Below are 144,179 nucleotides of genomic sequence, written 5' to 3'. Positions count from 1 at the left end.
AAGAGCTACATCGCTCAGTGGGGCCTTACCTGGTAAAATAAAAGTTTAGTCAAATGTCATCAAAGGGAGTGGATTGCGCAACTTTACACTGCTCTATTAATGATAGCCAGATGTGTTCGTCGGCCTTGGTCCATGGTAGACCCCAGGCACATTATTATGAAAACATTTTTAATATTTTTTCTTAACATTTACTTGTTTATCTGTTGATTCGGGGGGTGCCCCATTGTGACCGACTGGGCCCCTATGCGTCGCATAACGTTGCCACATACCCCCAACCATAGTTGTGCCCCTGAGTGGAATCTCTCTGCGAAATCACTCAGGCGGGTCCGAGTGTTCGAATGAAAGGGATGACAGACGGAGCGCACTCGTCTCATTTAGAATCAGAATCTTTATTTAACCCGCAGGAATCATATGAGCTAGGAGGCTCATTTTTCATGGACGTCGAACCCCTGGTGTCAGGCTTGAAAGCGGCGATGTGGAACCTGCTCTCTGAGCGAAGTCACACCTGGAAAGTGTTGGTCTCGGGGTGTGCTTATATGAGCGGCGGCGCAGCGGTTAATCATCACCGATACTGGTGACGATTTTCTGAAATGGCCCTGGGCCTTCCCTAGGTCGACTCAGCCTCAAATGCGCAAACATCGCCACTAGGGGAGACAAAGGCAGCCGGTCGTAGGTGCTGGCCACCCACCCCCATCATGTGCCGTCTCGGACTTCGTAGGTCCAAATCGCCAATAGCACTTGCCCCAACAGTCTGTTCAGGCTATACGGGGCGTCTTTGTTTTTATTAGATAGACTGTAGGCTTAGGCTAGAGTCGTATGAAATGATGGATTTTCTCACCCTCGGTATAAGGCCAACGGTGGACTTAACGACAGAATTAGTCACTCAAGAGGAGCGTCACTCACAATCGACTCCATTCCTGGCTCTCAGTCAGTAGTTCAACCTACACGTTCCTGTGGCGGGTATGTGAATTCATCTCTGCAGCACGTGTGTTATTGCAGCGCGTGCGCGCGCGCACACACACACACACAAACCCAGTTGGTTTGGGATGCAACAGGATTCGTTTAGTAGGGTATTGTACGATGCTCGAATGTTCTAATGGCCAATCCCTTAACAACCTATGTGGGGCCTAAACTAAAACTTTTTATTTTATTTTACTATGCAAGCCCTACTGAGCTATGTAGCTCTTTTTCAGAAGTGACCCGTACACAAATGATAGCTCAACGAAGTGGCTTATCACGTGGAAATTTACTCTAAACGCATGGTATGTAACTAAATGTGGAGGGAAAAACGGAGGAAACCAGAGAAAAATCCAAGCGACCACGGGGAGAACATGCAAACTCAAATATACAGGCTTCGGGGTGGGATCGAACCCACGACTTCTTGTATACCAGGCGAGGTATTTAACATTTCACCACCGTGGTACCAGCAGAACCCTGAGGAAACCCACGGTGGCTAGATGTCATTTCCCTCGCCTGGTATGCAGGAGGTCTACGGTTCGATCCCGACCCTGACAATGCCTGCTGTATATTTGGAGTTTGCGGTGTCTCTCTCTCTCTCCACATGGTCACGTTAATTTATGTCCAGGTCCCTCCGGTTTGGCCCCCTCAACATTTAGAATGAACGTCATACGTTTAAAGTAATTGGGCTGCTACTATAAATCCACACGTGATGATGATGATAATAAGCCAACTTCGTTGAGCTATAATTTGTGATGAGCAGGTCGCTTCTAGCAAAAAGAGAGAGCTACTACAGTGAGGGAAAAAAGTGTTTGATCCCTGGCTGATTTTGTACGTTTGCCCACTGACAAAGAAATTATCAGTCTATAATTTTAATGGTAGGTTTATTTGAACAGTGAGAGACAGAATAACAACAAAAAATCCAGAAAAACGCATGTCAAAAAGTATTATAAATTGATTTGCATTTTAATGAGGGAAATAAGTATTTGACCCCTCTGGAAAATATGACTTAGTACTTGGTGGCAAACCCCTTGTTGGCAATAACAGAGGTCAGACGTTTCTTGTAGTTGGCCACCAGGTTTGCACACATCTCAGGATGGATTTTGTCTCACTCCTCTTTGCAGATCTTCTCCACATCATTAAGGTTTCGAGGCTGACGTTTGGAAACTCGAACCTTCAGCTCCCTCCACAGATTTTCTATGGGATTAAGGTCTAGAGACTGGCTAGGCCACTCCAGGACCTTAATGTGCTTCTTCTTGAGCCACTCCTTTGTTGCCTTAGCCGTGTGTTTTGGGTCATTGTCATGCTGGAATACCCATCCACGACCCATTTTCAATGCCCTGGCTGAGGGAAGGAGGTTCTCACCCAAGACTTGACGGTACATGGCCCCGTCTATCGTCCCTTTGATGCGGTGAAGTTGTCCTGTCCCCTTAGCAGAAAAACACCCCCAAAGCATAATGTTTCCACCTCCATGTTTGATGGTGGGGATGGTGTTCTTGGGGTCATAGGCAGCATTCCTCCTCCTCCAAACACGGCGAGTTGAGTTGATGCCAAAGAGCTCCATTTTGGTCTCATCTGACCACAACACTTTCAACCAGTTGTCCTCTGAATCATTCAGATGTTCATGGGCAAACTTCAGACGGGCATGTATATGTGCTTTCTTGAGCAGGGGGACCTTGCGGGCGCTGCAGGATTTCAGTCCTTCACGGCGTAGTGTGTTACCAATTGTTTTCTTGGTGACTATGGTCCCAGCTGCCTTGAGATCATTGACAAGATCCTCCCGTCTAGTTCTGGGATGATTCCTCACCGTTCTCATGATCATTGCAACTCCACAAGGTGAGATCTTGCATGGAGCCCCAGGCCGAGGGAGATTGACAGTTCTTTTGTGTTTCTTCCATTTGCGAATAATCGCACCAACTGTTGTCACCTTATCACCAAGCTGCTTGGCAATGGTCTTGTAGCCCATTCCAGCCTTGTGTAGGTCTACAATCTTGTCCCTGACATCCTTGGAGAGCTCTTTGGTCTTGGCCATGGTGGAGAGTTTGGAATCTGATTGATTGCTTCTGTGTACAGGTGTCTTTTATACAGGTAACAGGCTGAGATTAGGAGCACTCCCTTTAAGAGTGTGCTCCTAATCTCAGCTCGTTACCTGTATAAAAGACACCTGGGAGTCAGAAATCTTTCTGATTGGGAGGGGGTCAAATACTTTTTTCCCTCATTAAAATGCAAATCAATGTATAACATTTTTGACATGCGTTTTTCTGATTTTGTTGTTGTTGTTGTTATTCTGTCTCTCACTGTTCAAATAAACCTACCATTAAAATTATAGACTGATAATTTCTTTGTCAGTGGGCAAACGTACAAAATCAGCAGGCGATCAAATACTTTTTTCCCTCACTGTGTATAGCAGCTAAGTGGGCCCTTAACTGGTCAAATATGAACAGAACTCCCAGAGCGCCGGGCAGCAGATCTAAGAGCCGCCCTACATGGCTCGCTCTTCAACGGGTTTTTCTCTGTGTCAATCGCAGTGTCCGCGATGCGCTCCTCCGTGGGCGTGCTGTGCTGGATATGCACCCTGCTGTGGGGGGGGCTGGAGGGAGCACCCCCCTCCTCCCGGTCGGGCTCCACCGCCAACATCATCACGGTGCAGGGCCTGTGCAGCAAAATCTCGGCCCACCTGGTGCAGCTGCAAGACGATTACGTGAGTCAGTTTAAACACGTACTTGTAGTAGTAGTGGGGCTTTTTGCGACCAATATTAATTGTGCTAATCGGAGGTGCACCATACTTCACCATGCGGGTCAGTGTGGGTTTGTGAAAGTTAAGGGGGCACAGGGACCTGTTTAGATCTATAAACAAACAACAACAAGGAAAAAAACAGAGGCAAGTTAACTGGAGGTCACCGAGTATAGACGGCAGCTGGCTGATGGACTATAGGACGTAAAAAAACGGGTCAAAGCAGACGAAGTAAAACCAGTTTAACACGTAGTAGTAGACTTTCGTGACTAATATTACCATACAGAAGGGTTTTTGGGTTAGATCGCGTAATATAGAAATGTGTCGTTAACCACAATTCTGGTTTGTCACCTGATGAGTATGATTTGTAATTGCTGGGCAAAACGTCACGGTACCCAATTTGTAAATGTTGTTGTGGGTTTACTCTCCATAACACAACGGGTGGTGCTGAACTAGCAACTAATCGGCATATTTTGTTTACGTGGACAAACCCCTTACTAATTGGGCTGTGTCGGGTGATGGTGGCAGGTTTTAAAGACACGCATTTATATTGACGCGATCCAACCCAAAAACATGAATATAAAGCTCTTATTGAGATACGCGACTGCTCCCCGCTAGGACCAGCCACGCTAACCGGGGGGTGGAGGGGTGGCTGCTGTGCCACCACTGAATGGACACTTTGTCAGAGCCAAGGTCACTCTCCTGATCACTGTTTTGGTGTTCCCCTCACACCGCACCTCCAATTAGCACAGTTGGCTACGTACCGCGCGAAAAGAAGTTCAACATAAATACTGTGAGGGTTGCTTTTTTTAATTAATATAAGGGAGAGAGAGGAGTTCGGATCCGTTTTCTCTCCCATGCAATTCCCTCAAAAGAATAGGGGACCAGTGCGGACTTTTAAACGTGCTTGAATTGTAGCATAAAGGGAGGGACAATAACTCAATCCAGAATACTGTCTTAACGAGATTTAGTATGCATTAACTATGCCTTGAGACACTTTGTCCAAGGACGCGAATCAAACAATAGCAGATAATTTCACACATCTACACAGCGCCCCTGCGCGTCAACATTTACAGATCACCGAGTGCATCCGACTTTTCAAAACTCTCGCATAACGCCCCTGCACGTAGACAAATGAAAGAACACCGATTACCACTGACTCATTGAAACTTCTCGAAACTCGCACAACACATGGCTACACAGCTACCCCTAGTCTTGACAGTAACAGAGCATCGTGGTTATTAAACATATACAGAAAACACGACGACCATTTGTGGCAACCCTCATGCACACTCCACTCTTGGGTGATGGGTTGAGGCAGAATAATTCCAGGGTTTCATAGTTTTCATAGTTTCATTTATTTGGTATAGCCCTGTGAGCCATTCGGCTTTTGAATCGGGTGCAACCGCAACGAACAAATAAACATGAACAAGAAAAACATCTTAAAGTGACTTTGTGCATGTGCAAACAGAAAATCCAGGAAAAAAACATCAAAATATTCCTGAAATAGCACCGTACACCAACGCTGTGTGCAAAAATCACAGTGGGATGCAAGTCAAACAACAACAACAAGAAAACTTAGATTAAGGCCATCAGTCTAACTCCGTACTACAATAAACACAAACATGGCCAAACCAAAACACTTTTAGAAATCATCAAAATAAAGCCATAAATGCAATGTAACAGTGATCATAGGAACTGTGACCTATTTTTTTTTTTATCAAGAAACTACATAAATAACATGTAACACCAAACCCTAGAACCACAGCTGGCTGCACGAGTCACTCCACAAACAACAGGAGCATCAGTCGGAGTATCAAATTTTTAAATGCACCTTTAAGATCAGCACACTAAATCAATATACAGATAATACTTTGCAGCGGTCATCCGGAGCGAAACATTTTATTTTATTTTAGGCCACTGAATAGCAGTGGCAGCTAGGGGTGTACAACTCCTCTAGAGCAGTTTTGAGTGAAGATCTCATAGGTAGTGATTCATGTTGCAGTTTATTGGCAATAGCATTCCAGACCCTGGGGGCATCAATAGCAAAGGCCCTTCCTCCGGTTTTTGTATGGCAATAGGGAATGTGAAGCTGGTAGATGAGCGAAGACCTGAGGTCAAATTTGTTCTTTAAAACAGATAGGAGATCCAGCAGGTAGACTGCGGATTTTTTTGTAAGTACATCGTGAATAAGATCGAACATTAAGAGATGTTAAGTTTGACCCAATGTAGAGATCACAGTGGTGAGTCCTAAATGGGCAGTTCAATGCAAATCTTAAGGCCGAGTGATAGATGGAATCAAGCTTCTTCAGTACAGTACTTGGGGCTGATTTATACACGATATCACAGTAATCAAGTAGAGGCAGTATGGTAGCTTTTATCAATTCCAAACGGAACATAGGGGGAAGCAGTGGTTGTGTCGATACAGAAAACCAATTTTCATTTTTGTCTTTTTACCAATATAATCAATGTGATCTTCAAAATTCAGTTTGGAATCCAGGATGACCCCAAGATACTTATAGATCTTGACTTGCTCTATTTGATAATTATTTAAGGAATGTAATTTGGGAAAAGAATTACTTCCTGCTTTAGTGCCGGTGAGAAGCATAGCACCTTGGTTTTGGAGGTATTTAGGACTAGTTTAAGAGCAACTAGCTGATGTTGTAGTTTGTTGAAATCACCCTGGAGCTTAGCAATCACGTCATCCGGAGAGCGGCCAGCAGTAATCAGTATCGTCTCATCTGCAAAAAGATTTACCCTGGAATGATCCAGGTCAGTGCCCAAGTCATTGACATAAAGAGAGAATAAGAGGGGGCCGAGGATGGAACCCTGTGGAACCCCTTTATCTTAACACTGTGTTGAGGCGTAAATGACGACTCGGAGGCAGATCTTCATGTAGGGGCTTGCGCCAGCTATTTTATTAAAGACTTCTCTTCGGACACGACTCCGTGTACTGCCCCCTCACTGCCTACGCTCCACACCCCAGGGTAAGGGTACTGGGGAAGTCCCTAGCACCCGCAGGCTACCCTAGCCTGGTGCCAATTTCCCCCTACCTTGGGTCCCATCGCTCCCCCCAGGGTAAGGGTACTGGGGAAGTCCCTAGCACCCGCAGGCTACCCTAGCCTGGTGCTAATTTCCCCCTACCCTGGGTCCCATCGCTCCCCCAGGGTAAGGGTACTGGGGAAGTCCCTAGCACACCCCAGGCTCCCCGAGCCTGGTGCTAATTTCCCCCTACCCTGGGTCCCAACTTCCAACTTCACCCGTTGCTGGCTCCCCGCAACGACCCTGAACCCGTGACGGGTTCCAGCTTAAATCCCCCAGGGGGACATGACGTCACTGTCCTGCCCCATGTCCATGACGTCACCATCCGTGACGTCATCGTACCAGAGGGCGAGCGTGACATGACGTCACTAACTCCTACTCTACAACTGTTTGACCTCCAACCATCTGTGAATACAGTTTGGGTGTGAGAAAAGAGGTAATTTTTTACCATTTTACTGTGTTTTTGGAAAAACCGAGGCAACTTAGTTTACCAAGCAGGGTGTTGTGGTCTACTGTATCAAAAGCTTTGGACAGGTCAAGAAAAAGACAGGCACAGTATTGCTTATTATCAACGCTACTGTAAATTTGATTCAGAGAGTCTAATGCAGCAGATGTGGTGTGTGGGGGCTACCGTCCCGCGCCATCACCAAATTGTCGGGGCCGTTGTCTCCCGACTCCCCCGCTACATTTGTCCCACTACCCCCCAGCTGCTCTGTGGGGTCCGGGCTACCGACCCCCAATCCCTCGCCCCCTTGCGCCCCCGACTTTACGGCTGCCCGCGTTGCCATGTTTCAATTGGATGTGGCCACCTGCTCGACGCTTACGATGCGCTACGCTGTTCAGTGGCGGCGTGCTCCGGTGAGCGCGCTCGCAAAGTAAAACCCCGTCCCACACGTGAACAAACAGGTGCGGCGCGCCGATGCGTGATTCCCTCACACACATGCTCCACGCGCTCGGGCAATAACAAACACGACGCTACCACCTGCCGAGCCCCGTGCACCAATCACACGCGAGGTAGTGGGGGGTCGGGGGTGGGAGGCCAGAGGCATCTGCCGTGCGCATGCTGCTGATTGGAGGGGGGTCACTTCGCTCCGATTAAAGGGCCGTTTAAACAGCCGCGCGAATACGTGCATGCCAGGCGCTTAGCTCGTTACCTCGCTATTAGGCAATCGTGCAGGCGCGTGACCGCAACACAGTCACACAGGCACGCGAGCGCTAAGCACTATTGTAAGCAATTGCACAGGTACTCGAGCGCTGGACACCACCGAAAATAGTCGCGTAGGCACGCGGGCGCTAAACACTACTGTAAACAATCGTACAGGTACGCGAACACCAAGCACGCTCTACCCTCCTCTTCACACTCCCAAAGACCACCCGACACAGTTTATCCCCCTACTAGTGATTTTATTTACCGCGAGTAACCCGTTAAGCTACGCGTAATTGTGTGGGTCAGTGGATGCCAGCCTATTTCCCCTGGGATCCAAGACTGAATTTACTCTGCCTGTCGCTCCGCTCCCCACTCTCGATTAAATAACTCAAACTCACTTCTGTCTCACTTGCGCTTACTTCCACTCTGCTGCGCTGAACGCTGTAGAAGGACGAGGCTGTGAGTCGTCTCCGTAGAGGGTTGAGCCTGGCTGCGCTGGAGCTCGTCACACAGACGTCTCGAACGACTGACTCTCCTGCTCCCTGGACCGCGATGATTTGAAGAAGTCTCTTTTGCTACGCTAAGCGTCCGTATTTTATCCACCCAAAAGGCATTCAGATGCTTCCGCACCCACGCCTGCCCTGTCCATTCAGAGGCCAAGTTATGCTCGTCTCTTTCACATTCGGATCCGTGACCTTATCTAAAACAAAAGGCATTCAGATGCTTCCGCACCCGCGCCTGCCCTGTCCATTCAGAGGCCGAGTTATTCTTGCCTCTTTCACATTCGGATCCGTGACCTTACCTAAAACAAAAGGCATTCGGATGCTTCGCACCCCGTGCTGCCTTGTCCATTCAGATTTCGGAATGCTCCTGTCCCGTTGTTATTGGGGTCCCTAATTTTACCTATGACAAAGGCGTAGCGCCGTTCCCACGCCCCGTGCCATGTGTGTGATTTTATCCGCGGTCGCTCTACTGTCTCCACCGTGACCACGTCATTTTAATATCAGGTCACGGCGCCGCGGTGCACGTCAGCTACCGGGGGAGATCGCCCAATTTCCTGGCCGCAGGAAACCATGAAGCTTGATCCCATTAGGGGCTTCTGGATAAAAACCCACCGGCCAGGTGACCTTCCCTCCCGGCTCTATGTGTAGTAGATTGTTGGTGGACAGGAAACTGCTAATTTGGTACACGAATCTGCAGTCTGGGTCATATGCAGCCTAAAAGTTAAAGTTTTCAGTTTCAGTTTCATTTATTAGGATTTACCCTGTGAGCCATTCGGCTCTTGATTTGGGTTCAACCGCAACAAACAATAAAATTACAAGATACACCTAAAATTAATTGTACACAAATCTAAACATCACGTACGTAAACCATAAAATCCTACAGAAAAAGCACAACCCGTCCATGCTGCGTACAAAAAAATTCCATTTCGATGTTTGATGCCAATAACAATCATAATACAATACAGATCGAAATTTTAAGTATAAATCTATACTAAATAAAAAAAATCGGGCCAAACCAAGCCCCTCTAAGACTTACTAAAACAATGCTATATAAACAACGTAACAGTTTTCCCAACAAATGTGATTAAAAGTGGAGCGTTTGGAATCTGATTGATTGATTGCTTCTGTGGACAGGTGTCTTTTATACAGGTAACAAGCTGAGATTAGGAGCACTCCCTTTAAGAGTGTGCTCCTAATCTCAGCTCGTTACCTGTATAAGAGACACTTGGGAGCCAGAAATCTTTCTGATTGAGAGGGGGTCAAATACTTATTTCCCTCATTAAAATGCAAATCAATTTACAAAATTTTTGACATGCGTTTTTCTGGATTTTGTTGTTGTTATTGTCTCTCACTGTTCAAATAAACCTACCATTAAAATTATAGACTGATAATTTCTTTGTCAGTGGGCAAACGTACAAAATCAGCAGGGGATCAAATACTTTTTTTCCCTCACTGTACATAAGTGCAAATAGTGCAGCGCGGTGAAGCTGTGGATGAATACCGTGGAGCGAGGCGTAAGGTGGTCCGACTTAAGTTTATTTAATGAGTTATTTACTGTATGTACTCTGTATGTGTAACCGTTCCGGCCTTCATAGGTGCTCGCTAACAGCACTTGCCCCAACAGCGACTGTTGGGGAAGCCAATGAATGGGGGGAAGGGGGGGGGATCGTCTACCTGTAAAAAAAACCCTGGGGCTGGCTGTGGATGTCTCTCCAGCGGAAAGCGGAAGAGGTGGAATGCTCGCGGTTGCAAGATCTCCTCGAGGTCGCCGGCGTCCAGAGCTTGGATGAGTCACTGCCGTGCCCCATCAGCAGAGTTGGCTCGGTAAGGCACCACCGCAGTACGCACGCCCCACCGTGGTGGACTCGTTCACACCCACCAACACATTCCCGTCGTGGTAGACTCTCGTTCTGTTATAATAACGGGGTTGAACGTCACCAACCATATGGCAGTGCACCCAGTGTGAGGACAATGGCTATCTTTTATTCTCGCAAGATAATCAGTGGTGTCACGTCGCTGTGAAGAAGATAACAACAACAATCGCCATTCGCCTCGAAGTGACGGTGACGTCACCATGGCGCTTGTGGCAGGCTATGTAGACTTTGAGGCAGACGAACAGAAAATGTGGCATCTGTGCAGGAACGCCCTGGAATGGCACCACATTTGGGCACCGCAAGCCTCTCCTCAGTGTGCCTTGCAAGGCGATGATGAATAATCCTTGCCAGATACTTTCCCAGCACATTAAGAAGTGAGATGCCCCTGTAGTTGTTACAGTCTGTGCGGTAACCCTTCTTAAAGAGGGGGACCACCAGGCCATCTGTTAGGGCTGCTGTCCCTCGACTCTCCGTTCTCCTGTGCCCCCCCCCGCTCTCCTCTGCTCCCCCCCTCGCTAATGCTCCTCGCAGAAGCATGATTTAACTAGCTGCACTAACCAACTCGCAGATACGCCGCGGTGCCCTTCTCGTACACGCCAACCACGAGCTGCGCAACGGCGAGAGTGCCCACGCGTACAGAACACCCGGGGCACCACAACGCACAGGCTCACAGTTAACGTGCACGGCGAACGCGCACGCGCGGGCAAAATATACGCTCGTGCGCAAACACAAGACAACATACAACGCACAGGCTCACCACACCACGCATCCCCCTCCCTCCCCGTACTCACAGAGACAACACAACACGGTTTAATGTCTACTGGTGGTTTATTCTCTATTTAACTAGAATGATTCTACTCGTGTTAGTGCGGGTCAGCAGGGCAGGCCTGTCCTATCTCCCAGCTGTTTAGGGCTCAATTTGCCTAGTCTCTCCCTACTCACCCCTCTATGGGATTTTCTTCTCGGACTTACCTCTGCACTCTATACTTACGCTCTGACCTCGAGGTGTAGGAAGCCGTGGAAAGGCGAGGCTACACGTGGCTTTGGCTGGGAAACTGGACCCGGCTGCTCTCTGACCCGTCTCACGGACGTTCGAGTAGCAGGGGGATGACGACTGCTCGAGCCCTCTCTCCAGTTGACCCCCAGCGCAAAGAGACCTTGCTTCCCAATCCCACTCCTTTTTATGCCCCAGCTTCAAAGCCTACGTGCCGCCGACCCGCTGACCCTTCATCCAATCGGCAGCCTCCCCTCTGACGCCCCGCCCCCCATTGTTTAAACAAGCGTGCCGCATCATGGTCATCAACCTGTGCCGCATCATGGGCATCAACCTGCGCCGCATCATGGGCATCAACCTGCACCGCATCATAGGCATCAACCTGTGCCGCCCCGCTCCCCACCTGCCTGCTGGTTAGCGTGTGCCTTGGGCATTTCCTCATTGCGGTTCTCAGTGAGTTCGCCATGGCCGTACAATTTTAAGTTAATCCACGGCGCCGCAGTGTCATTCGGCCTGGGAGGGGCTCTGCCAATTTCCTGGCCCTGAGAAACCGTGGAGCACCCCCACGAGGGGGTCTCTCGGGTAAAAACTCAGGGGCAGGCGACCCCCCCACAACGCCGTACGTGAGGGCATGTGTGTGTTTATGTGGGGGGTGGTGGGGAAAGCGCTGTGACGGAATCCGGGTGGCTTCACTGTCGCAGCAGCACAGCGGCGGCTCCGGCCTCGGCGGAGCGGCTTCGCTGTCGTGGCATCACACATCCTTCCAATCCTGCGGAACCTGTCCAGTGGTTCATACTGTTATTATTATTATTATGTGGTATAGGGCAGTCTGCACAGAAACACCACCATCCTTCAGCAATTCGCTTGGGAGATCATATCTGCCCAGCACTTTTCCTGGTCTCAGACTCTGAATTGCCTTCCTTTGTCAACACTCACAGAGGGCGACTACTTCTTACAATATTGGAGGCACGACAGCTTCAGCAGGGTCACCTTCACTTTGTTCCCATGATGTTTTCTGGGCTGAGGGATTTCCCCCGAGATCTCGGAAATGCTCAGCCAATCTTCAAACTTGTTCTTGGGAGTCGGAGATCGGATCACCTTTCTTTCCCTAAGAATGGTGGTACTGTATGTGTAGCACTGCGAGTTTTTGATGGAATTAAAGAGTGAATTGTCATCGCAAGCTGCTGATACAGGCTCCATCTCCTCAACAACCCGCAAACATCACTCATCCTTGCAGTGCTGCACGGCTCTCCGAACCTCCAAGCGAAGGCTGTGGTATGCCTCCTCATTCTCTGATGTGGGATGCTGTAGTCGGTGGGAGTGGGCCTGTCGCTTTTTCACAGCCAGCTAGAACACCTCTTCCATCACCCATGTTCTCTAGGCAGGTTTGGACCGTGTACCCAAAGCGGCCATTGCAGCTGCATGAGCCACAGAACTAAACCTCGCCCATTTCCCCTCGGCATCAGGAGAAGGGGGTGACGATGCCAACCCCAGCTGCATGCGGTGATGCAATTCTCGCTTGCAACTTTCATCAGATAGCTGAGACCAGGCCACTGCGGGTTTGATTAGGGTCCTAGATGGACACCCACCACTGGAGTCGAAGAATAGCAGGCGCATCTTGCAGATGACAAGCCGATGGTCAGTGGGCATATCAGCTTTCCAGGAGGTCCTGCTGTCAAGGACATGGGTCCGCATCCACTCTTCCTTCACTATATAGTCCAGCAGATGTTCGTGCTTGAACCTAGTGTGCATGCATGATGTTGTGTGGATGCGCCAATGCCGGCACAGCGTGTTTGTAATTACAAGCCCATGGGCTTCACAGAAGTCTAGCAGCCTCCTACCATTGTTATTGAGCTGATCTGGCCAATGTGTTCCAATCACTCCAGCCAAGGTGCCAGCGTCATGACCCACTCGGGCATTAAAGTCACCCAACATTATAATTATCCTGAAGGGCCACTTTAGCTAGCACCTGTGACAGGAGGTCATAGAAGGCATCTGACTCATTAGACTTGTTGAATCCCTCCACTGATTTTCATCTTCGGTGGGGGTGGAAGCAACCACCACTACTATTCCTCGCCTCCCATTTGTTGTATATATAGGTGTTATGAAAATTGATGAAAATTAAATGAAATTTGAAATTTGCATAATTTATCCGAAATTATGTTAATTGATGTAATTATGTACATAAATTATGCTGATTCGAGAGATAATCGTATTGATTTATGCGAGTGGGCGTGGTTATGATAATGCAGTTCGTTATGGATTATCAGGTCCAGCCTCGGTGACGAGGATTGTGTTATGAATTGGAACAACGCAATTGATCGTATGCAGTTGTGCAGGTATTGGGAGCGTGCATGAGAGAGAGTCGATTCGACTCTGCTATTTTATTCCGTATTATCGATAAGGATACGATTACTCTCGATTGAACATTATGAATTATGTGTGTTATGGATTATGTGTGGTGATAGTGTGCTTATGATAGGTCCCCAGGATTCAGATCTCATACGCCGAACAATATTACGCAGAATTTCAAGAAGAATCACACACAAACCTTCTCCTTTAATCAATTTTATTTTCTAGCTAACTTTAATTTTTGGATAATATGAAAACTCAATCTCGGATTTTGGAATTTCAACACAGCGTTAACATGATACCATCACGATTGCGTTGTTTCACTTTGATAACGGCACCTGTGGTTAATTCCCGACGCGTAACGCAATCGATCGGTTATTGAGAGAGAGATTTAAACATGCAACTGTTCTATCAAAACCTTAACCTTATAATATGTAAATTGGTGTTTAAACATTGCCCACACAGTACCACATCCATTCATATACCTTTAAGTCAATTCTTATCACGTTGTTAATAGTAGGACGATTGGTTATTATGCAACTCAATGACAGCAGTATTTCCTTTATGAATTGATTTTTAATGCACCACCTTGGAGTGGAACCCTTCTTGATTATCCCGATATGCGTATCGTGTGTCTTCTTTATCACTGGTTCAATTCCTTGCGTAAAGCAGACGCGGAGGTTAGCATCTCTTGTGTCCAAAATGTGTTTCCTGTGTGTTGCGGCGCGGTGGGGGAGTGAGGGGGAGAGTGTGGAGGAGGGGTTGCATACGACCGGCTGCCAGTTTCTGTCCACCGCTGGCTGGATGAGTCAGCACGACGCTCGCCGTCGTCGCGTTGATGGGTGTTGAGTGCAGGGCCGCTGCCCTCTCAGCCCTGGTGACGCGAAGTTGCGCGCTGTGGCACGCTGGTGGTTAATGTTGGCACGCGCTGGTGCTGATGCTGGTGCTGATGGCACGCTGGTGGCGCGCGCTCCCTCTCCTGGAAGATGCGCGAACGTGCCCGTGCTGGTTCGCTGACAGCAGTTTCTCTCCACTGCTGGCTGAGCTGCTGCACGCTCTTGCTTGGCGTTGCTGGCCGAGCTCTTTCTCCTTGAAGATGCGTGAACGCGCCCGTGCTGGTTCGCTGACAGCAGTTTCTCTCCACTGCTGGATGAGCTGCTGTAGTATCTGACGCTGCGCTCGCGGATGACAGGTCAAGTTTTTCTTCTGCTGAGTGAGCCGAGTCGCACGCGCTCTCTTTGTTGAGGTTGTTGGCGGCTCTCTGACAGCAGGTTTCCTCCACTGCTGTATGACTCAAGTCGCACGCGCTTGGTCACTGGTTTGCTGAAGTTGTTGGCGGCTGCTCGTGCTTTTCCGCTGCTGGTTGAGCCACGTTGCACGTACTTTCTTTGTGGAGATGCTCGAGCGCTCTCAGCGCTGATTCGCTGATACTTTGTTGGCGGCTGGCCAAGCTTTTTCTTCAGTTGAGTGAGTCGCACGTGCTCTCTCTGTTGAAGTGCGCGAACGCCCGCGCTGGTTCGCTGACAGCAGTTTCCTCCACTGCTGTATGACTCACTTTTGTTGATACATCGCGACTCAGCGATCCTCGCTACTCAGCGAGGCTCGGAGCCAGCCGCTCCATGCGACTGCTCGTCCTGTGGACGTCTTGACTCGCTGATCTGTCTTGACTGACTGCTCTTGACTTTTTTGAAAATGCGGCTGACCGTTATATTCAAAGACAATTCTCTCCGCGCAGTGGAAAAGGGGGGGCGTGGTCTGTGTGTGTGTAAGTTCGTGTGTGTGTACAGATGGCTCCTGCGATAACGATATGTTTGCCCTGGCGTGAAATTCCTCTCTCGCGCTCTGCGGGAGAGACAAAGGTGGTCGGGAGCACCTATCTCTTTATACTTTCGACTTTATATTTCTCAAATACCATTTGGTCCAATGTTCGCCAAGACTCGTGTTTGTGACTACGTCCTCCCGACACCCCTCTCGGGTTACTGAGGTTCGCATTGATATGATGGAGTTATTAGAAAGAAAAATAATTTTCATCCTGAGTTTAAGAGGCCCGTTTCCAGATTGTTGGAATCCATATCCCTTGGTTCTGTAAGGTTATATAATGGAATATCGTTTAAGGTTAACACGTTATTATTAATGTTATATTGCAATTTTCTTTAAAACTTTGTTTGCCTGGTTGCCGTGTGTGGGGTGGGGTGTGTCTCCTCATCAAACCCGGCTTGCTTTTCCAGATGGCCCCTTGTGATAAGGTGTAATTCCTGCTTCTCCGCGCTGTGAGAGAGACAAAGGTGGTCGGGGTTGCTTGGGATATTGTTTGAACTCTTTCGTAAGTTTGCCCGTTCGCCTCATTCCTTCTCGATAACCTTTGATGTGACTCGGTATTCCTGCTCCAAGCTTTGTTTTAACAGTAAAAGTATTAAAAGGTGAAAATAATTTGATGTCGAATTAATAATTGGATAAGGATTCACTGATGTGTCTGGTGGCCTGTTCTTAATTGGAGTGAGCGTTAGGACCGCTAATTTTATCTTATTCTTGTTGTTGCCTTTTAATTTTTTTACCCGTTGTTTTACTGGCAAATAAGGAAAAAATATATGTATACGATTTGCCTTGTTGGCGTCTCCGTGTCTACTCTCTTGGTGTTCTGACCTCGGAGGGACCTTTCCTAAGGGGCCCATCAAACTCTTGTTCATCTGGAGATTTTCGCAGATAGCTGTTAACATCCTCGCCTTGAGAGTTTTATTATTTCTTTATTTATCCATGGCCTGTTTATGATCGACATCTGCTTTTTCGTGTTTGTGGGTTTTATTGATTATTTTTTTTCGTTTGTTAAAAAAACGATATATATAACGGCAAATATTATTGTTAATATCAATTTTGGAAAAGGCTCATATAGAACACATTGATGGGGTGGTGAGCTCGCAGTAGCTTGGGACTAAAAGCTTCCCACACCGCACCGCCACGCCACGCCCCCTTCATTATTTTGTTTAGAAGAACCACTCCCTGTTGTTTATCTGTCTCCTGCCCTGAGTGGAGGACTGTCTACCCCTCATGGTGACTGGAGCAAGAGCCAGTCCACTCGACCTCCTGAATGTCACAGAGATCCAGGTGGTACCAGTCCAGCTCTCAACAGAGAAGTAGCATCCACTCCTCTTCAGTGATCGTTTGAACATTCCACATGGCCACTCCCAGTGTTTTTTTTTCCCATTTCTAGAGGAACCCCGAGGGTAACGGTTCAGTCTCCTGGCTCTGCCAAATGGGGTTTGACCAGGAGACGTCATAGACGCCTGTCCACTCGGGGCCTCCGGCACAAACTTAGTTATCTTTTTTTCCACGTAGTTCAGTGGGTGATTAAATTTAAGGTGAAGGAGTTACCAGCCGCTCACACCTGTCCAGAGCCCCCTTTGGCGCTGTGGTGGCTACAAATGCTATGAGGGGAATGGTCATTTGATATTGGCCTTCCCCCGATGGCATTGCTCACCAGAATGCGCCTCCTTCACATCTCCATCTCTCCACACGACTCGTCATTAAATAATTGTTTTATACATCCCATCAGCATCACGAACCTCTTCTCGGAGCGCATAATATGTGCAGCATTGCAATTCAGGGCGAGCAACACTCTGGATTGGCTTCGACACACGATGCCTCATCGGCAGCAGCAGCAGAGTCAGACTCGTTTGAATCAATGCTGGCGAACAACTACCAGACGTTACAGGCAAGAACCCTACCCTTTAAGATCTGGAGTCTAACAGCCATCTGGGGATTGTCTTGTACGGAGCTAACCGTGCTAATCGGAGGTGCGGGGGGAAGGACGACAAACTAAACACAACAAGCGGTTCTGAATAAAAGAGTTTTCAATCTGGACGATTTAAAAGTGCATAGCTCCAGTGGCTTCTTAACATCGGAAGGAAGATGCGTTCTAGGCGGCCACAGAAGCGAATATAAAGTACACGATGCAGTGACCATCTTTGTTCGATTGGGGGTTGGGGGGATACCCCATTGACTTTGATAGGGGACCCTGTCTGAAGGATGGTTGGGGGCTGTTTGACTTTGATGGGGCCCGTGGTTGAAGGAGGAGGATGGGGAGGAGCAGGAGGATGGGGAGGAAGAGGAGCCCGTTCTGATAGGTGACACAGCTAATGATTGGTGACACAGCTAATGATTGGTGACACAGCTAATGATTGGTGACACAGCTAATGATTGTTGACACAATTGATGATAGGTGACACAGATTATGATTGGCGACACAATTGATGATAGGTGACATAGCTGATGATAGGTCACACAATTGATGATAGGTGACACATTATGATTGGTGACAGAGCTGATGATTGGTAACACAGCTAATTATTGGTGACACAGCCGGTGATAGGTGACACAGCTGATGATAGGTGACACAGCTGATGATAGGTGACACAGCTGATTGGTGACACAATTGATGATAGGTGACACATTATGATTGGGTGACAGAGCTGATGATTGGTAACACAGCTAATTATTGGTGACACAGCTGATGATAGGTGGCACAGCTGATGATAGGTGACACAGATGATAATAGGTGATACAGATTATGATTGCTGACACATTATGATTGGTGACACAGTTGATAATAGGTGATACAGATGATGATTGGTGACACAGCTAATGATGATTGGCGACACAGCTGATGATCATTGGTGACACAGCTGAGAATAGGTGACACAGCTGATGATTAGTGACGACACAGCTGATGATTGATGACGACACAACTAATGATGATGTGACACAGCTTATGATGATAGGTGACACAGCTAATGATTGGTGACACAGCTGATTATAGGTGACACAGATTATGATTGGTGACACAAACGATGATGATGATGATAGATGACACAGCTGATGATTGGTGACACAGCTGCTGATAGGTGACACAGCTGATTGGTGACACAGATGATGATGATAGGTGATACAGATGATGATTGGTGACACAGCTAATGATTGGCGACACAGCTGATGATCATTGGTGACACAGCTGATGATCATTGGTGACACAGCTGAGAATAGGTGACACAGCTGATGATTAGTGACGGCAGCTGATGGTGATACAGCTGATGATAGGTGACACAGCTAATGATGATTGGTGACACATCTGATGATTGGTGACACAGCTGATGATTGGTGACGACACAGCTAATGATGATAGGTGACAGAGCTAATGATTGGTGACACAATTGATGATAGGTGACACAGATTATGATTGGTGACACATATTATGATTGGTGACACAGCCGATGATAGGTGGCACAGCTGATGATTGGTGACACAGATGATAGGTGACACATGATGATTGGTGACACAGCTGAAGATTGGTGACACAAACGATGATGATGATAGGTGACACAGATGATAATAGGTGACACAGATTATGATTGGTGACACAGATTATGATTGGTGACACAGTTGATGATAGGTGACACGGCTGATGATTGGTGACACAGCTGCTGATAGGTGACACAGCTGATTGGTGACACAGATGATGATGATAGGTGATACAGATGATGATTGGTGACACAGCTAATGATGATTGGCGACACAGCTGATGATGATTGGTGACACAGCTGATGATTGGTGAGGACACAGGTAATGATGATTGGCGACACAGCTGATGATTGGTGACACAGCTGATGATAGGTGACACATCTGATGATTGGTGACACATCTGCTGATGATTGGTGACACAGCTGATGATGATTGGTGACACAGCTGATGATGATTGGTGATACATCTGATGATTGGTGACGACACAGGTAATGATGATAGGTGACACAGCTGATGATTGGTGACGACACAGGTAATGATAATTGGTGACACAGCTGATGATTGGTGACACAGCTTAAGATGATAGGTGACACAGCTGATGATTGGTGACGACACAGCTAATGATGATAGGTGACACAGCTGATGATAGGTGACACATCTGATGATTGGTGACACAGCTGATGATTGGTGACGATACAGCTGATGATTGGTGACGACACAGCTGATGATTTGTGAACTCGGCCCGCCCTGTGGTGCAGGACTTCTCCCCGGTGACGCTGTGCGTGGGGGCCATCCTCGCCAGGCTTCGCATCTTCCAGAGCCTCCTGCACGCACTGCTTGAGATGGCGAGCGGGTCGGAGATCTGCAAAGACCTCGGAACCCTGCAGGCAGAGCTCGCCAATCAGGTGCGCCGCAAGATCCGAAAAACTTAAAACTCAACCATTTGTCACATTTTCATTGGCAACCATGTCTCTTAAATCACTGTTGTTTGTATTTTGCCATTTTTGACGTCCGAATCATTTCCAGATACCTGCCTTGTTTCGCTCATCCCCTGCTGTAATATTTTCTCTACTTTCACATTTGTGTAGTCTTCCTGGCTTTTATTTTCTGCGCAAATACTTGAATAAATTTCACCTATATTTATTTCCATATTAGAAGTCTTTAGGTTTGATCGCATAAATATAAATGTGCCGTTAAACTCGTCACCACCCGTCAATTAGTAAGGTTTGTCACGTAAACAAAACGTGACAATTAGTTACTAGTCCAGCACACCGGTCGTGTGCTGGAGAATAAATCCACAACATTTACAATTTGAGTACCGTGACATTTCACCGGTAAATACAACTCAGCCTCATCAGGCAACAGTCACAGTTGTGAAGAAATCCTCCTCCTCTTTCGACCTTAAATAGAGGGGGAGAAATGTGATGACATCATTTGTGAGCCAATCAGGTGCGAAGGCCAGAGGGTGGGGGGTGGGTAATGTATTCATATACATTACAATGGATATCTATTATTGGTCGCGAAAGCCTACGTGTTAATGTGTTTATTTTACCAAGTAAGGCCAAAAACTGAACGCATGTAGAGCTATTTTTTAGAAGTGACCTGCCCATCACAAATGATAGCCCAGCGGAGTGACTGGCCACATGGAAATGTATAGCAGCCAAATACTCTAAACGCGTGACGTTGATTCTAAATGTGGGGGGGAAATCTGGAGGATCCAGAGAAAAATCCACGTGACCACGGATAGACAGCCATGCAAACTCCAAATATACAGAAGGCGTCAGGGTCGGGATCGAGCCCAGGACCTCCGGCATACCAGGCAGGATAGGTAACATCTCGCCACCGTGAGATATTAACTATTCGACCATGTCGGAGGTGCGGGGGGAAGGATTGGTGACACAGTGGGTGAGCTGTGTCACCAATCATCAGCTGTGTCACCAATCATCAGCTGTGCCACCTATCAGCATCTTTGGCAGCTATCATTATCTGTGTCACCCATTATCATCACAGCTGTGCCACCAATCATCAGCCTGTCATCGCCCGTCAACCCTTGGTGCCCGTGCGCCGCTCTTCCACAGTTCATGGCCCCGTCGCCGGCAATGCGAGCGGAGCTGAGTGTCGAGGCGCGGCTGAGCGATGCTCTGCGGGACCAGCTGGGCGACCGGTGGGAACGGGAGACGGCCACCGTCTGCATCCTCCACCGCACGGACTTTGCCGTTCAGATTGTGGCCCGCACCTTCAGCCTGCTGCAGCACTCGTTGACTTAGCGGTCTCCACCGTCCCCCACCACACCACCCCCCATCACCTATCACTCCCCCCCCCCCCATCGCCACTACACCCCATCCCGGGTGCTGGGGTTTCCACCACGTTAGCCGGAATAACCACAGGGAGGTGGGGGTGTTCGGCAACCACGATAACAAGAAGAGCCATCTCTCATTTTGTTTTCCGAATTCGGTAAAAAAACAGACCCTCAATATTTTGATTTAAAGCTTTCGTGACTGCAGTAATTCATATTCTTAGCTCTTTCGGTAAAGTCACCGTGAAAGGAAAACAATTAAATAATAAAAAATATATAAAACAATAAAAATTCTCACGACGTTTCGACCATAACACAAACGGTCGTCATCAGGTTTGTCGGTTTGCATAAATTTATTTATTTTTAAACGGTGTATTTATTTATTTATAAAAAAAACGTCAGCGCCACGCGCAGCGATTTGGCAGTTTATTTAGGACTAGTCCATCTATGTTCAGAAAAGAGGAGGGGGAAACGAAAAATTAATGTATGCTGTCTGAAAGCCACTGTAAGCGTGAACAATCAATTAAGACCTGAAATGGTTTATCAAATCTTTCCAATGATTGCTAAGCCAGAATCCATCTTCTCGGTTGAAATTGTCTCTGTGCTTGTATATGTGGATAGCCTCATGAACGAATCTCTCATGGTAGCCAGATGGCTTACAAAGAACTTCTGTCTTGGAAAAGTCAATGTCATGTGAGCCTACTGAATTACAATAATGATCTGCCACGGCCGAGGTGTTGGTCCTACCGTGTTTAAGGTCTGCTTTGTGTTCACGAATGCGGTCCGAGACATGGCGTTTGGTTTCTCCAATGTAACTACTATCACAGAGGCAACTTAGTTTGTAGACACCAGGGTACTGTATGTCCGGAATCACATCTTTTACAGACGGAACCAGATCACGGATTTTATGTAATGTGTTGAAACGGACCTGGATCTTGTGTTTATTCAAGATTTTGGAGATCTTTTTTGTGATCCCCGCAATGTAGGGTAAAGTGATGGTTTTGAAAGGCTCCTCAAGAGGGTAAAAATAAATTTATGCAAACCGACACACCTGATGACGACCGTTTGTGTTGTGAGAATTTTTATTGTTTTATATATATTATTATTTTATTGTTTCCCATCAACGTGACTTTACCGAAAGAGCTAAGAATATCCTTGCATCCAGTTCGAGAGAACGTGGCCTGATGTCACCACCACCAAAGACAAAGATCCCCCGTGTAGCCTTAACAGACTGTTGGGGCAGGTGCTGTTAGCGAGCACCTATGAAGGCCGTCACTGTGGCACACGAGGGGGTGGGTGCCTTTGTCTCCCCAGTGGCGATGTTTACACACCGCACCAGGGTACCCACTTGAGGCTGATTCGACCAAAGGGGAAGCCCAGGAACCAGTTCGGATAATCGTCACTGGTGTTGGTGGCCGTGAGCGGTGATCGAACTCGGGTCTCTGTCGCGCCCTACTGTCTCGACCATCACTACCATCATCAGCAACAACAACAATCGAGACAGGCTACCAAGACGATAAGTGACGTGTATCGGAAACGTCTCGCGAAGATGGAAATCCTGCCAATCGGAATTTGTGACGAAGAAAAAAAAGTGAACTCCTGACAAGTCAAATTGTGGGGTTATTCAACTTATTTCTCGAGTGTCTTGTGTTTTGTTTGTTCGGCCTGCGCACGCATCTCACGTGCTAACGCGAACGGTGCTTTACCCCCTAACAGGTCCCTGCAGGGTGGGCTGGTAGGACAAGTCTCTGCGCTGTCTATTGCTGATTTTACACCCAACAGCACGAGATTTCACTTCGTTAAAGTATTGAAAGGGGACGGACGGACACATTAATCTATTGCAGGCTGGTACACTCAGTTTACAACTTTGTTCCTACCAGTATAAGATATATTATTCATTAGAACGCGATTTTTCTAAAACACGGCGTTCTGCAGGAATGCAACAACTATCGCCGCGTTACGGGGGAACGGACTGTACAGCGTCATGGGATGCTATCAGCAGGAATGACACTACGTCAAATTAAACTATTTTTACGAGCATTATTATTACAATGAGAGCTATATCTGAAGCGCTTTTAATGACTATTGAATGACTCTTGGCACGCCATGAATACCCACTGACCTAAGTTAAATTCTCAAGCCACGGCTAACATCAGTGGCGATTGGGTCCCACCCTGATTCACCAGTCTGCACTGACCATGGTGGTGAAGCTTGGCCAAAACGAACCTCCCCCTCCATGATCTTCATCCAGCAGTGGATTGCCAAAGCAATGAGCATTGTGAACATGTGTTGGGTTCATAATAGAGGTGTTTTTGGTTAGATCGCATAAATATATAAATGTGTCGTTGAAACCCGCCACCACCCGACACAGCCAACTAGTAATGGTTGTCACGTAAACAGAACGTGCCAATTCGTCACTAGTACAGCACACCGGTGTGTTGGAAAGCCAAGCCACAACATTTACAATCTGAGTATGACGTTCCGCATTTATATATTCATGCGATCTAACCCAAAAAACTCTTATGGATTATATTGGTCGCGAAAGCATACGTGTTAATGTGTTGGACTACCTCGTATCTATTGTTGAACACTGAATACCTTTTTCGCTGTATAGTATATGATGAGTAATATTTAGGTTATATATGTGCGTACGAGATATTAAGATAAAAAATATGTTACCGTAATAAATAAACGCTCTTTATTTATAAATATAATGCGAGCTCCGATCATTCACAAGGCGGGCACGATCCACAGCTCAAGATTGGCATGCGCTCGTTTCGTTCTGGGTCCACGCACGCACTGACGGACGGGTGACGGGTGACCCGTCGACCGCTCGTCGCAGTTCGACACGGGAGGACGCAGAGAAAAAATCCACGCGACCACGGGCAGAGAGAGAGAGACAGAACACGCAAACTCCGAATATATAGCCGGCGTCAGGGTCGGGATCGAACCCACAACCTCCTGTATACCAGGCATGGAAGTTAACATCTCCAAGCCACCGTGGCGCCTTTGAATGGCTTCTTCTCGGGTCTGGCTCCTTGTGCTTGCAATGAGTGCAGGCGTCTGAGTCCCTGCCACCCCCTCTCCCTCCGACGTTGGAGTTGTTGCTCCTCCAGGCACTCCCCGCATTTGTTTTACTCAAACGGAATGGACGCGAGGCGTCGTAGGGTTAAACGCCTTGAAAGAAACATACAAAGACAGAGATCCCCCCCACCCCCCGTATAGCCTTAAACAGACTTTCAGGGGCAAGTGCTGTTAGCGAGTAGCACCACCTACGAAGGACGGCACGGCACACGACGAGGGTCGGTTTGCCAACACGCTCGGCCGCCTTTGTCTCCCCAATGGGGATGTTTACGCACCGCACCAGGTATTAATTTGAGGCTGAGTCGACCTAGGCGAGGCCCAGCACCGGTTCAGATAATCGTCACCGGTGTTGATGGCCGTGAGCCGGAATTCAACTCTGGGTCGCCGGGTTCGTAGCGCGGCAGCTTCGCGAACCGCTACGCTGCTACGCGCACGCACACGCAGAGAGGGCCATGGCTTGTTTAGCAAACACTTAAGTTACTCTTCGGTTCTTTCGGTAAAGTCACGTAGGTATAAAATAAATCACGTTTCGGGCGCAACACAAGTGTCCGTCATCAGGTGGGAAAGCATGATCTGCTGCTGAGGCGGACTGTTTTAAAAGGTTTACAAAAGTGGAATAAATAAACAAACGAAGACGTCGATAAATATCACGCAGTCGTGCGGTAAACCCACCCGGAAAAAAACACAAACAAATAAAGCGTCCAGCGCATCCGTTGAAAGCCACCACCCATGCAGTGAATCATTAAATAAATAAATAATGCCCACGGGGAAACTCCGGGGGCTCGAGCAGACAAAGCCGCACGGCGCCGTGGAATAGGCGAGAAACAACACGGACCCGGACTCGGGTTTCGACGCTCGTACGGGCAAGGGGAGCGTCTCGCTACTCACGTGGGTCAACTGAGCTCGGAATTGGGATCAATGTTTTCCCTTCCCATTCGTGTATTATTACATTATGTGTCGTGTGTGCAATAAGGTCACGTGAACTCCCCTGCCCCAGCCGCTGGAGGCCGCTACAGTCACAACGATGTAACATTTCCCCGAATCGAATGCCCCGGGGATGAGGTGAATGGGTTACGTCGAGGTCACGTAGGGGTGAGAAGTCACGGAGTGGTGAGGGACCGGTCACGGAGTGGTAAGGGACCGGTCACGGAGGGGTTCGGGAGAGTTAACGAATGGGAGAGGGCGAGGTCACGGATGGGAGAGGTCACAGAGGGATGAGGGCGACGTCACCGGGGCCGGACGAGGCCCAGCAAGCGAGCGATGTCACCGGCGCGGTGCACCACGAGGTACAGGGCGCCACTCTCCTGCGCGTGTTGGGCCCAGCCACCGCCGCTGCCCCCACTTGGCGTGGCCTCTACGCGCCCCTCCTCCTGCTCCTCCTCCTCCGCTCCTGCTGGAGGCGACGACGCCGGCTCGGGGCAGTTCCTCGTTTCCTGCAGAGGGGCAGTGGAGGCAATGTTCAATTCGCCTGCACTTTTCTTTGTTTCATTGAGCGTCGAAAGCAGCGAACTTGATGACAGTAAATGATGATGAATGGATTGAATGAATGCGGAATGAGTGATAGCCACATACAGTGCAACATAAAAGACAAATATGCCCCCTATAGCCTTAAGAGACTGTAGGGGCAAGTGTTGTTAGCGAGTAGCACCTATGAAGGCCGGCACGGCACACGAGGGAGTGGGTGGCCAGCACCATGCCCGTCCGCCTTTGTCTCCCTAGTAGCGATATTTACACACCGCACCAGGTACTTCATTTAGGCTGAGTCGACCAAGGGGAGGCCCAGAACCGGTTCAGATAATCGTCACCGGTGTTGCTCCGGGAATCGAACCCGGGACGCCGGGTTCATAGCGAAGCGCGCTAACCGCTACACTACCGCTCCCCACGCACACACACAGACACGCACGCAGACACACACAGACACACGCGCGCGTAGTGCGAGTGCGGCGCGCCCGACTCGCCTGCCGTGAGAGGGCGGCGAGCAGCGCGTGGGTGTCCTCGCGCAGCACGCGCAGCTCGGCCGGGAAGATTCTCGCAGCGCCGCGCAGCGCGCCCAGCCGCAGCCGCAGGTCGCAGGCGGCTCGCGCCAGCGCCGGGAGGCAGGCGCGGTTCATCGTCCTCTGCAGGACACCGCGGGGGGGGGGGGGAGAAGGCGCGGCAGAGCTCATCGCGACCTCTGCTATAAAAGCCACGCATCTATGTGACTCGGCGGGGTTTCATGGCAAGCTGCTGGACCGGGGCTCCTGTTAACACCGCCAACGATTAAAAACTACCCAAACTATTTAAATAAAAAAATGTTTTACCAGGATAAGGCCCCCACTGAGCTGCTATATATACATACAGTCGCTCTTTTTTTTCAGAGCGATCTGGTCATCACAAATGATAGCTCAACGAAGTGGCTTGTAATGCAAACATTTCTTGCAGCCAAATACTGTAAACTAATCTATACACTGATCCATTTTTTTATTTTACCAGGTAAGGCACATTGGGGTATAAAGCTCTTTTCAGAAGCGACCTGGCTTTTGCAAATTATACCTCAACGAAGTGGGCTTATCATCATCGTCGCGTGTAAATGTCTAGCAGCAGCCAAAAACTCTGAATACCGTGATGTTGATTATAAGTGTGGAGGGGGGAAAACCGGAGGACCCGGAAGAAATTCCACGCGACCACGGTGAGAGAGAGACATTCAGACTCTAAATATACAAGCGTCAAGTTCGGGATCAAACCCATGGACCTCCTCTATACCAGGCTAGGCAGTTCACATCTCGCCACCGCGGCGCCCACAAAAGGCACAAACAGCAATGAAGTTGTGTCCGACGAGGCGTTCCGTGCTCACGAAAGCCGATAGTTTGTGAGTGTGAATGAAAGTCACTCAGGCTTTATGTGCTGGACATGATTATCCTTGGACACAGCATGCAGCCATACCTTACATGAGCCTCGGTGCTTGATATCTTAACGACCTCGTGGAGGCCAACATTGATACTATTAGATGTTTATTCTCCACTGTAGCAAACCTGACCAGACCACCTAATAACACTTCCACGACCTCCTGTATACCAGGCGAGATAATTCACATCTCCTAGCCACCGCGGCTTCCCTTGTAGCCACTGCACCGCGACGGGTCACTTCGAGTCTGTTAAAATTGTTGCTCTGTTTATGTGCTATAAATGTTTTCAGTATTATTCGGGAGGGTGTTTGTTTCCGTGCCGCGAGCACGGCACCGGCCCACGGCACGCACCCAGTACGACGCGACCACGGCCACGGCCCGGCCCTGCCCGGTCCGGCACGGCCCAGCCCGGCATAGCAGCGGCTCGGCACGCAGCCGGTACGCACCCAGTAGGCCTTGGCACACTTGTACTTCTTGGGGCATCCGTGGAGGATGAGCGCCGCGGGTATCGCTGTGCTCACGGGAAGCGACTCCGCCTCGGACTGCAGAAACTCCTTTGTCTGCAACACGCAACGGGAGCGAACGTGATGAGTAACAGCCATCGCATTTGACACGCAATCTCTCTATCTATGCTCGTGTGCATCAGTCTCGTTATAAAAGACAAAGCCCACCCCCCACGTTATAGTCTTTTAACAGACTTCTGCGGCTAAATACTGTCCGATAGCGAGTAGCAGCCCCTACGACGGCACACGAAGGGGTGGGTGGCCAGCAAACAGCACGCCCGAAATTCCATTTTGCTACACCGCAACCAGGCACCACGCGGAGCGCACCGTTTAGGTATATTTGGTTGCTGCTATACATTTCCACGTGAGACAAGACACTTCGTTGAGCTATCATGTGTGGCCAGGTCGCTTCTGAAAAAGAGCTACATAGCTCAGTGGGTCTTCTCTGGTAAAATAAAACAAAACAATAAAACACATTTCTACATTTCTGGAATCTGCGTGCATATTTCCTTTTTGTCGTGTATTGTACAAATCTGTGCAGGAAGTGGGAATTTCCGAGTGGTCGTGGCCTGTAATCGAAGACCGCAGAGTTTGGGCAATGTTTGGTAGCGCCGGCTCCTGACCACCGCGTGGCTGCTGCTATTGCTGCCTCCCCGCTCCTCGCCTGTGATTCCTCCTCCTGGGCCCTCCTCTGAGTCAGCCCGATGGCGAGCGAATATTCAATTATAATTGAAATGCGCTTTACACTCAAACCGCTGGAGCGAACACATCTTAAGCTCGCAGTGAGGATGGCCCAGCAATGGACTTCACCATTCTCTCTCAAGAGATGTCCATCACTCGAACTTCGGTCATCCTCGCAGTCGCGGCTTTTGGCTGGCCATCAAACAAAGACGGTCACCACATCGCGTCCATTCAGATGCGCTTCTGCGGCCGTCTGGAACACTCTTCCTACCGATATTAGGAAGCCACTGGGAGCTATGCACATTTAAATCATCATCTAGATTGAAAACTAATTTATTTACACCTGGATTTTTATGTTTAATTTGTTGCCCTTCCACCCGCACCTCCGATTAGTACGGCTGGCTACGTACAGTGCGAAAGAAGTTCAAAATACAGTACATACGCATCTTCCCACAATTTAATGTGCCAGAAACTTCATCGTGGCACTTTTAATACAAATTAATTTCATGCAGCCATCATTTGTTTTGATTATTGCAAAGTTGTATCTGTTAACCACTACCTACCATTATATAACTATTAATATGCCAATTAAAAAAAATGCTTATCAGGAAACATTCAAAAAATGTATTTCTCACGAAGCGCTGGTCTCCAAACATAACTATCCACTCTCTGACCCCTCTATTTACGCGCTCTGAAGAAGGGCTATTGTCCGAAACGTCGCCCAGCGGATACTTTCCTTCTCATGGCGACAGCGTTATTGACGAACGTGTTGAGTTGTGTTCATTGTGCTCGCGAAAAGATTCCCCATGTCGCCTTAACAGACTGTTGGGGCAAGTGCTGTTCGCGAGTAGTGACGTATGACGGCAAGGCACAGCACACGAGGGGATGGGTGGCCAGCACCACGCCCGGCCGCCTTTGTCTCCTCAGTGGCGATTTTTACATAATCGCACCAGGCACTCCCTCGAGGCTGAGTCGATTTAGGGGAGGCCCAGGACCAATTAATTTAATCGTCACTGGTATTAGCCATAAGCGGGCATCGAACTCGGGTGGCTCGGTTTCATAGCACAGAGCACTAACCACTGCACCACCGCTCCCCACATTATGCATGTTGAATGAGTTGAATATATCAATGAACAAATAATAATAGCTATTATCGAGGTTTTGGGTTAGATCGCGTAAATATAAATGTGTCGTTAGACCCGCCACCACCCGACACAGCCAATTAGTGAGGTGTGTCACGTCAACAGAACATGCCAATTCGTTACGAGTTCAGCACACAGGTTTTATCCATTCTGGCAATAAAACAGGTGTTAAGACACCAAAATAAGATACCCTTTGCAAGGCATCAAGTCTGCATTAACCACACATCCTTGCGACAAAACATGCAAACATAACATGCTCGCATAATAATATCAGCATTGTCCTTGAAACTGATGGGCCTCCACCAGAGACAGCCTTCTTTATGGCCGAGTCTCACCAGAGAACGCCAAAAGGCGAACCATACGAAGACAATGCACGCATGAGAACATTTATAGCTCGGGTTGAGCAGATATATCTATGGAATACTTTTTTTGCCGGAATCCAAATGATGGAAATAAAAATAAGTTTTAATGTCCACCAGGGGGCGACCGTGTTGCGTGCCGCGCAGGCGCTCAGGGTGGAGGAGGATTGAAACCGTGAATCCATCTCCGCATCTTCTCACTCATCATCCAAACTCCTTCGTTTAACTCCCCTGCTGGGCTCATGCACGCAGTTAGCCAGCGGCGTCTGGCGTGAGCTCACCCTAACTCTTAGAGCGGTTTCGACGTTCTGGGTCTCATCAGCAGCCGCACACATGTCCAGGGAGTGATCTCAACAATAGCAGGTGGCTTAATGATAATGATTATAATAATGATTACGATAATAATTAGTTAATAATGATAATAGTGTTGATAAAGATGATGATAATAATGATACTCGTTATAATAATGATGATAATGGTGTTGATAATAATAATGATGATAATAATGATGATAATGATAAAAATAATGGTGATGATAATAATATGAATGGTAATAATGATAATGGTGATAATAATAATGATGATGGGTGCGGGTAAGGGGGCAGAAATCCATCATCCAGCAGTGGATCGAGTGAGAGACCGAGCCGCGCACTCACGTATGCATCGTAGAGGCGCTCCGCATCCTTGCAGATCTTCTGCGAGAGCGCCAGACTGTCGCTCAGCCTGTCGGACATGACGCTCCACTCGGCGATGCGGGACTCCCCAGAACGACACGAGTCCTTGCGTGACGAGGAACTCCTCGTGGTGGTGGATCTAGAGGAAGACCTGGAGGAGGAGGACCCCTTCCTCGAGCCTCGCGCGCGGGATTTGGAGGCTGCGGAATCCACGGAGTTCCATGGCAGCTGCAGCAGCAGCAGCGCGCACACTGCAAGAGTGAGAGAGACGGTATGAAGTCGTGGCGCAGTGATAAGCGCTGTGCCCCACGAATCTAGCGGCCTGAGTTCAATTGCCAGGTGTGGTCTAACATCAGTGGAGAGTGATATCAGAACCAGTCCCGGGTCTCCCTTTCTCTCTCCCCAAGGTAGACTCAGCCTTAAATGAGTGTGTCTGTTGAACTTCTTTCGCATTGTACGTAGCCAACCGTGCTAATCGGAGGCACCTGCAAAGCTCACTTATAAGTCTTTGAACTGATTTTCGCGCATGTCATGACATCATCGGTCTCGTTTCTAAATGCGCGCTTTGAACCGATGACACGATTCGCTACACCCCCGCATCTCCAGCAGACAAAGGCAGCGAAAACTTGAGATCCGACTTGACGACCATTCAACGTCGCATAAGCGATGGGAACCGTCGAATGGTAACCAGACAGAAGGCGCTGCGTTCATCGGCCCCAACTCCGTTTCCCGTCGTTAACACTGAGATATTTTATAGCTGCTATCCCTATGCCTTTGATCAATAAATTATACATTTATGACAAAAACATACATTTTACCAGGTAAGGGTCCACTGAGCTATACATCTCATTTTCAGAAGCGACTTGGCTATCACAAATAGCTCATCGGATTCCTCCAGTATCAATACAAATTTAAATTCTGAAATGATAGTCCACCGAAGTGGGTTATTACATTGAAATTCCCAGCAGCCAAATACTCTAAACGCGTGATGTTTAGAGTAGTTGTCTGTTGATGCACGCGTCCACGGGGAGAGAGAGAGAGACACGACAAACTCCAAATATACAGCAGGCGTCAGGGTCGGGATCACACCTACTACCTTCTGCATACTTTGGCGAGGGAGCTAACATCTCGCCACCGCGGCGTCCCTGGACTATGTTCACATCACGTGCGAGTCACCTCGCAGTGGTTAAAGGAAATAACTAATTCAGCCTTGCCCTCTGTCTGACCAAATACGGCGACTCCACTCGTCACTGGGATCTTTAGTCCAAGGCCGGTTATAACCTCTCTTTCATCACGAGTCCATCTGTAAAGCACAACCACCCGTAGCTCAGTCACTCGCCAAAGCAATGCCTTTTATTGAGCACCAGATGACGCTCGCTATCTTAGAAGCCTCCATAACACTAAAGAGCACAAATAAATCCACGTGGCATTCACACGTTTCTAATTACTGAACTCTACCTCTTCTCCATCAATGCTCCCCCACATAAAGGCCTGCGTTCACATCGCTTCTACTGCGTCCCCAGTTACTATTTTAACGTTTCAACGTTTCAACGTTTGCAAGAATCCAAGGCTGCAAGAATGCACAACTGAGACTCTATCGGTCTATCCCCTGACCTCTTGACCTCCTCGCCTCGTTCAAACAAATGAACTTTTAAAAGCTGAACTAGGGAGAAAATCGTCGGGCGGACGGCCCGCCTGGTTGGGCGTTCGGCCGTGAGACGGGGGAGCCAGGCGCTACGGTGGCTAGGAGATGTTAACTGCCTCGCCTGATATGCAGAAGATCGTGCGTTCGATCCAGACCCTGACGCCTGCTGTATATTTGGAGTTTGCGGTCTCTCTTTCTCTCTCTCTGTGGCCATGTGGATTTTTGTCCGGGTCCCTCCGGTTTTTTTTCCCTCCACATTTATAAACGCGCGTTTTCGAGTATTTGGCTGCTATATAATTTCCACATGATGATGATAAACCACTTTGTTGAGCTATCATTTGTGGCCAGGTCGCTTCTATAAAAAGAGCTACATTGCTCAGTGGGCCTTACCTGGTAAAATAAAACATATTATAGTTCAGAGTTTCTGCAGTGCGTACGGGAGGGGATCTTCACCCTCTCCTCCGCCTGTGAGAGGTGAGCAAGTGGTCGGGGGCATGGGGTGGGTCTCGGGAAGCGGAGGGTAACGCGAGCCGCGTGCGAGGCCTATGCCGTCAATTTGTGCTGTTTTCTCTCCTTGCTTAATAGCATACCACGTGGGTGCGTTCACGATCGTAGCCCTAGTGCCAACAATAACAATACTTCAACTTTCACTCACTTAGAAAGTTTGAGCAAATACACTGAGACCGGGGGTCGGCAACCAAACTAACAAAAAGAGCCATCTTTTAGAATTCGGTAAAAACAACAAAAACTCAATATTTTAAGAGCCGCAATAGAGTGGGTTTTTGTTGTGTTAGATCGCGTTAAACCCGCCACCACCCGACACGGCCAATTAGTAAGGTTGTGTGTTGCAGAGTAAACCCACTGCTGCTACATTTACAATTCGAGTACAGTGACGTTTCGCCGATAATTACAGCAACCAGCATCATCAGGCGATAGTCGGAATTTCGAAAGCCGCACAATGCACTGTAGTGAATACGAGACCGGTGAGTCGTGAATAAATAACGTAACAAAGCAGTCCTTAAAGAGCCACATGCGGCTCCAGAGCCTCCCAGTTTGCTGACCCCTGATTTAGACAAACGCTTATATCGTACAGGCACGGTTAGAACTAATAATTTCGATTTACCAACAAAATTAGACCGATGCAGAGCGACATGAGGTTCCTTTAGGAACATTGAACTTGCTCATTGTAGAACAGAGTTCCAGATCATAACACCCCAGTTTTGCTCGGCCTTCTAGACGTATAGCCCGCGAGATAGACGTGGCACGAGGTGGTGGTGATGGTGATGGCGGTGGTGATAGTGGTGGTTGGTGATGGACTCACCCAATGTAGACCAAGACAAGCGCATTGTCTGTCTGCGAGTGAAGTCTCTTGCACGAGGTGACTGTCGACTCTGGCGACTAAACCTCTGAGTTACTGCAGCAGAGTTCGCCTCCCGGCACCGGTTATAAAGCCAGAGGTGGAAATTTTTTTATGCTTTCGGTTTAATGCTCTGGAAAACATGCACAAATGGAAATGAAATATGTATCTGGGCAATGCCATTGCGTTTATGAATTAAAGCAGAAGTACGATATCGTGGAATCTCCATTTCAAAATGTAAGATTTCCACAGATAGGGTTGTACAATTAGCTGCACGTGCAAGTTGTGGTCTGAGCGATTTCAATTCGCGTAGGCGAGCGGGCACAAATATTCCCCGTGTAGCCTTAGCAAACTATTGGGGCAAGTGCTGTTAGCGAGTAGCACCTATGAAGGCCGGCACAACACACTCCCGGCCGCCTTTGTCTCCCCAGTGGCGATGTTTACCCACTGTACAAGGTACTCATTTGAGGCTGAGTCGACCTAGGGGAGACCGAGGACCGGTTCAGATAATCGTCACTGGTGTTGACCGTGAGCAGGAATTGAACCAGGTGGCCAGGTTCGTAGCGCAGCGTGCTAACCACTGCACAATGGCTCCCTACTGTATCTAACGACAAATATCACCCCCGAGAGTCTTAAGAGGAGGCTGTTGGGGGCTAAGAGCTGTTAGCGAGCACCTATAAAGCCGAAACGGCACACGATGGGGTGGGTGGCCAGCACCATGCCCGGCTCCCTTTGTAGTCCTAGTGATGATATTTGTGACACCGCACCAGGTACTAATTTGAGGCTGAGTCGACCTAGGGGAGGCCCAAGACCAGTTCAGATCGTCGTTATTGGCACGGCACACGAGGGGGTGGGTGGCCAACGCCATGCCCGGCCGCTTTTGTCTACCCAGCGCTGAATGACCACTGGACACAAGCGACTCATTTCACACCGAGTCGACTCGGAGGAGGCCCAGACCAGCTACAAAAGTCAAAATATCCCAGCGACCACCACGGCGCTCGACCGCGTGGCCTGGGTTTCCCGTGCGTCGTGAACTTGGGCCGCGAGTTGGCGGTGGACGTGGCGACAAAATTAATCTATTTGTGCGGAGGTTTTGAGTGTTATCCCCGTCGTATGCGCGGGGCTTTCCTCGGGGTTGACCGCGATGTCTGAGCCACAAGCTGACCCAGCAGGGGTCGGCAACCTGCGGCTCTGGAGCTCCGTGCGCGACTCTTTCAGGGATCGTTTGTGCGATGTTATTTCTTAAGGGACCCACCCGCGGTCTCGTATTCACCACTGCAGTGAGTGTGTTGTGCGACTCTTAAAACATTAAGTTGTTTTTGTTGTTTAACGGATTTTTTGTTATTATTTTGCTAGTTTACTAAGCTATTTGCCTATTATTTTGGTTGCCAATTCCCCGCACAACTGAACCCATGGAGAGTTGGCCAAACATCCCAGTGCAGGACCCTGCTGTCAAGGAGTTCTTGAGACTCAGCAAGGCCCTGCTGAGTGAATAAAGGGCGTTATTATGTATATTGAACTTCTTTCGCACCGTACGTATCCAACCATGCTAAGGTTATAATTATTCATTAAGGTGAAAAAGAGCTTCATAGCTCATCGGATTCTTCCAGGATTTTTTTTCTTTCGATTCTGAGCCCGGTGCTCATGGCACAGAGCACAGCGAGCGAGTCCAACACTCACCACCACACAATACACCGCTGCACGCTGTTCACTTGACGTCCACTGTTTAGACGTGAGCTTGTAACAGCACGCGACAAACACGTAGACGAAAAAAAAGCATAGGTCTTTGTGGGTACACAATTTAGAACTGCCTCTGGACTCGCGTCACCATCAAAGATATATTTGAGCAAATTCGACCGACCGACCAACGGGCAGATGTGATCCGCGTTCCGTAATGGCCATGACAGCATCAATATTAATCAGGGCAGCCGCTCGAAATGAACCGTGACATATCTGCAACAGAGCGGCGAACGCAAACTCCAGCTATACAACAAGCGTCAGGGTCGGGATCGAAACCACGACCTCCTGTATACCAGGTGAGGTAGTTAACATCTCGCCACACTCGCACACCGCTACCTATCATCCGTCCACTGCGGACGAGCCGTGGAGCGGTGGCACAACGGTTCGCGTCACTGCACCATGAACCTGACCCCCTAAGTTCGAATGCCAGCCACGGCTGACATCAGTGACGATAGAAATGTATTCGAACCTGTCCCCCCCTCCTGCCTCACCTCCACCCCACCCCACCCCCCACTTTAACCCGCCCTGAGCCAAGTGGTGAAGTATGGCGAAGCAACCCCCCTACAGCAGTAGATCCCACATGAGCTGTAAAGTATAATCGTTCCTTGCTATTAGTCATGGTACGTGCACTATACAGCCTCGAGGGCGCAAGTGCCAAGGCCGCATGCAGCGGAGTGAGTCCGCGAATTCGTAGGATCCAGTAAAGCCAACTCAACACAAACATCAAAAACACCGTGCTATTAAAAGGAACGGTATATATGTACATAAGAGGCGACGTTTCTGGCAGCGACCCTTCTTCATAGGACTTAGACAAGGCTAATGGAGGTGACTCCAGTAAAGCACTACGCTCATCATTTTGGATACTGGCAAAAGGGTAGCCCATAGATATAACTGCTCGAACCGAGCTATAAGTATTCTGATACTTGCATTGTCTTTGTACGGTTCGCCTTTTGCCTGAAAGGGTCAAACACCTACAATATTGTTATTCTTCATCACTACGCTCCATTCACGAAGTGCTTCAATCTCGTGTCCGCTATTTCTACACGATGAGACAACGCTCTTCAATGTTCGCATGCACGATTTAACTCGCACGTGCTATTTTAAACCCAATTGTTAAATCTTTCTTCCTCTGCACGCACGGGGGTTGTCCCGTTCATAACGTCACCCAAAAAAAACCCACGGGGACGAGTCAGTCGGTCGGTCAGGGGGTCGGTCGGTCGGTCAGTCAGTCATCCAGTCAGTCAGTCAGTCGGTCAGTGAGTCATTCAGTCGGTCGATCGGTCAGTCAGTCAGTCGTTCGGTCGGTTCAGTGAGCCAGTTAGTCAGTCAGTCGGTCAGTGAGTCATTCAGTCGGTCAGTCAGTCAGTCGGTCGGTCGGTCGGTGGCTCATCAAGCCCGGGGGGTGATTCCCAGCGGGGCTCAAACCACGAGAGGCGCCCACAATGAATCTCAGTCAGGATATGTATTTATACCGGAGGAACATGAAGATAGACGAGGGGAGCACGGGGAGTTCCCAATTACAGCTCCAACAACAAAACATCCCAATGATTTTTTTCAGTTATTTATTTCATTATTTACGTTTTTGGGTTAGATCGCGTTATTTATAAATATGTTGCAATCCTCCACCACCCGACACGGCCAATCAGCAAAAAAGCCCACCGGTGTGTTGAAAAGTGAATCCACAACATTTACAGTTTTTGAGCACGACGTTTCGCTGGTAATTACATCCAGCATCATCGGGAAATACGCCAGAATGGTGAAGCCCTCACTTGCTCCCGGTATTAAATAGAGCAGCAGGGTGACGTCATCATTTAACTCATTCAAATGCAGTGATTTGAGGCGGAAGGGGGGTAATTATATAATAGATTGGTAATCAGTCAATGGTCATAATTAGTGATGAGTTTTAGATTAATAATTAGTTCTAATGTGTGTTATTGTGATCATATGCTACGTTAGTAATCAGTTAATTAGTATGTGTTTCCCCTATAAGGAATTGTAACTTGTTTTATTTAATAATATGCTTCCAGGCCGCACTAAGCCTGTAGCTGTCAGAGCGATTAAAGTTATTTCTATTTATACTCTTTGGTTCTATTCGGTAAAGTCACGTAGGTAAAAAAATAAAACAACAAAAATCACGACGTTTTGGCCACAACACAAGCGGCCTTCATCAGGTGAAGGGACCAAACTGTCTCGAGGACAAGGTGCCTTGACAAAGGAATTAGCATAAAAATTAGCATTTGATTGGCCGACTTAGCATGATGAACGGTGTAGAGGTGGTGTACATGCGGGTGAACATGCCGGTTGGCCAGGGGGGGAGGGGGAGTTTACCTATTGATGGTGTGAAAAGGGAATTTTTAAGAGCTGCGAAAGTTTGGGGTACCACTTCTTGAAAAATATACTGTACCATTGAAAATTAGTTTCATGTTTGGTTCGATTTATAACATCTTTCCAATGGTTGCTTAATTTGAAACCATCTTCTCGGTTGAAATTGTGTTTGTAGATCTGAATTGCCTCGTGAACAAATCTCTGATAAAAACCCGTGGGTTTGCAAAGAACCTTGGTATCGGAGAAAATTGTATCGTGATCACCCACAGCGTTGTAACAGTGATCAGCTACGGCACAAGAATTCGTTCTGCCGTGTTTCAAATCTGATTTGTGCTCGCGAATTCGGTCAGAGACATGTCGCTTTGTCTCTCCGATATAGTAATCACCGTTGGTACAACTCAATTTGTAAACCCCGGGGTATTGTAAGTCAGGAATGACATCCTTCACGGATGGGATCAGATCACGAATTTTGTGTACTGTATTGAACTGGACCTGGATCTTGTGTTTGTTTAGAATTTTGGAAATCTTTTTAGTAACGCCTGCTATATATGGTAGTGTGATGGTTTTGACCGGAGTATCAAGTGGTTGTTTCTGTATGGAGGGAGAAACAGCTTGGCGGATATTACGGTCAGAGTATCCATTCCTTTTGAGGGCCAGGTGTACATGTTTTAATTCACTGGTCAGGTGGTGTTGGTCCGAAATGCAATGAGCCCTATGGTATAAAGTTTTGATGAGAGAATTATTTTGGGCTGGGTGGTGGTGGGAATCAGGTTTCAAGTAGGAATCCGTGTGGGTGGGTTTCCTGTAGACAGAATGCCCCAATGAGCCATCAGCTCTCCTCTCAAACAGAACATCTAAGAATGGTAGCTTGCCATCTTTCTCCACTTCCATGGTGAATTTGATGGCGGGATGTCTGGAATTGATGTGGTGTAGGAAAAGGTTCAGAGCTGGGAGGCCATGTGGCCAAATGACGAAAGTGTCATCCACATATCTCTTCCACAGGGAAGGTCTGAGGGTAAAAGTCTGGATGGCGTCTGATTCAAATTTCTCCATTAAAATATTGGCTATCACTGGTGACAAGGGGGATCCCATGGGGGTACCCTCATTTTGTTTGTAGAAGAAGCCATTCCAAGTAAAGTGGGTATTGTTGAGGAACGTCGTGATTTTTGTTGTTTTATTTTTTTTACCTACGTGACTTTACCAAATAGAACCAAAGAGTATGGATCCTTGCAGTCACGAAAGCTTTAAATCTAGAATTATTTCTATTTCTCTCAATTTCAATGGATTCTCTAATTAGTCTTTGCCAGTAATAATTAGGTATACACAACACTTCAACGTTATCAAAATCAATTGAGTGTCCTTGTTGACAAGCATGTTCTGCCACTGCCGACAGTTGTGTTTGAGATAATTTAATATTTATTTGGTGTTCTTTTATCTTATTCTGATGTTACGTCCCGTCTGTCCAATATAGCATCTGCCACATAAACAATTAATCCGATATACACCTTCTGTTGATAATTTAGGTAATTCGTCTTTAGTGCAAGATACTAGTTTTAGAATTGTGTGTACTGTACCAAATCTTACTGTAATGTTTTGCATTTGCAAAACACGGGCTAATTTTTCAGTTACCCCTGAGATATATAGTATTTTAATTGTTTTAACAATCTGATCGCTTTCAGCAGTGTTGCTTTGCAATCGCGATTTGGCATTTAGTGTTCTGTTAATCTGCGAATTTACTCCATTTGGATCCTCCCCCCAAATAAGCGGCACTGTTGCCCACTGCTGCATAACAAAAATGAACCTAGCAGGACCCACCTGCACAGTCGAGTCTTGAGGCTCGCTCTGTGGATGAACGAGCGGGAATCAAATAAACAAATAAAGAATTCCCGGAAAGTTCCGCTCCGGAGTTGGCGCCTCGCTTCGTTTGTGACTCTTAGACCGCGTCGCGCTCCAAGGATCCGTACATATGTATATATGTTGAAATTCTTTCTCACCGTACGTAGCGAACCATGCTAATCGGAGGTGCGGTGTATGTACGTGTGTTGAACTTCTTTCTCACCATACGTAGCCAACCGTGCTAATCGGAGGTGCGGGGGAAACACAAAAAGCAGTTCGAAAGAAACGAGTCTTCGATCTAAATGAAGATTTAAAAGTCCACAGCTCTCGTGGCTTCCTAATGTTGGCAGGGCGAGGTGTTCCAGACGGCCGCAGAAGCGCATCTTGAAAGCGCGATGCCAGTGACCGTCTTCGTTCGGTGGCTTAACCAAAAGCCGCTGCTGCTGCTACTGCGAGGATGACCGCGGTTCTCGTGACGATGGTTTATTACTCCTTGACGAGACCAGCAGCGAGGTGTCGTCGTGGTTCATTTGTGACGAGCGCTTTGTGTGTGTGTGATGAGCGTGACCTTATATTTTGCACTTACATCGCGTGTGATGAACATGCCTATTCCGGGAACATAAACACCCCCTTTCCCCCAGAATAAACATTTCATTTCAGAGCCAAACATCATCGCACACCGCCTGCCTTTGATATTCCTCCTCGTCCTCAAAGGCGCGACTGTAACCATCGACCACATTCGGAACATCACCCACCAGGCAGATGCTGCACCACGTCTCCTTCATGAATGTAAAATTAAAGACACGAGCCACATGCAACCCAAACTGTGGACCCACAGAGACTCAGATAAATACCTAGAGACACAGAGAGACACATAGAGATACATGGAGACCCATATAAATATATAGACACCCATAGAGCTACATAGAGACACAACATACATAGAGATACATAGAGACACATAGAGAAACACAGACACCCACAGGGATACATAGACACCCACAGAGATATTTGGAGACTCATAGAGATACATTGACATCCACAGAGATACATAGAGATAAATATGAACCCAAGAGAGATACACAGAGATGCATAGAGATAAATTAAAGAAAGCCAAGTCAAGACAATGCGATTGTGGACATGTTTTATAAACGTAAACGAATATATATAAACACACGAGAAAGTACAATGTTACATACACGGTGAACAAAGTCATTGGTGATGCTGTTGGCAGTGGTGGTCTCACTGGGAGCCACCTCTTCACTCACAGACCCCGGCGATCTCGGCCTCCCTCCATCCCTTCCACTCAGCTATCTTCGTACTGTTTACTCAACAACCTGTTGCAATCGATTCCCCGAGTTGCATCCGATTGTTATAATTGCATCCGATTGTTACAATTGCATCCGATTGTTACAATTGCATCCGATTGTTACAGTTGCATCCGATTATTACAGTTGCATCCGATTGTTACAGTTGCATCCGATTGTTACAGTTGGCCGTGCAACTTCATTTTCAGTCTTCGCGACACTTTGATCAAAATAAAAATAGGAATAGATTAAAAATTTTGATTTAAAGATTTCGTGACTGAAGTAATTCATATTCTTAGCTCTTTCGGTAAAGTCACGTTGAAGGGAAACAATAAAATAATAAAATATATATAAGCCATCTGGCTACCATGAGAGATTCGTTCATGAGGCTATCCACATATACAAGCACAGAGACAATTTCAACCGAGAAGATGGATTCTAGCTTAGCATTCATTGGAAAGATTTGATAAACCATTTCAGGTCTTAATTGATTGTTCACGCTTACGGTGGCTTTCAGACAGCATACATTAATTTTTCATCTCACCCCTCCTCTTTTCAGAACATAGATGGACTAGTCCTTCTAAATGAACTGCCAAATCGCTGCGCGTGGCGCTGACGTTTTTAATAAATAAATACACCGTTTAGAAAATTAATTAATTAATGCAAACTGATACACCTGATGACGACCGTTTGTGTTATGGTCGAAACGTCGTGAGAATTTTTATTGTTTTATATATATTTTATTGTTTCCCTTCAACGTGACTTTACCGAAAGAGCTAAGAATAGGAATAGACTTTACCCTCTATGGCAGTGGTTCTTAATATTTGCTGCAGTCTTGCACCCCTTTGGTTCTAAATCGTTAAAATGTATAATGCTAACAAATACAAAGCTTTATACAACAAAGTAGTTGTATAATAATAACAACAAATACAAAGCTTTATACAACAAAGTAGTTGTATGATGATTTACCTTCTAAAGAAATGTGGACACGTCTCACACCCCCGGAAAGGGCATCTCCGACCCCCAGGGGGTGCGTGCACCCCCAAGTTAACAACCACTGATTTATAGCAATGACACAGCAGGTGTCAAGATGTTTAAACACCAAAGAGACACACGCCTGTTGGAAGGCATCAAGTCTGCATTAGCCACATATCATGCTTGTGGTTACACCAAACACGCTCTGATCAACAACTTTCATACATCACGTGCGGCAACTTATTCTACCGGCCAAATAATCTGAAAAGCGTGCGGTCGATTCTGAACGCGGAGGGGAAAATCCACGCGGCCGTGGGAAGAGAGAGAGAGAGGGAGGTTAACACCGCAAACTCCAAATACACAGCAGGCGTCAGGGTCGGGGATCGAAACGACGGCCTCCTGAATACGAGGCGAGGTAGTTAACATCTCCCCACGTCGGCGCCACTGCTTTCTATAACGCAGGACGCACGACGACAAAAAACAACAATAGATGCTCAACACATTAATCAACAACACGCTTCAGTGAATTTTCTGCGTTAAGAAAAAAAACCGACCGCTGCTGCAGATATCGTTGTCATCAAAAGTTACGATCTTTTTTCACACACTGAAGCATTACATATTAATGGAATTTTTTTCTCATGACAAATTAAGGGGAATTCAACACCACGGTATTTTGAAGGAAGATAAGGGTTAAGGAAGTTTGGGAAATTTCGCAGTGAGGTTAAAAGGGTAACGAGCCAAGGAAAAGGTATTTTTAAAATAATTATTATGACACAACACCACACTCCACACATCACTACACTCCACACATCACCACACTCCATACATCACCACACTCCATACATCACCACACTCTACACATCACTACACTCCATACATCACTACACTCCATACATCACCACACTCCATACATCACTACACTCCACACATCACTACACTCCACACATCACCACACTCCATACATCACCACACTCCACACATCACTACACTCCACACATCACTACACTCCACACATCACCACACTCCACACATCACTACACTCCACACATCACCACACTCCATACATCACCACACTCCATACATCACCACACTCTACACATCACTACACTCCATACATCACTACACTCCATACATCACTACACTCCACACATCACTACACTCCATACATCACCACACTCCATACATCACTACACTCCACACATCACTACACTCCATACATCACTACACTCCATACATCACCACACTCCATACATCACCACACTCCGCACATCACCACACTCCATACATCACTACACTCCATACATCACCACACTCCATACATCACTACACTCCATACATCACCATACTCCATACATTACTACACTCCACACATCACTACACTCCATACATCACTACACTCCATACATCACTACACTCCACACATCACTACACTCCATACATCACTACACTCCATACATCACCACACTCCATACATCACCACACTCCACACATCACCACACTCCACACATCACTACACTCCACACATCACTGCACTCCACACATCACTACACTCCACACATCACTACACTCCATACATCACTACACTCCATACATCACCACACTCCATACATCACCACACTCCGCACATCACCACACTCCATACATCACTACACTCCATACATCACCACACTCCATACATCACTACACTCCATACATCACCATACTCCATACATCACTACACTCAACACATCACTACACTCCATACATCACTACACTCCATACATCACCACACTCCACACATCACCACACTCCACACATCACCACACTCCACACATCACTACACTCCACACATCACTGCACTCCACACATCACTACACTCCATACATTACTACACTCCATACATCACCACACTCCATACATCACCACACTCCGCACATCACCACACTCCATACATCACTACACTCCATACATCACCACACTCCATACATCACTACACTCCATACATCACCATACTCCATACATCACTACACTCCACACATCACTACACTCCATACATCACTACACTCCATACATCACCACACTCCATACATCACCACACTCCACACATCACCACACTCCACACATCACTACACTCCACACATCACTGCACTCCACACATCACTACACTCCACACATCACCACACTCCATACATCACCACACTCCATACATCACCATACTCCATACATCACTACACTCCACACATCACTACACTCCATACATCACTACACTCCATACATCACTACACTCCATACATCACTACACTCCATACATCACTACACTCCACACATCACCACACTCCATACATCACCACACTCCATACATCATTACACTCCATACATCACCACACTCCATACATCACTACACTCCACACATCACTACACTCCACACATCACTACACTCCACACATCACCACACTCCATGCATCACCACACTCCATATATCACCACACTCCATACATCACTACACTCCATACATCACTACACTCCATACATCACTACACTCCATACATCACCACACTCCACACATCACTACACTGCACCCATCACTACTCTCCATACATCACTACATTCCACACATCACTACACTCTATGGAAAACTTTACCTCATACCACACGACACTCCACAATCATATTTTTTCCACTCGACTCATTATTCATGTCAGTAGATCCGTCTCTGGCCGAATGTCACATTTCCGTCGCAACTCTAATCTCTTTCGCGGTATTTTCTACATTTCACGTGTGAATCATTATTTACAGACACTGTATCTCACTTTCCTCACTTACCTCTCTGCTCTAATGCTCTTCCTATTTTCGCATTTGTGTGATATTCCTGCCTTTCGTTTACTGCGCACACATTTTAACCTCTTTATTTTAATCAGGTGTTAGGCTTCCTTCAGGAGCGACCTGGCCACAAATGATAGCTCAATAAAGTTACTTATCATCGTATGGAAATGTATAGCAGCCAATTTATCTCAACGCGTGGTGATCTAAAAGTGGAGGGGAAAATCGGAGGACCCGGGGAAAAATCCACGCGACCACGGGGAGAGAGACACGCAAATTCCAAATATACAACAGGCGTCAGGGTCGGGATCAAACCCACGGCCTCCTGTATACCAGGCGAGGTCGTTAACATCTCGCCACCCATTTAAGGCCGCAGTGTTATTGAGAGAATGGTGTTGAGGTGTTTAGGTTAATACGACATCATAGGACGAAACGTAAATCCCGTTACAAGCGAGGCTCGACGCGACGTGGCCCAGACTGCCATCACCGCAATGTGCGATCCACGGTCATCGTATCGCGATAACTTGGCGGTCGTTTTCATTCACCTTCAAATATTTAGTTTTCTGGCAAATATGTATGAAATAACAATGAGATTTCACAATAAACAATTGACCAAAAATATGTAAATATGTATTCTTATATTATAATATATTATACATAATAGTATATAATATACGTGTATTATATATCAATATATAATAAGATATATTTTTAGATTAATATTATTTCTCTTAACCGAGTGCATTGTAACAGGTATATTATTTCGACAACGTCATCAGAATCAAGCCGAGCTCGTTCTTAATTTCACAATTTTTGCATCACCATCCAGCAGTGGATTGATCATGGTTGTTGTGATGATGATGGCGATTGTCACCACAAGACAAACGCCAGAGCGGTGAATAAGTGGCGCTGCCGCGTCGAACCGGCCGCCATGAACTCTTCGTCGGGCAAATGACTTCGGGGAATCCCAGCCACGTCGCGTCATCTCAACCCCGTGGTGCCCCCCCACCCGCCCCGAAGTGTCCCCGTGCGCAACAGGGACATCCGCCAAACCCCCACCGCAGCACGGCACCTCGGGCCGTTCTCGTACTACTTGTAACGCGGGGCTGGCTTCGATTCATAGTTTCGCCCATTTCGTGAGCTTTAAGTTCAAGCTAACGGTTGGAACAAACACACACACTAAAAAAATATATACTGTATATATGGAAGCCTTCAATGTTATTGTTTCAGTATTCATCATCGTTCGCTTCGATTACAGCGGCTCATGTCACGCACACACAGCACGGCACTTGTTCCTCCTCCTGCCTCCAGCGACTTCGTGCATTTATAACCCAGAATAGCTCGGCCCGTGCCCTCGGCTTCACTGGGGACATTTTCATTATCGGGCTTTCAAGTAGAGTCGTAGACGACAGCCACCTCTCGCCATCACACAATTAGAAAATCTTTTTTTTTTGGGGGGGGGGGGGGGGCTTTCCCCCAGCGCACAGAGACGTCTGCTATCACTCGGTCATCGACTCTGTCACACCATTGGGTGATAACCACCGGCCCCAAGTGTCTCATTGCCCAGCATTGCTACCTCTTTTTCATCTAATTCATGTCCGTCCATCAAAGTCAAAAGAAGGGCCACCTCTTTCCAAGGGGCGAGTAAATATCAGGCGCTCGAGGGGTGGCTCACCGCTGCGAGATCACTGCTCGCGCGGTTGCGAGTGCGGTGTTTGTGTCTTACGAGGCTGAGTTTTTGAGGGGCCGCCCGACAACTTTGATTCACGTGGCACGCCCAGACTTGGCACAAAAACCTCAGCTCACGTAGCTGGCTGCGCGCTATGCAACGAATTCCACTCACGCCGTCTACACCGCGCGTCTCCCTCCCCACCAAGAGACGAGCGGCCTTGACAGCGACCCTCGCCCACAGCAGCCACCATCACCACCGGCGCTCTGCTTTTGTGCTTAATTTGTTGTCCTTCCCCCGCACTTACGATAAGCACGGTTGGTTATGTACGGTGCGAAAGAAGTTTAACATGAATACACATGTAGACGAGGTAATTGCAGGAGGCACCTTCTTTAATTCCGTTACACCGTCCCGGCCGTTCACACTCACAGGGTCGACTCCTCTCTCGCTGCCGTACGGCCCAGCCTAGACACAACCCTAACCGCGTTGCACCGACAGCGTCAACCGAGACAGCCAACAAATATTCGGCCGCACAATTATCGGGCGAAGGCGGCAGTGACGAAGACGGCGGCAGCGACGATGGCGGCGAGGACAACAGCGACGGCGAGACGAGTCCACTCCCAGAACCGGCAGCCCGGAGCTCTCCATCTCCGCTGCTTTAATTCTATTCGGCGCAGCCTGGCTCCACCCTAACCGTGCCTCCCTTCTCGATCCCACTCGAGGGTTCCAGGGGCCTCCCGATGAGGTCTTCCATGACCCTTTCCCCAGTTTCTCTGCCCTGCCAGCACACACACCGTGTATATGCTCGACGGCGTGTGTGCGAAGTGTCCACCGCAGTTGCCGCTGCTGGACAGCAGTCGGCGCTGTGTCACTACACACACACCGCACCGCCGATTAGCACGGTTGGCCACGTGCAGTGCGAAAGAAGTTTAACATACACATGTACATACATTGTGATCGCACACCACAGCCAACGCGCTGCATTTTGGTGTTTGTCTTATCGTGACATCGCCAGTATCATACATGTTGAACTTCTTTCACACCGTACCGAGCCAACAGTACTAATCGAAGGTTCAGGGGGAAGGACAACAAACTAAACACAAAAAACAGTTCTAAATAAATTAGTTTGTCAGCCTAGATGATTTAAAATTGCATAGCTCCAGTAGCTTCCGAATATCAGAAGGAAGAGCGATCCAGACGGCCGCAGAAGCGCATATGAAAGCGCGCGATGCGGTGACCGTCTTTGTTTGATGGCCAAGCCAGAAGCCGCTGATGCGAGGATGAGCAACAACAACAACCACCACCACGATTAATCCACTGCTGGATGGTGATACAAACAAAATTGTGATATTTAAGAAACGGCGCTTGGCTATCGCCTGATGCTTAACAATACAGCATAAGAGGAAAGAGGAAACGTGAAATGGTAGCCCAGACGAGGCGTCGCGTCTGTCTACCGCGAGGTGTGACCACGGTGGAGCGATCATGCGTTCGGGGGAGGTTCTTGGTGGCAAAACCACACGGGGAGCTCCCCGGGAGAGGAGGGGCAGCCTCACCCACGCAGCGCGCATCACAGAGCTCCCCCAGGAAATTATTGCAGCATCGCGCCATTGATGAAAACACCACGCACGACTTCTCTCTCTCTCGTCTCTCTCGCTCTGAGAGACGAGGAAATCCCCACGGTACGGGATCTCTGCGCTCTCACCGCAACCGCGTCTCTGCATGGAGAGCTCATTGGGGGTGCCTCGGTGGTTAGGAAAAGATAACTTCCTCACCTGGTATACAGGAGGACGTGGGTTCGAACCCCACCCTGACGCTTGCTGTATTTTTAGGGTTTGCGTGTATCTCTCTCTCTCTATTCGTGGTCGCATGGATTTTTCTTCGAGTCCTCCGGTTTTCCCCTCCACATTTAGAATCTCCACATGATTGATGATGAGCCACTTCGTTGAGCTCTCATATTTGATTGCCAGGTCGCTTCTGAAAAAGAGCGACACAGCTCAGCTGGGGCCTTACCTGGTAAACAGTAAAAACATTTTTTTTATTTAGTTTTGAAACCGATGCTGGATCCGAGCTCGCGTCTTTGGCGACCTCATGCCACGTGCCTCGTCCCCACAACAACAATAACGCTTTCCACAATGCAACGTACCTGCAATTTTTTTTAATACACATATATAATAAGGCATTTTTAATACAGATTGATTTCATGTAGTAATATTTGTTTTGATTATTAAAGGGGTTGCCTGTCACTCGATAACCACAACTATGCCAATATAAAAACTGGTCATGAGGATACTCTTTTTTATCAAATGCAATTCTCATCAGGCCCCATGGTGAAAACACGTGCGGTCTCAAACTCTGATTATAATCCACCCTCGTCCTTATTGACTCTCTATGTATGAGCGATGATGACGGAACACTTGCCCGAAACGTTTTCGATTGTTTGCTTTCCCTTATAAGGCCACGATGTCATTGAGCGAGTGTGTGCGCCGATTCAACCATTCACGAAAAGATGCCCCAGCGTCCATGAGACTCCAATCCTTTACCCCGTTACAAAGGGGATTCACGGACAGCAGGGAGATACAATGGTGACGCTCGTGACTCACAGCACAGGACTTGGGTTCGATGCCCGAATTGGGCGCTTTGCTGTGTGGAGTTTGTATGTTCTCCCCCTGTTCTACATGGGTCTCGCATGATATACAGATAAAAGGGGAAAAACTTATTCTCATATTTTGGTACTGGCAAAGGAGGTCCCATGATGTAGATGTTCACCCGGAGCTCTCATTACTCTGATAGTGCATTGTCTTTGGGCTGTACGCCTATTGGTGTCCTCTGGTCTAACACCGTTTGAGACGAGGCTCAAAAAAAAGCTGTCTCTGGTGTGGACCAATCAGTTTAAAAAATAATGCATATATTATCAGAGTATTTTTTTGCATTTTGACCACAAGTAGTGTGGTTAATACAGACAGGATTCCTTATAGAAGGTTTCATTTTGGTGTTTTAACAACTTAACACCTGTTTTGTTGCCAGATAAAAGGGTAAAAACTTATTCTCATACATGAGTTCGTGGGTTCAGTGCCGACCCTGACGCCTGCTCTATATTTGGAGTTTGCGTATCTCTATCCCCGTGGTCGCATGGGTGTTTCTCCGGGGATCCTCTGGGTTTTTTCTCTCTACATTTAAAATCAACATAACTCGTTTAGAGCATTTGGCTGCGATACATTTCTACGTGATCACAAGCCACTTCGCTGAGCTATCAGAAGCATATTGCTGTGATGTCTCAGTATATCTGTGGAATGGGGCGTTGCGCAGTCTGTTCTGAATGACCATAGTCGCACACTACTGCTAGAGAGTTTGTAATTTTCCGTTTATGCATCGGGTATCCGCATCTACTGCCATGGTTTGTGCAGTAGATGCGGTTTAGGGTGGACCATGTATAGATAACCCCCTAATGGAATGTAGGGTGCTAATTCACAGACACTAGGAGGAGGTACACTCTCTCTTTTATTCTGGCCTTCACAGCCTTGGGGGATAACTATATATGGGTCAGGACAGCCAACATGCTGCCAGACCCACAGCTTGCAGAGGGCAAAGATCACGACGACGACGGGACGACGAGTTCCATTCCATATCGCAGCCACCCTGATTGTGAGTTGGAGCTCGCCTTTTATCCTGAACAGTATGGCCAGGCTCTGCCCTCGGCCCCGCACTCCTCTGGATCCCCCAGAGGTCTCTGTGCTTTTCCCACCCGTCGGACACAGCACACATCCGGTCATCAGATGGTGGAAGTGAATTTCCCTCATGAGGTGGAAAATAGGGTTTCAGTCGTGACGGGTGCACATACCAATGCCTGCGACCAACCTGGATCTGTACACACTGCGGCCTCCTAACCTCAATTACCTCCACCGAGCCCTGCCATGGCCTATGTAATTTAGGAGATGTGCCCACGGGCACCTGGGAGCAATGCAAACATGCCCTCTCCCCAGGTTTCCACGATTTCCGATTCCTTGAGCCCAGCCAATTTTTTATTTGCATCCTGTCGTTTGGCTGAAGTTCCCCGGCTTCCGTCAACTGCAACTCTCTTTTTTCTTGGCTCAATATTTAACTGGGCTTCAATGGGGGGGGGGGGGGGGAGTCGCATTCTCTCCTGTACATAAAAAAGGGGGAGAATCCGGCCGAGGCATGAGGGGCCATCCTATAGGCCGCATGAACTCCCAGAACGTGTAGGTCTCAATCGGACTGTGCCTCGTTGACTTGTTGGCACAACATGGATGTCCTATGTAAACGCTCTATCATCCCGTCAGTCAGGGAATGGTTGGGCGAGGTTCGAATTTTCTTTGTACCCAACAAATCACACCTCTTGCAATAATTTTGAAGAAAAATTTCAGCCTTGGTCCATAAGGCGACGTTCCGGGGCCCCCTTATCCAATACATAACCATGCAGAAACGTGTCCGTAATGGATGCCACCGACTGATCCGGTAGGGGCCATGCCACCGGCCACCATGACAGGTACTCTACCCCTACCGGCAATAATTTATTTCCCTCGGAGTGGCAGGAAATGGCCCGAGGATGTCGAGGGCAACTAGCTCGTTTACACGGGACACCCCAATGGACTGCAGTGGTGGTCGGGTCAGTCTGGGCGGGGGCTTCTGGCGGGCACATTCTACACAACCCTTGAGCACGTTGTGAACATCCTCTGCCATTCCGGGCCAAAAGAAGGCCCGCTTCAACGTAGACAACGTTTTCTGCACCCCTAGGTGCATCAATCGCACATGGGCAGCTCTCGTTACTCTACCCCGCAGAGCAGTTGGCACCACGATACAGTACCGCTGTACCTCTGTATCCCAGTGCATAAGTAGCCCATCTCGGAAGACCACGGGGGACATACCCCTGGGACCCTTCCTATTGCTTGGTGCATCAACATGGCGCCGTAACTTTAGTAAGTAGGCATCCTCTGCTTAGAGGCGCCCCCATTCCTTGTGCGCAAGACCAATAGTATTATTGCGCGCCACCCCTGGTACGGGTGGCGGAGCATCCACCGATGCTACCACAGCACCCAGCTCCCCCGCATCTGCCTGCTTACAACGGCCGGCGCCCATCAAACATGCGCACTGGCTCTTCGGCGATAACTGTGACAGAGCGTCCGTATTGCAGTGGCGCAACCCTTTCCTATAGGTGACTTCGAATGAATAATCTTGCAAGATTTCCAACCATCACGAGAGTTGCGGATGGCTAGTTAAAGCATAGCGCGTATTGCAAAGCTGCATGATCTGTGCATACCATAAACTGCCTACCATAGAGGTACAGGCGGTACTGTTGTAAAAGTGCACGATAGCCAACAACTCATGGAGCGTAACACAATAACTCTGCTCTGCGGGGGACAGCACCCGGCAACCGTAAGCAACCACTCTCTCCACGCCGTTCTCTGCCTGCGACAACACGGTACCGATCTCGGTATCACTGGCTTCCGTATCAAACATAAATGGCAAGGAGAAATCGGGTATCGAAGGGGGGGTGCGTTCACAAGGCCATCACGCAGCACAACAAATGCGGCCTCCTGCATCCCCCACCGAAACCTCTGGCGCTTAGCCGTGAGAGTGTGGAGCGGCTTCGCGATTGTTGCAAACCTGGGCACGAAGCGGCGGTAATATGACACGAACCCCACAAAACTGCGGACCTCACCTCCCGACATGGGGGTCGGCCACTTACGCACACAGTCTTGTCAGGGTCCGTGGCGATCCGAGACTCACTAACAATGTGCCCCAGGTATCGAATCGATTTTTGCCAGAGGTAACATTTCAGTGGCTTGAATTTCAAATTAGTCGCCCACATTTTAACAAATACTGCATGCAACCGCTGCAGATGTTCCTGGAACGTGTGGCCAAAGATAATCATGTCATCCAAATAGATCAGACATGACTCCCATTGGAGCCCCGACAGTACCAATTCCATAAGTCGCTGGAACATGGCCGGAGCTGAGTGAAGCCCCATCGGAAGCATGTTAAATTTAAACAGACCTTGCGGTGTCCGGAACGCGGTTTTGGGTTTTAAACTTTCATCCAGGGGCAACTGCCAAAACCCTGACAATAGATCCAGGGTGGAGAAAAACTGTGCCCCTGACAGGGCATCTAACGAATCATCCATCTGTGGGTGCGGATACGCGTTTGCCACGGAGACTTGGTTTTATTTCTGAAAGTCTACACAGAACCGCAAAATCCCTTCCTTATTTTTAACCATGACAAAGGGAGCACCCCACGGACTGGTTGACGGGGAGATTATATGGGGGGCCAACATCTCGTCGACTGCCTGACGAACGTAGTCTTTTTCCTTCAGACTAAACCGAAATGAGTTCTGACGATTGGGAGCGGTGCCACCCATTCGGGGTTCAGCATTGCTGTTGTCATCTGAAGATGTACGATCTTCATTCTACTTCCAAGAAGAAGTCACCAACACGTGGACAAGGACACAAGCCAGGGTCCTGTCCATTGTAGCTACTCCCAGTAATCAGCATAGTTAGCCTGGTGGTCCACCACTATAGGTTATCTGGTAAAGGGGCAGTAACCCCTTTGTGTTAATGTGTTGGTATTAATAAATATGTATTGCTTCCAAAGAGTGTGTCTGCGACTCAGTTGAACCCACTACATAAAGAATACATAGCTAGTGATCTTTTTATCACGAATACATGGCTTGTGATCTCTATATAACGAATAGATGGCTAGTGACCTCTATATAACGAATGCATGGCTAGTGATCTCTATATAACGAGTGCATGGCTGGTGATCTCTATAGAACGAGTAGATGGCTAGTGATCTCTATATAACGAAAACATGTCTGGTGACTTTTCGATTTAAAGCTTTTGTGACTGCAGGGATTCATCTTCTTGGTTCTTTCGGTAAAGTCACGTAGAATGGCAACATTGCCACGGACCCCAAGCTGTGTTCCTGCCAAGGCAACATTGCCACGGACCCCAAGCTGTGTTCCTGCCCAGGCAACATTGCGACGGACCCCAAGCTATGTTCCTGGAAAACTTCACGGAGATCGTCAAGACGGCCAAGGGTCGTGAATGAAGAGTCCACTGTGTGGGCTTCAGTGGGGCCGTCTGGTCGTGCAGCAGAGACACGAGAGGCCAAGAAACGACATTCCAGTCGTGGGCTGAGCTCAAGGAGGGCTAGCTCGAGCACCATCCTGCGGCGGGGAAACGAGGTGGTGCAAGCGGTTCAGCTGAGCCCACAGCAGCCCAAAATCTACTGTCCTTGTCTGGGGGGGGGGGGCGCTGTTCAACCCTAGCACATTGGCGAGAAGCCGTGCATGTGTGACGGGTGTGGCAAGACGTTTTGCTCCCGCTCGGCCGACAAGTATATATATTTTTCCTTTTCCGCTTGTGTGTTAATCTGTGTTTACCCCGGATATTTTAGAGATGGCAATTCTCCTGCTGTGTATCCTACTGCTGTCCCTCCCGGCCATATCTAGTGCCACACTCAACTCTACAAACAGCTCCCCTTGTTACTTTGTGTCCATACTTGTTGCTCGATTTGCCACTACACCTGCAAATGAAACAGCTCATAGACACTTCTACACTCCATCATTGTATCCTTTTAAACCCTATCTTTGTCCCATTACTTCACCAGCATTCCTTCCAAACTTCATTCTGCTCTTAAAAATAACAGCATCTGCGAGCTACTGCTATTCGTCAAAGGTTCCCCGCTCTTCATCCTTTCACAGAAAATACTTGTGCAAACTATTAATTCTACTTTTCTTATTTCTTGGTGGTATTGAGCTTCATCCTGGCCCAAATGAAAAGAACTCGTATAATTCTGTAGTTTTTTCTTGCAGGAAAGGTGTTAGTGTTCTACATGTCAACATCAGAGGGCTTGTGATTAAATTAAGTCAACTAAAACTAGAAGTGGCAAATCTTGACCTGGACATTTTTTGCCTAACAGAAACATTTCTCACTCCTGCCGTCAATGACTTACAGATTGCGATTGACAACTACAACCTTTTTCGGCTTGACCGAGGATCTAAAGGAGGTGGAATTGCCATCTATGTTCCTAATACTATTGCATGTTCACGAGCTCACTCCTTGTTTAAAAAATGTTGCTTTAAAGGTCTTGCTCTCAAAATAACTCTCCCAAATAATCAACAGATATTGGTAGTGTGCTGCTATCGACCGCCTAGTGGGAAGGATATTGAAGCTGCATCTGCACTGAGATAGCTTTTTGGGGGCCTCCCTAAAGGTGAAATAGTTTTAGTGGGTGATCTAAATTGGAATTGGCTAAACCCACCGGCCGTCGCCACAAATTTTGCAGATGAATTTAATCTGTTTAAATTAATAAATGTCCCCACAAGACCCAACCTAAAAAATCCGGGACAGTCATCTCTGCTTGACGTCCTATTGACAAATGCCCCTCACAATTTCACACTGACTGGTGTTCTGGGTAATAACCTTAGTGATCACTCCTTCATTTTTGGGGTGACATCATCAGCCAGACCCAAAACCCCACCTAAATTGGTTGAGAAGCACTCTATGAAACACTTCAGCACTCAAGCATTTATTAATGATGTGCTTCACTCGGATATTGACAAGGTCTGTGATATCCCCAACCTGACTACGGCTTGGGAAACCTTCAGGTACACGTTTTTCCAAATTCTAAAGGCAACCGCCCACCATGGTTTGATCCTTTGATTACAAAGCTCATGAAAACTTGGGACAAGGCTTGAGCATGTACTCAGAAAAGTAATTTGGTCAATGACTGGCTAGAATACAGGGTTTAAGGAAGAGATGTGTGAAAAGATACGGCATGCAAAAAATGCCTACTTTTCCTCCACTCTCCTGGAATCACATGGAAATGCCAGGATTTTCTTGAAAACAATCAAATGTATCGAAAAGGCATCCAAAACAGACAATCTGCCCGCTGAGCTTAACCGAAATGGGGAATTTTTTTCAGATCCCACAAAAATAGTTGACAATTTTGACCTTCATTTTTCTGAAGCTGGTAATCTTTTTGATAATGTATTGGGAGTCACCCCTGCTCATGAAAATGCCTACACCCCTGTCCAAACATTAAACGAATTTAGTTTCCAGCAAATCCATGAAAGTAATGTTCTGAAACAACTGTCCAACCTCAAAGGGTCCTCCTCTACCGGAGCAGATAGTATTCCCGTCTTTGCTCTACTAACTGTTGGTCAGCTAATATACAAACATATAGCCGATATTTTCAACCTGTTCATCAAAGAAACATCAGTTCCTCTAGAATGGAAACGTTCCTATGTCCATCCACTTCACAAAGGGTGCCCTAAAGATGATCCAAATAACTACCGACCTATCTCAATTTTGTTTCCGTTGATGAACATTTTTGAAAAATTATTGACCTACCAAATTAGCAGTTTCCTGTCCACCAACAATCTATTACATCTAAAACAATCTGGGTTCCGAAAAAAATACAGCACCACATCTGCTGCATTAGACTCTCTGAATCACATTTACAGTAGTCTTGATAATAAGCAGTACTGTGCCTGTCTTTTTCTAGACCTGTCCAAAGCTTTTGATACAGTAGACCACAACACCCTGCTTCGGTTTTTCCGAAAACACAGTAAAATGGTTACAAAATTACCTATTTTCTCGCACCCAAACTGTATTCATAGATGGTTGGAGGTCAAACAGTGTTAAGATAACAAAAGAGGTTCCACAGGATTCCATCCTTGGCCCCCTTTTGTTCTCTCTTTATGTCAATGACTTGGGCACTGACCTGGATCATTCCAGGGTAAATCTTTTTGCAGATGACACGATACTGATTACTGCTTGCCGCTCTCCGGATGACGTGATTGCTAAGCTACAGGGTGATTTCAACAAACTATAACATCAGCTAGTTGTTCTTAAACTAGTCCTGAATACCTCCAAAACCAAGGTGCTATGCTTCTCACCAGGACTAAAGCAGGAAGTTATTTTTCCCCAATTACATTCCTTAAATAATGATCAAATAGAGCAAGTCAAGATCTATAAGTATATTGGGGTCATCCTGGATTCAAAACTGAATTTTGAAGATCACATTGATTATATTGGTAAAAAGACAGATAAAAATTGGGTTTCTGTATCGACACAAGCACTGCTTCCCCCCAATGTTCCGTTTGGAATTGATAAAAGCTACCATACTGCCTCTACTTGACTACTGTGACATCGTGTATAAATCAGCCCCAAGCACTGTACTGAAGAAGCTTGATTCCATCTATCACTCGGCCTTAAGCTTTACATTGAACTGCACATATAGGACTCACCACTGTGATCTCTACATTGGGTCAAATTTAACATCTCTTAATGTTCGACGGCTTGTACACCAGATCTTATTTATTCACGATGTACTTACAAAAAAATCCGCAGACTACCTGCTGGATCTCCTCTCTGTTTGAAAGAACAAATTTGACCTCAGGTCTTCGCTCATTTACCAGCTTCACATTCCCTATTGCCGTACAAAAACTGGAGAAAGGGCCTTTGCTATTTGTAGTGGAATAAATAGGCGCATGGGGGTAATTGGTGAGATTGCGCAGGGGGCAGGACAGTATGGGTCATATTGGGACAAACAGGTGTGATGGTTGGGCCGATGAGGTAACGATCGGGCCAATTAAGCTGGGGAGCCAAGGACGGCTGTGATTGGCTGGTGTTGTTGTCAGGGCTGAAGTGGCGTCTTGAAGTCTGGCGAGGTAACAGGTGCACGGGCACGCGGAGCGTCGTTGGGGCGCGGGTTAATTAATTGGAGTGTAATGAGAGCGGGGATAAATTGTGGAGACGCGAGGAGAAACGAGACTTGGAGTCGGGGGCTGGACGAGGCAGGACGTGGAGCAGCTGAAGAGAGAAGCAGCTAGCAGTAGAGAGAGCCCAGTGATAGCGGGGAGCAGAGAGCAGAGAGAAGTAGCCAGCAGTGGAGAGAGCCCAGTGATAGCGGGGAGCAGAGAGAAGTAGCCAGCAGTGGAGAGAGCCCAGTGATAGCGGAGAGCGGAGAGCAGAGACGAAGCAGTTAGCAGCGGAAAGAGCACAGTGATAGCGGAGAGCAGAGAGAAGCAGCAGCCAGCAGTGGAGAGCACAGTGATAGCGGAGAGCGAAGAGCAGAGACGAAGCAGCCAGCAGTGGGGGAAGCACAGAGACATCGGAGCTGACGGAGAAGTGGAGATTGGAGAGACAAAGGCGGCGAGCGAGTCGAGTGAAGCACGGCGAGTGAGCTGTGGCAACAAGGGAACTGTGAAGCATTGAGGACATGTGGAGAACTGTAAATAAAGTGGTGTTGGAAGAAAGACAAAAGTTGTCCGAGTGAAATCAACCACTACAAATTGATGCCCCCAGGGTCTGGAATGCTATTGCCCATAAACTGCAACTTGAATCGCTACCAATGAGATCTTCTCTCAAAACTGCTCGAGAGGAGTTGTACACCCCTAGCTGCCACTGCTATTCATTGGCGTGAAATAAAATAAAATGTTTCGCTCCGGATGACGCTGCAAAATATTATCTGTATTTTGATTTAGCGTGCTGACCTTAAAGGTGCATTGAAAAATTTGATACTCTGACTGATGCTTCTGTTGAGTAATTCATGCAGCCAGCTATGGCTCTAGGATTTGGTGTTACATGTTATTTATGTAGTTTATTGTAAAAATTCGGTCACAGTCCCTGTGATCACTGTTACGTTGCAATTAGGGCTTTATTTTTTGGTGATTTCGAAAAGTTTTTTGGTTTGGACATGTTTTGTTGTAGTACGGAGTTTGACTGATGGTCTTAATATAAGTTTTCTTGTGGTTGTTGTTTGACTTGCATCCCACTGGGATTTTTTGCACACAGCGTTGGTGTACGGTGCTTTTTTCAGGAATATTTTGCTGTTTTTTCATGGATTTTCTGTTTGCACAGTCAGATAGTCACTTTAAGATGTTTTTCTTGTTTTTTTTGTTTGTTGTGGTTGCACCCGATTCAAGAGCCGAATGGCTCACATGGCTATACCAAAATAAATAAACTGAAAAAAAAGCTGAAATATAACTAGTACATGGCGAATGATATTTTTTAATGATGGCTACTGGTGATATCTATAGAACTAATGCATGGCTTGTGATCTCGATATAATAAGTACATCGCTGGTGATTTATATACAACCAATACATGGCCGGTGATCTCTATACAACGAATGTTTGGCTAGTAATCTCTGTATAACTAATGCTAGCTCGTGATTCCGATATAACGAGTACATAGCTAGTGATTTTTATATAACAAATACATTGTTGATCTCTATATAACGAATACATTGTTGATGATCTCTATATAACGAATATATTATTGGTGATCTCTATATAAAGAATAGATGGTTGGTGATGTCTATATCACAAATGCAAGGATGGTGATCTCTATATAACGAATGCATAGCTAGTGATCTTTATATAACGAATTAATGGCCTGTCATCTCTATATACGGTATGTATGGCTGTGTGATCTCTGTATAATTAATACATGGCTGGTGATCTCTATATAACTAATGCATAGCTAGTGATCTCTCTTTGACTAATGCATGGCTCGTGATGTCTATATAACGAGCACATGGCTGGTGATGTCTATATAACGAGCACATGGCTAGTGATCTTTCTTTGACGAGCACATGTCTAGTGATCTCTATATAACTAATGCATGGCTCATGATCTCTATATAACGAATGCATGGCGGTGTGATCTCTATATAATTAATACATGGCTAGTGATATCTATATAACTAATGCATGGCTCATGATGTCTATATAACGAGTACATGGATGGTGATCTCTATAGAACGAATACATTCCTAGTGATCTCTATATGACGAGTAGATGGCTGATAACCTCTATATAACGAATGCATGGCTCGTGATCTTTAATAAACGAATGAATGGCCTGTCGTCTCTATATATCGGATGCATGGCTGTGTGATCTCTGTATAATTAATACATGGCTGGTGATCGCTATATAACGAATACATCGCTAGTGATCTCTCTTTAACTAATGCATGGCTCGTGATGTATATATATAACGAATGCATGGCTAGTGATCTCTATATAACTAATGCATGGCTGGTGATCTCTATATAACTAATGCATGGCTTTTTTTCCCTAGAATGGCCATGTCACACTGTTCATGTACAACATCTTTAAATGCAGTTGCATGTACAAAATACATAAATCCAAGTTTTATTGCTATACAGTATACGTATATCCACTCAATGTTCATATTTTTCCATCTGAAATTAAGGTAAGCACAGAGTGAACCGCTAACATATCAGCACATGTAGGGCAACGAGTCGACAGAGGGGTGGTTGGGAGAAACCAGGCAGTTGAAACACCACCTGGCTCCCTGCCCGTGCCTCTTGCTGAGACAGAACGTTTCGAAAGGAGCCCATGGGCCGAGACTGAAGAACATATTTAGCTTGTTCATACCACCATCTCGCCACGGTGGCTAGGGGATGTTAACTACTTCGCATGGTATACAGGAAGTCGTGGGTTCGATCCCGACCCTGATGCCTGTATATGGATTTTTCTCCTGATCCTCCGTTTTTTTCCCCTCCACATTTAGAAACATTGTCCTGTAGATTTTTAAGGGCAGTTTAAGCATTTAATGTTGTATCTTCGGGCTTAAATGGATTGCATTTAGATAACATTCATAGTTTGCGCGCTAAATCAAATCGCTCTGAGGCTTTCCCAGATAAACAAGCACAATAATAATGACTGTAACCATTATACATATTACCAAGTTAATTACAATTCTCATCATGCAGTTGTGGTACTACCGCGGCGGAGCAGCTCCGTTGGGGGCCGTATTCACCACCGTGACACCGCCACCGGGGAGTGACGACGCCGACGCGGCGCGCCCCTTGCCCCCCCCCCCCCCCCCCCCCCCACATGTATATACACACACACACACACACCCCACGTAGGGCCGGGAGGGAAGGTCACCTGGCCGACCGGTTTTTATCCAGAAGCCCCTAATGGGATCAAGCTTCATGGTTTCCCGCGGCCGGGAAATTGGGCGATCTACCCCAGAGGCTGACACGCACCGCGGCGCCGTGACCTGACATTAGAGTTGCGTGGTCACGGCGGAGGCCGTGGAGCCACCGCGAGCAAAACCGCACACACACGGCACGGGGCGTGGGAACCGCGAGATGCCCGTGGTTATAGGTGGGATTAGGAACTGAATCCCTGTTGTTATAGATGGAATTAGGAACTGAATCCCTGTTGTTATAGATGGAATTAGGAACTGAATTCCTGTTATGAGACCTCCTTTGCCAGAAACAAGATATAGGAATAGGTTTTACCCTTTTAACTGGCACAAAAACTGACACCTTTATTCAAGGCATCATGTTTGCAATGACCACAACACAAGCAGTCAAAATGCAAACAAAAAAGACAACTCTGATAATAATATGCACTGTCCTTGAATTTGATTGGTCCACACCCGAGACAGCTTTTCTTAGAGCCTAGTCTCCATTGGTGTTGGACCAGAAGACGCCAAAAGGCGTACAACTCAAAAACAGCGCACTATCAGAGTATTGAGGGCTCGGGGTGAGCATTAACATTATGAGACCTCCTTTGCCAGAAACAAGATATAGGAATAGGTTTTACCCTTTTAACTGGCACAAAAACTGACACCTTTATTCAAGGCATCATGTTTGCAATGACCGCACAAGCAGTCAAAATGCAAACAAAAAAGACAACTCTGATAATAATATGCACTGTCCTTGAATTTGATTGGTCCACACCCGAGACAGCTTTTCTTAGAGCCTAGTCTCCATTGGTGTTGGACCAGAAGACGCCAAAAGGCGTACAACTCAAAAACAGCGCACTATCAGAGTATTGAGGGCTCGGGGTGAGCATTAACATTATGAGACCTCCTTTGCCAGAAACAAGATATAGGAATAGGTTTTACCCTTTTAACTGGCACAAAAACTGACACCTTTATTCAAGGCATCATGTTTGCAATGACCGCACAAGCAGTCAAAATGCAAACAAAAAAGACAACTCTGATAATAATATGCACTGTCCTTGAATTTGATTGGTCCACACCCGAGACAGCTTTTCTTAGAGCCTAGTCTCCATTCAAGGCATCATGCAAACATGATGCCTTGAATAAAGGTGTCAGTTTTTGTGCCAGTTAAAAGGGTAAAACCTATTCCTATATCTTGTTTCTGGCAAAGGAGGTCTCATAATGTTAATGCTCACCCCGAGCCCTCAATACTCTGATAGTGCGCTGTTTTTGAGTTGTACGCCTTTTGGCATCTTCTGGTTTAACATTAATGGAGACTAGGCTCTAAGAAAAGCTGTCTCGGGTGTGGACCAATCAAATTCAAGGACAGTGCATATTATTATCAGAGTTGTCTTTTTTGTTTGCATTTTGACTGCTTGTGTTGTGGTCATTGCAAACATGATGCCTTGAATAAAGGTGTCAGTTTTTGTGCCAGTTAAAAGGGTAAAACCTATTCCTATGAATTCCTGTTGTTATAGATGGAATTAGGAACTGAATGCCTGTTGTTATAGATGGAATCAGGAACTGAATTCCTGTTGTTATAGATGGAATTAGGAACTGAATTCCTGTTGTTATAGATGGAATCAGGAACTGAATTCCTGTTGTTATAGATGGAATTAGGAACTGAATTCCTGTTGTTATAGATGGAATTGGGAACTGAATGCCCTTGACTATAGGTGAGCTCCCGAGTCCAAATAACAACAGGATAGGAGCATTCAGGCCTCTGCAAAGACAGGGTGGCGCGGGGCGGAAGCATCTGAATGTCTTTTGTTCGAGAAAAGGTCACCACGGATCAGCATATGAAAAAAGACGAAAATAACTCAGCCTCTGAATGGACAGGGTGGTACGGAGCGTGGGAACCACGGTACACCTTTGTCATAAGTAATATTACAGATCTGAATATGAAGGAGCACGGGTGGGCAGGCGCCAGAGCAACGGAATGCCTTTAGTGTGTATAAAATACGGAGGCTTAGCGTAGCAAGCGACAGTCTTCTTCAAAAATCATCGCGGTCCACGTAGGAGGGGAGTCAGCCGTTCGAGACGTCCGCGTGATGAACTTCAGCGCAGCCAGGCTCAACCCTCTACTGATCGCTTTCCTACAGCTTCCAGCGCAGCAGAGTGGAAGTACGCGTGAGTAAGAGAGAGAGAGGTAAGTTTGGGCTATTTGATCGAGGGTAGAAAGCAGAGCGATAGGCAGAGGAAATACAGTCTAGGATCCCAAGGGGAATAGGCTGACATCCACTGACCCACACAATTATGCGTAGCTTAACGGGTCGCTCGCGGTAAATAAAATAACTGGTAGGGGAATAAACTGTGTCGTGTGGTCCTTTGGAGGGTAAAGAGGAGGGTGGAGAGTGTTTTGTGTTCGCGCGCATACGCGGCTGTTTGCGGCGAATGAGGGAGTAGAGCGTGCTTGGTGTCCGTACCTGTACGATCGTTTACAGTATTGTTCAGCGTGCGCGTGCCTACACGACTATTTTCGGTGGTGCCCAGCGCTCGCGTACCTGCGCAATCGCCTACAGTAGCGCTTAACGCTCGCGCGCCTGTGCGACGGGGTGGTGGTCGTGCACCCGCGCGATTGTCTAATAGCGAGGTAGCGAATTAAGCGCCTGGCGTGCGCAAATACGCAGCTGTGTAAACGGCCCGTTAAATCGGAGCAAAGTAATCGCGGCGTGTTTGTTTTTGCTTAAGCGCGTGGAGCGTGGGTGGGAGGGAATCCCACGGCGGCGCACCGCGCCTGTTTATTCCTGTGCAGGACGGGGTTTTACTTTGCGAGCGCGCTCACCGCGGCACGCCGCCGTTGAACAGTGTAACGCATCGCAAGCGCAAAGCGTACGAGCCGCTAATTAAGCTACGCAAACGCGGTCGACATCCCAGGCAGAGGTAAAGGGGGGCGAGACATTAGGGGCCGGTAGTCTGGACCTGACAGAGCAGCCGGGGGGTAGCGGTATGAATGGAACGGGGGAGTCGGTGGGCAACGGCCCTGACAATTGAGTGATGGCGGGGACGGTAGCCCCCACACAGTACCAACAATGATCTATATTGATGTTAATGGTTGAGTATAAATGTGCTAATGTATGTTGAACTTCTTTCCTACCGTACGTAGCCAACCGCGTGGTTGTGACGCCATATTTGTGATGAGGCTCTCCATGACCCAATATCTTCGGATAAATCTGCGACAATTAGCGGGGTTTTTTTTGGTCCAGATCAACAAAAGTTCCTTATCTAGGCCAGGCCCGGCAGTCGGGGTGGCGCGAGGGTGGGTAGGAGGGCCTGGGGTGGGCCCTGCCTCACCACGGGGCTTGGATATATCTTTCCCATCTGCGAGCACCAACAACTCAGGAACAACCTCACCGCCGAAGCAATCCGCACTATCAAGGAATCCACCAAAGAAAATTATCCCCCCGCCCCCTTGTATATCCTTGACATGCTGCTGAGGGTACGTGCTGTCGTGCTCTTACGGCCTTCATGAGGACAGATATGGCAGAGTGGAGATGCCAAGAGACGGAACGTAGGTAGTTCCAAACAAATACTTTTGGGTTCAGCAGCTGCATGAAATGGGTTTTGATCCAAATCGCATGGGCAATCTTTGGAACTATTAATAGGCAATCAGGCACACGTCGCAGAGTTTTTTTTTGGATCGCTTTAAGGTAATAACAGGTCGGAGCAGATCGAAGGACAGCGTTGTGAATTGACTGTGTCAGGTGGTGGAGGTTTTACTCGCACGTGATCTGACTCAAACATATTTTAACCAATTTTTTTTTTAACCATTGGAGCTATAGAGCTCTTTTTAGAAGCGACCTGACCATCACAAATGATAGCTCAAACCAAGTGGCTTATCATCATCACGTGGAAAGTTATAGCAGCCATATAACTCTAACGCGTGACGTTGATTCTAAATATGGAGGGGAAAACTGGAGGGTCCGGAGAAAAATCCACGCGACCACGGGGAGAGAGAGAGAAACGCAAATTCCAAATATACAGCAGGCGTCAGAGTCAGGATCAAACCAACGACCTCTTCTATACCAGGCGAGGTAGTTAACATCTCGCCACCGTATAAACTGGTGAGTGTTGGGGGCTGCTGGTGCATTGTATATGGGGCCGTCCATAAATGACGTCACGCGATTTTGGACGATTTTTGACCCCCCCCCTCGTCACACGGCGTCACAAAAAGTCAGACCCCCCCCCCTCAAATATGACGTCACAAAGTTCTGCCCCCCCCCAAAAAAAATATATAAAACATGCTTCAAATCGCTTTAAACTATTGTCATTGTAGTGCACATTTAATGTGGCGCTGCACTGATGTTGTAGGAGAAAACATTTATTAAAAAGACTATTTAATTAAGTAGAACATGCTGTCTATATTTATTTAAAGTTGCGCATTTTTACGTGATGTCACATTTCTCAAACCTCCCCCCCTCGTCACATATCGTCACAAATGTCTGACCCCCCCCCCCCCCCCAGGTGCGTGACGTCATTTATGGACGGCCCCTATGGTGAGGTTGACGAGTTGTGTCTAGCATGACTCCAGTCATAAAACAGGCTTCCCGCTAGTTATTTCTCAACCCAGTGCTTGGACGTGCACCCACAGGGGCTTACTGTAGTACGTGCCGATAGAATCGTTTCTCCACAAACTGGAACATTTGCCTTGTCATGGCCACCATTTATGTGGGCGGAAACATTGCCGTTCGCAAGATTACACACCTACGCCCCGAGATTACCGCGTCGGCCAGCTACGCAGCTCAGACACCGTTTCCCAGTACTCGTAGATGTTGTCACTTATAGGTGGTACGTTTGTACTGGGATCAAGCTATGGGGTCGTGGAGGTATAACAAAAACGCTGGTCAGTCCACCCTTGAGTGGCTCTCGCCTGAGCATGCTCTGTTATGAGTATGCAGGTCATGGTGTAGCGCTACACCACCACCACCACACTGCTCAAGTGTGCCCTGGATCAATGGCCAGCAACCCTTAAACCCTCCTCTCTCAATTGCCACAAGATACAAAGCAAAGCCTCCAAAGTGACGGATCAAAACAGACACGGAATGCGCCTGGCCACCGACTACGAGACAAGGAACTGCGAATCATTGACGTTCAACACCCGTGGCCTGAGATCCAACATCGGAGAACTCGCCACTCTTGTGCAAGGAGAAGGAACCCACCGTTGTCATCGTGGTATAAACATTCCTGGATCCATTTGTTAAAGACGGAGCTGACTACATTGCAATGTCCGGTTACACCATGTGCTGCTGAAGAGATAGACCTGCCTCATCCGGAGGGGCCATTGCAGTGTACTGCCCTACAAGGAACAGCCATCCATCATGACTCTCAAAGAGATCCAACAGACATTGGACTTACGTGGCACATTCACATCACGTTCCCAGGAGTTACTCATAAGAGTCGCGTACAGACCACCCGTTGCTAACAATGACATATTTGACTACCCGGACACTGAAACCCTGTCAAGAATGACAGAGTTCGATGTAAATTCCATCATGCAGGTGGGAGACCTCAATGTCCATCATGAAGACTGGGCTGGTAGCCGACAACACACTCTGGCTGCCGAGCTCTACAGTTTGCAAACTACTTGGGCCTCCCAATAGATTGTTGAATTTACAACAAGAGGTGACCAAATCCTGGATCTCGTCATGACTGACTTTCCTGCCATATATACTACGCTTGTCGACCTGGGTACCTCAGACCATAACCCAGTCTTTGTAAAGCTCGGCTGTCCCTGCGTACAGAGACAAGCCCGACAAGATGAAAGTGTGGTAATAGAACAAAGCCGACGATTGTGGAATAAGCTGCTTAATCGTAGTTACAGACTGGTCAAGAGTTTTCTCGGGGAAAGTCCCCGAGAAGACATGTGGCGAGGTCACTAACATCATCTGTAATATTATGGAGCTGCTATACATCCCCAGCAAAAAAATTGTCACGTAAAAATCCCGGAGATAAGGCATGGATGGGTTTGACGAGAAGTGCAGGAGAGCTACAAGGAAGAAGCGATGCCTCTTCTGCCAGCTCAAAAAACAACAACACTGCCGTCAACAAGCTGAAATTTGCCCAAGCAAGACACTCCTACAACCAGGCTAAGAATCAGGCGAGAAGGAACAACATAAAGAATCTAGATTTGAAGTTTTCGTACAACATAAAGCTCAGGAAGGAGCTTACTGATAAGACCTTAACTAGTAAGAATTGAATTTTGATTTAAAGCTTTCGTGACTGCAGTAATTCATATTCTTAGTTTTTTCGGTAAAGTCACGTTGAAGAGAAACAACAAAATAACAAAATATATATAAAACAATAAAAAATTCTCACGACGTTTCGACCATAACTCAAACGGTCATCATCAACTTGACACAGGGGGCCGAGCCACAGTCTACAAAGCTCATGTCCGCAGTGTCATGGAGTTTCGGCTCTTCTTTGTGCTGGATGAACGCCCGACCAACTCACCTAAACCTTGTCGACAACATCCAGAAGAAGGCGCTGAAAATAATTGGTGTTGATGAAGCCCACGGCCAGCACACAACTCGCCATCACCGTCGACAAGTTGCTGCTGCCACAATCCCTGGTACAAAATGCACACCAACCATTGCCTCCCCAGACCTTCAGGCCATGATACCACCCCCATACGAAAGACGCCGTACCACCCGATTATTCACGAACCTTCCCAGTCATGCCCTTGTTCCCCCAGTTGCCAGAACATTGCTCCCTGGACAGAAGCTCCCTTCTTCTTCTTCTTCACTCTGCTGTCCGGATACAGAATTGCCTCCCTGATGAACACATTGTGGGTGAAATCACCGATTAATGTGTTCAGGCCTTCAAATGCCAAGCTCACACATGGGACATCTCCCAACTTCACCCTACGCTTTGTAGGGATTGAGTCTTTGAGCTGCAATGAACCAATGATTATGCCAATTAGATGTAGTAAAGTCTGAATGGCTATTGTTCACAATTGCACCCAATTAAAAAAAAGCAATAATCACAGCTGTAGGTAGCGCAAGCACTGTGCAAGGGCAGGGCACCCACCCCCTTAAGCCTGAGAGACATCTCCAAAGGTTCGTAAGCATCCCAATGCAGCGGGGACACGGCTGCGCTGCGGAACGCAGGTGAACGCAGCTCTCATTGGGAATCGTAATCTTTTGACTGCAGGAGGAATCTGATGAGCAATTAAAATATTTTTGTTGTTTCCCCACAGATATCCAGTACAGGCACGGGGCCAGCAAAGCCAGCAAGCCAGCCATCCAGGACTCGCATTCACGAGTCAAGGGCATCTAGGACAAACGCACAATCCAGTTTATGTAACGTTTATTTAAAGTAAGCCATGAACCAGAAAAGTATTCACCATAAACAATATCGATAACAGTAAGGCATTTGGACATCGATCCAGGTACTTGGGCACAGGAGTCAAAATTTTGCTTTTCGTGACAATTTCAACATTGGTAGTAAGCACAGGATTTAAGCAGAAATATAACAAAAAATACATAGAATTCGGTGTAAATAAATTACTACGACCGTTTCGATAACAAAGTTGGATTCTCAGGATGTCCACCGTGAGCTTCGCGTCAGTCGCTTTGCGAGGCAACGTGGCGAATACAAACATGGGGAAAAAGATTTACACTTCACTTCATTTTTCACGCAGCATAAAAACTCAAATTGATTTGAATCAACTTATGACGATGCGGGGGGTTTTTGTTTCTTTTTTTTTTTGGTCCACGATCAAAACGGAACGCTGGGCGCGTTTTATTCTTTCCGCAGTGCATTGCACCACCGACGTTTATTTTTCCATTTTTCCCTTTTACAAGCTAAACCTGAGAGCTTCGGTTACTGTACGTAATGTGTCCCACAAGCAATCAAATCAACATTTCCGAGTACAAAAAAAAAAGAATTGTAATGATTTAATGGCGTGGTCCAATGCACCCTGTTCCATTCCTCGTGAGCCCCAATGGTCCCTGATGTTAATCACCGGAAGCCTCAGGGAATAGGGTGACTGTATCACAACAGTCCCGACCCGGAGCGTAACGTTTATTTTACGCGACGGCGCTCTGTACGTACGCACCTACATACTTCTTTCGCACCGCAAGTAGCCAACCGTACCAATCAGAAGTGTGGTGTATGTACGCATGTTGAACATCTTTTGCAAAGTACCTAGCCAACCATGCTAATTGTAGGTGCGGGGCAGGTGGGGGATAACAAACCAAACACAAGAAGCAGTTCTGAAGAAATGAGTTTTCAATCTAGATGATTTAAAAGTGGATATCCCCACTGGCTGTCCTAATTTCGGAGCGTCCGCCAAACGTCCGTAGTGCCATGCATTTGTTGTTTCGTCCGCCCACTGAGTTCTGAAGCGGATGAATCACGTTACCGAAAGAGAGTTCACAAATGCGTGAAACTCTCCGAGATTTAGCCGAAAAGAAGCGGGCGGAGCTTCTTGGCTACTGCACGAAGCGGCGACTGGCGCCATCGTCGTTCGTAGCGCTGGCGCCTGCCCGCGGTCTCGCGTAAAACTCGATTCACGCGCCGCCAGTTTGTTCCACTGATATCCTTCCCCTCTCACACCTCCAATTGCCACGGTTGGCAACGTACGGTGTAAAAGAAGTTCAATGTACATACAACGCGCATTTTTTTGGCAACAAAAACACGATTTGCCAATGCCTACCGGCGCAATGGGGGAAACCGTGACACGTTTGGGCAAGACGTAAATTTGGTGCAAGGCAGGGCTTTACTGGCAACTGCATTCACGCTCACCGGGCCAAGCAGCAGCAGCATCGTGCCGAATCAAAGGGCAATTAAAATTTTGCGGAAGCACAAACCTTGTTGCAGGTCAAACGTGATACTCAAGTGTAACCATCAAATATTACGTGTGTAAGTGCAGCATATGACATTGTTCACTCGTTGAAGTTATGGGTTTTTTTATATAAGGGGCAGGTTGATTACAATGATCATATTTTTTAATGAGCCAAACATTCACAATAGATAATTTTAATCTACAATTAGATGATATTCTTTAGTTCTTTCGGTAAAGTAACGTAGATAGAAGAAAAATAATAATAAAAATAAAGTGAATATTTTTATTTTATTTTTATTCACTTTATTTTTTTATTATTTTTCTTCTATCTACGTGACTTTACCGAAAGAACCAAAGAATATGAATTCCTGCAGTCATGAAAGTTTTAAGTAAAATACAATGTTCAATTAACTCATCACAATGTGATGACAATGTGATGAGTTAACAATGTGATGAGTTAACCAATGCACCTGCAGTGTTAACAGCACCCAGCTGTAGAGGCGACTGCGGTGGTGCAGGACACTCAAGACTGTGCCAGGGGTGCTAACCCTGCCTTACTCAGGTCCGGGGTTCAACCTCAAGCTTCTCATCTGAGGTCAAGTAAACCTTTCATATGCATCCTTTCACAACTTGGCCAGGAAATCGATCGCGGCTAAAATTTGGGTTTCTGAATAAAATTTGCATTTATTGTTGTAATTTATTACGATAGCTTGACGCATCGATATTAAGCCGCATTTGAACATATAGGGCGGTACTACATCGGTGCCATAAATAAAATCGCAATTATTTTTTTATTTTCCCCGCACTTCGCGAACCCCGATCAGAAAATCTTACGGGGTGGTGGTGGTGCATCAACATCAGTTCACGTGATGCCAAAGTGGCCGGAAGACGGAAATGTTCATAAAAATTTGGATGTCAGAACTGTTTTATGAGTAACCGGTTATGTTACGCTGCACCAATGCATATACCGCCACATACGGTACATTTCGTCAAAAATTTACAGCGGTTGACATTCGTCACCGGACTCTCCTAAGCCACTGCTTACAAACTCCCATGGCCCTTGCTCACACAAAACTGAACGTCTTGCCCAGCCCCCCCCCCAGCCCGCTTGCACGATCGCACGAAGCGAGAGCCACGTGAAAGTGAACCAACCCTGGCAAGGTGAGCAGGCCGGGGGGGGGCAGGGTGGGGGGCCCTGTCCGGACACGTTTGGAAATCTGCAGTGCCAACAAGGGGGCGCTCCGAGAGCCTAGCACCCGAGCCAGTGGACTCGCGTTGCTACGTGCGTGCTAGCTAGCCATTACACCCCACCCCCCCACCCCCCCGGGCTCCCCTGAATGCAACATCCAACGCCCGCAGCCGTGCACACATGGGCAGCGTGGTGTAGGGGCGCGCTGCGCAAAGTTAAGTGGCACGCATTGCCCTTGCATGGGCGCGGCAAATTTTTACCCCGCCGCAAAACGAATAAAGCCCGCGAACACCCACGTGCACGCACGCGAACACACGCACGCGGAAGGATGCATGGACAAATTCACACACACAAATAAAACCCCCGATGCGGACACAAAAGAGACATGTAGATGCTCGCAACAAAGGGGCAAAATCAGTCTCCAGGGGGAAGACGGGCAGGGGACACCAGGGCAAGTGTGGACGAGCAAAGAACGGCGCGATACGCACGGCGAATGTGTCGGCGCGCGCACGTATTATGTCCGCAACACCCCCCCCCCCGTACCCCGCCACTGATGAGCGACAATGCCCGGCAACACTTGGTGGGGAAGAAGCACACGAGGGGTATGCGTGCCAAACCAGCTGGGGCGTGCGGAACCAGCTGGGGCAAGCCTCCACGTCCCCCCCTCAGTACTTGTTGATGCCCAAGAAGCGCACTCCATGCAGCTGGGGCAGCTTGGGGATGAGGACGCTGAGCAGGGAGACGGTGTTCACCACAAAGTGAGCCACCTCGTATTTGGTGTAGAAGCTCGCCAGGAAGTACCTGCAAACACGATCGGACCAGCCGCACACCCCCGCCGCCCCGACGGCAAAAACAAAAAACAATGTCATTCGCGCAGAGGTTTTGAATTTTAATTACCCCAGCCGCATGGCACCGCAGGAAACGGTATCGCTTCTGAGGTGGCGAGCAGCCCGGTAACAAATACAATTTTTTTTACATCGAATTGCATAAATCTAAGCAAGTTTGAGAAGGTGCCCTGACTTTTAACACATGGATTTTTCTCCGGGTCCTCCGTTTTTTCCCCCTCCACATTTAGAAGCAATGTCACGCATGTTTAGAGTATTTGGCTGCTGCTATAAATTTCCACATGATGATGATAAGCGGCTTCATTGAGCTATAATTTTGTGATGCCCAGGTCACTTCTGAAAAATAGCTATATAGCAACTCAGTGGGCCGCCTTACAAGGTAAAATAAAATAAAAAAATTAGTGTAAATAGTTGATACTTGCACAGGTGGAGTGCACCACAACCACCACCACTCGGCGGTGATTCCCATCAGGTGGGAAGAAGGCAGAGCCCAACTTTAAACCCCCGTTTTAGAGATTTTAACAAGCGTTTACATCATGCAGATTGGATGGAGTTTGTAAATACTGAAGAGACCGTTCTGGACCATAGCAACAACAGAGGCAACACATAACGTTGAATGTAGTTTATGTAGTTTATGCAAGAGGGTAATTGTGTAAATGTTTATACTAGAACTAATATGGTTACATGGTTAACTGATAGCCTCTAACCGGCCTGTGTGTGATTATATGAAATCTTTTAGCGACAGTTGATGTTTTAGACTCCAGCAGTCCCTCCGTTAATATTTTTGTAATCCGTTCCATTAAAACTACTGTTAACCAAAATAATTGTTAAGTTGAATTCACTAATAAGTTGAAAAATAAGCAAACATCACCAAGTCTGCAAGAGAGCCGTTTTTCCATTACCAAAACAGACACCGTAATGTAAACAAAGCCAGGCAAGGTCTAAACGCTCTAAGATGGGCGTCACTGATTGGCTGAGGCCGTGGCTCAGCCTAACTTACGAGCGCTCAGGTTTGGCCGAAATTGGCCCCCCGCGTGCACAATGTAAACACGTTAACGTAAGTCACAACGTTAACGTCAGTCGTAACCATGGGATCCTATGGGAGGCGAAACATTAACCGAAAAACCTTTAACCGATGTCACTTTCGAGGGACTACTACTGTACACCCAATAAGGTTACATCGTGAAGTGATGGCCTCTTAAGAGGCCTGATTGTACAAAACTCTCTGGGGGGCTCAAAAACTCACAGGACAATAGGGCTGATGGTGAGGAACTTCCTGGAGGCCGTGTACTGGAAGCCATGGTCCATCTGCTCCCAGTAGGTGAGGAGGCGTGCCCGGCCCTGGTCCGGAGTCTCAAAGGGGGTGCCTTTCAGTGTGTGGAGGAACAAATACATTCCCTGCAACGTGACACGCGCACAGCCACTCCATCATCGTCATTGTCGTGAACAGGTGTGCACCTTCACAAACGTATGGTCAGTTCTCCTATAACGCCGCGGTAGTAGTTGCACTCCTGAAGAACACCGCGTTATGGAAACAAAAATCCCGTTTTGGTAACTGATGTAAAGCACGGTCCGCAATACTGCGAGAGATGCGCAACGCAGGCCTGAACAAAGACTGAGGTGTGTGGTTAGCGTCTAGAGCTATCCAGCAGCATCCCAATCCCTTGTGTGATGCTACGCCGAGGCAGCCGTACGACTGCTTATTCCTAATTGCGACGTCGTTCCGTTCGCTCGATCGCGTTATAGATCCAATTGCATCCGCGTTATGCAAAAATGTTCCCCAATACATTAATCGCGTTATATATCCAATTCGCGTTATGAAAACAACACACATCATTAGACCTCCTTTGCCAGTACCAAAATGTAATAATAGGGTTTTTCCCCTTTTTTCTGGCAACAAAACTGAAACATTTTTTTTACAAGGATTCATGTCTGCATTAACCACAATACCTGCAGTCAAAATGCAAACAAAAAACATACTATGATAATATATGCATTGTCCTTGATACTGATTGGTCCACACCAAGGGACAGCTTTCTTTTGAGCCTCGACCCAATTGACGTCTTTGGAACGCAGTGTTTGGCCACCACCAAAGACAAAGATCTCCCGTATAGCCTATAACAGACTTGGGGCAAGTGCTGTTAGTGAGCACCTATGAAGGCCGGCACGGCACACGAGGGCGTGGGTGGCCAGCACCACACCCGGCCGCCTTTGTCTCACCAGTGGCAATGTTTGCACACCGCACCAGGTACTCATTTGAGGCTGAGTCGACCTAGGGGAGGCCCAGGACCGATTCAGATAATCATCACTGATGTTGGCCGTGAGCGGGAATCGAACTCGGGTCATCGGGTTCGTAGCGCAGCGTGCTAACCACTATGCCACCACAAAGAGGGGTTCACACACCTACCCGCTGCACTGCTGCCACCTCCAAGCCACAGCTCCATCAGCTTTGGTGGAAGTTTCGCAAATCTGCTGGATCCACAGACCCGCACTGGATCACAAGCGTGTAAAAACTGCAACCCAGATTCTAAAACCACTCGTGCGAGATGCCTTCAATTCTTTGTGCCATATTCAACGGCTCACTCGCAAAAAAGTGAATCCGCAGGTGGATTCGGCCACCTGTCGCAACTCAAACTTGGTTTGGAAAGTCTGCTTTGGAATGAGTTGGTCTAGTTTCCGCCCAAAGAAACGCAGCATATGGGTTAAACTTTACAACTCGGAGCACTTGCTTTGCGATGCATTCTCTTAAAACTATGGGAAAAAAAACTGTAAACAATTTTAATTTTTCCAGGTAAGGCCCACTGAACTATATAGCTCTTTTCAGAAGCGACCTGGCTATCATAAATGACAGCTCAACGAAGTGGCTAATTTCTACATGTGACAAACCTTGCTAATTGGGTGTGGTTGCGGGTTTGACGACACGATTAATATTCACGCGATCTAATCCATCAAAAAACCTCCATCACGGACATAAAAAGCAGTGGTAAATAAGTAAGTTCTCAATCAGCCGGCCTGTAATCAGCGGTCCGCGGACCTCCTCACCACATTGTGGATGACGTTGGTGAGCGTCCACACGACAGGGACGCTGACAAAGGGGATGGAGAGCAGCACGACGTGCAGCAGGAGCACGGCCAGCACGTACGAGAGCCACATGCCGCGGCTGTTCATGACGCGCGTGTTGGGGTTCACCTCGCTGTGCGCCACGCCGACATTCATCGCGACGGCGGTGGTGGGGCCCCCCAGGGGGGCGTTGGTCGAGCGCTGCTGCCGCCGCTACTGCCGTACGCTGCTTTCCCTGTCGACGCAGAGCACAGCGACGGCACGGGGAGATGCGGCAAAATGTTATAGCTTCGTACGTGTGTGTGTCTGTTTGTATATGTTTGTCTGTCTGTGTGTAAGTATGTTGAACTCTTTCGCGCTGTACATAGCCAACCGTGCTAATCGGAGGTGCGGGATTAGAATCGCACTGTGCTCGTCATAACAAAACTGTAACCGATCAGTGACGTTTGTCTGTAATCACCACAAAAGAAATTGAATAGCACTCACGGAGGAGGAACGGTGGCACAAGGGTGGCATCAGAGAGCGAGAACACGACGCATAAAATACACAGGGGGTCTTCGATCAAACTTGACGTTTCATTCATCTGCCCCAGGATGTGTGTGTGTATGTTAGAATGGAATGTTTAGATAAGCAAAATACCCCGACACGGGTTTGCATTTCAATGGATGGCATCAGCATTTGCGTGGCCTTAAATGAAGTCGACAAAGTAACGGCAGGTAATTTCTTTGGCAGACTTTAGTCGAGTCGAAACAGGTATGGATAAAAATTTTCTGTGATACCACAAATTTTAGATACAGCAGACTCTCGATTATCCGCGTTAATGATGGGGAGGGCGAACGTGGACAATTCAAAATCACGGATAATCCTAAAATATAAATTTTCCGCGGATCTCTATTCCAAAAACCACCGATATAAGTATACATTATCTATACGTTTATCTGCAATCGCAGTTTAGTAAATTAAAACTCACAAAATTATCGGATAAATTACTCAAAATGTAGCACAACTGACGATTTCGATTGTTACTCTTCGATTTAGAACGAATACTCACGGTCGATGCGCGTGCTCAGTGATAACACTTTCCTGCTCCCGCGCAGAACACTCGGCCCACTCAGTGGACAACCGAAGAGCCACGCCAATCAACATCAAAATCTGCCCACCGTTGTAAAGATATGGCAACTACTGTACTGCTTTGCCGATCACATGGATTTCGGATTAACCGAAGCACATATTTGTTCGGTTTAAGCACGTGACTTGTAATAAACATTTCAAAGAATAATGTGTAAAAGTGTTTTTAGATTATTACTTTGGGCTTAAGGGAAAATCCACGAGTTATTCATTCATGTCAAAATCTCAGGTGCACAGTTAATCAGATAAACCGTACGCGGATAATCGAGAGTCTACCGTGCGTCAAATGATGTTAACTACAAACACGTGTTAGCTCTTAAATGAGTCGGAGAGTTTTGAATAAATTGAAAAATCACAGGACGCCATTCCGTACAGTACAAGTCACACTTCGGATAATTTTCGGAAGGCCGAAACCCCTATTCAAAAATCCATGCTCCCGGCTGTGTCTAACAAGGCCAAGTTAAACAGAAACAGGTGAATATAAACGTATATATGAAGATGGTCCTTTCACTTTAACGGCGTCAGGCACTCCCAACAATTCGCCCGGCGTCTCTTGAGCCGAGCCCGTGGATAGTTCTGCGAGATTTACTGTAAAATTTGGTCTAACTTCACCCATAAAAATCGGGCAGAACGCACTCTCAGCCAAGTCGCCTTTAAAACACCCACGTGTCCTGCTGTCTGGTTGGCCAAGACTGTACCGGTGTTTGTTTCATCGGTGCAGCTCGCTAACAGCACTTGCGCCAACAGTCTGTGAAGGCTATAAGGGAATCTTTCGATTTAAAGCTTTCGTGACTGCAAGGATTAATCTTCTTTGGTTCTTTCGGTAAAGTCACGTAGAATGAGAATAAAATAATAAATTGATAAAATAACACAATAAAATTCTCACGACGTTTTGGCCACAACACAAGCGGATTTCATCAGGTGAAGGGACGAGACTGTCTGGAGGACAGCGCTGGAGCGAACAAAGCCACACTCAGATCGCGACCTTTAAGCTGTGTGAGAAGAAACAAAGCGCCTTGACAAAGGAATTAGCATAGAATTTAGCATTGAAATAGCTGAGTGATTACCTTGTGACTGGTCACAGAAATGGCTATGTTAAAGTCAAAGCATACACATCCACAGAGGCACCCCTTGACAAAGGAATTAGCATAGAATTTAGCATTGAAATAGCTGAGTGATTAGCTTGTGACTGGTCACAGAAATGACTATGTTAAAGTCAAAGCATACACATTCACAGAGGCACCTAGTACAAATCAAACAGAAGAATTTAGCATTGAAATAACTAGGAGAATTTAGCATTGAAATAACTGAGTGATTAGCTTGTGACTGGTCACAGAAATGGCTATGTTAAAGTCAAAGCCTACACATCTGAGCTATTCACAGTAACTGGGTATACACTACACTATATAATGAATACTATATAGTAAACCAATAAAAACTAAAATATATATTACCTCAATGTTATCCATGAACTCTATATATTCTCCAATCAGCTAAGCTACCAACAATAAGTCGTTATATATCACAATGCTATATGGCGAAAAAATGGGTGGATTCTTACCCTCAACTTTAGCACCACGGATAGCTACGAGCCCCGTTCAGAGGGACGAGTTCATCTATGGTCGGAACGGAGGAGGGGGAGAGAGACAGCTGCGAGGCGCTGTTATACTCCATGTTGTAAACCATACCATTAACCGTGGTGTGAGAGGTATTAAGAGTCAATGCCAGCGAAAGAGCTGCTGTCTGAAGGTCATCGTAAAATACAATTAATTAAGAACAGAAATGGTTTAAAACATCTTTCCAATAGTTACTAAGCCAGAATCCATCTTCTCGGTTGAAATTGTCTCCGTGCTTGTATATGTGAATGGCCTCATGAACGAATCTCTCATGGTAGCTGGTTGGTTTGCAAAGAACCTCCGTCTTGGAGAAGTCAATGTCATGTTAGCCCACTGAATTATAACAGTGATCATGCCACGGAAGAGGAGTTCGTTCTACCGTGTTTCAAGCCTGCATTATGTTCGCGGATGTGGTCCGAGATATGTCGTTTGGTTTCTCCAATGTAGCTACTACCACAGAGGCACTTTAGTTTGTAAACGCCCGGGTAGTGTATGTCTGGAACGGCATCTTTTACAGATGGAACCAGATCACGGATTTTATGTACTGTGTTGAATCGGACCTGGATCTTGTGTTTATTCAGGATTTTGGAGATATTTTTAGTGACCCCTGCAATGTAGGGTAAGGTGATGGTTTTGAGTGGCTCCACAAGAGGATCCTTCTTCATGACTGGAGTGATGACTTTGCGGATTTTGTAGTCGGAATAACCATTAGCCCTGAGAGCCTGGTGTACGTGCTTGAGTTCACTGGTTAATGTGTTCCTGGTCGGAAATGCATTGGGCTCTATGGTATAGAGTCTTGATGAGGGAGTTCTTCTGGGATGGATGGTGGTGGGAATCCGGTTTCAAGTAAGCATCTGTATGGGTAGCTTTCCTGTAGACAGCAAGAAAACGTGCCAGTTTATAGGTGGGGGAGTTGATAGCAGAGACGATGGGACGAAGGGGTGTATCTTCTTTGTGTATCTTATGGAACGCCATATAATCTTGGTGGTCTGGCAGCAGAGGGTTTCAACGAGAACTGTTTGGTCTGATCAATTAATGCTGTTGAATCAGAGATGATTTTGTTCGTTTTGGTAACCAGGCTGTTGGCGGGATCTCTTTTCTATTTTTGTATAGCTGCCATCGTTGAGTAGTTCTTGAATTTTGTTATATTCTGTTTTGTCCATGATGACAGTGGCATTGCCCTTGTCGGCTCAGAGGACCAATTCCGCGACCACATCAATTCCATACACCCAGCCATCAGATTTACCATGGGGGTCGAAAAAGATGGCAAACTACCCTTTTTGGATGTCTTAATTAAAAGGAGACATGATGGTTCAATGAGCCACTCTGTCTACCATCACCTTACCCTACATTGCAGGGGTTACTAAAAAGATCTCCAAAATCCTGAATAAACACAAGATCCAGGTCCGATTCAACACAGTACATACAATACGTGATCTGGTTCCATCTGTAAAAGATGCTGTTCCAGACATACAGTACCCGGGGCGTTTACAAACTAAAGTGCCTCTGTGGTAGTAGCTACATTGGAGAAACCAAACGAGATATCTCGGACCGCATCCGCGAACATAAAGCAGACTTGAAACACGGTAGAACGAACTCCTCTGCCGTGGCAGATCACTGTTATAATTCAGTGGGCTAACATGACATTGACTTCTCCAAGACGGAGGTTCTTTGCAAACCAACCGGCTACCATGAGAGATTCATTCATGAGGCCATTCACATAAACAAGTACAGAGACAATTTCAACCGAGAAGATGGATTCTGGCTTAGTAACCATTGGAAAGATGTTTTAAACCATTTCCGTTCTTAATTAATTGTATTTTACGATGACCTTCAGACTGCAGCTCTTTTGCTGGCATTGACTCTTAATACCTCTCACACCACGGTTAATGGTATGGTTTACAACATGGAGTATAACAGCGCCTCGCAGCTCTCTCTCCCCCTCCTCCGTCCGTCTGAACAGGGCTCGTAGCTATCCGTCCGTGGTGCTAAAGTTGAGGGTAAGAATCCATCCATTTTTTCGCCATATAGCATTGTGATATATAACGACTTATTGTTGGTAGCTTAGCTGATTGGAGAATATATAGAGTTTATTGATAACATTGAGGTAATTTATATTTTAGTTTTTTATTGGTTTACTATATAGTATTCATTATATAGTGCAGTGTATACCCAGTTACTGTGAATAGCTCAGATGTGTAGGCTTTGACTTTAACATAGCCATTTCTGTGACCAGTCACAAGCTAATCACTCAGTTATTTAAATGCTAAATTCTCCTAGTTATTTCAATGCTAAATTCTCCTGTTTGATTTGTACTAGGTGCCTCTGTGAATGTATGCTTTGACTTTAACATAGCCATTTCTGTGACCAGTCACAAGCTAATCACTCGGCTATTTCAATGCTAAATTCTATGCTAATTCCTTTGTCAAGGGGTGCCTCTGTGGATGTGTATGCTTTGACTTTAACATAGCCATTTCTGTGACCAGTCACAAGCTAATCACTCAGCTATTTCAATGCTAAATTCTATGCTAATTCCTTTGTCAAGGCGCTTTGTTTCTTCTCACACAGCTTAAAGGTCGCGATCTGAGCGTGGCTTTGTTCGCTCCAGCGCTGTCCGGCAGACAGTCTCGTCCCTTCACCTGATGAAGGCCGCTTGTGTTGTGGCCGAAACGTCGTGAGAATTTTATTGCGTTATTTTATCAATTTATTATTTTATTCTCATTCTACGTGACCTTACCGAAAGAACCAAAGAAGAAGGGAATCTTTGTTTTGGCTTTGTGCGTTTGCAATCGTTAAATATGATGCCGTTTACCGGGTGCAAAGGGACTCAATTTGTGGAAAGCCTCAGCAAGCCGTCTGTTTTTAGAAGGGTCCTAGAGGATGGGAATGTCTGGTCAATTGCAATAAGTGGTGCTTCGTGTGGAAGGAAATATAAAATTAAAACCTCACCGCGTGGACACTCAAGAGCTGCCGCACAGACGCAACACAAATCCACAACTGTGCTGCCATCTCCTGGCCAATCTACGTCAACAACACGAGGTGACTATCCGGACAGCTTGACACATACTCTTTGTTTTTTTCTTAGCTTGACACATCTCGTTAAAACAAAAAAACAGGGTAAATAATGTTATGAAGCATCTGAGATATTTTATGCTTTCATAATGTCAAATATGTTCACGAGCTAAATGCGAATCTTGAGATCTTCTGCTGTTGCTAGCCACGCTGAGAAGGCTTCAGCAGAGACAGTTCGTGTCGTGTCGCTTGTTCATCTTGGGTTGCACGGCCACACAGTCGCACTATTGTACCACTGCATTTAATGTGTCTGTGTGTCACTAGGTATCCCTGCGAGTTTCTATGGGTTCACTATATGGTTCCATAGTTTGAGTTTCATGGCCACACAGTGGCACGACTGTGACTTGGTCGTAAAATGGGCGTACAGTGTGCGTGGGTGTGTGGGATGCCTGTATGTGTGTGTGGGTGTCTGTGTATGTGTTGGATGCCTGTGTACGTGTGTGTGCGTCTGCATGTGTGGGTGTCTGTGTGTGTGTGGGATGCCTGTGTACGTGTGTGGGTGACTGGATGTGTGGGATGCCTGTGTAACTGTGTGTGGGTGTCTGTGTGGGATGCCTTTGTGTGTGTCTGTGTGTGTAACTGTGTGTGTGTGTGACTATGTGTGTGTGGAGATCGGTGCCGCAGTGGTCAGCGCGCGGCGTTACGAACCCAGCCACCCGAGTTGGATTCCCGCTCACGGCCAACACCGGTAACGGTGATTATCTGCACCGGTCCTGAGCCTCACCTAAGCCGACCCAGCCACAAACGAGTACCCGGTGCGATGTGTAAACATCGCCACTAGGGAGACAAAGGCGGCCGGGCGTGGTGTTGGCCACCGACCCCCTCGTGTGCAGTGGCGGCCCTCAAAGGTGCTCGCTAACACCACTTGCCCCAACAGTCTGTTAAGGCGACACAGGGGATCTTTGTCTTGTTGTGTGTGGTCTTCTTCCGCGAATATTGGCGAATCCCGGTCACGGCCGACAACGCAGGAATCTTTACTGGTCCTGGACAGCTGTGCAAAAACAAACTTCTGATTCTGGAGGGGTGTTAAACTAAACCCACTCACTACCCACTCTGGAACCCACTCAACTCACTCACCAACTCTACCCTGCTACCCACTCACTATCCACTCTACTCACTCTACCCACTCACCACCAACTTTACCCTGCACGTCGCTCACCGCACTTGGCCCCGGCAGCCCGCGTGGGCGACACGGAGGCAGCGTCGTCTCGAGTCGCCGAGTTCGCTGCCGTCACCAGCGCCGGGGGAAGAGTTCCTTTGATGGTGAGAGCGCGAAGGTGCACCTAGCTTGGCACCGTCCCAACCGACTGCTTGCTGTTACGTGGCTGTGCTACGTGTATAAGTACCGTGTTTGTTTAATGTTTTTTGCGCCGCACTCTCAACTCGACTCCCCCGACTCAGCTCGCCAACTTTTCCCCACGCACCTGCTTCACATTTCCCACCACACATTGTCGGTGGCTCGCAAAGTCCTCGCGCCCTATTGGTCGCCGCCGACCACCCCGCCCCCCCCCCCTCTGGAATCTATCGGCCAATAGGAAAGCGAACTTGTCGTGAAGTTGACCCCGCCCCAACCAGCGACCAATGGAGATCGCGGCCGCTGAAAGGGGCGTGGCGCTTATGCAGACTGCGAAATCAAATTATTTGCGGGGGTTGCTTCCGCATTTCTCGCTCGAGCTCTCGCGACATTTTGGCCCCTCTTCCTCCCGCGAGGTTTTCGAGGCTTGATTCAGCCAGCGGGTCACGCCCCCAAGTGACCCACGCATCGATTCGATCGACTCTACAGCGCGAGATTCTAGCGATCCGAGAATCGATTCTAAAGAGAGACGAACTCGGCAAGCGCGGGCAAAATTCGCTAATTTCACTGTGGCCTGAACATAAACATAATAGGCGACGTTTCGGGCAATGGCCCTTCCTCATAGCGCATTAATATTTCACATTCGTGGTAGGTTATGTATGTGCTATAAAGATGGGTAATTGCCTGAAACGTCGCCTATAATTTTTTTTTCCTAAGGCCACATACCCGGTATTTGTGAAATGGGACCTTTTTCGCCACTATCAAAGTATAAAAAAATAAGAACAGGTTCTACCCTTTGCGGCAATAAAACATGTGTTAAGATTTTGATTTAAAGCTTTCGGTAAAGTCACGTAGGTATAAAATAACATAAATCACGTTTCGATCGCAACACAAGCGGTCGTCCTCAGGCGGAAAAAAATACAATCCAGCAGTGGAACTGCATAAGCGCCACGCCCCTTTCAGCGGCCGCACTCTCCATTGGTCGCCGGTTGGGGCGGGGTCAGCTTCACGACAAGTTCGCTTTCCTATTGGCCGATAGATTCCAGAGGGGGGGCGGTCGGCGGCGACCAATAGGGCGCGAGGGCTTCGCGAGCCACGAACAATGTGGTGGTGGTGTTCTTTGGTTCTTTCGGTAAAGTCACGTCGAATGAGAATAAAATAATAAATTGATAAAATAAAATAACACAATAATATTCTCACGACGTTTCGGCCACAACACAAGCGGCCTTCATCAGGTGAAGGGACGAGACTGTCTGGTAAGACAGCGCTGGAGTGAAAGAGCCACGCTCAGATCACGGCCTTTAAGCTGTGTGAGAGGAACAAAGCGCCTTGACAAAGGAATTAGCATATAATTTAGCATTGAAATGGCTGAATGATTAGCTTGTGACTGGTCACAGAAATAGTTATGTTAAAAGTTAAAGCATACACATCCGCAGAGGCACCCCTTGACAATGGAATTAGCATAGAATTTAGCATTGAAATAGCTAAGTTAAAGCATACACATCCGCAGAGGCACCCCTTGACAATGGAATTAGCATAGAATTTAGCATTGAAATAGCTGAGTGTTATTTCAATGCTAAATTCTCCTGTTTGATTTGTACTAAGTGCGTCGGTGAATGTGTATGGTCTGACTTTAACGTAGCTATTTCTGTGAGCAGTTACAAGCTAATCACTCAGCTATTTCAATGCTAAATTCTATGCTAATTCCATTGTCAAGGGGTGCCTCTGCGGATGTGTATGCTTTAACTTTTAACATAACTATTTCTGTGACCAGTCACAAGCTAATCATTCAGCCATTTCAATGCTAAATTATATGCTAATTCCTTTGTCAAGGCGCTTTGTTCCTCTCACACAGCTTAAAGGCCGTGATCTGAACGTGGCTCTTTCACTCCAGCACTGTCCTACCAGACAGTCTCGTCCCTTCACCTGATGAAGGCCGCTTGTGTTGTGGCCGAAACGTCGTGAGAATATTATTGTGTTATTTTATCAATTTATTATTTTATTCTCATTCTACGTGACTTTACCGAAAGAACCAAAGAAGATGAATCATTGCAGTCACGAAAGCTTTAAATCGAAATTTAATGTGGTGGTGGGTAATGTAAAGCGGTGCGTGGAGGGAAAAGTTGGCGAGCTGCGTGGGAAAGAGAAGTTGCCATGGTAAGAGGTTATATAGGCAAGAAAGGGGGAGGAGCAAGGGGGAGAGGGAGGGGTGGGGGTGTGGGGTACGGTGAGCGCTGCTATGGTTTTCACACCTCATGATGATTGCTTGTGTTGCGATCGAAACGTCGTGATTTATTTTATTTTCTACCTACGTGACTTTACCGAAAGAACCAAAGAGTATGGATCCCTGCAGTCACGAAAACTTCAAATCAAGAGCGAACCTGATTCCTTGCAAAAGATTTCAATTTGGTGTTTGAACATCTGAACACCTGTTTTATTGCCAGAAAGGGTAAAACCTATTGTTTTCATGCTGTTCTTGACACGACACGTGTTGTCTTGTAGTTGAGCTACTGCCAACGCAGCATCACCAGATCTTTCAAGTAAAGATAATCCACATTTACAACAAACCAGACACGTAACATGGACACACGAAATTAGCTGTCGTCCCTGCAGCTTGGTATATCGAAACCTCGTATGTCGATTAACTTATAACGTTAGTTCAACGAGGATGCATTCCCAGCCTTCGTAACTTTGCAATTTTCATCCTATAAATGCTTCATAACTTACCATTCGCATTGTAAACAAAGATACTTTATATTTAATTCACGGTGGAGGGACCCTCGAGCACAAACCCAAATATTGATACTGGACATGTGAATAATGGACACGTGAACAAAGAGCTTCGGAGCTCATCGGATTTCTCTAGGATAAGAGATTCGGATAAAATAAAGATTACCATTCTGATACAACTACAGAGGACAATGGAACTCCAGTAGCCTCTATGAATTCTATACTTTCACATGATAGGATCGACAGACCTCAAGCGACCTGGCCACAAGTGATAGCTCAACGAAGTGGCTTATGTGAAAATTTATAGCAGCCAAATACTCTAAACACGTGATATTGATTCTAAATGTGGAGGGAAAAACTGGACTCGGGAGAAAAATCCACGCGACCACGGGGAGAGAGACACGCAAACTCCAAATATACAGCAGGCGTCAGGGTCGGGATCGAACCCAGCAGCTCCTACATTCCAGGCGATGTAGTTAACATCTCCTAGCCACCACGAGATCGTGGGTTGTGTGCGAGTCACTACATTCTTCAAGCCCTAGTCTCTCCAGACCTATGGCCATGTGGGGGAAAGTGGTGGCAAATTCTTCCCCCCAATTGCACTCCATTCGCAGATGAGTCAACCGGACGTGGTCACCCAGGTCTACGCTCACCGATCATCTGCGAGTATGCAGATGCGAGCGTGACCCACAAAGTGGCAGTCAATTCACCTCTTTGTCAGTCGGCAAATTGGGAGCCGCTGAAATCAACGCGTCACATTTAACAAATGCTCGGCTTGACTTGACGAAACATCGGCAAGGCATGGCCTGTTCAACCGATGACAGCCTATCGCACCGTACGTAGCCAACCATACTAATCGGAGGTGCGTGGGAAGGACAACTAAACCAAAAATCAGTTCTAAAGAAATGAGTTGGTCAATCTAGATGATTTGAAAGTGCATAGCTCCAGTGGCTTCCTAAAATTGGAAGGAATAGCATTCCAGACGGCCGCAGCAGCACATCTGAAAGCGCGCGATGCGGTGACCGTCTTTGTTCGACGGTTAGGAGTCAAAAGCCGTTGCTGCAGATAACTCGTAGGGGTAATATTATTCGCAAAAAATGTGCTACTCAAGAGTACCTCCGGAACGTATCCCCCCACGCTTCTTTATTAATTTCAGAGGGCGATTAGAAAACCAGAGCCGGAGTCAAGAATTGCCCAAGGCCTCGTGGCCCTACATTGTCGATGTTTGTCCCGACTCTATGAATAAACGGGGGGGGGGGGTGTTTATACAAAAAAGAGATGCAATGTTAAAAAAGTGTCAAAGTGCCACAGTGGGGATCAAGCAGTTAAGCGTTGCCAAAGTGGACGTTTGCCAATGAAATAATCCCGCACCACACTAATACCCGCCATTCGTCACGAAGTGACGGTGACGTCACCACGGCACCTGTGTCAAGCCAGGTGCACTTTGAGGCCATGTGAAGTGTGGAAGGCTTGCTGACAGGTCACGGGACAGACCCAGGTGCCATGGGTTGGCCGATTGAGATTACTGGCTCCGTTGCTCCTCTGCCCTCCATTGTTGTTGGAGGGCGACTGCCTCCAACTGCCCAGTAGCATCCTTCACGAGCCTACTCCATAGAGGCCGATTTTGACACCACTCGGCTCCACATCCTTCCTACCGCATCAGTCCATCTCTGCTCCAGCCCACGTCGTGCCCGCTCAGCCCCCCTCTATCCGGCCAAACACAAGCTGCTTGGGCATGCACTGGCTGGGCACACACAGATTCCCACAGCAGCCACAATAAATTTACGTTTACAGTTCAAGAATACAAAAAAAAACTTTTACTCCTTATTAAATTAAGACACGTTTTGTAAATGTACACGAAATATATATGAATAAGGCCAAGAGAGACATGATCCAAACAGAACTTCGATCCAATTAATTAAAACATTTGGCAACCTGGCCCCTCGACCAAGGCAATATAACACAACCATGTAAACCATGATACACGGAGATGTTTACAATTGTACGAAATATTAAGTATAGGTACAAAAGAAACCTTCAAATACTTGCGGTGCAGCAGGTATCCGTCTTAAAACTAGAATTGCATTACTGGTGTGAGGTGTTCTAGATTCAATAACTAATGACAGCTAACTCGTGTATGAAATCAGCAGCCATGTTCAAAAGCCAAGTTCAAAAGTCATGCCCGTGCAGATTTGCACAAGTTAAAGTTGCCCTGTAGCTGTTTTACCCACATTGTACTGTGCACTTATTGTGTGTGGAACGTTTCATTCAGAATTAACGTGGGCAACAAACTAAATATTTAATGTCAATCAGTATCAACACTGCCGGTCTCTTATCAGCAAGGCAACGACTGTGGATTGTGTAATAAGTTCATCGGGTTAAACGGCACCACTGGGCAAGGACAAGGGTCGCCTGGCAAGGTCAAGATGAGCCCGGCAAGGTCAGGAGCCCGAAGGCCGAGTCTCTGCGATGCGCCGGAAGACGGCCGTGAATTTTTCTCCTCCGTTGCGTGTCACCTTCTTCCCTTCCTCGGTGCACTCTCCCAGCTGGCTCACGATGACGTCGTCCTCCTGGCCGCAATCGAACAGACAAGGATGGCGCAGCACAAGTTGAGTTTAGTTGCGTTTAGTATCGCTCCAAAGCCAATAAAAAAATTTACACGCGAGACCAAACGGGGCCAAGTTAACGGTCGCGCCCCATCAGCAACAACAACAATGGTTCGATTGAAAACTTGCGTTAAGTGGTGCCGGCTAAGTACAGCAATGCAGACGACTCGGGGGAGGAAATGGTGAAACGGATCAACGAGGTAGTGGCCAATACAGTACGGAGGGGACACGTGATAATCACGTCGGGTGTGACACAACGATTTCTTACGTAACGCGTGGCGGTTGACATGTTACGCTGCACTTTTGGGCAGGGGTCGTTTTGACTTTTTGGCAAAGTTATACCGTTTGAAACTACTCTGTTGTGGATTTGCTCTCCAACACACCGGTGTGCTGTACTAGTGACGAATTGGCAACGTTCTGTTTACGTGACAACCCTTACTAGTTAGCTGTGGTGGGTTTAACGACACATTTATATATTTACGCGATCTAACCCAAAAAAACCTATATTATGGGTGATATTGGTCGCGAGAGCCTACGTGTTAAACTATAAACGGTGTTAATCTATGGACAGTGTTAATCTATGGACAGTGTTGAGTGTATGAGTAGTGTTAGTTTATGGGTAATGCTCAATCCATGGGCAGTGTTAGTCTATGGGCAGTGTATATGTTGAACTTCTTTCTCATCGTATGTAGCCAACCGTGCTAATCGGAGGTGTGGTGTATGTATGTATGTTGAACTTCTTTCGCACTATATGTATCCAAACGTGGTCATCGGAGCGATTCTAGAATTATTTAATAACTGCAGTAACCCCCAGATTTATGCCCTCCCACTTTACGTACTCTTTCTACAACGTACTCAACTCACCGATACCCAGTCCCTCTTTATGTAATGTGGTACCTCGCCGTAACGTACTACCTTTAAGACCCAGTATTTTTTTTGCGCTGCACGGCAAAAATTAATGTGCCAGATGGCGCCCAAGCGTTAGCATCCGTGACTTGCTGTCGTCTCTTCCATGTGACCACACACTCTATTAATATTCCCCATACAACATACTGATGGCGACTATGTTTGCATGTGTAATTTTTTTATACATATATGATTAACAACTAATCATAATACAGGTGACTCCCGACTTACGACCTTTCTTATTGTAACACCCCCAATAGTAAGGACCAAAACTCGTATCTACGACTGCTACCGACACCGAGTTGATTGCCAACGAGTCTACGCATGGCATGCGCAGACTCGTCGCCTGATGGCGCTGCTTTGCTATTTGCGTATGTACAGTATAACCCGACAGTTTGCGGCTGCATCTAGAGCGAACGCAGCATCTCTTTCGCAACACGCTTTTGCTTTTTTTGTAAATGTTCTCCAAATTTTTTTCGTCTTTCGCTGTCTGAGAAGAGGAAATGTGATGCACATGCAGAAAAGTACTTCCGAATTTTCAAATGTGTTTGTTTTTACTTAATACATGTTTGTGAAAGTTATGTTAAGTTACAATAAATGTCTGTTAGGGTTATTTTAATTTATTTTCGTGATCAATTTAGATATTTTTATGGTATGTAATGGGTTTCCAGGAACAGAACTCCAATTTATAACATAGCGCATATGGGAAATAAGGATTCGACTTACGACGGCTTGACTTGCGACCGTCGTCCAGGAACCAATTAGGCCGTAGGGGGTCGCCTGTTCAGGCAGTTCCCGGGTCACGGAAGGGTTATGTTCCCGAGAAGGATCCGTAACCCGAATTTTCCATATATCTGAAACTGAAAATTTTTCCCCCGAAATCAAGATAGAATCCCATAGCCGGAAATAATTGTGCCTCCCCTACCGTTTCCTCTCTGCTGTATCGCGCTGTCGTCTGTATTTTATCGCTACCTGCATCGTGCGCTGTGCATACGCTCTGCACTTCCTATCATTCTTTCATCGAATATCTACCTTAATACCCATAATGAAACTAATGGAACATATACTGTATCCAATTGTTTATGAATACCACAAAACATTTTTATATTGTTAACAGAAAGCAGTCCATTTCGAATGTTGGTTTACCGTGAATTAGGCTAGCCCTAAACTTCACATACTCACACACATACATGTGGAGTGACATAGAATCAGTCACGGAGCAGCATCGTGCTGGCTGCTGGCAGGGAAGGGGATCTGCAGCTTAAAGCAGCCCTGACTGACAGCAGGCCATGTGATAGACCAGAGAGGGATCTAGGGGAAAGGTTACGGAAGGGGCACATCGAGAACCCGCTAGTAGGTTCCAGAAGGGGGCGTGGCCAGGGGCGGAGCCCGGCCACGCTGACAGTATAAGAGGGGCCCTTGGAGGGGACCTCTTGGCTGTCGTCTGGAGTGGGATCCCGTCGTGCTCCTAGAGTCTTCACCGTCGTCGCCGTCTTCACCATCTCCGCATCGCCAGTCAGGCAGTCTACCAGCTGTCCTGACTGGGAACCGTAGTTGCTAAATGTTACTGTCAGGCCATGTTAATAAACAGAGTGCCTCCTACTCTTAGTGTCTCTGAGTCAGTCACTACACATGCACACAAAGACAGGTGGAGTAGCCTCGTCTACACAAATACACGCAGTACATACAGTAAATAACTTATTAAATAAACATAAAATGAAGAAAACTAGCAATAGAAACATGGATATATATAGTTCAAAGCATACAAAACAAACAATTCCGTAACGCTACGAAATAATCAATTTGCCTCAATTCTAGTGAAGCTCGGGCTCGGCGAAGGCAGCGTTTTGCTGTAGCAAGGTGTTACGCCTATCTCCGTGATATTCATCCGCAACCTCACCGCGTTGCACTATTTGCGCTTATGTAAATAACACAAATATTTCCGCATATTGAATGTTTTTTTACGTTATTTGTGGGAGCATTTTCCTATAGTCTGATTTCCATAAGTCGGGTGTTCGATAACCCGGGGACTGCCTGTACATATACTATAATGACAAGGTAACAAAATATATCTTAGTCTATCTTAGTCTATCAATAATATAAACTTACTTTTCACACCGATGGTTGTACAGTATAGATACAAATCCTCTGTTTAAATTCAGGTCCTGTACCACGTTACGATCCACCATCCCATCTCTCTAAGCTTCTAACCTCCCACGGCCTTCATGTCACGATTAACCGGCGCCATAATCTAAACAACTCAACTGGATCTTAGACCCTTGGACACATCGACACCTTTAGCAGCCATAAAAACGTTGAACTGGCCAGGTCCCCTGTCATGACAAGCGGTGGCATCTAAGCGCAGCAGGCACCTACTGGAACCCATCTACCTATGTACGGATGTTTAACTTCTTAAGCACCATACGTAGTCGAATCATGCGGGGGAAGGACAAAAAATTAAAGCAAAAAAGCAGTTCTATAGAAATTAGTTTGCAATCTAGACATGAAAGAGCATAGCTCCAGTGGTTTCCTAATATCAGAAGAGCATTCCAGATGGCCGCAGAAGCGCATCTTAAAGCACGCGATGTGGTGACCGTCTTTGTTCGATGGCCAACCAGAAGCCGCTGCTGCTGCTGCTGCGAGGATGAGCGGAGTTAGCGTGCAAATCTCACCTATATGCCTCTGGTCTCGAAGCTGATTGCGCTACAACTTCGTCTCGCCCGCAGGACCACCCACACGCTAATCATGGCCTCGCGCGCTCAACGCAAACAAACGCATGATCTCCACAGCCCACCACCCACGCGGTCGACTGTGGTCAACAATGTCGTCCTCCATTACAACCCAGCGGTGACCAGCATGCCATCACACAGCCGACTCGTGGCGCCATGGTGGCAAGATGTTAACTACCTCGCCTGGTATACAGGTCGTGGGTTCGATCCCGACCCTGATGCTTTATATTTCTAAGTTTACTAGGTTTGTTTTCTCATTCATTCTTACCTGATGACGGTTGCTTGTGTTGCAATCGAAACGTCATATTCTTTTATTATTTAATTTATTTTCTTTCTACGTGACTTTACCGAAAGCACCAAAGAGTAATTCCTACAGTCACGAGAGCTTCAAATCCAGGCAAGGATAAGTTTGTTGGTTTTCCGGCAGGCAGCTCTGTAGGCAACTCGATCACCAGGAAGACCACTGCGGGACGCGATCCTTTCAAGGTGCCTCCTGATTCGCTTAGCAAGGATGGTGTCTCTTCAGAGCCAGCGAGCGTCGTGGGAAGGCTGCCTCGTGGTTCATGGTTTTAATGGTGCCAGCTTGTCCAGCGCTGCCCTCAGGTCAGCTTCTAGTTGAAGAGCGCATACAGTTGGATCGGATGATGGAGATAACATTGAAGGTGAATTTGCGAGGAGGTGCTGTAGAGTGGAAAACTTGATACCCTTGAAATTACGGGAGTGGCGGGGTGATTTTGATGTTGATTGGCTTGGGAATTTGAAGGGAAAATAGTATGAGGTGGTGGTCGGAGTAACCAGTTTGGAAAACTCCCAGTGCAGAGATGCGATGATCCAGGTCAGGTTCCAGAACCAGGTCGAGCACTCTCAACATTTGTTGAGGAAGCTCTGGTGGGGCCTGAGTCGGTGATGACCAGGTTATGGCAGGCCAAGGTTGACTCAAGGTGGCTATCAATGGAGGCTGGGGTATTGCCGGGGCAGTTTAAGTCTGCAGTAAGCACGAGCCTGTGAGATGGGTTAGGAATTAGGTAAAGAAATTCAGAAAGCTCGTTGAAGAAGGTAGTGATGCTGCCATCTGAAGGGCGATAGATGGAAATGAGGGAAAAGCACTCGGTGTTAGTAGTGAGGGACACGGACTAGACCTCAAAGGTGGCGGTAGCCATCGGTAGATAGAGCTCTTTCATTTTCAAGTGAGCATTGTAGATGACCGCTAAGCCACCACCCCGCTGGTTAGTTGCACGAGGTTTGTGAAGAACCTTGTATCGCGGGGGCGTGACTTCCAAAGAGATGGCTGGTGGGGAGTCTGGCCTGCACCAGGTCTCGGTAATAAGCAAAAGATCGATGGGGTGGTCCAAGATGGTATCATGAATGTGGGCTGATTTGTTGGTAATGCAGCGTGAGTTGAGTAGGCCGAGGCGGATGGGTAAAGGTGGATGTGAGGATCCGAAGAGGCACGGCGTCGAGAGATCAGAGGAAATAGCTGGTTGAAGGTTGACATGTGAACAGTGGCCCATACCACCTCTGCAACCATGGTGCCGATGCACTCTCTGACGTTGACCGCGAAGAAGCCCGAGGCCAGAAAGCGTTCTCAGGAGCGCGGATTCCAGGTGCAGGTAATGAAGAGATGGTGCATGTCGAAGCCGTATTATATCAGCCCACGCTGTATGGGTAGTGGTGTTGGGTGGGGGGGCAGGATTCGGGTGGACTCCGATCAGCGGCTGTGCTGCCCAGAGAAGCAAGTCCAGGTAGTGGTGTCCAAGATACACGCCGTCAGCACGCGTTTCCACGCATGTGGCGGGTGCGTACACGCCTACGTAAACACTTGTTGAGACCGTACGCGGGCGGACACGACCACGCATGCAGCGCGTACAATGGAGCGGCCAGAAGAACTTGAGGTCAAGTGGGTTAGCTGTCCACGGGCTATGCTCCAGCTCGCAGGTGAAGCAGCAGGGTGGACGAACCTCGCCGAGCTCCCATTCACTGGTGGTGCTGGGCAGCAGGCAAACCCACTCTCTCGTGTTGAGCAGTGGACAGTCTTCGTCACGTTCCCACTCGCTGGTGGTGTTGAGCAGTGAATGGAACATGTCGAGCTCCCACTTGCTGGCGATGCTGAAGCACGCCAAGCTCCCACTCACTGATAGAGGCGGAAGAGGTGTCTTGTGAGGACGTCGCTGGCTGGAAATAAACCCAGGGCGGCTGATAAGCTGCACTGCATGAACAGTGCAGCCAGCGTCCTCCATTTTGGACAAGACTCTCTTGAAATCACACTTAACATTGACAGAAAAAATGTCTACAGTGAGGGAAAAAAGTATTTGATCCCCTGCTGATGTTATACGTTTGTCCACTGACAAAGAAATGATCAGTCTATAATTTTAATGGTAGGTTTATTTGAAAAGTGAGAGACAGAATAACAAGAAAATCCAGAAAAACGCATGTCAAAAATGTTATAAATTGATTTGTATTTTTATGAGGGAAATAAGTATTTGACCCCCTCTCAATCAGAAAGATTTCTGGCTCCCAGGTGTCTTTTATACAGGTAACGAGCTGAGATTAGGAGCACACTCTTAAAGGGAGTGCTAACCTCAGCTTGTTACCTGTATAAAAGACACCTGTCCACAGAGGCAATCAATCAAGATTCCAAACTCTCCACCATGGCCAAGACCAAAGAGCTCTCCAAGGATGTCAGGGACAAGATTGTAGACCTACACAAGGCTGGAATGGGCTACAAGACCATTGCCAAGCAGCTTGGTGAGAAGGTGACAACAGTTGGTGCGATTATTCGCAAATGGAAGAAACACAAAAGAACTGTCAATCTCCCTCAGCCTGGGGCTCCATGCAAGATTTCACCTCGTGGAGTTGCAATGAACATGAGAACGGTGAGGAATCAGCCCAGAACTACACGGGAGGATCTTGCAATGATCTCAAGGCAGCTGGGACCATAGTCACCAAGAAAACAATTGGTAACACACTACGCCGTGAAGGACTGAAATCCTGCAGCGCCCGCAAGGTCCCCCTGCTCAAGAAAGCACATATACATGCCCGTCTGAAGTTTGCCAATGAACATCTGAATGATTCAGAGGACAACTGGGTGAAAGTGTTGTGGTCAGATGAGACCAAAATGGAGCTCTTTGGCATCAACTCAACTCGCCGTGTTTGGAGGAGGAGGAATGCTGCCTATGACCCCAAGAACACCATCTCCACCGTCAAACATGGAGGTGGAAACATTATGCTTTGGGGGTGTTTTTCTGCTAAGGGGACAGGACAACTTCACCGCATCAAAGGGACGATGGACGGGGCCATGTACCGTCAAATCTTGGGTGAGAACCTCTTTCCCTCAGCCAGGGCATTGAAAATAGGTCGTGGATGGGTATTCCAGCATGACAATGACCCAAAACACACGGCCAAGGCAACAAAGGAGTGGCTCAAGAAGAAGCACATTAAGGTCCTGGAGTGGCCTAGCCAGTCTCCCGACCTTAATCCCATAGAAAATTTGTGGAGGGAGCTGAAGGTTCGATTTGCCAAACGTTAGTCTCGAAACCTTAATGACTTGGAGAAGATCTGCAAAGAGGAGTGGGACAAAATCCCTCCTGAGATGTGTGCAAACTTGGTGGCCAACTACAAGAAACGTCTGACCTCTGTGATTGCCAACAAGGGTTTTGCCACCAAGTACTAAGTCATGTTTTGCAGAGGGGTCAAATACTTATTTCCCTCTAAAAAATGCAAATCAATTTATAACATTTTTGACATGCGTTTTTCTGAATTATTTTGTTGTTATTCTGTCTCTCACTGTTCAAATAAACCTACCATTAAAATTATAGACTGATCATTTCTTTGTCAGTGGGCAAATGTACAAAATCAGCAGGGGATCAAATACTTTTTTCCCTCACTGTACATCTGATTGGGGACATGTAGATAACATGACAGCCTCTTCAGCCACCTCAATGTAAGCTAAATGCAAAGATAACCTGATTTCCAAGTTCAACCTCCTTGCCAAGAAGAAGCCAGATCCACACGTTAAAAAGTTAGACATTGACAAGATTGTTATGAATCAGAGTAACAGTCTAATTTCCGACAGCCCTAAATTGGTTCTAGCTAAAGGAGGTGATATCATTGTAAACGTGGCAAGATCAGAAATCGCTGTAATCCTCAAAAATGCTAAGACACCTATCAGCAACATCAGTAAGGATGAGCGTTTAGAGCTGTCTCAATAAAAAAAGAGGGATGACACTATCATCCTCTCAGCCGACAATGGCAACGCCACGGTCATCATGGACAAAACCACATACAATAACAAAATTCAGGACCTACTTAATGATGGTAGCTATACAAAAATTTAAAGAGATCCCACCAACAGCCACGTTACGAAAACCAACAATATCATCACTGATTCGACATCTTTAAATCGAACCAACCAAGCGGTTTTCCTTAAAACCCTCTGCTGCTAGACCACCCAGATTGTATGGCTTACAAAAAATACATAAAGAAGGTACACGCCTTCGTGCTATCGTCTCCACCATTGACTCACCCACCTACAAACTGGCCCGATTTCTATCTGAGACCTTACAACCATTCACTGGTAGGACCGCCTCAGCTGTACTTAACTCAGTTCACTTGGTATCGTTAATTAAGGACATCTCACTATCTCCAGGTGATTTGCTTGTTAATTTCGATGTAGTCTCTTTGTTTACCAAAGTTCCTGTGCCTGACACCATTGCAATTATTGAAGATTTGGTCCAACAATGGACTGAATGCTGATGTACTGGTCCTGGTGAGACACTGCCTCACCAACACTTATTTCACCTGGAATGTAACATTCTACAAATAAGTTGAAGGTACCCCAATGGGTTCTCCCTCATCTCCGGTTGTAGCCAATGTTTTCCTGGAAAAATTTGAGACAGACGCCATCCACTCTATGTCCGTCCTTGTGGAAGAGGTACGTAGATGACACATTCGTCATCTGGCCACATGGCCAACCAGCTCTGAACCAATTCCTCAACCACATCAATTCCATACACCCAGCCATCAAATTCACCATGGAGGTGGAAAATGATGGCAAGCTACCATTCTTCGATGTTTTAATCGAACAGAGACCAGATGGCTCAATGGGCCACTCTGTCTACAGGTAAGCAACCCATACGGATGCCTACCTAAAACCTGACTCCCACCACCATCCATCCCAGAAGAATTCCCTCATCAAAACTCGACACCACAGAGCTCGATGTATTTCCGACCATCATCACCTAGACAGTGAACTGGAACACATACACCAAGCTCTCAAGACGAATGGATATTCAGACTACACAATCCGTAACGCTATCACCCCAACCGTTGGGAAAGAACCATCTGAGGACCCAATCAAAACCATCACCTTGCCATACATAGCAGGGGGTCACCAAAAAGATCTCCAAAATCATGAGCAAATACAAGATCCAGGTTCAATTTAACACAGTACATAAAATTTGTGATCTGATCAAATCTGTGAAGGATGTGATCCCTGACATACAATACCCCGGCGTCTACAAACTAAGCTGTGTCTGCGGCAGTAGTTACATTGGGGAAACTACGCGACAGGTCACGGACCGTGTTCGTGAACATAAGGCAGATCTGAAACACGGTAGAACCGATACCTCAGCCGTGGTCTGATCATTGTTTTAATGTGGTGGGCTCACAAGAAATTGATTTCTCGAAGACGAAGGTACTTTGCGAACCCACTGGCTATCAACAAAGATTCATTCATGAAGCCATCCTTATATACAGACATCCCATCTTCTCAACCAAGAAGATGGGTACAAACTCAGTAATCACTGGAAGGACGTTATCAACCAGTTTAAGTCATAACTGGCTGTAATTTTTCCATTTTAAACCTGGCAGCCCTTTAATTGGTGGAAGCCCACCACCAGGACCACCACTGCCCACTACTACCATCACCACTAGCAGTAGCCCTTTATTGGTGGAAACCCCCCACCAGCACCATCATTGCCCACTACTACCATCACCTCTTACATCGCCCTACATGCTGGGGCACACAATTTTTAATCCCTTACATTAACATTAGCTACTCCGCCCATGCTGCTGACACTTTGGCTATGCCCATTTTAAACCTTTATACACAGTTTGCCTTTAGAGGCTAACCCCCTTTTCCTAATGACCACCGCTTGTGTTGTGATCGAAACGTCGTAGCTTTTGTTATTTTCTTTGAACCTATCTACGTGACTTTACCGAAAGACCCAAAGAATATGAATTCCTGCAGTCATAATATACTACTGTAGTGGACAGTCTTCCAAACATTGAATGTACAAACATGCACACATAAACACGCAGACAAGTGCACAAACGCGTGCGGATAAAGAACGGACACCCGAGGAGACCCCAACAGCGCTCGCTCACCAACTCATCGAGGGGAACGTGATGGAAGAGCGGGTGTTCCTCAAAATGCTTGAGCATCCACCGGTGGACCTCGTGCACATCTGTGATGGTGTAGACCAGACCCTGGGGGGCAAAACCCGCACGCACACGCACCATTGTGTGCAATGGGGCACAATATAAACGTATACGTCCAATTTGTATTGTTGCTGCTGTGTACTACTAACAGCCTATTCTGCTTAAATCTATTATTTCTCATCGCAACAGAGACAAACACGTATGTATATACGTATGTTGAACTTATTTTGCACCATACTTACGCACACATGTAAACACTTGGACATGGTATCATGAAGGAGGTATTTAAGAGTAATTTGGCAGCTAAGAATTTCCACGTGATGATAAGCCACTTAGTTCAGCTATCATGTCGCCAGGTTGCTTTTAGAAAAGAGCTATACATCTCAGTGGACCCTTAAATGAACATCTTTGGAAAAATAACTTTATAGCTCATCGGATTCCTCCAAAATCAATAAACATTTTGACATTGTGAAAAATAATGTACTTTTTAAAAAAATGTAGTTTCAGTATTACCCCAGGTCGCAAGATGTATGCGTATTCAGCGAGCAGCGTCGGGCTGATGATTCGCCACTTGTGCTTGGTCTTCTTGAAGTGGGGGTCCGGGAATAGGAAGAACATCTTGCTCAGCTGTCAGGGGGGGGGGGTGAGGGGTGCAGAGAGCAGAAGCAGGTTAATACGCTAACCAACGTGCCACTTCACTGTCTAAGTAACAATACAAGTCTTGTCTCAATTGTTTCACAGGCTGGCATTATACGTGGAATCCTTTGTCATCCGCGGCAAGCCATCAAATCACGAGGACGATTTTAGGACAATCATCACTCCCACCAATGTTTGATTGCAAGAGCTTTTAGAATGCAGTTGATCATCGATTATCCGGCGCGGGATTATCAGGCGTCCAACATTATCTGGGCTGATCCGGCGAAACCGGCGAAACCGCTCGAAAGGCTGTAACCAGTCCGGCGATCGGCACTATGTGCGTGACAAAAAAAGTAGGTCTGCTTGATTTCAATGTGTTTATTATATGCAGTACATTATACACTACATACAACTTAAACTATGAAAAAACTGCATGTATATACATCAACCCATGCGGAATCTTTGAGATTCGAGTAGTAAGTACGCTACAGTAAATACTGTAACGTTCTAAATTTAAAATATTCATTTTTGTCTATTTGTATGTTTATTTATGCCAATTTCACATAGTTAACTAATTTAAAACACACAAAAAACAGAAACCCAACACCTAAAAACGTGTCATCAAAGAATGTGCAAAAACAAGCTATTTTAAATAATAATGATTTTGTGATTTTCTGGAAATTTTGAAAAACCGGTGCCCCCTCCCCCCCACCAAAGCTGCTGGGTAATCAATGATCTACTGTATCTGTATTAAACCAAATCTTTGCGCTCTCCCTTGTGAGAGAATGGGATGGCAAATTCGAATCGGTTTACAGAGAGAATGTGGCTACCCAAGGTTGCGTGCTATGCAGACTATAGCTCCACACACTTGTTCACAACCTGTGAGAATAGGTTTTCCCCTTTTTTCTGGCAACAAAACAGGTGTTGAGATTTTGATTAAAAGCTTTCGTGACTGCAGGGATTCATATTATTGGTTCTTTCGGTAAAGTCACGTAGAAGGGAAACAATAAAATAATTAAAAAATATATAAAATCAAATTATCATGTTTCGACTGCAACACAAGCAATCATCACACCTGATTGCAACACAAGCAATCATTACACCTGATGATGATTGCTTGTGTTGCAGTCGAAACTCCATGAGAATTTTGTTTTATATTTTTATTTTATTGTTCCCCTTCTATGTGACTTTACCGAAAGAACCAAGAATATAGGTGTTAAGATGTTAAAACACCAAACTGAAACCTTTTACAAGGAAGCATGTCTGCATTAACCACAATACTTGTGGTTAGAATGCAAATTAAAAAAAAAAACTGATAATATATATGCATTGTCTTTGGAAACGGATTGGTCCACACCAGAGACAGCTTTCTTTGGAGCCTGGTCTCAAAACGGCGTTAGACCAGAGGACGCCAAAAGGCGTACGCTCCAAAGAAAGCTGTCTCTGGTGTGGACCAATAAGTTTCAAAGACAATGCATATATTACCAGAGTATGTTTTTTGTTTGCATTCTGACCACAAGTATAGTGGTTAATGCAGACATGATTCATTGTAAAAGGTTGCAGTTTGGTGTTTTAACATCATAACACCTGTTTTGTTACCAGAAAAAAGGGGAAAACCTATTCTTAAATTTTGGTACTGGCAAAGGAGGTCCCATGTTGTTTACAACATCTGTTACATTTGCCAAAATAGTGACACAGCGCCGACTGCTTTCCAGCAGCAGCAACCGCGGTGGACACTTAGCGCACACGCCGTCGAGCATATACACGGTGTGTGTGCCGGCAGGGCAGAGGAACTGGGTCAAGGGTCACGGTAGACCTCATAGGGAGGCCCCTGGAACCCTCTGATGGGTTCGAGAAGGGAGGCGCAGCTAGGGCGGAGCCAAGCCGCGCCGAGGAGAATATAAGCAGCGGAGAGCGAGAGCTCCAGGCTGCCGATTGTAGGAGTGGACTCGTCTCGTCTTCGCTGTCGTCGTCGCCGCTGCCTTTGCCCGATCATTGCGCGGCCGGAGAGTAGTTGGCTGTCTCGGTCGATACCGTCGGTGAAACGTGGACAGGGTCGTGTCTGGACCGGGCTGTACGGCAGCGTGGTCGTGAGAGAGGAGGCCGGAGTTGGTGGTGTGAACGAGATAATAGAGACGGTGCCTCCTGCAAATACCTCATCTCCGACTGAGTGTGTGCGCCACACACCACACGCTGCGAGGAAGAAGGACACTACACCCGCACCAGAGTCATAATTGCTTACAGTAAATGCTTTGTCGGGTGACAACTGCCATAAAACTGCCCCACCACATCGTGGCCTTTATGTATGTATTTTGAACTTCTCATGTATGTATGTATGTTGAACTTATCATGTATGTAATAATAATTTACATTTATTTGTAAGGCGCCTTCCACTAATGTCTCAAGGTGCTTTGTAAGATTAAGGATAGGTCAAGAGGGGAGGTACAGCTAAATATACGAACCTAAGAAAATGTGTTTTTAGACGCGACTTAAAAGTAATCCAAACTGTCGGTTAAATTAATTTCCAACGGTAGGAAATTCCACAACTGAGGCGCAGACACAGCAAATGCCCGCTCACCCCAGAAACGCAGCCGGGATAGAGGTACGCACAGAAGGGCAGAGTCTGCAAATCTTAACGACCTTAAGGGGGTGCACGGATGGATTAGCTCATGAATATATGGTTGGTGCCAGCCCATGCACGGCTTTAAAAAGTAGGTTCTTAAACTCTACTCGTTTCAAGACCAGTAGCCGGTGTAATGATAAGAGAACCAGAGAAATGTGGTGACGTAGTTGGGTACGGTTCGGTATGTAAATTGAACTTCTCATGTATGTTTATTGAACTTTGAATGTATGTGTAGTGGCATAGAATAGTAATGTAGCAGCCTAGCGCTGCCTGCTGGCAGGGAAGGGGATCTGTGGCTTACAGCAGCCCTGACGTCAGCAGGTTATACTCCAGAGGGGGGACCTAGGGGAAAGGTCACAGAAGGGGCACACCAAGAACCGTTGGTAAGCTCCAGAAAGGGGGCGTGGCAGGGGGCGGAGCCAGGCCACGCTGACAATTTTAGAGGGGCCCCTGTAGGGGACTTCGGGGTTGTCATATGGAGTGGGATCCCCGTCATGCTGCTGAAGTCTTCACCATTCTTCTCGTCGTCATCACCATCCTTCTTCTCGTCGTTTCCGTCTTCACCATCTCGGGGCGTCAACAGTCAGGCAGCCTTCCAACTGTCCTGACTGAGTAATGGTCGCTGATCATAGACGGACTTGTTATAAAAGTGTTAACCCCAATGGTGCTTGTTAATAAAGAAGTGCCTCCAACTCTTAGTGTCTCCGAGTTAGTCACCACATGTATGAAGGCTAAACTTCTCATGTAGGTATGTACGTTGAATTTCCTATGTATTTATGTACATTGAACTTCTCATGTTTGTATGCACGTTGAACTTCTTTGGCACTGTACATAGCCAACTCTGCTAATTGGAGGTGCAGGGGAAGGACAAACTAAACACAAATAGCCAGTTGAAAAGAAATTAGTTTTCAATCGAAACAATTAAAAAGTGCATAGCTCCAGTGGATTCCTAGGAAGAACGGTCCAGACAGCCGCGGAAGCGTATCTGAAAGCGCACGATGCGATGACCGTCTATGTTCGATGGCCAGTCAAGCAATAGCAGCAGTAAGGCAATTCCATTACCTGTCCCTTGCGGAAGAAGTTTGGCAGGTACTTCATCGCGTTGGTGCGGATGCAGGCGATGTTGTTGTAGCAGCCGGGCTGGGCGGTGCGCAGGGCGGTGATGCGGTCACGCACGTAGTCCGACACCTTCACACGGATCTCCATACCCAGGATGAGCGTGCGCGGGAAGAGCTGAGACAACTCCACTGGGAATGCACGTGCACGTAGACATATCGATGCACTTTTAAATATAATGAGAAAACGAATTTCTTTAGAACTGCTTTGTGTGTTTGTTGTTTCTCCCCGCAACTTCCGATTAGTATGATTGACTATGTATGGTGCGAAAGATAAACATATATACGTCCAGATCAGCAAAACTCTGGCCATAAGCCAACAAGAAAGCTTCGAATAACTGCTCCACCAAACACGGCCCAATTAATAAAACCTGACCTGTACAATCATACCAATGAGCATAAATCGAAGGTCAAGACAGTTTAAGACAGGTTAGCAACATAGTTAAAAGTGTAGTGGGTTCAACTGAGTCGCACTCTTAGACTTGGAGGCAGCGCATTTATTTAGTTACAACACAACAGGGTGACCCTTTAACAAGACAACGACCTAGGGTGGTGACCACCCTGGCGAACTACACTGGTTACTGAGTAACTATTAACTCTGGACCCGGGACCAACAACATACTGCCCGGGTCCACGTGCTGGAAGTTCTCGCAGAACGAAGATCGTAGATGAAGGGTTTATTCCCTGGGACGGACAACCAAGATCCCTCTCGGGACATGGCTTATATTCTCTCCGGCGTGGCTTGCTCCGCCCTTGGCCACGCCCCCCTTCCAGAACCGTCAGGAAGAACCTGGGTTCGAATCACGTGACCATTCTAGCCCCCTGTCATTAAAACTGGTCACGTATCCTCCCGGGTCAACCAGTGTGTCATGGCCTTACCCGACCTTCTCCTTAGGTCGGCACACACACACCGTGCCCTCTAGGGCCGGAACTGCACTTACAACATGGTGCCATCCAGCGATGTCACTCCACGCACACCGTGCCCCTCTAGAGCCGGCACTGCACCCACAGCATGGTGACATCCAGCGATGTCACTTAAAAAGTATTAAACTATAAACTACTTTTAATTTACCCGGTAAGGCTCAACCAAGTGACTTAGCATGTGGAAATGTACAGCAGCCAAATACTCTAAACACACGTTGATTCTAACTGTGGAGGGAAACACCGACCATGGGGAGACCATGCAAAACTCCAAAGATACAGGCATCAGGGTCAGGATCGAACCCACGGCCTCCTGCATACCAGGCGAGGGAGTTAACATCTTGCCACCGTGGCGCCCCAATTAAACTTGCACTACTAAACAGGTCCTGTGTTTTCCGAAGTCTACGCTTAATCAAATAATATTGGCATTAATAACGCGCCAGATTTTGCAAACAAGTGAACAACTCAAGAGGGGCAGACACAAGCTCAGGGCTGCTCGAAAGCCTGACCAAACAGATAGAGGCCTTTCGATGTTTCTTGAAATTCAGTGTACTTTTGATTTTGCGGATGTGCAAAGGGATATAGAGTTCCACACCGAATGGGCGACAGCAGCGAACCGACGTGAGGCTGTAAAAATATATATTTTAGTGTATAGTGTCGTGTATAGTAGTGTAGTGTATCGTGTTGTGTACAGTGTAGTGTATATTGACGTGAGGCTGTAACAGTTCGAGACCTCGGTGTCCGAAGCAGATTTTGAGTGATGCTGCTGCTGCGTATGATTCTACCGTAAGCTTCAGTGCAAGGTGTGAGTAGTGAGGCAAGGTATGGTGGGAAACTACATCTTACCCAGAAGTCCACCGTAGCCACATCCAATGTCTGCAAATTCCACCTGGGGCTGTGGCCGATTCTCTGCCTCTGCTACGGCAGCTGGCATGCCTCCGTGCTCTTCCTTGGCTGCTACCTTTGGCAATGTGAAGAATTCTGGGTAATGAACTGACCAGTCCATAGCCTCGGGGTTCACGGGGCTGGGGAAGAGAATCAAGAATTCAGATCCATTGAGTTAATTGTCCATTGAGTTCAAGCCCCAAATATACAGGTGTCAGGGTCGGGATTGATCATGATGTAACATAATTTAATAGCGCTCGAACCAGGCATGCAGGATGCTATATGTCCTACTTATGTTGCAATGATACATTCAATTATATTTATTTCTCTAAATTTGTAAATAATGGAATTAAGTTATAATTTATGGGATTAAAGGATGCATCAGGGCGGGAGAGGGCAATTTGGCTGGCTTTCCCCTAAATCCCTGACCGCAACGCAACCCGATACTGAAGCTGTGCTCATATCAGATCGCTGTTGCTGGTTATCGTGGTGCCCACCCCCGGTTACAGACAGACCGAGCTTTCTACGGCATTAAATAGTTTTACCTGATTTCCACACAACTCTCTCTAACATTTACCAGGCTTGTTGGGTCTGTCTCTCCCCCATCTGCCACAGGGTGGATTTCCACACAGCTCTCTCATTGACATGCATATTTCTCTGCTCCAACACACCCCCCTCTCTCTCTGCCCCTACCCCCCGTCTCTCTAAATTAGCAATCTTTGGAGAATGTAATCAACCAGGCTATGCATCAACTGCGTGTTAGCCGACTTTCTGTGTTGCATTGCATTACATTTCCAAAAGTTTTTTTTTCTAAGTTTGTTTTCTCAAACTGCCTATTTCTCTCTCTAAAATTTACCAGGCTCTCATAGGTCCATTCGCTCCTTCTCTCCCCCGGCTGCTTTGGGGTGGATTTCCACATAACTCTCTCTAAAATTTACCAGGCTTGTTGGGTCTTTCTCTCCCCCGGCCGCCGCGGGGTAGATTTCCACACAGCGCTCTCATTGACATGCTAATTTCTCTGCTTCAGCAGCCCCACCTCTCTCTCTGCCCCACCCTCCCCCCTCTCTCTCTATTTAAGGCCTCGACACAGAGGCATTGGGTCTCTGTGTGTCTATGTTGTGTGTCTCTCTCTGTGTCTCTGTGTTGTCTCTCTTTGCTTGCATGTCTGTCTGTCTCCGTGTCTGTTTTGTCTCTCTCTCAAATTTAGTTCTACCTGATGACGATTGCTTGTGTTGCAATTGAAACATCGTATTCATTATTTAATTTATTTTCTTTCTACTTGACTTTACCGAAAGAACCAAAGAGTTTTACCTGAGTTGGAGAGCATTAAACACGGTGTTTACTTCCAATAGGTGCGCTCCATTAAACTTTATTCGAACCATGGAGAGAAGAGTTTGACAGCTAAATATGAAACGTACGTGGACTGGCAATGTAAATGGATGAAGATTCAGTTTGTTTAGTTTAACCAGGTGAGAAGTCAAGAGACCAGGACTGTCTCGTTTGCAAGAGTGAGGATGTGTATGAGGGGTACACTGTGTGGATTGAACAAATGGACGTATTTGCAGTACACTAGTGCAGCATAACAACACACACCGGTCCTCATAAAACAGTCTGACGATGTCACTGTTGCCCTTGAGTGAGCTGCAGACTCTCCATCAGAAGTTGTCTTAGATTCAGCAGCTGCTGTCCCATTGGAACATGTGGTGACACCACGAGTCAATCTTTTGATGCTATCGTCCGCTAAAAAATTATTCTGGAAATGAATCGAGGAACCGTCTGACCAAGTCTAGGGCACGAGTCAAATCTGTCTTTCGAACAAGGAGCAGTCAATTATCATTTGGGCTGGGTGCTGCTATACAGCAACAGACTATGAAGCTTCGTGTTCACCCACTCGTTATAACATTCGTCTTCCGACTGCTTTGACATCATAGCTGATTTTGACAGGTCACCACCACCACCCCGCAAGATGTATGACCGGAGTTGGGAATCACTGGAAAATTAATATTTATTGCGAAAATTATTATTTGTTGTATTTATATACCGTGTACCACCGGTGTAGTACTGCCAAGGAGTTCAAATGCCATCCTGTCACCCAACCACACGAATGAGTTTCTAAGCCAAAGGTCCCAATTTGGCAGTGGGTCCCCGCTGTATAAAACTTGTCCTTTTGGGTTGGGATGTTCCATTTCTCTCAGCCTGGAGACACTTCAGTGTCATAAACTGCAGGTTTAGTGTCAATAACCCAACACTAAACAAGTCTTATGCAAAATTTTGATTTAAAGCTTTCGTGACTGCAGTAATTCATATTCTTAGTTCTTTCGGTAAAGTCACGTTGAAGGGAAACAACAAAATAATAAAATATATAAAGCAATAAAAATTCTCACGACGTTTCGACCATAACACCTGAAGACGACCGTTTGTGTTATGGTCGAAACGTCGTGAGAATTTTTATTGCTTTATATATTTTATTATTTTGTTGTTTCCCTTCAACTTGACTTTACCGAAAGAACTAAGAATAAGTCTTATGCAGCCCAGCTCATGTAATAATAATGGGGCGCAGAAGATTGGTGACAGAATACTGTATGGCATTGGCTCAGCCCACGCAGTGGACCCTTAGAACAAGACAAAGACCCCCAACCCCCTCCCCTGTAGCCTGGACCAAGCTATTGGGGCAAGACCTTTAAGCGAGAACCTATTAAGGCCGGGACGGCACACGACGGGGTTGGGTGCCCAGCTCCACGACCAGCTGCCTTTCCCCCCCTAGTGGCGATGTTTACACATTGCCAGAGGTACTCATTTCAGGCGGAGTCGATCTAGGGGAGAAGACCCAGAGGACTGGTTCAGATAATCGTCACTGGTTGTTGGTCGTAAGAGGGAATCCAACTCGGATCGCTACACCACCGCTCCACTTCTCACGTAAACTGAACTTTTTGAATTTTACCAGTAAAGGCCCCACTGAGCTATGTAGCTATTTTTCAGAAGCAACAAATGACAGCTCTAACGAAGTGGCTTATCATGTGGACATTTATCGCAGCAAAACATTTGGAGAAAAATCCACGCGACCACGGGGAGAGAGAAACGCAAACTCCAAATATTGTATACAGGTGTCAAAGAGGGATCGAACCCACGACCTCTTGTATACCGGGCGACGTAGTTAACATTTCGCCGCCCATCATACCACCAGTCCACGTGCTTCTAAACACACACGCGTACATTTCAAATTCGCCTTATATATTTTGTACGTAGACATTATTTTCCATCCAGCAGTTATTCAAACTCAATCGTATTATTCACGACAAAACAAAGGCCGCAAACTAGGGGCTGGAGTAAGCGAGGGTGGGTTGTAGCGCCGCGTCACCGAGGCTAGGAACCAGGAAAAACGAAGAAAGCCTCCGGCTAGGCCGGGCACTTACTACTCAAATGTGTGATCGGCCATCGGGTTGGAGTGAGCGCGCTGCCTGTAGAAGCGTTTCTGCGGCGCGGACACCGCCATTGGGGACCGCGGATGCGAAGCTCGGCAATTTAACTAAGAATGCAACTCAAAAAAATTACCACGAACCACCACCACCACCAAACAACACCGCGGCAGCGCCACACAACCACGTGCGCACCGCGCTACGGACCGCGCAAGGGCCGCCCGCAAAGCGCGATTCGTAATAGCAGCGCGCGGAAGCCGGCTTACGATTGTGGCACTTACGCGTTTAAACTGCGTACCGTGTAATCAATCGGAATCGGTGAAGTCTTAACCATTTTTGTTCACGGGGATCGGCTCGTTACAGGCAACAAATAATTAAACGCGAAAATAACGATAGGAGTGCAACAATGGTGAGCAAGCCACTATAATCCATCATTTTTGGGGGGTAAGATTGCGTGAATATCAAAGTGTCGTTAAACCCGCCCCACCTGACACAGCCAATTAGTACGGTTTGTCACGTAAACAGAACAGAGAGGATGCTTTCAAATTGAGCAACCATTGGAAAGATGTTATAAATCAAGTCAAACGTTAGCTGCCATATAATTGTACAGCCATTGCTCTCAGTGGGTTGTATGTACCCGTGCATCTCTCCCCCCGAACCCCCTGCAGCATAACAAAAGGCGGCTTAACTCAGCCCCCCACCCACGTCCCTTCTTGGCTCCTCCCCCCCCCCTTAACTCAGCCCCCCCCACCCACGTCCCTTCTTGGCTCCCCCCCCCCCTTAACTCAGCCCTCCCCCCCACCCACGTCCCTTCTTGGCTCCCCCCCCCCTTCACTCAGCCCTCCCCCCCACCCACGTCCCTTCTTGGCTCCTCCCCCCACCCTTAACTCAGCCCTCCCCCCCACCCACGACCCTTATTGGCTCCTCCCCCCCCCTTCACTCAGCCCTCCCCCCCTCCCACGTCCCTTCTTGGCTCCCTCCCCCCTTAACTCAGCCCTCCCCCCACCCACGTCCCTTCTTGGCTCCTCCCCCCCCCCTTAACCTGTATATAATCGCGGCTGTCTCAGAGCTGTCCACTTGACACATATATTCTGCTGTGACTGTTCCACCTGAAGACGGAAGCTTGTGTTGCCTTCGAAACGTCGTGATTTAATTTAGTTGTTTTATTTTATTTTACCTCCGTGACTTTACCGAAAAAAACAAAGAGTATAGAACATGCCAATTCGTTACTTGTACAGCACTAACCGGTGTGTTGGAGCGCAAATCCACAACATTTACAATCCGAGTACGACATTTCGCTGTATCGGATGGTGGCGGGTTTGACGACACATTTATATTTATGCGATCTAACCCCCAAAAAAACATTATGGATGATATTGGTCGCGAAAGCCTACATTTTAAACAAAGTCACTCGAAATCAACATAAATTAAGTACTGTATATACTGGAAGTACACATTGCATATTAAAGTATATACGTTTCTGCAGATTTTTCCCACACTAAATGCAAGCTTGGGGCAAGGCAGAAAAAACTACAACAGTCCCAGACCACACCAAGACAACAACACAATACAATGGAAAATTAAAATTGAACCATCGATGATACATGGGCGAGAATCAAAGTTACAAATCTGATTTGCAAATGTGGTTGCACCCAGCACGAATGTTCCGTGGTTTCAAGGTTGCAACCAACTCTCCCACTCAGTCTCTCGACATACAACACGCAGTGACCCATGCTGCTACTGCTGCATTGGCAGTGACGCAAAAGCAGCGAGCACGTTCCGTGTCAAGAGCAGTGTGGCTTTAACAGATACAAATATATTACAGCCGACGTTTCGGGCAACGACTCTTCTTTCTAACGTAAACGATGGAGAGGTCAGAGAGACGGGAGTGGATGTGAGTTAGAGACGCACGTTATACCACTGACCCTGATGTTAATAAAAATTGTAAGATTTTTTTCTTCCTATTAACAGTTTTAAAATGAGCAGCTGTTAAGGAATACACACCTCTTCGATAACAATATATAAAAAGAGTATGGGTAGACCTGTTGCATGGAAACCAATGGAATCAACATCTGAAATAAACGGGATAACATTCAGAGTTGTCTTGCCCACGACCATCCGCTATTCAACCGAGGCCTCGACAACGTCCCTCGCGTGAACACGCAGCCTTAGTAGGGCGTTCGCGAGCAATATCCATCACATAGTGTTTTTGGAGTACATAGCATGAATATAAAAGTGACGTTAAAACCCGCCACCACCACCCTGACACAGCCCAATTAGTAAGTTTTGTCACGTAAACAAAACGTGCCTATTAGTTGCTAGCTCAGTACTAACCGGTGTGTTGGAGAGTAAACACAAAACATTTACCATTCCAGTACCGTGACGTTTTCGCCGGTAATTACAACCAGCATCATCAGGTGCGCTTCCACGGCCGTCTGGAACGCTCTTCCTTCTGATATTAGGAAGCCACTGGAGCTATGCACTTAAATAATCAAAATTTAAAACGCATTTCTTTAGAACTGCTTATTGTGTTTAGTTTGTTGTCCTTCACCCGCACCTCGAATTAGCACGATAATATACGTAGGACGCGAAAGAAGTTCAGCATACATATACATGCATATAGCAAGCCACTGCAGTCTGCGCTCCTTCAACGGAAGATGGGGAACGGCGACACAACACGAACTCTCTCAGCAGACCCTCGACATTCGCATTTATCTCCTTAGCAAGAATAGAATAGCATCGCTACAAATGTAAGCGCTTGTGTTGCGATCGAAACGTCGTAGTTTTTTGTTATTTTCTTTGAACCTATCTTCGTGACTTTACCGAAAGACCCAAAGAATATGAATTCCTGCAGTCACGGAAGCTTTAAGTCAAGACAAAGGTTTGTTTTGGGTTAGATCGCGTAAATATAAATGTGTCGTTAACCCACCACCATCCGACACAGCCCAATGCCTACTACAACCACCCAGGAATGTCTGTCCTTAACGCTCGTGACGTCCTTCTACATAGACCAGACCCCCTTCATTAATATTCATGCACAGGTGACGTCCTCCAAACGGACACACCCCCACTACTCATTAATAATCATGAGCAGGTGACGTCACCCCCCCTCGAACAGCCCCCCCCCCTCCATTAATAATCATTAACAGGTGACGTCCTCCAAATGGACACCCCCCCACCATTAATAATAATTAGCGGGTGACGTCACACCACATGGGGGGCGAGGCGCCTCCTCCCCCCTCCTCGGCGTCAACTTACAACCCTCACTACAAAGGCAGAACCCTCATCGCGTCACGCGATCTCCGTAACGCTATGGAGACATCAAAGTAAAAAGGACGTCGTGATTAACAAGGGAAATAGATCTGTGTCACCGCGCCCTTACAAATTTCACACTCATTGATGCAATGAATATCACGTCGTGGTCTGATTTTCGCTTGCAAGTTTCAAATTGACTGCAATACACCCGTCCTTGGACGGGCAAAAGGCGAGTTAGTAAAGGTATTGTCACGTAAACAAAACGTGCCATTTAGTTACTACTTCAGCACACCGGTGTGTTAGAGAGTAAATCCACACACCATTTAACCATTTGAGTACTTTGACGAGTGACTCAGCCTGTTTGTGATTCATGCAGCAGTCCCATCCACTCTGTAGGGAATCCCCAAGCGACGTAAAGCCCTCATCGTTTGCGTCCATTTGAAGGCGCAAGGCTCACGGGCGCCGGTTGTAATCACCAGCGGCGAAAGGTCACGCTCCGGTACTCGAATTGTCAACGTCTGCGTGGGTTTTACTCTCCAACACACACGCACACGCGCACAACCAGTGTGTGTGTGTGTTTGCTGAAGTAGTCACAAATTGTGGACCTTTTATTTCAGTGACAAAATCCTTATGAAATTGGCCAAAATAACCCCCAAAAAACATTTTTTTTAAATGAAACGTTTATTATGGCTTTTGACCTAAAACTTTCGTGACTGCAGGAATTAATGTTCTTTGGTTCTTTCGGTAAAGTCACGTAGATAAAAAAAAATCTATCTACGTGACTTTACCGAAAGAACCGAAGAGTAACCAAAGAATACTTTATTATGGACTTGTGTCCAGGGGCGGAGCCAGGATTTTGACTTTGGGGGGGCTGCCTTCAATATTCTGAGATATCCAGTGTATGTTTTCCAATGGGCGCCACAAATGTCTAAACATTTTTTTTATTGGATTTGAACGCGGAGTTTATGCATAGGTTGGAGCAGCTGATGTGGATAATAATTGCGATAAGTTCGAGAGGCTGCCGCTCAAGCAGCCTGCAGGGCAGCACAAGGTGGCAGCCAGCAGCATTTTACAGCAGCCGGATATCCGATTATCCCGATTACCGACTTTTCCAAAATTTAGGGGGGGCTAAGCCCCCCCCAGCCCCCCCTGTGACTCCGCCCCTGCTTGTGTCCATACTTCACCACGCACGGGGGAGGCGGGGAATCCCCCCCCCCAATCTTATTTGCATATGACGTCAGAGCCAGGAGCTCCCCGGAAGAGGCGCGGGTCCAGGCAGCTATCGCGACAGACGGCGTTGGAAGCAGCTTTGGCTCATTGCTGCTCCCACCAGGCTCCCACTGGGCTCCCCCGGCTCTCCTCTACTGGGATAACACTCCCCCCCCCACCTTACTAAGGTAATTTATCCCCCAGGTACGGTGTGATGGGTGCCCACCCACTAGGCCGGCGATAGTCCAAACGGCAGGGCCCAAGGCGCCATTACCGTGCTGATCCGCCCGTGTTGGCGGCTGGCGGCTGGCGGTGCGCGCGTGGACGGACGGGTGCCCGGGGCCTCCCCAAGGTCGGCTCGGCCACAAATGAGTCGCTGGTGCGGTGTGCGAAACGTCGCCACTCGGGAAGACGAAAGGCGGCTGGGCGTGGTGCTGGCCACGCGCCCCGCGTGTGTCGTACCGTCCTTCATAGGTGCATCTCGCTAACAGCTAAGGCTGTACGGGGATCTTTGTACTTTACTGAGTGCTACTTGTCTGTCATGTTAATCTGTGTTCGCCTTCGGGTGTGTAATTCTGCGCGACTTATTCTTTGTAAGTTAGTTACAGTGTAAGTATGTTGAACTTCTTTCGCACCGTACGTAGCCAACAGTGCTAATCGCAGTGGATTAAAGTCAGCGTTTGTGCACGCAAAACATTAAATTGACCAAATCCAATATTTTTATACTGATGGAGGATTTCCTGCGTATATACTGTACTGTAATAGGTGAATGCGTGTATATTTATACGTTTGTTACTGAATTTGTATATGTGCCTTTGTCAGCACGGTTGGCTACGTACGGTGCGAAAGAAGTTCAACATACGGTAACCCGAATTATATTCCCACTCATGGCCAACACCAATGACGATTATCTGAACTGGTACAAGGCCTCCCCTAGAATTCAGCCACAAATGCGTACCCGGTGCGGTGTGTAGTAAACATCGCCACTTGGGAAGACAAAGGCGGCCGGGCGTGGCGTTGGCCACCCCCTTCGCGTGCCGTGCCGGCCTTCATAGGTGCCACTCGCCAACAGCACTTGCCCAACAGTTTATTAAAGGCTATACGGGGGATCATTTGTCTTTGACCGCCATCTTGACAGACTCCAGATACAACAGGTTGGGCAATGCACTACTCGATGGCATAGAGTTAAAAATCGAGTGGCTCTTCTAAATCCAATAATGCATAGGATTTGGAAGCATGGCAGTGAGGTGTGGTTTAACACCAACACCATCTGTGGAGGGATGCAGGCAATGCTGACGCGTCGGATTTCTTCTGTGACCTGTCTCATGTGTTGGCTAAACTGGCTCCGACCACCAAAGTCCTCTTCTTGAGTGACTTAAAATGCCTGTTTGGATGAAGGCCAGTGCTTGGATGAAGGCCAGTGCTTGGATGGCAAAGTGGGCCAGATCAGCTCCGCAGCTTTGGTAGGATGCTGTTAGTTGTCTTTGCACCTCCATGGGCTATAATAATCACCAAAACGCTGTTCTGTCAGTGACGTATGCCTGTTGAACTTCTTTCTCGCACTGTACGTAGCCAACCGTGCTAATCGGAGGTGCGGTGTATGTGTGTATTTTTTTACTTCTTCTGCACCATACTAATCGGAGGTGCGAAAGCACAACATGGGTGCATGCTGGATCTAAGCAAGAACATCTGCTGGACTAATCCGGTGATGGAGCAGCAAATCCGCAGGCCCATATCATTGATACCAGGACCTAGTTTTGGCACTGGTATGTCCACTGACCATTGGCTTGTCATCTGCAAGGTGTACCTGACAATTTTTGTACACGGTGGTGGTAGGCACACACTCAAGAACCCATTTCAAACGTACAGGAGCATAACCTCATAATTGCCTTGTGGAAAGTTGAAAATAAGAATGTTATGTGTAACACGTGACCAATATTATTCATTATATATATTTTTTTGGTTAGATTGCCAATAACAGGTATTGTGACTTTTGCACCAAATAAACGGCAGGATGTACATACATAACATACATAATGTGCATGCGTGATGTACATTACATATGTTTATGAACTGAATAACCAAACCAATCATAGATATCCATTGTAATTTACATGACTTCATTAACCCCCCCTCTGGTCTTCACACCTGATTGGCTCAGAAGTGACATCATCACATTTATCCCAGTATTTAAGACCGAAACTGGAGGAGGTTCTCTCAACAACTCTGGCTGTCGCCTGATGAGGCTGGATGTAATTACCGGCGAAACGTCACGGTACTCAAATTTAAAATGTGGGTTCACTTCAACACACAATCGGTGTGCTGAACTAGTAACTAATTGGCATGTTTTGTTTACGTGACAAAACCTTATGAATTGGATGTCGGATGGTGGCGGGTTTAAGGACATTTATATTTGCGCAATATAACCTGAAAAAAGACCCTCTATGATGAAGAATTTTACGGGTGCCAATTTGAACTCTGATCCCCCAAGTTGGGATCGTACTGACCTGCTGAGCATTGCTATGAGTTATACGGGTAGGGAGAACCCCCTCAGCCCCAGTATCGCCTCATGGGACAAGGTGGTGAGGTTGACCCCTATTCAGGTTGCCATGTTAGCTAGAAGATGTTAACTACCTCGCTTGGTATACAGGAGGTCGTGGGTTCGATCCTGACCCTGACAATGCCTGCTGTATATTTGGAGTTTGCATGTTCTTTCTCCTTGTGGTCACGTGGCTATTTCTCCGGGTCCTCCATTTTTTTTCCATCCGCATTCAGGATCAACGTCCGTTTACAGTATTTGGCTGCTATAAATTTCCTCGGGATAAGCCATTTCGTTGAGCTATCATTTGTGATGGCCAGATCGCTTCTGAAAAGTAGCTACATAGCTCAGTGGGCCTTATCTGGTAAAATAAAACATTGTTTAGTTTTTAAATAGTTTTGATCGCACTTTGAAGCCTCAATATTTTAGAAAGTAGTTTCCCTGTGATTGGTTAGCTGAGGTGTCGGCCACTTGCAGCTTGTGGCAATAATCGGCGTTTTGTGCATTTGGTGCGCCCAACCAATAAGAGATTTATAATCCCAGTTTTTAAGTTGTGTATGTGTGTGTTGTACGTACACATATGTGCATGCCTATGTGTGTGCGTCGTGTGCTGGGGAGCGGTGGTGTCGCGGTCAGCATACCGCGCTACGAAGCCGGCGACCCGGTTTCAACTCTCGCTCATGGCCAACACCAGTGACGATTATCCGAACTGGTACTGGGCCTCTCCGAGGTCAAACTCAGCCTCAAATGAGTACCCGGTGCAGTGTGTAGTAAATATCGCCACTGGGGAGACAAAAGCGGTCGGGCGTGTAGCCGGCCTCCCAACCCTTTGTGTGCCGTGCTGGTCTTCATAGGTGCTACTCGCCAACAGCACTTGTGCCTCCAATAGTCTCTTAAGGGGTGGGGGGAACCTTTGTCTTTGTGGTGTACCGTGTGCTGCGTGCATCTGCTCCCAGTGGCTCACCAACTTTCCCCCCTCACTCTGCAGTCCGACACCTGTCGAACTGAAAGAGGGCGGAGGTCCCGGGAACACCATGGCGTGCACTAAGCCACGCACCAGCGCCGTTAACTTTCACGAGGTGCCCCTGCGGGCCCTCAACACGACGGTGCGCAAGCAGCTGGCGCTCTTCCTCAACCCCGTGCTGCTGGGCAGCGCTAACTGGGAGCGCCTGGCCGAGGAGTTGGGCTTCGACTACCTGCACATCAGGAACATGGACCGCTGTCCCGACCCGACTTGGAAACTGCTGGACGAATGCACGTCCCGTAACAACAGCACTGTCGGCGCCCTGCTGGACGCGCTGCTCAAGCTGGAGCGCCATGATGTCATCACCGACCTGCAGGCGGCCATCGGTGATTTCCTCGGTTAACTAAAATAAAAAAAATGTCTTATACCAGGTGTAAGGCCCCACAGAGCTGCTAAGTAGCTCTTGTTGTTCAGAAGTCGACCTGGCCATCGCAAATAACAGCTCATCGAAGTGGATTATCGTTGTGTGGAAATTTATAAGCGGCGAAATACTCCTAAAGGCATGTTTGTAAACGTGGAGGGAAAAAAATGGAGGATCCCTGGAGAAAAATCCACGCAACCACAGGGAGAGAGAACATGCAAACTCAGAGGCACAGGGAGGGAGAGACACAGGGAGGGAGAGACACAGGGAGGGAGAGACACAGGGAGGGAGAGACAGGGAGGGAGAGACACAGGGAGGGAGAGACACAGGGAGGGAGAGACACAGGGAGGGAGGGAGAGACACAGGGAGGGAGGGAGAGACACAGGGAGGGAGGGAGAGACACAGGGAGGGAGAGACACAGGGAGGGAGGGAGAGACACAGGGAGGGAGGGAGAGACACAGGGAGGGAGGGAGAGACACAGGGAGGGAGGGAGTGAGAGACACAGGGAGGGAGTGAGAGACACAGGGAGGGAGGGAGGGAGAGACACAGGGAGGGAGAGACACAGGGAGGGAGGGAGAGACACAGGGAGGGAGAGACACAGGGAGGGAGAGACACAGGGAGGGAGGGAGGGAGAGACACAGGGAGGGAGTGAGAGACACAGGGAGGGAGGGAGAGACACAGGGAGGAAGGGAGAAACACAGGGAGGGAGGGAGAGACACAGGGAGGGAGAGACACAGGGAGGGAGAGACACAGGGAGGGAGGGAGAGACACAGGGAGGGAGGGAGGGAGAGACACAGGGAGGGAGGGAGAGACACAGGGAGGGAGGGAGAGACACAGGGAGGGAGGGAGAGACACAGGGAGGGAGGGAGAGACACAGGGAGGGAGGGAGAGACACAGGGAGGGAGGGAGAGACACAGGGAGGGAGAGACACAGGGAGGGAGGGAGAGACACAGGGAGGGAGGGAGAGACACAGGGAGGGAGGGAGAGACACAGGGAGGGAGGGAGAGACACAGGGAAGTAGGGAGAGACAGGGAAGGAGTGAGAGACAGGGAGGGAGGGAGAGACACAGGGAGAGAGGGAGAGACACACAATGAGGGAGGGAGAGACACAGGGAGGGAGGGAGAGACACAGGGAGGGAGGGAGAGACACAGGGAGGGAGGGAGAGACACAGGGAGGGAGGGAGAGACACAGGGAGGGAGGGAGAGACACAGGGAGGGAGGGAGAGACACAGGGAGGGAGGGAGAGACACAGGGAGGGAGGGAGAGACACAGGGAGGGAGGGAGAGACACAGGGAGGGAGGGAGAGACACAGGGAGGGAGGGAGAGACAGGGAGGGAGGGAGAGACACAGGGAGGGAGAGACACAGGGAGGGAGAGACACAGGGAGGGAGAGACACAGGGAGGGAGAGACACAGGGAGGGAGAGACACAGGGAGGGAGAGACACAGGGAGGGAGAGACACAGGGAGAGAGAGACACAGGGAGGGAGAGACACAGGGAGGGAGAGACACAGGGAGGGAGAGACACAGGGAGGGAGGGAGAGACACAGGGAGGGAGGGAGAGACACAGGGAGGGAGGGAGAGACACAGGGAGGGAGGGAGAGACACAGGGAGGGAGGGAGAGACACAGGGAGGGAGGGAGAGACACAGGGAGGGAGGGAGAGACACAGGGAGGGAGGGAGTGAGAGACACAGGGAGGGAGTGAGAGACACAGGGAGGGAGGGAGGGAGAGACACAGGGAGGGAGAGACACAGGGAGGGAGGGAGAGACACAGGGAGGGAGAGACACAGGGAGGGAGAGACACAGGGAGGGAGGGAGGGAGAGACACAGGGAGGGAGTGAGAGACACAGGGAGGGAGGGAGAGACACAGGGAGGAAGGGAGAAACACAGGGAGGGAGGGAGAGACACAGGGAGGGAGAGACACAGGGAGGGAGAGACACAGGGAGGGAGGGAGAGACACAGGGAGGGAGGGAGGGAGAGACACAGGGAGGGAGGGAGAGACACAGGGAGGGAGGGAGAGACACAGGGAGGGAGGGAGAGACACAGGGAGGGAGGGAGAGACACAGGGAGGGAGGGAGAGACACAGGGAGGGAGGGAGAGACACAGGGAGGGAGAGACACAGGGAGGGAGGGAGAGACACAGGGAGGGAGGGAGAGACACAGGGAGGGAGGGAGAGACACAGGGAGGGAGGGAGAGACACAGGGAAGTAGGGAGAGACACAGGGAAGTAGGGAGAGACAGGGAGGGAGGGAGAGACACAGGGAGAGAGGGAGAGACACACAATGAGGGAGGGAGAGACACAGGGAGGGAGGGAGAGACACAGGGAGGGAGGGAGAGACACAGGGAGGGAGGGAGAGACACAGGGAGGGAGGGAGAGACACAGGGAGGGAGGGAGAGACACAGGGAGGGAGGGAGAGACACAGGGAGGGAGGGAGAGACACAGGGAGGGAGGGAGAGACACAGGGAGGGAGGGAGAGACACAGGGAGGGAGGGAGAGACACAGGGAGGGAGGGAGAGACACAGGGAGGGAGGGAGAGACACAGGGAGGGAGGGAGAGACAGGGAGGGAGGGAGAGACACAGGGAGGGAGAGACACAGGGAGGGAGAGACACAGGGAGGGAGAGACACAGGGAGGGAGAGACACAGGGAGGGAGAGACACAGGGAGGGAGAGACACAGGGAGGGAGAGACACAGGGAGAGAGAGACACAGGGAGGGAGAGACACAGGGAGGGAGAGACACAGGGAGGGAGAGACACAGGGAGGGAGAGACACAGGGAGGGAGAGACACAGGGAGGGAGAGACAAAGGGAGGGAGAGACACAGGGAGGGAGAGACACAGGGAGGGAGAGACACAGGGAGGGAGAGACACAGGGAGGGAGAGACACAGGGAGGGAGAGACACAGGGAGGGAGAGACACAGGGAGGGAGAGACACAGGGAGGGAGAGACACAGGGAGGGAGAGACACAGGGAGGGAGAGACACAGGGAGGGAGAGACACAGGGAGGGAGAGACACAGGGAGGGAGAGACACAGGGAGGGAGAGACACAGGGAGGGAGAGACAGAGAGTAACAAGCAAATTCCAAATATACAGCAGGCGTCAGGGTTGGGATCGAACCCACGCCTCCTGTATACCAGGCGAGGTAGTTAACATCTCCTCGCCACCATGGTGGCCATCTGATGCTGCGCAGCGGCTCGATTTGCTTCCCGACTCTCGCTCTGCTCTCACAGTTCGGGGCTGCACTGAGTCGCTCAGCCAGGCGTTGTCTCAGACAATCCTCCAGAATTCTAACCCAGGATTTTTCGGTGGTGCCTGTTGGATCAGTGGTGTACTCACGCAGTTATTGTTCCATGAGCTCCTTTCTCATTTTCACCGTCTCAAGGCCAGAATGATCAATTGTTGGTTCCCCCCAAAAATCTCAAAAACGTGTATGTGGAAGGGTGCGTGTTGTGTGTTTGTGCGAGTGCATGTAGGTGCTTGCCTCAAATGAGTACCTGGCGCAGTGTGTAGTAAACATCGGCACAAGGGAGACAAGGGCGGCCGGGCGTGGTTTTGGCCACCCACCCCCTCGTGTACCGTGCCAGCCTTCATAGGTGCTACTCGTTAACAGCAATGTCCGCAAGTCTGTTAAGGCTATGTGGAGGATCTTTGTTGTTGTAGGTGCTTGCCAATAGCCTTTGTCCCAATGCCGCTAGAGGCTCTACTGGAGATATTAATATTTTATGTGTGTCCACATTCACAGAACAGGACTGCGTGCGTTTCCTTGCGGAGAAGAAGAGTGGTCATCCTCCTCCCCGCTCGGAACCGGGGCCCTTTGAGCCTCCTGACTGTGTGACGATGCGCGACGTTCCGGAAGGTCAGTGTTGTGATGGTCCCATCACTGCAGTGTGTGCTAAACTAAAACTAAACTATTTATTTTATTTTACCAGGTAAAACCCACTGAGCTCGAGCTCTTTTTCAGGAGCGACCTGGCACATAACATAGCCCAATAAAGTGACTTATCATCGTATTGAAATTTATATCAGCCAAATACTCGATAGTGCTTGATGTCGATTCAAAATGTGGAGGGAAAAATCGGAGGACCCGGAGAAAAAGCCACACTACCACGGGGAAAGACAAGCAAACTCGAAATATACAGCAGGCGTCAGGGTTGAGATCAAACCCACGACCTCCTGCGTACTAGGCGAGGGCGTTAACATCTTGCTGCTTAACCCGACCAGTTGCTGCGTCCGCGGCACCTCCAATGCTGTGACCAATAGTGATCTCTTGCTCTGATGTCACATTGAGGGCGGTGCTCATCTCCAAAAACTCTAGCACACGGGTGAGAAGCCGTGCATGTGTGACGAGTGCGGCAAGACGTTTCTCGCGCTCGGCCTATAAGTATATTTTTTTTCGCTTGTTTGTTAAACATTGTGTACCCGTGATATTTGAAAGATGGCAATTCTCCTGCTGTGTATCCTTCTGCTGTCCCTCCCGGCCATATCTAGTGCCACACTCAACTCTACAAACGACTACACTCGTTACTTCGCGTCCATACTTGTTGCTCAATTTGCCACTACACCTGCTAATGAAATAGCTTATAGACACTTCTACACTTCGTCTTTGTATCCTTTTGAACCCTATCTTTGTCCCATTACTTTACCAGCACTCCTTCCAACCTTCATTCTGCTCTAAAAAATATCACCATCTGTGAGCTGCTGTTATTCGTCCAAGGTTCGCCGCTCTTCATCCTTTCACAGAAAATACCTGTCCCAAATAATCAACAGATATTGGTAGTGTGCTGCTATAGACCGCCTAGTGCTAAGGATGTTGAAGCTGCGTCTGCACTGAGAGAGCTTCTTGGGGACCTCCCTAAAGGTGAAATAGTTTTAGTGGGTGATCTAAATTGGAATTGGCTAAACCCGCCGACCGTGGTCACAAATTTTGCAGATAAATTTAACCTATTTCAATTAATAAATGTCGCCTCAAGACCCAACCTAAAAAATCCGGGACAGTCATCTCTGCTTGACGTCCTATTGACAAATGTCCCTCACAATTTCGCACTGACTGGTGTTCTGGGTAATAACCTTAGTGATCACTCCTTCATATGTGGGGTGAGATCATAGCCAGACCCAAAGCCCCCCTAAATTGGTTGAGAAGCACTACATGAGACACTTCAGCATTCAGGCATTTACTAATGATATACTTCACTCGGATATTGACAAGGTCTGTGATATCTCCTACCTGACTATGGCGTGGGAGACCTTCAGGTACACGTTTCTCCAAATTCTTAACAAACATGCTCTGTTGGTTAGATTTAAAACTAAAGGCAACCGCTCACCATGAAAACTAGGGACAAGGCATAGGCATGTGCTGAGGAAAGTAATTTCGTCAATGACTAGCTAGAATACAGGATTTTAAGGAATAGATGCATCAAAAAAATACGGCATGCAAAAAATGCTTACTTTTCCTCCACTCTCCTGGAATCACATGGAAATTCCAGGATCTTCTAGAAAACAATAAAATGCATCAAAAAAATACGGCATGCAAAAAATGCTTACTTTTCCTCCACTCTCCTGGAATCACATGGAAATTCCAGGATCTTCTAGAAAACAATAAAATGTATCAAAAAGGCATCCGAAACAGATAATCTGCCCATTGAGCTTAACCGAAATGGGGAATATTTTTAAAAGCCCCAAAAAATAGTTGACAATTTTAACCTTCATTTTTCTGAAGCTGGTGACCTTTTTGATAATGTATTGGGAGTCACCCCTGCACATGCAAATTCCTACACCCCTGTCCAAACATTAAACGAATTTAGTTTCCAGCCAATCCACGAAAGTAATGTTCTGAAACAACTGTCCTACCTCAAAGGGTCCTCCTCTACCAGAGCAGATAGTATTCCCGTCTTTGCTCTGCTAACTGTTGGTCACCTAATATACAAACCTATAGCCCATATTTTCAACCTGTCCATCAAAGAAGCATCAGTACGTCTAGAATGGAAACATTCCTATGTTCGTCCACTTCACAAAGGGGGCCCTAAAGATGATCCAAATAGCTACTGACCTATCTCAATTTTGTCCCCATTGATGAAATTTTTTGAAAAATTATTGAACTCTCAAATTAGCAGTTTCCTGTCCGACAACAATCTATTACATCGAAAACAATCTGGGTTCCGAAAAAAATACAGCACCACATCTGCTGCATTAGACTCTCTGAATCACATTTACAGTAGCCTTGATAATAAGCAGTACTGCGCCGGTCTTTTTCTTGAGCCTTTGATACAGTCGACCACAAAACCTTGCTTAGTAAACTAAGTTGCCTCCGTTTCTCCAAACACGCAGTAGAATGGTTAAAAAATTACCTCTCTTCTCACACCCAAACTGTATTCACAGATTGTTGGAGGTCAAACAGTATTAAGATAACAAGAGGGGTTCTACAGGGTTACATCCTCGGCCCCCTCTTGTTCTCTCTTTATATAAATGACTTGGGCACTGACCTGGATCATTCCAGGGTAAATCTTTTTGCAGATGACACGATACTGATTACTACTGGCTGCTCTCCGGATGACGTGATTGCTAAGCTCCAGGGCCATTTCAACAAACTACAACATCAGCTAGTTGCTCTTAAACTAGTCCTGAATACCTCCAAAACCAAGGTGCTATGCTTCTCACCAGGACTAAAGCAGGAAGTTATTTTCCCCCAATTACATTCCTTAAATAATTATCAAATAGAGCAAGTCAAGATCTATAAGTATCTTGGGGTCATCCTTGATTCAAAACTGAATTTTGAAGATCACATTGATTATATTGGTAAAAAGACAAAAATAAACATTTGTTTTCTCTATCGATACAAGCACTGCTTCGCCGCTATGTTCCGTTTGGAATTGATAAAAGCTACCATACTGCATCTACTTGATTACTGTGACATCGTATATAAATAAGCCCCCAGTACTGTAGTGAAGAAGTGTGACTCAATTTATCACTCGGCCTTAAGATTTGCATTGAACTGCCCATATAGAACCCACCACTGTGATCTCTACATTGGGTCAAACTTAACATCTCTTAATGTTCGACGGCTTGTGCATCAAATCTATTTATTCACGATGTACTTACAAAAAAATCCGCAGACTACCTGCTGGATCTCCTCTTTGTTTCGAAGAACAAATGTGACCTAAGGTCTTCGCTCATTTACCAGCTTAACATTCCTTTTTGCTTTACAAATACTGGAGGAAGGGCGTTTGCTATTGATGCCCCCAGGGTCTGGAATGCTATTGCCAATTAACTGCAACTTGAATCTCTACCTATGAGATCTTCACTCAAAACTGTTCTAGAGGGGTTGTACACCCCTAGCTGCCACTGCTATTCAGTGGCCTGAAATCAAATGTTTCGCTCCGGATGACTGCTGCAAAGTATGATCTTGTGTTTTGATTATAGTGTGCTGATCTTAAAGGTGCATTGATGGAGTGACTCATGCTGCCAGCTATGGCTGCAAAGTTTGGTAGTACATGTTATGTATATCGTTAATTATAAATTTCAATCACAGTTCCTATGATCACTGTTACATTGCTTTTATAGCTTTATTTTGGTGATTTCGAAAACGTTTTGGTTTAGCCATATTGTAGTACAGAGTTAGACTGATAACTTTAATCTAAATTGTCTTATGGTTGTTATTGTTTGACTTGCATCCCACTGGGATTTTTGCACACAGCATTGATATACGGTGCTTTTTCTGGAAGACTTTGCTGTTTTTTCCTGGATTTTTCTGTTTGCGCGTCGTCACTTTAAGATGTTTCTTGTTCATGTTTTTGTTTGTTGCAGTTGCACCTGATTCAAGAGCCGAATGGCTCACAGGGCTATACCAAATAAATGAAACTGAAAACTGCTCTTTCGTGGAGAGATAGATGGCGATGCTATGCAGCTCCTCTGATCCATGTACATTTTACATGTAGTTCCCGTTCGGAACTCGCGCCGACGTCCGCGTCGGTTCCCGTTCGGAACGTTCCGTTCGGGAACTATATGTGGGGCACCAGGCCATGCCATGCTTCGCCACCTGATTTGTTCGTTGCAAACTTCCCACACAGCTTTTGGCCCCGTGGTCTCACGGAAGCGCACCCCTCTCATTCTGCTTACACCTCGGAGCTGATGAGTGAGCCAGGGGGAGCAAACTCTCGTCTCTGTTTACCGTTTTTTTTTGTTACTGGGCGAGACAAAAGGAGGAGTATTTTTATCTAGATACACACGGCTTATAGATCCCCCCCCCTTACTGAGCTCCCCCTCATCGAATCAGAGTGGAGTTTCTCTGTGGCTTATTCAGGAGTTGGGATTTTTACGTAAATATACACCTACAATTAGTACGGTTGGCTACGTACCGTGCGAAAAAAGATCAACATACATACACACACAACTGTGAGCATCGGTATCAAGCATCCGGCCGGTATGAGAAAACAAATGACACAACGCCTCGCCGCCCTCTGTGCCTTCAGTGTACGTGGAGAAGTTCGATGCCTTCGTCTGCTACTGCTACGCCGACATCGATTTCGTCAAGGAGATGATTCAAAACCTGGAGCGCAGCTCTTACTCCCTCAAGCTGTGCGTGATGGACCGCGACGTGCTGCCGGGCCAGTGTGTCTACACCATTTCCAGCGAGCTCATCGAGAACCGGTACCCTTTGCTCCTCGCTTGCTCGCTCGCTTGCTCTCTCGGCAGCGTTTACAGACTTCTCTGGCTACGTGTCGTGTCCGTCCTCGTGCTTGCTGAGCTGCGTTGGCTTCCGGTTGCCGAACGAATATGTTGTAATGTCACGCTCATTGTACACACCACCAATGAACCAAGAACCATCGAGAACCGGTACCCTTTGCTCCTCGCTTGCTCGCTCGCTTGCTCTCTCGGCAGCGTTTACAGACTTCTCTGGCTACGTGTCGTGTCCGTCCTCGTGCTTGCTGAGCTGCGTTGGCTTCCGGTTGCCGAACGAATATGTTGTAATGTCACGCTCATTGTACACACCACCAATGAACCAAGATACCTTGCTACTCATCTTGTCAAGGAGCATAAACCATCACACGAACTCCGGTCATACTCGCTGCGGCAGCAGCAGCAGCTGCTTTTGGCTAGCCATCGAACAAAGACGGTGGTCACTTCATCGCGTGCTTTCAGATGCACTTCTGCGGCCATCTGGAATGCTCTCCCTTCCAATATTAGAAATTCCCCGGAGCTATGCACTTTTAAATCATCTAGATTGAAAACTATTTTTTTTACTGATTTTTGTTGGTTAGTTTGTGCTTCCCCTGTACCTCCTCTTAGCATGGTTGGCTATGTACTGTGCAAAAGGAGTTCAACATACACACAGCTGCCAAATCACATGGCTACAGCTTCAGTGCAATCATTTCATGCAGGCACAGCCTGGTTCACGCCCAGGCTTGCTTCCTGAAAACCAGAATGTCAATTTTAAGTACTTGAATCGAAGAAAAGAGGTGAGATGGCAGGTGCTACTACTTGTAGTACGGACGATGCTAGTAGTAGCAGTACCTACTACAAAAGATGAGATGGTGGATCATGACGTGGCACAGTAACTCCTATTAGTCATAGTAGTATTACTAGTAGGTACAAGTACTACTACTGGGATGGTGGATCATAGTATGGTAGAGTACCTACTACTAGAAGTCTTACCTACTACCTTATTTTCCCGCATATAACCCACAGATGGATATACCCCGCAAAAATAGCGTTTTGTGTAAAATAAATTTCAGATAGCCCGCACCTCCATATACCCTGCATGCATTCATATCTTTAACGTCGTTACCGCAGCTTAATTCCCTCATTAATAAAAAAGTTTGCATTTTTAATACTATGAATTGTTAACATTAAATCATAACGTGCACAAAGAAAACAAACTAACTGGAAACGAGTGAACTTAAAACAGTAAATAAGTAACAAAAGTAAATATCCAATAAATAGGTAACACAACTGGTGGACAAGTAAGTAAGCGTACTGTTAGGCTAACCAGCATTCGACCTCATAATATTACAGCTACTGGACCGGTACTTACCCCTGTACAGTTTTAGCACTGGTAGATTGCGCACTGCGCAGACAATAGCGGCACTACGGTAACGCCATTGCCTCCTAGCAACAAAGCCATTGGAAGTTTGAAACAAAGCTCATAGTCGCGACTGTATAGTGCTCGGCCAATAGCAGCAGCCTAAGGGACTCGGCAATTATGATTCCGCATCTGGTAGACGCTTGTTAAGGCCCTTCCCATTGTGCAATCCATAGCCTCAGCTGAAACTTTCGCACCGCTCTACAGCCACGGAAAGTATTACGGTAAACAAAGTGCGCCCACTTCAAACATTGTCGTTTCATTGTACAAACAATTCGAATAATTTAAAACGTGATAACATGTGCAATTTTAGTGTGAGTGGTTTATTCTGCAGTGCTTTAGTCAAATGTAAGTGTTGCATAGTGGATAGTCCTACGAGTTATGACATGTCACACATGTAAAATGTTTTTCGGAAAGCCCGCACCTCCATATACCCCGCAGTGGCTTGTTTTGTTTGGAAAAAGTGGTATACCCCGCGGGTTATATGCGGGAAAATATGGTCCTAGTAATAGTACTGCTAGTAGTAGACACTTCTGCTGCACCCCTCCCCCGCCAGCTATACATGGAGACGTGTGGGGAAGACTTCACAAGTGACCCCCCCCCCCCCAACACCATCAGTATGTTGGCATTAGGGAGGGTGAGACGGTGAATCGGTAAATTTTCCCCACGATGCCGGCCGGTGTCTCCCATACTGGACATGCGTTTCACTCCGCTGTCCCCCCCACGGCCACGCACGCTATAACATATAAACGAAACATATTTTTTTATTGTACCAGGTAAGGCCCACTGAGCAGCTATGTAGCTCTTTTTCAAAAGCGACCTGGCCATCACAAATTATAGCTCAACGAAGTGGCTTATCATCGTGTGGAAATTTCTAACAGGAAAAATACTCTTAAAACGCATGATGTTGATTCTAAATGTGGAGGGAAAATCCGGACGACCCAGACAAAAAAGAGAATATGCAAACTCCAAATATACAGCAGGTGTCAGGGTCAGGAACCCACAACCTCCTATATACCAGACGAGGGAGTTAATATCTCGGCACCGCTGACTGGCGCAAAGCCACCTGTCCACATGGGTTTTGTTTTATGACGCAGCAGGAAAATGATCAGTGGCAGAGTTCAGCTCGGATCGCGCACAATCTACTCCAAGCGTTCAAGGCGATGGGAGGGCAACGCCACGGCTGGGTAGTGGTGGTTTGTAACGCCAGCGCAAGGCAGCGTCTTCCCCCTGCAGTTTCTAGGATATGTTAACTACTTCACTCGGTATGCAGGAGATTGTGGGTTCGGACCCGATCCTGACGCCTGCTGTATATTTGGAGTTTGTGTCTCTCTTTCCCTGTGGTCGCGTGGATTTTTCTCCGAGTCCTCCGTTTTTTCTCCTCCACATTTTACATCACGCGTTTCGAGTATTTGGCCGCTTTAAATTTCCATGTGATCTCAAAGCCCGCTTCGTTTGAACTATCATTTGTGGCCAGGCCTTACCTGGTCAAATAAAAATAGTTTAGTAAAAAAAAAGTTTTTAGTTTTTATCGGGTCTTACGATGCCCCCCCCTCCCTCTAGTTCCCTCCAGTGGCACAGGGAATCGAAAGCTCGTAATGTTAAATGTCGGCGTCGCCGCTGCTGTTGCTCCTCTCTCTTGCTTGCAGGTGCAACAAAATTGTCGTGATCATCTCGGATGATTTCCTTGAGAGCAGCGAGTGCGACTTCCAGACCAAGCTTGCACTCAGCATCGCTCCAGGTGAGTTCAGTGATGTGGACATTGCATTGCACGATGATGATGATGATGATGGAACACTGGTAACGGGTTAGTTGACGGCTTCAATTGCTTTTGAACGCTAATCCGCCATCGCTTGTTTTGTTAAGGCCTCGAGACTCTTTCATACTGTCTAGCACGCTCTGTGGTCGTAATGGACAGAATGAAACGGGTGTACCCATGCTCTTCTGAATGTAAGGCTGGGCATACCTCGAGTCATCTGTTGGTGTCTCGCAGTCGGTTCGCTTCTTGTGATTATCGGTGGCCGCTGGTGCTGAAATTTGTCTAAACCACAACCCAGTGTCGTGACGAGCGGCGATATTCTAGCCCTGCTGAGAAGCAAATGGGGGGGGGGAGGTGGAGGAACTGGGAGGGTGCAGAAGAATGACGAGGGTTCACGCAACATTACTGCACAATTAAAATACAACTCTCCCAGAGTGGAGACTTCCATCTTCCCGCGGCTCACGAAATTCGCCCGTTTTTTTTTTCCCCTCCGCAGGCGCTCGAAGCCGGCGCCTCATTCCCGTCAAGTACAAGGCGATTTCCAAGACCTACCCAGGAATTCTGCGTCACATCACCATGTCTGACTACACCAAGCTCAGCACAAAGGAGTGGTTCTGGGATCGGCTGGCCAAGGCCATCAAGTACTAATCCACGGTTTTCCCTCGGGCCAGGGGAGGACGACGGGTGAAGGGCAGGGGGGGGTTTCCGAGGTATGTAACGGAGGAGGTGAGATGTTCCCATGCCCCCGATGACTTTCCACACGTCCTGGGTGTCCGTTCGGCTTGCGCTTAGAACTCATCAGCAGCACGGCATGGAAGTGGAGGTGTGTGTGTGGGCGCGGGCGGCCGTGCGATGACGCCATCCTCGTGGGAATGAGCAGGGATAGCGGGCCCTCACAATTTACAAAACGTGCGCGGGTGCCCTTGCATCGATCGGCCCGCTCGCCCACGGAAGCAACGGTGCTCACCTCTGGAGGCTCTGCCTGCGGTCGTCGCGTCCGCTAGATCGAGCCGCCGAGAGGGGCCGTTGTTGCAAGTTCGTCGGGCGTCCTCTGTTCTGCGGTGCTACACGGTCAGAACTTGTTGGAATTTGTGATTGGATACGATTCGGTTGTTACCCGTTTATAAAGAAATGTATAAATATCCGTGAGCGTGGCACCGCATGTGTGAATAATCCTCGTTAGGGCTTGTGGTGTGGGGTCATCGCTTTGCCCTGCAGTGGCCATGTGGCGCGGTTCAAGGCGTATCGGCACGCGCTCCCAAGGATATATGCCATCGGCAAAAGCGACGTGCTGTTTCAAGGACTTGATGGATATTCACCGCGTGGAATTAGGTCGTTATTTTTTCAAGATAACATTTTCTAAACGAGTTGGTGTATTGTAGGATCGTACTCTTAAATGGAGTAAATTTATATTCTTACAATGATGATTATTTTTTTAAATGTATAAAATAAATATTTGCCCCAATGTAGTGTTTCCAATCGCTCGTAACAGCACAGTGCTTGGCTAAAGTTTATTCTTTTTGGAATGCTTTGCATCTGCACCACTTAAGATTTGCAGAATTCTAATTTCTCCATTTGCCTGCCGCTGCCAGCGGTTATTCTGCTCAATTCACAAAAATGTCGTCATTCACAACGCATATTTTGTTTCCGTCAAACACGTATGTATGTATTTTTTACTTTGACACTGTACTTAGCCAACCTGTGCTAATCGGAGGTAAGAAGTTCTAAATAAAATGAGTTTGCAATTCTAGTGGCTTCCTAATATCGGCCGCGGAAGCCCATACGATATGTGCATGATGCGGTGACCGTCTTTGTTTGATCGCCAACCAAAAGCCGCTGCTGCTCCGAGGATGAGCGGAGCTCCTATGATGATGCTTGATGCTCCTTTACTCGTCTTAATCGCAATGGAGTTGCACGCACGATCAAAGGTTCCATAAAAATAACGGCTTTGTTGGCTACGTACAGTGCGAAAGTAGTTCCACATACTTGCATACCTAGGTACTAAGCAGCCTCCTGGGTTGAACCGTTTATCCGGTGCACCGCAGATTCGCGCGAGCCGTCTGCATGCACTTCTGCGTCTGACAGGGGAGAGGGGCGCGCGGGCATGTGTTGCAGTGGGAGTTTTGAACTAAGCACTTTTGTGAGTCGTTCCTCGTATTATCGCGTGACGTTCCTTGCGTTCCTGCTTCAGTTGAAAATATCCCCTTCCCCCCTCCCCTTGGTGAGATGAGGTGCTTGTGAGAATGCTAGTTTTTAACACACAGGAGGCTTTTGCGACCAATATTATTCATAAGACTTTTTTGTGTGTTAGATCGTGTCGAGCTGGGACTCCCCTAGGTAAACGCATTTTATAATTATGCGCTCTAACCCAAACAAAAACCGACTACCGTGAGAATGTTATCGATTGTGTTCACGAATGCGACGTACGAATGTGTAAATGTGTGAACGTGTATGCTTGTGTGTCGCGTGTGGGGAGCCGGTTGGGCACAACCAGTCAGCGCCACGCTGTGCTAACGAACCCCGGCCATCCCAGTTCGTTTTTCCCCCGCGGCCACAACATTGGTGACGAATATCTTAGTCGGTCCTGGGACTTTCCCCCTAGGTCGACTCGGCCTCAAATGAGTACCCGGTGAGGTGGTGTGTAGTAAACATCGCCACTGGGGGAGACAAAGGTGGCCGGGGCGTGGTGCTGGCCTCCCCACCCCCCTCGTGTGCCACACTGCCGACCCTTTGTCGTTGCTCGTTTAACAGCACTTGCACCAAAAGTCTGAGGCTATACGGGGGAGATCTTTGTGTCTAATACACAAGCATGCCTCTGCAGTAGGGGAATATCGTTTTTCCGTCGCCAGCGCTGCGAACCTGACCAAACGTTGCACATGATGTGGGGGACATTGGGGAAAAATGTTCACTGTAAAATATGCCCCCTTTTTTATTGATGAAATAAAGGGAAAAAATGTTCAGCTTATAGCACCTTTGACTTGGTTACTTCTGAAGATATGCTCCGCGAGTGTTGTAGTGATGTCGTGTGCACGCCCATTGCCGTGTTCTCTGGATGGTAGGGCACTCCGAAAAAGTGAGACGCACATCTGGCCTCTCTCAAACATGCAGCTACCGCATAATAAGACATTCCCCTGACTTTGAAATTTAAAAACTATTTAAACAATTTTTTTATTTTACAAAGTAAGGCCCCACTGAGCTACTATACAGCTCTTTTTTTAGAAGCGACCTGGCATCATAAGTGATAGCTCAACGAAGTGGCTCAGCCTCATGTGGAAATTTCTAGCAGCAGCCAAATACCCTTGAATGCACGTTGGTTCGAAATGAGGAGGGAAAAACCGGAGGACCTGGAGAAAAATCCACGACCATAGGGAGAGAGGGAGACATGCAAACTCCAAATATGTAACAGGCGTCGGAGAATATGATCACGCACATTTCCGATTTAGCAATGCGTTTCTGAAATTTCAAGCCATAGCACTCGTAATAACACGCTATGCTAAATTTTTCATAGCACACCCCCACAGACACAGCACCTCCACAGAAACACAGCACCTCCCCACAGAGACACAGCACCTCCCCACAGAGACACAACACCTCACAAAGACAACACCTCCCTACAGACACAACAACAACCGCCATTCGCCACTAAGTGGCGGTGATGTCACCACGACGCTTGTGCCAGGCTATGTACACCTTGAGGCCACGTGAAGTGTCGATCGCCGGCTGGCAGGAGGTCACGGGGCAGACCCAGGTGCCACGGGTCGACTGACTGAGATGACTGGCTGATGCACCACCTGTGCCCCCTACTGTGCCAACTTGCTGTGCTTTAGCCACCCGGCGCTCCGCTCGTTGTGAGCGTCGCTTCTCCACCCTCCGTTGTTGTTGGACTGCCCAGTAGCGTCCTTCACGAGCCTCCTCCACAGAGGCCTATTTTGACACCTGCTGGTACCAGTCATCGGCAAGTCCACTCAGCTCCTCATCCTCCTTTACTACATCACTCCATCTTTTCTCTAGCCCGTGCCACGCCGGTTTAGCCCCCTCAATCTGACCGAACAAAAGCTGTTTATACTCTTTGGTTCTATTGGGTAAAGTCACGTAGGTGAAAATAAAATAACAAAAAATCACGACGTTTCGGCCACAGCACAAGCGGCCTTCATCAGGTGAAGGGACGAGACTGTCTGGAGGACAGCGCTGGAGTGGAAGAAGCCACGCTTAGATCACGACCTTTAAGCTGTGTGAGAAGAAAAAGACCACGCGCCTTGACAAAGGAATTAGCATATAATTTAGCATTGAAATGGCTCATTGAAATAGCTAAGTTAAAGTATACACATCCGCAGAGGTACCCCTTGTAGTTCTGGGCTGATTCCTCACCGTTCTCATGATCATTGCAACTCCACGAGGTGAGATCTTGCATGGAGCCCTAGGCTGAGGGAGATTGACAGTTCTTTTGTGTTTCTTCCATTTGCGAATAATCGCACCAACTGTTGTCACCTTCTCACCAAGCTGCTTGGCAATGGTCTTGTAGCCCATTCCAGCCTAGTGTAAGTCTATAATCTCGTCCCTGACATCCTTGGAGAGTTTTGATTTAAGGCTTTCGTGACTGCAGTGATTCATATTCTTGGTTCTTTCGGTAAAGTCACGTTGAAGGGAAACAATAGAACCAAAGAGTAATAAAATAATATATATAAAACAATATATATTATTTTATTGTTTCCTTTCAACGTGACTTTACCGAAAGAACCAAGAATATATATCCTTGGAGAGCTCTTTGGTCTTGGCCATGGTGGAGAGTTTGGAATCTGATTGATTGATGGCTTCTGTGGACAGGTGTCTTTTATACAGGTAACAAGCTGAGATTAAGACCAAACCCTTTAAGAGTGTGCTCCTAATCTCAGCTCGTTACCTGTATAAAAGACACCTGGGAGCCAGAAATCTTTCTGATTGAGAGGGGGTCAACTACTTATTTCCCTCATTAAAATGCAAATCAATTATAACATTTTTGACATGCGTTATTTCTGGATTTTGTTATTCTGTCTCTCACTGTTCAAATAAACCTACCATTAATATTAGAGACTGATCATTTCTTTGTCAGTGGGCAAACGTACAAAATCAGCAGGGGATCAAATACTTTTTTCCCTCACTGTAGCTTCCACACAGCGTTACGCAACCGATGAAAAAATAATGCCACTCGATTGATTCGGAGTGAGACCTCTGCTGTTAAACCGGAGCTGGTCATAAGCACATGTCCAGATATGGGAAACTCTCCACTCTCTCCACAACTGCCCCATCACCAATTGGGAGTTGTGGGGGTGGAGTGTCCGATGGTACAAAATACTTTGGCAGGTGCTTAGTTTTGGTGGGGCTGATGGTAAGGCCCCACCTCTTAGTGGCAAGCTCCAGGTTTAGCAGCAGCACCTCCAACTCCTCCTTTGAGTGAGCAGCGATTACCAGATCACCGGCATACATAACATGGTTGAGCAATAGGGAGCCATCCCTTGAAACGCACCCGGGCATCAATCAGCCTCCCATTGCATCTGTACCAGATGGGAATTCCTCCGGTACAGCTATTGAAGGCCTCACGAACTACGTGGTCAAAATAGATGGTAAATAATGTGGGAGCCAGAGGACATCCCTGTCGCACCCCAAGGTGTACAGCGAATAGCTCCGACTCCCGGCCACGTAGTTTTACCCAGGCGCGCTCGCCATCATGAAGGTCCTTAATGATCGTGAGCAGAGGGTCAGGGACTCCGAAAGCACGAAGAACAACAAAGAACTCAGGCCTACTGATGGTATCATATGCCTTGACCAGGTCAATAAAGCAGAGATGTAGGTTTTGTTGGAAATCCCTACACCTCTGCTGTAGCAGACGGACAGAAAATCACATCTGTGCAGGACCGCCCTTTCCTGAAACCATATTGGGGCTCCGCAAGCCTCTCCTCAGCATGCCTAGCAAGGCGATCTTGAATAATCCTTGCCAAGACCTTTCCCAGCACACTGAGAAGTGAGATGCCTCTGTAGTTGTTAGTATGTGCGGTCCCCCTTCTTAAAGAGGGGGACCACCAGGGCATCCTTCCAGTCCTGCGGAACCTGTCCAGTGGTCCAGACTGTTGTTATAATGTCATGTAGGGCAGTCTGTGCACAAACACCACCCTCCCTCAGAATTTCGCTTGGGAGATCATCTCTGCTCTTTGCCTTTACTGGTCTCAGACTCTGGATCGCCTTCAGTACTTCCTCAACAGATGGCACCTCAGCCAGCCCCTCACAGGGGGTGACTTCTTCCAATATTTGAGGCACCACAGCCTCGGCAGGGTCATCCCCACTTTGTCCCACGTTATCCAGGCTGAGGGATGTCCCCTCCCCCAGGACCTCAGAAATGCTCAGCAAATCTGCAAACTTGTTCCTGGGGGTTGGAGATTGGATCACCGTTTTTTTCCCCTAATTATGGTAATAGGTGTGGCGCTGCAGGTTACTTTTTTGATGGAATTAAAGAGTGATTTGTGATCGCCGGCCACTGAGGCAGACTCCATCCCCTCAGCTACCCGCGACCACCACCAATCCTTGTAGCGCCTCATGGCTCTCCAAACCTCCGAGCGAAGGCTGTGGTAAGCCTCATTCTCCGACGTGGGATGCTGTAGCCGATGAGAGTGGGCCTGTCGCTTTTTCTCAGCCAGCCTGAATACCTCCTCTGTCAGCCAGGGTCTCTGGGGAGTTCTGGACCGTGTACCCGAAGCAGCCATTGCAGCTGCATGAGCCACAGTCCTTAACCTCGCCCGTTTCCTCTCGACATCAGGAGGAGTGGGGGACGATGCCAACCCCAGCCGCAAACGATGATGAAATTCTCCCTCCAAAGACACAACACCTGCCCCCAGAGACACAGAACCTCCCCACAGAGACGCAATACCTCCGCCCAGAGACAACACCTCCCCACAGAGACACAACAGCTCCCCCAAGAGAAACAACACCCTCACCACAGAGACACAACACCTTCCAACTGCGATACAACACCTCCCCCCAGAGACACAACCCCTCACCACAGAGACACAACGCCTCCCCACAGACACACAACGCCTCCCCACAGAAATAACACCTCGGACCATGGGCTGCACAAAAATCTCGCAGCCTCCTGCCGTTGTTAGTGAGCTGTTCTGGCCCATGCCGTCCAATCACTCCAGACCAGGTGCCAGCATCATGATCAACTCGGGCATTGAAGTCACCAAAAAAGATAACTCTGTCCCGAGGGGCCACTTTAGCCAGCACCTGTGACAGGAGGTCATAGAAGGCAGCTGACTCATCGGCCTTGCCTGCATCCCTCGACGGATGTTCGTCTTCAGTGTGGGCATAAGCACCTCCCCCCAGAGACACAGCACCTCCCCCCCAGAGACACAACACCTCCCCCCCAGAGACACAACGCCTCCCCAGAGACACACAACGCCTCCCCACAGAGACACAACACTTCCCCCCAGAGACACAAAACCTCCCCACAGAGACACGACACCTGTCCACAGAGGCACAACACCTCCCCACAGAGACACAACACCTCTTTTTAGAGACAGGCCTCCCCCCACTTGGGCATTAAAGTCACCCAACAGGATGATTCTATCCTGAGGGGTCACTTTATCTTGCACCTTTGACAGGAGGTCAAAGAAGGCATCTGACTCTTTGGCCTTGCCTGCTTCCCTCCACCAATGTTCGTCTTCGGTGGAGGCATAAGTAACCACCACAACTCCTCTCCTCAGGTTGATGGGAAGGCGAGTGCAAGGTAGCCTGTAGCGTACAGCTTCCCACACCTCACCACCACACTCCTGCACCTCCTTCATTCTTTTGTTCAGAAGAACCACTCGTTGTTTGGCAGTCTCCTGCCCCGAGTAGAGGACTGTCCACTCCTCATGATGACAGGAGCCAGAGCCAGTCCATCGGACCTTTTGAATACCGCAGAGATCCAGGCAGTACCGGTCCAGGGCCCAACAGAAAAGTGGCAGCCTCTCCTTCGCAGTGAACGTTCAAACATTCCACGTGGTCACCCGCTTTTTGCTGTTTCTGGAGGAACCCCGAGTCTCCTGTCCCCCGGGGCCAAGCTTAGATAGATATCTTTTCCATGATTTTGTTGTAATTAATTGAAGGTGGAGGGGTTCCTAGCCCCTCGCACCCGTGCAGAGCCCCCATTTCGCAGCTGAGCTGGCTACAAGCACCATGAAGAGGTATAGCCGATTTGGGAATGGCCTCCCCTCCATGGCATTGCATAACATCCACCACAGCATTGCCGTTTGGCACAAGCGAGGAGGTAGGGGGTTGTTTTTCCAGACACAACATACACACAACACACACAGACACACAACATATACGGACATACAACAACAACAACTGCCATTCGCCACTAAGTGGCAGTGACGTCACCATGACGCTTGTGCCAGGCCATGTGCACCTTGAGGCCACGTGAAGTGTCGAACGCCCGCTAACAGGAGGTCACGGGGCAGACCCAGGTGCCATGGGTCGACTGACTAAGATGACAGGCTGATGAACAACCTGTGCCCCCTACTGTGCCAACCTGCTGTGCTTTAGCCACCCGGCGCTCCGCTCGTTGTTGTGAGCGTCGCTCCTCCGCCCTCCATTATTGTTGGAGGGCGACTGCCTCCAACTGCCCAGTAGCGTTCTTCACGAGCCTCCTCCACAGAGGCCGATCTTGACACCGCTGGTACCAGTCATCGCCACGTCCAGTCAGCTCCACGTCCTCCTGTACCACATCACTCCATCTCTTCTCTAGCCCATGCTGCGCCCGTTTAGCCCCCTCGATCCGGACAAACAAAAGCTGTTTCGGCATGCGGTGGCTGGGCATGTGGGCTACATGACCCAGCCAACGCAGCCTTGCCTGCCGGAGGAGCTCACCGATGGGACCTTGCCCAGATCTTTCAAAGATTTGTGAGCTCCTCACACAATCCAGCCTGGTTAAACCCAGGATGGATCGTAGGCAGGCTAGCCTAAATGTGTCTAACCGGCGAAGATGTTCCATTAGGGGGTACACGTTTTGCAAGCGTAGAGAAGGGAGGGAATGACCGTGGCCGAGAAGACCTAAGCTTAGTGTGGAGTGACAGACCAGGTAGCTTCCACACAGCATTACGCAACCGATGAAAAGATATTGCCGCTCGACTGATTTGGAGTGAGACCTCTGCTGTTAAACTGGAGCCGGTCATAAGCACACTGCCCAGGTATGGGAAACTCTCCACTCTCTCCACAACTGCCCCATCACCAATTGGGAGTTGTGGGGGAGGAGTGTCCGATGGTACAAAATACTTTGGCAGGTGCTTAGTTTTGGTGGGGCTGATGGTAAGGCCCCACCTCTTAGTGGCATGCTCCAGTCTCAGCAGCAGTGTCTCCAACTACTCCTCTGAATGAGCAGCTATCACCAAATCATCAGCATACATAACGTGGTTGAGCAATAGGGAGCCATCCCTTGACCGCACCCGGGCATCGATCAGCCTCCCATTATATCTGTACCAAATGGAGATTCCCCCGGTACAGCTATTGAAGGCTTCACGAACTATGTGGTCAAAATAGATGTTAAATAATATGGGAGCCAGAGGACATCCCTGTTGCACCCCAAGGTGTACAGGGAATGGCTCTGACTCCCGGCCACGTAGTTTTACCCAGGCCCGCTCACCATCATGAAGGTCCTTAATGATCGTGAGCAGATGGTTAGGGACTCCAAAAGCACGAAGATCATCCAAGAGCCCAGGCCTACTGATGGTATCATAGGCCTTGACCAGGTCAATAGAGCAGAGATGTAGGTCTTGTTGGAATTCCCTACACCTCTGCTGTAGCAGACTGACAGAAAATATGGCATCTGTGCAGGACCGCCCTTTCCTGAAACCGCATTGGGGCTCCGCAAGCCTCTCCTCAGCGTGCCTGGCAAGGCGATGTTGAATAATCATTGCCAGGACCTTTCCCGGCACACTGAGGAGTGAGATGCCCCTGTAGTTGTTACAGTCTGTGCGGTCCCCCTTCTTAAAGAGGGGGACCACCAGCGCATCCTTCCAATCCTGCGGAACCTGTCCAGTGGTCCAGACTGTTGTTATGATGTCATATAGGGCAGTCTGTGCACAAACACCACCCTCACTCAGCATTTCACTTGGGAGATCATCTCTACCCGGTGCCTTTCCTGCTCTCAGACTCCGGATCGCCCTCAGTACTTCCTCAACAGATGGCACCTCAGCCAGCCACTCACAGGGGGTGACTTCTTCCAATATTTGAGGCACTGCAGCCTCAGCAGGGTCATCCCCACTTTGTGCCACGATGTTTTCCTGGCTGAGGGATTTCCCCTCCCCCAGGACCTCACAGAAATGCTCAGCAAATCTGTAAACCTGTTCCTGGGGGTCGGACATACAACATACACAGAAACACAAACAACAACACCAACCGCTATTCGCCACTAAGTGGCGGTGACGTCACCACGTTGAGGCCACGTGAAGTGTCGAACGCCCGCTGGCAGGAGATCTCGGGGCAGACCCAGGTGCCACGGGTCGACTGACTGAGATGACTGGCTGATGATGCACTACATGTGCCCCCTACTGTGCCAACTTGCTGTGCTTTAGCCACCCAGCATTCCGCTCATTGTGATCGTCGGCTCCTCCCCCCTCCGTTGTTGTTGGAGGGAGACTGCCTCCAACCGCCCAGTAGCATCCTTCACGAGCCTCCTCCACAGAGGCCGATCTTGACACCCGCTGGTCCCAGTTATCGGCAAGTCTACTTAGCTCCATATCCTCCTGTACCACATCACTCCATCTCTTTTCTAGCCAGTGCTAGAGAAAAAAAACCACACAGAAACACAAACCACACACAGATACACAACACACAGACATGCAACACACAGACACACAACACACATAGACACAGCACATCACACACAGACACAACACACATAGACACACAACACATACAGAAACACACAACACACACGCGCGCTGCTGAAGCTGTGTCGTGGAATTCCATCGCCACGATGGAGGAGACCACGAGGTCACTTGTGCACCCACGTGGCAGCACAGATCCAGTAGGGCACTGGGGTCCAAATCGCCACCGCATGGACTCGGGCCGGCAAACGAGCGAGTGAGCCCCTGTACATAGGTATGGTGTACGTATGTGAACATGTTGAACTTAATTTCGCACCGTATGTCGCCAACCATGCTTACCGGAGGTGCAGGGTGTAGGACAACAAACTAAACACACAAAAATCCAGTTCTAAAGCAGTGAGTTTTTCCATCTGGATGATTTGAAAGTGCATAGCTGCCCAGTGGCTTCCTAATATTGGAAGGAAGAGCGTTCCAGACGACCGCAGAAAATGCGCGATGCAGTGACAGTCTTTCTTTGATGGCTATCCAAAAGCCGCTGCTGCTGCTGCTGCGAGGATGATGGTGACGTATGTCATCGTACGTCACGGTGACGTACGATGACGTATGTCATCGTCAAAGAGCATAAACCATCATCACATGAACTCCGGTCATCCTCGCAGCAGCAGCAGCGGCTTTTGGCTAGCCATCAAAGAAAGACTGTCACCGCATTGCGCATTTTCTGCTGTGGTCTGGAACTTAATTTCGCACCATACGTAGCCAACCACGCTTATCGTACGTCATCGGAACGGAATCGGAAGAAACATTAAAATAAAATCACGTTATCGGTAGCTCTTCAAGTCAGAAGATGTACCGAGGGCTCGCACAATTCTATGCGGGAGGGCGTGATGCAGTTTGGCTTTAGCTATCGTAGAGTGGTGGCGGTCGTGTCGCTACAGTTATCTGCAGTGAGTAACAACGTCTCTACAAAACAACGGCGCTGCTACTACGCCTCTAAATAAAATGAATGCTGAACACACTCGCGCGCGTTCCGTGATTCAGCGGCGAGCGGGATAACCCACACCTTGCAACTTGCAGTGCGTCTTGGAAACGGGAAAGGGTTAAATGGGCGCCTATTGTCATCCGCTGTTTCATCTCCAGCCACACAGCGGCCTGCCACGGCGTGCTTATTCATCTGCTATCGTGATTATTAGTGTAGCTATAATATATCAGCGACATTGCAGACGTCAAACACCCACTTTCTTAGGTCACCGCGCTTCCGACAAAGGCTCGGAGTCGACACTCGCTGTGAGCAATCCCCGACGGAGTTCACCCGGGCACACTTGGCAGCTGCCCCCCTTCTCCTCCTCACACCCCCCCCAACTCCTCACTCCTCCACTCCTCACCACTCCCCACACTTCTCAGCGATATCATTATTAGTGGAGATCGAAACTGTTTCAGGGGAAATGTAACAGTACAGGATTCAAATGTAATAAATTAATCAAGGCATATATTTAACAAAGGCAAAGATCCCCTGTACCTGAACGTACTGTTGGGGCAAGTACTTTTAGCGAGCCACACCTATGATGGTGGGAACGGTACACAATAGGGTGGGTGGGCAGCTCTACTTCCAGCCGCCTTTGTCTCCCCAGTGGCGATGTTTACCACACACCGCACCAGGTACTAATTTTAGGCTGAATCGACCTAGGGGATGCCCAGGACCCGTTCAGATAATCGTCACCAGTGTTGACCATGAGCGGGAACCGAACTCAGATGGCCGTGTTCGTAGGGCAGCGTACTAACCGCTACGCTACGCGGGTCATAAAATAACACATTCGCACACACACACGAAAATAAGTGTGTATGCTGAACTTCTTTCGCACCGTACGTAGCCAACAGCGTTGACAAAAGCACATATACACATTCAGTAACAAACGTATACACGCATCCACCAATTGCAGTACAGTATACACGCAGGAAAATCCTCCATCAGTTTAAAAATGTTGGATTGTTCGTTCGTTAATTTCTCAATCCTCTTGTCCTGGTGGGGGTCGCAGCAGCAGCATGTTGAGAAGGGCGGTCCAGACCAACCTTTTCCCTGGCTATGGACTCCAGCACTATATTACTTTCCACTATACACTACTACACGACACACTACTACACACTACTGTACACAGACTTGAGCTCTTTCTGGAGAATGCCCAGGCGTTCCCAGGCCAGCCGAGTGACATCGTCCCGCCAGCGTGTCCTAGGGCAGCCCCGGGTTCTTCACCCCACCGAAGGATCGTAACGTTATCGTGGTGGTGGGGTCTGTATGTTCCAATGACCCTCAGAGCTATGTCTCCTGGAGTCTTGTACTCCTAGTAGGGGTTCCCTTGGCGAACAGGTCTGGAAGGAGGTTACAGACAAACTACGGTCCAAACAAAAGGCCTTCATGCATGGTTCTGAAATATAAAAATTAGAGAACCTCGTCCAGACGAGGTATATCGGGACACCCCCATGGAGCCAGGCCTGGGGTGGTATTTACCGGCAAGCACCTGGTGGCCAGGTGACCCAGGTAACCTGGTCGGGCCCAGCCCGAAATGGCTACGTGGCGCCATCCTGTGGACCCATCATCCGCAGGACGAAGGATGAGGGGTGGGTGCAATACCAGCATGGCAAGGAGAGGGATGGTCTCGGACGGACTGGACCTTGGCAATGGATATTTCATTGGTCAATTAATGTAATATTTGACATACACAAACACTATCACACTATGATTACATACGGTGCGAAATATGTTCAACATACATACATACACCGCACCTCCAATAGGCTACGTGCTGTGCGAAGGAAGTTATACATACGTACACTGTCACTACACTACCTTGTCAGCAGACACACGTGCGCACGCACTTCGGCTTGAGATAGACGCGGAGGGCATAACGGTGGCAGCAAACGATTCTTAACGTGGAGAGTGACGAGTTATGTCCCACCGCCATATAAATCACGGCCCTTTAAATTGAGTGAACTTTCAACCGGACAACTCCATCACACTGAGCCTCCCCCACGAGGGGGGCCTTTAAATGCCAGCGCGGTGATGGACGCCCCTTTGCTCGCACGAGCTGAGCCGGCCGTTGCGGGAGCTCCTTGGAAATCTCGCGTGGTCATTTTAAGTGGGCTTGGCTCATGGGTGACTTTGCCAAATTGTCTGTTGGAAATTAGAGAAAAAGAGTGCTCGATGGATTATCGTGTGTGAGCCACCTGTGCCCATAAACTACAGCTGCTCACTTAATACCGAAACTAAACTTTTTTTTATTTTACCACCAGATAAGCCCCACTGAGCTACTATATACATAGGCTCTTTTTCTGAAACGGCCTGGCCATAAACGACAGCTCAACAAAGTGGTTTATCACATGTGAACATTTTTAGCAGCCAAAAACTCTTAAACGCATCATGTTGATTCTAAATGTGGAAGGAAAAATTGGAGCTGCCTGGAGACACATCCACGCGACCACGGAGAGAGAGAAACACCGCTAATTTCAAATATACAGCAGGTGTCAGGGTCGGGATTGAACCCATGACCTCCTGCATACCAGGCGACGGAGTTAACATCTCCTAGCCACCGTGGCACCCCGGATTAGAAAAACTTTCCACTCGTATATCTGTCACCTTCACAAAGACTTTGGGGAGTCGTGAATTTGGTTGCAATGGCAGAAACAGAATCAAGACCCAGGCCAGGGGCTGCCTAGTGATACCATGGCTACGTACTGTGCGAAAGAAGTTCAACATGCATACACCACGCCTTCGATTAGCATGGTTGGCTACGTACAGTGCGAAACACGTTAAACATACGAACATACACCGCACCTTTGATTAGCACGGTTGGCTACGTACAGTGCGAAAGAAGTTCAACATAGTACAAATGTAGTGGTTGACTTCACACGGACGACTTCTTCTTTTCTCCGACGCCACTTTTTATTACAAAACTCTTCACATACTACACCCGTGACTTCAGCGTGTTTCTCTGCTCTCCGCCGCACGCTCACTGCGCTCCGCTCCCTCTCCCCGTCTCTCGCTGTCTCTCCCCTCTCCGTCGCTGTCTCTCCCCGTCTCTCGCTGTCTCTGTCTCTCTCCGTCGCTGTCTCTCTCCGTCGCTGTCTCACTCTGTCTGAGTCTCACTCTGTCTCTGTCTCACTCTGTATCTCGCTGTGTCTCGTTGTCTCTCGCTGTCGCTCGTTGTCTCTCGCTGTCTCTCACCGTCTCTCATTGTTTCTCACTGTCTCTCTCTGTATCTCACTGTCTCTCGCTGTCTCTTGTCGGGGAGGCTGACCCCCGGCTCCTCGCTCAGGTGGGATCCACTGCTCCCCTCTTCCGTGTCCTGGGGAGGGTTACTGCTCACCGACTACCCCCCCCTCCTTCGCTGCGGCCCCTCGGGGCATGATTCGTGGCTGGCGCTTAGCCACCTGAGATCAATTCACACAATCTCCGCGCACACTCACTCACACCCCCTCACTCGAAATCCAATGTCGCTCCTCTCCCGTGCCACGCACCAATCACGCACGCGGGACGTCACTCGCACACGCGCAGCCGATTGGGGGGTTGTCTCGGAGATTTCTTTAAAGGGCTGTATGAACAAACTCACAGGTACGCCGCCCGTTCACCCCACGCACACGCTAAACAAAAGGCCGCACAAATAATCTCGCGTGTACGCCGCCCGTAAGCCTCACGCACATGTTAAACGAAAGGGCGTATGGGTAATCTCCCGTGCCCCTGTACGAGTCCGCCGCCGCTCACCACACACACGCGCTAACCACGAGCTACACGCATGGGCGAGCGCAAACACGTGGGTAAATACACCCTCACGCACAAACGCAGAGTACAACGACGCACACCAACATGCATCCGTTCCACCCTCGCAGAAACCACACGACAAGGTTTATTGATCCCCAGCAGTTTATTCTCAGCGAGTCCGAGCTTAAATTACCCGAGTCAGTTTGAGTCAGCAGGGCAGGTCTAACTTATCTCCCGATGGTCTAAGACCCGATCCATATCGCCTCTTTCAAATCACTCTCCTAAGGCAATCTCCCAATGGCCTCAATATCTCACTCTCCGGTACTCACGGTTCAACTCGTACGGAGCTGCTGGGTCGGATCCTCGCTGCACTTCGACTCGTCACACGGACGTTCGAGTGGCTGGGAAGTCGACCGCCCCGAGCACTGGCTTGAGTAGAACATGAACTAACTCTCCTTACCTTCTCTATCCTTTTTATTGTACTCTACATAAAAGATAAATCGGCGCTGATCCGCTGGCCTCCCGTCCAATCAGGTGGATCGGAATTCCCACCACTCTCCCCGGGCCGGTGCTCTCTCAGACGTCCGCTTTTCACCCTCTAAACAAGCGCATCTGTCCTACCAATCAGAGGACCGGCCCTGTTTTTCCCGCCGTTCGTGACTCTGTACCCCCCCTACCTGCCTGCTGACCCGTGTGTGTTGTGGGTGTTTTCTATCCGCGGTGGCTCAGCAGCCCCGTCGTGATCACGTGATTACAACCCAAGTCACGGCGCCGCAGTGCACGTTAGCCTCGGGGGAGGTCGCCCAATTCCCTGGTCGCAGGAAACCGTGAAGTTTGGTCCCATGAGAGGGCTTCTGGGTGAAAACCTGTCGGCCAGGTGACCTCCCCTCGGGGCTCTATGTGGGGGTGTGTGTGTGTTCATGTGGGGGGTGGTGAGGGAAGAGCAGCGTCGGCCCCGTCGCTCAGAGGTGGCGGCGGCGCGGCCACGGAGTCGGCAGGACGGCTTCGCTGCTGCGGCATCACAGTTGCAGGCACGGCTCTGACGGAGCGATTTCGCTGCTGTGGCACCACATAGCCCCCCGAGGTGCCAGTCCCTGACCCGGGTTGACTGGAGCACCTCGCCTGGGTTGCCCCCACGAGTTAGCGCCGTGGGGTCCACGGGACTCGCCTGGCCCTCGTGGCCGGCCTCGGGGGTGGTGGCTCCATCTCCTGGGGTTCCGGCGGCGGTCTCCTCCTCCACTCCAATGGCTCTTCTCGTCCCTCGACACCTGCGGGCTGGGGAACAAACTCAGAGGCAGCAGGGTTAAGGGCCGTCGTCCCCACCCACCCCGGCCCAAGCCATGACTCCTCGGGGCCCGGGGCCCCGCGGGGCCCATATACCGTGCGAGGCCCCGAGCATGGGGGGTGTGGGGACCCCGGGATTTCGGGGTACCCGAACGGCGGGGATCTCCCTCGCCGGAGCTGCCCTCCATGGTTTCAATCGGCAGATGTTGACCACCATCTCTGGGCCCTTCTTTCCGCCTTGAATCAGCACCGTCCAGGGGGAGATCTGTCGCCCCACAGTCTAGGGTTCGGGCCAGTAGGTGGTGAGTTTCCCCACCTGTCTGGCCCCGACGCAAGGGGTGTGTAGCCACACTTTCGAGCCCGCCGAGTAGAAGGGGGGCTCCATACGGGGTCGGGCGCCTTGTCTTGCCGCCGATGCGCGGCCTCTCCTTGCGGGTAGGCCCGGCCCCGGGCCCCTCGCAGAGTCTCCATCAGGTGCTCCACGGGGCGGCTCCCCTCCTCCCGTTGCGGTGGGGAAACGCCGAACAGCAGATCTGCGGGTAGACGAGACTCACGGCCAAACATCATTAGGAACGGGGTCTGTCCTGTAGACGTGTGTACCGTGGTGGCATAGGTGAACAGGGTGTAGGGGAGGTGTTCATCCCAGTCCTGCTGATTTGTGGCCGCCATCGTTTGAGCTTCGCGGCTAGGGTCTGGTTCATCCGCTTCACCATCCCATTCGCCTGGGGGTGGTACGCCGTGGTTCGGTCCTTCTGGATTCCGAACTCGCGGCACAGCGCCTGAAACAGCTCTGCCTCGAACTCACTACCTTGGTCGGTAATGACCCGTTCAGGGATCCCGTGCTTAAGTACGTAGTGCTCCACGAATGCCCGGGCCACCACAACGGCCACCGCCACGGGATAGCGGGTGAGGTATTGCACCGCTA

General features: G+C 47.9%; 3 protein-coding genes and 1 long non-coding RNA gene across 7 annotated transcripts; 1 reads left to right on the top strand and 3 right to left on the bottom strand.

Moving 5' to 3' along the window:
* Positions 1 to 6,581: 6,581 nt before the first annotated feature.
* Positions 6,582 to 7,680, bottom strand: LOC142905635 (uncharacterized). The gene is made up of 2 exons (XR_012929665.1): positions 6,927 to 7,680; positions 6,582 to 6,744 (listed from the first exon to the last, which is right to left on the bottom strand). It is a non-coding gene; the product is annotated as an uncharacterized LOC142905635 (long non-coding RNA).
* A 59,786-nt stretch (positions 7,681 to 67,466) lies between these two features.
* On the bottom strand, positions 67,467 to 81,345 carry LOC116954802 (ORM1-like protein 3). 2 transcript variants are annotated; one of them, XM_032975622.2, is made up of 4 exons: positions 81,005 to 81,345; positions 74,040 to 74,292; positions 72,244 to 72,395; positions 67,467 to 70,953 (listed from the first exon to the last, which is right to left on the bottom strand). In XM_032975622.2, exons 2-4 carry the CDS (start codon positions 74,211 to 74,213, stop codon positions 70,818 to 70,820), a joined length of 462 nt encoding a protein of 153 aa, XP_032831513.2. In that variant the 5' UTR covers positions 74,214 to 74,292; positions 81,005 to 81,345; the 3' UTR covers positions 67,467 to 70,817. The 2 variants fall into 2 exon arrangements, with proteins under 2 accessions (XP_032831513.2, XP_032831511.2); XM_032975620.2 differs by having other exon boundaries at positions 81,033 to 81,345.
* A 4,354-nt stretch (positions 81,346 to 85,699) lies between these two features.
* On the bottom strand, positions 85,700 to 106,406 carry METTL1 (methyltransferase 1, tRNA methylguanosine). Its single transcript, XM_032975619.2, has 6 exons — positions 106,170 to 106,406; positions 102,718 to 102,896; positions 100,898 to 101,082; positions 97,090 to 97,203; positions 96,523 to 96,624; positions 85,700 to 86,467 (listed from the first exon to the last, which is right to left on the bottom strand). The coding sequence occupies exons 1-6, from the start codon at positions 106,247 to 106,249 to the stop codon at positions 86,339 to 86,341; spliced, it is 789 nt and encodes a 262-aa protein (XP_032831510.2). The 5' UTR covers positions 106,250 to 106,406; the 3' UTR covers positions 85,700 to 86,338.
* A 4,231-nt stretch (positions 106,407 to 110,637) lies between these two features.
* Positions 110,638 to 129,347, top strand: MYD88 (MYD88 innate immune signal transduction adaptor). Of its 3 annotated transcripts, XM_032975321.2 has the most exons (7): positions 110,638 to 110,824; positions 112,280 to 112,402; positions 114,164 to 114,525; positions 118,292 to 118,405; positions 123,014 to 123,191; positions 126,273 to 126,364; positions 126,879 to 129,347. In XM_032975321.2, exons 3-7 carry the CDS (start codon positions 114,210 to 114,212, stop codon positions 127,028 to 127,030), a joined length of 852 nt encoding a protein of 283 aa, XP_032831212.1. In that variant the 5' UTR covers positions 110,638 to 110,824; positions 112,280 to 112,402; positions 114,164 to 114,209; the 3' UTR covers positions 127,031 to 129,347. The 3 variants fall into 3 exon arrangements, with proteins under 3 accessions (XP_032831212.1, XP_032831211.1, XP_032831213.1); XM_032975320.2 differs by lacking the exon at positions 112,280 to 112,402 and having other exon boundaries at positions 110,639 to 110,824; XM_032975322.2 differs by lacking the exons at positions 110,638 to 110,824; positions 112,280 to 112,402 and adding an exon at positions 110,864 to 111,110.
* The last annotated feature ends 14,832 nt before the right edge of the window (positions 129,348 to 144,179 follow it).

The sequence above is a fragment of the Petromyzon marinus genome, chromosome 56, assembly GCF_048934315.1.
Source record: "Petromyzon marinus isolate PM22_M1 ecotype Great Lakes invasive population chromosome 56, UKy_Petmar_22M1.pri1.0, whole genome shotgun sequence".
Taxonomy (NCBI): domain Eukaryota; kingdom Metazoa; phylum Chordata; class Hyperoartia; order Petromyzontiformes; family Petromyzontidae; genus Petromyzon; species Petromyzon marinus.
The sequence above is the reverse complement of the archived record's forward strand: the minus strand, read 5'-3'. Positions and strand labels throughout refer to the sequence as shown.

What these genes read in the sequence shown, in the direction of transcription:
- METTL1 (XM_032975619.2), bottom strand. Translation starts at nt 106,249, where the DNA reads ATGGCGGTGTCCGCGCCGCAGAAACGCTTCTACAGGCAGCGCGCTCAC. An exon ending in GCCGATCACACATTTGAGTA is followed by an intron (nt 102,897 to 106,169) that starts GTAAGTGCCCGG and finishes TCTCTTCCCCAG; the next exon opens with CCCCGTGAACCCCGAGGCTA. An exon ending in CATACATCTTGCGACCTGGG is followed by an intron (nt 96,625 to 97,089) that starts GTAATACTGAAA and finishes TTTGCCCCCCAG; the next exon opens with GGTCTGGTCTACACCATCAC.
- MYD88 (XM_032975321.2), top strand. Translation starts at nt 114,210, where the DNA reads ATGGCGTGCACTAAGCCACGCACCAGCGCCGTTAACTTTCACGAGGTG. An exon ending in GATGCGCGACGTTCCGGAAG is followed by an intron (nt 118,406 to 123,013) that starts GTCAGTGTTGTG and finishes CTGTGCCTTCAG; the next exon opens with TGTACGTGGAGAAGTTCGAT. An exon ending in AGCGAGCTCATCGAGAACCG is followed by an intron (nt 123,192 to 126,272) that starts GTACCCTTTGCT and finishes TCTTGCTTGCAG; the next exon opens with GTGCAACAAAATTGTCGTGA.
- LOC116954802 (XM_032975622.2), bottom strand. Translation starts at nt 74,213, where the DNA reads ATGAATGTCGGCGTGGCGCACAGCGAGGTGAACCCCAACACGCGCGTC. An exon ending in CCAACGTCATCCACAATGTG is followed by an intron (nt 72,396 to 74,039) that starts GTGAGGAGGTCC and finishes GTCACGTTGCAG; the next exon opens with GGAATGTATTTGTTCCTCCA. An exon ending in ACCATCAGCCCTATTGTCCT is followed by an intron (nt 70,954 to 72,243) that starts GTGAGTTTTTGA and finishes TCGTGTTTGCAG; the next exon opens with GTACTTCCTGGCGAGCTTCT.